General features: G+C 48.3%; 3 protein-coding genes, 1 long non-coding RNA gene and 2 pseudogenes across 4 annotated transcripts; 2 read left to right on the forward strand and 4 right to left on the reverse strand.

Moving 5' to 3' along the window:
* The first annotated feature begins 22,434 nt into the window (after nucleotides 1-22,434).
* LOC119431798 (uncharacterized) lies at nucleotides 22,435-23,252 on the forward strand. The gene is made up of 2 exons (XM_037699266.1): nucleotides 22,435-22,893; nucleotides 22,950-23,252. The coding sequence occupies exons 1-2, from the start codon at nucleotides 22,435-22,437 to the stop codon at nucleotides 23,250-23,252; spliced, it is 762 nt and encodes a 253-aa protein (XP_037555194.1).
* Nucleotides 23,253-30,902: 7,650 nt separating this feature from the next.
* On the reverse strand, nucleotides 30,903-83,705 carry LOC125939708 (uncharacterized; annotated as a pseudogene).
* A 31,064-nt stretch (nucleotides 83,706-114,769) lies between these two features.
* Nucleotides 114,770-116,140, forward strand: LOC125940589 (uncharacterized). Its single transcript, XR_007463774.1, has 3 exons — nucleotides 114,770-114,885; nucleotides 114,943-115,111; nucleotides 115,931-116,140. It is a non-coding gene; the product is annotated as an uncharacterized LOC125940589 (long non-coding RNA).
* Nucleotides 115,437-117,490, reverse strand: LOC119431799 (uncharacterized; annotated as a pseudogene).
* On the reverse strand, nucleotides 117,219-120,481 carry LOC125939717 (uncharacterized). The gene is made up of 6 exons (XM_049658047.1): nucleotides 119,668-120,481; nucleotides 118,396-118,656; nucleotides 118,088-118,238; nucleotides 117,568-117,958; nucleotides 117,327-117,491; nucleotides 117,219-117,257 (listed from the first exon to the last, which is right to left on the reverse strand). The coding sequence occupies exons 1-6, from the start codon at nucleotides 120,167-120,169 to the stop codon at nucleotides 117,219-117,221; spliced, it is 1,509 nt and encodes a 502-aa protein (XP_049514004.1). The 5' UTR covers nucleotides 120,170-120,481.
* Nucleotides 120,482-125,088: 4,607 nt separating this feature from the next.
* Nucleotides 125,089-126,748, reverse strand: LOC125940588 (uncharacterized). Its single transcript, XM_049656945.1, has one exon. The coding sequence runs from the start codon at nucleotides 126,744-126,746 to the stop codon at nucleotides 125,103-125,105; it is 1,644 nt and encodes a 547-aa protein (XP_049512902.1). The 5' UTR covers nucleotides 126,747-126,748; the 3' UTR covers nucleotides 125,089-125,102.
* Between the last annotated feature and the right edge of the window lie 17,431 nt (nucleotides 126,749-144,179).

Consider the following 144,179-nt stretch of genomic DNA (forward strand, 5'->3'; position numbering starts at 1 on the left):
GCAGAAGGAGGCGTGTGGTCTCTCCGCAGGTAGAGAGGCTAGATGGTGGCAAGGAGTCCGTACAAGGTGCCTTACGTGCATTCGTATTGCTTCAACTGCGATGTGGGTCTTTATGAGGTGGTCTCTGGCGATTGCAATAGTTGCCGCCGTTGACGCACTTCGAGGAAGACCTAGACAAATCCGGAGCGCCTGGGCCTGCACACTTTGTATAGTACTTAGGCTTGTTGTACTTGCGTTAGTCAATGCTGGCAAGCTGTACCGCAAGAAGCCGAGAAAAAGTACTCTATATAATCGAAGCATAGTGCTTGTCGACATTCCCCAGGTCTTTCCAGCGAAGAATTTCAAAAGGTGACAGACGCCTGTCAACCGTTTTTTTCATGTACAATACATGGGGGCTCCATGAAACGTCTCTGTCAATTATGACACCCAGGAATATATATGACCGTACAAATGGTATCATCTGACCATTGATTAGCACACTGTAATGCGTCATAGGCTTACGCGTAAATGCCACAAGTGCACATTTGTCAGATGAAATCTCCAGGCCTTGATTTCGGAGATAGTGTGCAGTCTGAGTGGCAGCTTTTTAGAGCCTGGCACGCAGCTGTAGGCGTGTAACTCCGGACGCCCAAACGCATATGTCATCCGCGTACATTGATAATTTAACTGTGTTTGGAAGGTGATGAAGGAGACCAATCAGCGTAAGGTCAAACAACGTAGGGCTGAGTACGCCACCTTGGGGGACGCCACAGTAGGTGTAATGCAAAGAAGTGCGGCCGTCCTCGGTGCTCACAAAGAAAGATCGCATAGCGAGATAGCTATGAATCCATCGGAACATCGACCACCGAGGCCTATCTCTTCGAGAGCGGCGAGGATAGATTCATTTGTAACGTTGTCGTACGCACCTTTGACGTCGAGGAACAAAGAAGCGCACAGACGTTTACACCCTTTTTGGTGCTGAACAGAGGTAACCAGGTCGACGACATTATCAATCGACGAGCGGCCGCGTCGGAATCCTGCCATGGCATCTGGGTAGACGTTGTAGTATTCCAAGTACCACTCCAAGCGTCCGAGGATCATCCGCTCCATCACTTTTCCCACGAAGCTCGCCAATGCAATCGGACGATACGAAGAATGCTCCAACGGAGACTTTCCAGCCTTCAGTAGCGGAACTATGCGACTAGTCTTCCAGCTTGTGGGAAGTGTGCCAGCTCGCCAGGATTCATTATAGATTTCAAGAAGAACACTCCTCGCCCGCTCACCCAGATGACACAGAGCTCTGTAAGAAATTCCGTCAGGTCCGGGTGACGACGTGTGTCTGCACAAAGCTAGCACCGCCTTGAGTTCATGGATTGAAAATGGAAGATCCATGCGGGGGTCACGTGGTGGCGGCAAGCTGCTGAAACGTGAGAAGTTGTTGGAAGCTGTGTGCTGCCCGGATAATCTGGCACAGAAGTCTTCTGCGACATCAATATCTGGTCGTTGTTGGAAGAGGGCCAGAGCCTTGAATGGAGACTGTTGTACGGGTGGCGTCCTGAGCCCTCGCACCGTCCTCCATAAGTGCGATAGGGGCTTGCGAGGGTCCAACGATTCACAGAAAGCAGTCCAGCGTTGTGACTCTAGCTTATCTAACCGGCGCTGGATCTTCTTTTGTAGCCGTCTAGCGGTCCGTAGATCGTCCATTGACTTCGTGCGTCGGTATCTACGTTCGGCACGTCGCCGTATAGCTCGAAGTCGCTCTAATTCTACGTCAAATTCAGTGAATTTCGAAGAGCGCATTAGAGTACGTGTACTGTCTTGCACTGTGGTTTTGATTATTTCTTCCAAATTATGTAATAAATTACCTTGACATTGGTCTTCAATAACAGCCTGGAATTTGGGCCAGTCCACTCTTCGGATGGTATCACTTGATTTCGACGACGACAGTCCTCTGATATTGACATATGTGGGAATATGGTCACTCCCGTGCGTTTCAATGTCCGTAAACCATCTTGTACGCCTGACTAGACTTCGTGATACGAATGCCAAGTCAAGACAGCTGCTGTATGTGCAGCCGCGTAAAAAAGTAGGACTGCCGTCATTTAAAACCCAGAGCTCGCTGTCGGAGGCGAATGATACCAAGGCTCTGCCTTTCGCGTTGATTTTCGTACTTTCCCAGATTGTATGATGTGCGTTGAAGTCCCCGATGATAATCCATGGATCAGGCGTTGCTGACAGGATATCTCGTAATCTTTTGGAGTCAAATCTACTTGATGGTGATAGGTACGCACCAACAACAGTGACGGTAAGTCTTTTCTTCTTTACTGTGAAGCATACGTATTGGTTATCGTCATGAGATGGCACAGGTTGAAGAATGTAAGTGAGGTCACGGCGAATAAACACCATAACCTTGCTTTTTTCACCACTAGTTGATGACATAAATGATTCATAACCGGATAGCCTGATTGAGTTCGATAAATTCGGCTCACAGATGATGATGATGGGAAACCTGTTTGCGTACACGAACCGTCGGAAATCGGTGATGCGCGATCGTAGTCCCCGGGCATTCCACTGGAAGATTGCTGCTTTTCGGACCTCCTCTCGAAAAGACAGCTGCTGGTGAGCCATGATTTACTCAAGGGCTGCCAGCACCGGACTTAGTGTGTCCAGTACTTGCAGTGCACTTTTGGCTGACGTTGTGTGCATGTTGCTCAGCAACACGCGAATGGCATTCATTAAGGATCGCAGTAGCGATACCACTTGCTGATCTGTATGTCGCACCTCATACGATGGAGCAGCTTGCTGTACTGGATGAGGCACTTGCTGCTGCTTATCAATAGGTCGTGTACTTGGAAGCGGTGGCCATTCATCTGTAGAGAGACGTCTCGTACTTTTCTGTCGTCCTGTGTCAGCGTTTGCTGCGCTGGGAACTGCAGGTGACTTTGTTACTGGAAGAGGTAACGCATTTTTCGAAGCTGGCGCAGTCCTACGTGAGGACCGTCGGCGGCAGCGGCGTCTACGTCGCACTGTTTCAGCGGCCTCCTTGTTGGTGGAACTGTCCCGAACCATTTGTTTGAGCACGAAACATTCCTTCCTAATCTTGGGGCAGTCTTTGGATGAAGCACTGTGAGCGCCTTGACAGTTAGGGCACTTCAAAACAGTCGCATTACAGTTTTGTTCTGAGTGTGGCTCAACGCATCGGGGTCATGTGGCTTAATTCGTGCAAACGCCCTTCACATGGCCGATCCTCTGGCAGTTATAACATTGCAGCGGTTTTGAAACAAATGGTCGAACCGGGTGGCGGAAGTGGCCAACCTTCACGTAGGAAGGAAGGCAATCACCCTTGAACGTTAATTTCACACAACGTGTCTTGCCAAGACGGCCAACGTGCACAATAACGTTGCTATCACTTGCTGGTTTTATGAGCACTGGAAGGTCTGTGTCAGGGATCTCAATGTCAATGTCATAAATGACTCCTGCAATGATGGTACCATCCGCTGGGACAATGGATCGAACCCTTATGTTGCCCAGCTGCGTTATACGCTGCAGAGGGCTCAGCGCACTCGTGGTCATCACGTCGACGGCTAAGATGTTTTTCCGCGTGTTTATCCTCACATCCTTGATCTCGTTTGGTACAGTGTTATCAAGAAACAAAGACAGTGCTTCCCTGTTGAGGACGCGCAGATTGTCTGTCGAGTGCTCTGGCACAAACAGGACGGTATGAGGCCATCGTTGAGGTGCAGTTTTTACGGTGAACGAACTTGACACCGAAGATTCATTGACGATCCTTCGCTTGGCTTTACGGTGCAAGACAGGTTCAAAGCCGCCTTGCGATCACTCGTCAGCAGATGCGGAGTACAGTTCAGTGTCCTCGCTGTCGCTGCATGTATTTCCGCGCTTCCTCGAAGCGATTCCCGTTGATGAACCGGAACCGGACGGGGCCTCGGGAGGTTGCACAGACATCACCGCGAGATGTGGGGCGGCAGGCCCCACAAAACCAGTGAAAAGTCCAGAAAAGCAGAGAGACGGGCAGGTTGTGTTCCACAAAAGAAGCACTTACAATGCACAATTTCCTGTTGACCTTTCAGCATCGAAATGAGCGCTTGTAGCATTAGTCCGTCAGTGTTAAGGTATGAAAAGGTCGAGAAATGTGATTCACCTCTAACTTTTATTTATCTTAATATGCAGTGAGCACGTGGCAAACAGGATGAATTCTCTATGTTTCTTAGTGAGTTCGGCTTCTCTTTTTCTGTTATTATGTTGACAGAAACGTGGTTTTCGGCTAATGATGACATGCATCTAGAAGGTTATAATGGAGTTTTCTTAACCGATCGCTTAGAAGAGGTGGAGGCGTATGTGTTTATTAGACAAGGGATTAAGTATGAACGGCTTGTTAAAAACTCGGCACCGGGCCCAGACTCGATCACAAATTCAATGATTCGAAACATGGATTCGGTAGCCCTAGGGAAAATAACAAAGGTTTTTAATAGCGAATACTGGGCCAAGGGAGACTTGCCCCAAGAGTGGAAATTGCCTAAAATAATCATGATCCCCAAACCAAAAAAGAATCCCTCCATCGATACGCTCCGGCCGGTATTGCTGACGTCCTGCCTGGGTAAGCTGTATGAAAGGGTGATCCATAGCAGATTGCAGCGATACCTGGAAGAGCGGAGGTTCCCGGAATCCATGATAGGATTTTGCAGGGGTTTATCTTGCCAGGACGCGTTCCTCCTACTTAGAGGCGAAATTATAACTAATATACCGTACGGCGACGAGAGATTAGTCTTAGCACTAGACCTCAAAGGTGCCTTCGACAACGTCTCTCACGCCGCAATATTGGAGGAAACTCGAACTCGCGGGTTGTGGTGAGCGCACATACAATTACTTAAGAGCGTTTCTTTCCAACCGCGAGGCAAGCATCAGTATTGGCCAAATCACATCGGATTTATTTAAAATGCCTAACAAAGGAACACCTCAAGGAGCGATATACTCCTCTGCTCTTCAACATGGCGACGTGTCGTCTCGCGCGCGATCTGAATAGGATACCCGACCTAGGTTACACGCTCTACGTGGACGACATCACGCTGTGGACGAGTAGAGGTTTACTAGGGGATAAGGAATATACGCTCCAAAGCGCAGTATTAGCGGTAGGGAAATTTTCCAGATGGAGCTGCCTGAAGTGCGCGCCCGAAAAATCTGAGGTCATCCGGATACACGCAAAAGGCTATAAACCCAGAGGATCCATTAACATCGTAGTTGAGGGTCAATCAGTCTGAGAGGTACCCAGGATGCGAGTCCTGGGTTTGTGGCTGCAGAGCGACGGGAGAGCAGTACAGACGCTCAAATCCCTAAAATCCACAACCCACAACATAGGTCAAATGATACGTCGCCTGACGTATCGAAAAGTGGGAATGCGAGAAGACGATACCCTAAGGCTCGTACAGGCCTTAGTGGTTAGTCGAATAACGTATGGCTTACCGTACCAAATCCTGAACAGGGAGGAGGAAAGGCAGGCCAACACAATAATCTGAACCGCTTTCAAAGCTGCTCTGGGCCTGCCTAAATGTACTTCCACGGAGCGAATGTTAGCTTTGGGAGTGCACAATACTTTCGACGAACTGAGGCAGGCCACTGTATCGTGTCCGCACGTGTGCGCGCTTCTGCATGCGCACAAGTTGTTGTTGATGGAAGCCAAACCACACCCATGTCTTTATCAACGAACACCCCCCCCCCTTTTCCTTCTCCCTGCAGTAGTATATTAACCGCATTCAATAAACAACGTTGTTCACTCTTCTACTGCTGTCCCGGCGTTTCACTCGGCACTTAGATGCCGATACATGGTGTAAGAAGTGGGATTCGGCTACCCTTCGGCATAGCATCCGCCAGTGAGGTATTCCAGAAAGCGCTGAACGAAATATTTGATGATCTCCCAGGCGTCCGCGTGTATGTTGACGATGTGCTTGTATGGGGAACAACAAGAGAAGAGCATGACCAGCGCCTGCGAGACACACTGAAAGCAGCTGAGTTGGCGGGACTAACATTCAACCCTGCGAAGTGCATGTTCGCCGTACAAGAGATTAAGTTTCTAGGCGACATAATCAGCAGTAAAGGCATCAAGCCAGATTCGTCACTACTTGCCAGCGTATACGACTTACCGACACCACAAAACAAGCAAGCTGTGCAGAGGATGCTCGGTGTTATTAACTATTTTTCCAAGTATGTCCCCAGCCTGACGCAGCGAACAGCGCTTTTGCGCTCGCTTTTGAAACACGATGTGCAATTTGAATGGACGCCCGCACACGAAAATGAATGGCGTGACGTATGCAAGTCATTGAGCGCAGCCCCTTTGTTGGCAATCTTTGACCCAAACAGGGCCACGAAGGTTACATCGGATGCATCGCAAGACGGCGTAGGTTCAGCTTTATTGCAGCTACATGATGATTGGAGGCCAGTAGCCAATGCTTCGAAAGCCCTGACAGCGTCCGAGCAGCGGTACTCTCAAATAGAAAAAGAAGCGCTCGCATTAGTGTTCGGCTGCGAAAGATTTCACCATTTCGTTTATGGCCGTTCAGTGACACTCGAAAGCGATCATCGTCCTCTTATCGACATAGCAAAAAAGGCGATATCAGAAATTCCCCCACGTGTGCAGCGATTCTTCCTTAGGCTGTTACGTTACGATTACGTACTCACTTTTGTTCCTGGTAAACAGTTGAACCTGGCGGACATGCTGTCACGATCCCCTGGTCCTGGAGACGGCACTCCAGTGGACACTACAGACGTGGACCTTCATGCTGTCAGCATGGTATCATCACTCGTTTCTGAGAGGACGTCTGGACGCCTGGCACGTGAGACGGCGTCTGATCCATATCTAAAAGTAGTGTTGCAAAAGGTTACGCAAGGAGAAACTGTGGAAGGGCCATTAGCTTCTATGAAGTCAGAGTTGTCAGTGGTCAACGGCATACTTCTCAAGGGAATGAAGGTGGTAATTCCCGCAAAAATGCGAGCAGAAATGCTAAAAAGAATTCATGAAGGGCATCTTGGCATAGGAAAATGTAAGGCAAGAGCGAGACAGTTGGTCTACTGGCCTAACATCAACTCTGATATTGAATATCTTGTACAAAAGTGCGCTGTCTGTCAGCGACATGCCTACAGTCAACCAGCCGAGCCACTCATGTTGAGGAATACACCTACACAAATGTGGTACCGCGGTGGAGCTGATATTTTTGAGTATGGCGGGAAGCACTACCTGTGTTTATGACGCCACTTCTAATTTTCCAGATGTGGACGAGCTTCGTGACCTGTCGACAACTTCCGTCGTCGATGCATTCCGTGCCATGTTTGCGAGATATGGCCTCCCGTTGCAGTTATGCACCGACAACGGGCCACAGTTTGCCAGTCATGAGTTTGCCCAGTTTACCGCACGGTACGACTTCGAGCATGTGACTTCAAGTCCGCGATATCCGTGCTCAAAAGGATTAGCGGAGAAAGGTGTACAGGTTGTGAAAAGGGTCCTTAAAAAGACTACGGAAGCCAACGAAGATTTCTGGCTAGGTCTGTTAAATTATAGAGCAAGCCCTTTGGAAGACGGACGATCTCCAGGCGAGTTACTGCAGGGAAGACGTTTACGCACCCTGCTCCCAGGCTTCACGCATCATCCGGCCATTCAGGTGAAGAACACAACCAGACCATTCGAAACCATCGACCACTGCCGCCCCTCGAACGTGACGATGTCGTGCGTGTGAGAGGAAAAGCATGGTCACCGAAAGCCACCGTAATTGCGCAAGCAGGTCCACGGTCCTTCTTCGTTCGAACGGAGAACAAGAAGACAATACGGCGAAATAGACGCCATCTTCTCGCAACAAAGGAAAACCCTAGTCCAAGGTCTCATTCAGCGACACTGACGACGAACCAGACGACGAGCAAGTTTCCTCGACGGCGTCATCAGAAGCCGGTCGCACAGATGGAGCAACAGAACAAAGCCCACCACCCGTGGCACTTAGGAGGTTCCAGCGACAGCCAAGACCACCCCAGCGGCTAGCGTATGATGCTAACTTTAAACAAATAGGCACGCGGTGAACCACCTTCTATCAACATTCTTTGAGGAAGGAAGATGTATCGTGTCCGCACGTGTGCGCGCTTCTGCATGCGCACAAGTTTTGTTGATGGAAGCCAAACAACACCCATGTCTTTATCAACGACACACCCCTTTTCCCTCTCCCTGCAGTATATTAACCGCATTCAATAAACAACGTCGTTCACTCTTCTACTGCTGTCCCGGCGTTTCACTCGGCACTTAGATGCCGATACAGCCACTATGATGCGGCAGAGGGAACGCCTCAGCTTCACAAAAACTGGTAGCGCAATATTGGCTAGACTCAATATCCCAGCATACCCCATGTATCTCACCGAACAGGCCGTGCCTCTCCATCCTTCGGTTTGATCCAAAATTACAGTAGCCCCAATTCCAAAGAATATTCATCCCGAGTACAACAAAGAATGGCGCAAAGCACGCGCAAGACACATTCAATCAACGTACTCTAATAACCATAGGTACAACACGTACTACACGAACGCAGCTGTGTATGCAGAGGCGACCGGGCAGAGCTATCAAAGCAGGTACGCACTGGCAGTGGTGAACGTGATCTGCCAGCAGCAAATAACCGCATCGGCCACGGCGGGATCCCCCACCTCGGCCGAAATATTAGCAGTGGCGATCGCACTCGCTCATGCGGAGCGTTCGCAAAGGGACTCGGTCGTTGTCACGGACTCGCAGGAGACGTGTCGCATGTTTCATAAGGGGCACGTGACTGCGGCTAGCCTCGCGATAATCCCCAAATCCTTCAACCACCGTCATCGCCTACTCTGGTGCCCGGGCCACGCGGGGGTACAGGGGAACGAAAAGGCTAACGCGTTAGCTCGAGGGTTTACTAACCGAACGACGGCGTCCTCTTCTAAACCCAATCACTCGCACTATCGCTCACAAAATCCTACCAATTTAAATGCCAAAGACATGCTTGCTCATCAGCGCGGAGTGCGCAGAAAATACCCGCCGCCTCACCCACAACTTAGCGGGGAAGAGGCCGCCGATTGGCGTAAAATACAGACTGGGGTATTCCCCCATTTAAAATTGCTAAACGCCATGTATCCCACTCGTTATAGGGCCAACTGTCCTTGGTGCGGTGGCATACCTACCCTAATTCATGTAACTTGGGAGTGCGCTAAGCACCCTCATAGACCAAATACCAGTGACACAATGGAGCAGTGGGAGGCACAGCTCGCCCGCTCCGACCTGGCAAGACAAAAGTCTTTAATTAGCCAGGTCAGGCAGGCGGCAGAGGCCAGTGGGGCCCTGGACTGAGAGGCTCCGACCACCCCTCCTTTTCCATTACAATAAAGTTTCTATTATTATTGATCACCAATCTTTATGCACGTCAGATGTCGAGATAATATGTTTGAAATGCGGAAAGTTTCTTTTCGCTGTGGTGTAGCGTCCACCTGACGGAAATTTAAATGGGGTTTTCCAGCCGCTAGACGCGATATTCTCTGATGTTAATTGTCACCGACCCCGTGAACGAGGCGCAGACGCCGGACCAAATTCCAAAGCCCACTTATCAGCTTCCGAAAATAATCCACGAAAGCAAGGACAATTAAGTGTGGGCCCTCTGGTGCGCCAGCGAACGCCGGTTGTTGTCCAAAGACCAAGTGAGAGCCCGGAGTTGTAGAAACACAACAAAATATATTCTTCACACAAGGCAGTTACACCCCACTTGCACACTTAGGCACAGCACAATACAAATCAGATGGGTATTAACAGACGCAAGAAACTAACTCACGACAAGCACTAAGAGTCCAACACGTAAAGTACAAAATGAAAAGGAACACTAAGTGTCCAATCGTATTCACCCGCGTTGGTCTTCGAGTCAGACGATCTCGGCGTAGCTCGGGGGCAAATCTCGAAGAAGGAACTTGTTCCGGAAATGCAGACGCTCGATGAACTCATTGACTAGCTTACCGGGGAATCCCCTTCTTCCGCTGACGCTCGGTCTTCATGTTACATCACTTCACCGGTGCGGACTGAACTCATGAACTCCCCTAAACGATTCTCGCACGGCGGTTATATAGCTTCCACAGGCGTTCTCGAACTTTCCTATCGGAGTCGTGATCTCGTAGCATGGCCAAACCTTGGAATCTGCTCGTCTTTTCTCGCACCTTCGGCCGCCGCCGCCGGAGAGTAGTCAAGGGGGGGGGGGGTGATGACTCGTGCTGTTGGCGCACGCTCACGCTGTAGTTATCTCGTTCGACTCGCTTGGTGAGGTGTCTCGGCACGCGCGTGTGCTCTCTCTCTCTCTCCGGTTAACGTCGCTTCTTCGAGGCTCTTCTAGACGTCCAGGCACCGTTGTTCGCGTTGTTGTTTGAGGCGTATGCGCTCTTCCCCTCTGTTGAAGTTGGCGCGGAGCCGGCGTGTTCTTTTGCTGGCTTGCGTGACAAGCGACGCTTGCTTGCAATACGCGCTCTTTTGTGACATTAATATACATCAGTACAATTTAGTTCTAAGTGGTGACCTATGTTTTCTAATACATTACAACAGGCGGAATTTTCTATGCTTCTTGATTCGTACTTGTTGTCAAATGTGGTACTGGAACCAACTAGCATTTCAGCAACTTTTTCGCCACGTTATGGACCTTTTTATTACAAATTTACTATGTGAAAGCCTCTTTTCTGGCACAATCGACATTGCAATTAGTGATCGTTTGCCGATATATCTAGTTATTGATAAGTGTCATATTGAATCAAAGCCAACCAATAAATTTCTGTGCCAGAACATAACTGAAAACTCTCGCATTTTCGAGACGAAATCTCCAGAACTAGTTGGGAAGCAGTGCTCTCGTTTCATCAGCAAACGCTGCATATGACAATTTTATGGAGATAATTTCCCGTATGTGTAAGCGATGTTTTCCTACAAAGAAATAAACAGGTGAAAATAAAGAATAAAGTTGTTAAAATGATTAATTAGAAAAAAATAGCATGCATAAACTATTCTTGAAAAATCGTGATCCAGACACATTGGATTCGTTTAGGAAGTATACTAATAATTTAACCAAGCTAATGAAAAAAGCAAAACGCATTTATTATTCTTGCATGTTTGAGTGCGTTGCAGGGTTTAAGGATGTGGAGCGAGTTAAATTTAATTACCGCATTACACAAAGCTAATTTTGGTGTGAAGAGACTGAAGGTGATCGAACATACAGGGACAAAGCATTGGCTGATATATTTAATAATCACCTTACATCATTGGTAGAAAGCGTCAGTGACACCACTGCACTACAACACATGTCCGCAAAAGTAGCTTCGTCGGTTAATCTTTCCCCAACGGATGAATATGAGGTTATGTGTGTTTTCAGAAAGCTACAGAAAGGTCAATCGGAACATATTGACGGTTTAAAGATGGCTCCAATTTGTTTTGTTACAGATATATTCGTCGTCCCTTTAACATACATTTATAACCTCATTTTAGGCACAGGTATTTTCCCACAATGTATGAAGCATGCAAAAGTTACAGTCCTGTTCAAGGAGGAGACAAAATGATTAGGAAAACATAGGCCCATATCCGTTCTACCATTGTTTCAAAACCCATGGAAAAAGTAATATTTAAGATTATCGAACTTCTTTACAAAATACTCGGTAATTTCGCCGGCTCAGTACGGTTTTAGGTCAGGGCTGTCGACAGAGGTAGCATTCCTACGGCAAAAAGAAATTATATTAGGCAATAGAGACAGGATACTTACACTAGGTTATTTGTTGACTTCTCTAAAGCCTTTGACCGGATAAATCACGATACCCTTTTACAAAAGTTAACCTATTACAGCACTCGAGGCACTGCACTGAAATTTAATTACCAGTTATTTCAGCAATAGGCTACATTGTGTAAGCATGAAAACAGAACAATCATCTTTGCAAAATGTTGCTCAAGGTGTATCTCAAGGTAGTATATTGGGGCCGCTACTTTTTATTACTTATGTCAACGACATTCTTACATAAACCAGACAATCCAATATGACATATATGCGGATGACACTTGCTTGTTTTTCATAGGTGTGGACGTAAATGACCTTATTCAGCAGCAAACGAGACACTAGGCGACTTGTATGCATGGTCGACCGTAAACTCCTACAAATAACTGCTTAAAACCAAAGCCATTCTGTTTTGATCGAAGGGAACACGTACACAGATACTTCAAAACTATAGCTAATGATTCTGCAATTGATTTTTCTTCGACAGCTAAGCATTGGGGATAGTTTTTCACGAGCATATGTTATGGGATTCCCATTGTGAAATGGTTGTGGCGACACACTGCGCACAAACCGGCGCAGCCTCCGCCTCGCCACTTGCTAGCCCGGGGTGACACGGCTGCATGCTGCGCCACGCCTCCGATAAGGGACAGCGCCACCGCAGCGTCACCGGAGGCTTACGTCACCGACGGTGGATATAAACCCAAGCTGCCAAGCTCGAAACCTTCTTCCTTCGCTAACCATTCGAGCGTAGTGGCGGTATGCTCGCCCCGCCGCTGCTACTACGCTAATAAACAGTCGTTATGTTTCATGTTGGGATGCGTCCTTCCATCGACGCGGCATCCCACATCTGGTGACCCGGAAACCGAACAAACCGCACCGCCATGGCTGAATCAGAAGTCCTCACCGCTCTTCGCCAGCAAGTGCAACAACTTCAACAGGATCTGCAGACCCAGCAACAGCAGCATTCTCGCAACGCGTCCACAACCGAGGCCGTGCCTGCCGGCTCCGCTGAGGACGTCACAGCTCCTACAGAAGGCATCCCGCACGCTGCCTCATACGACACCTGGCGCGTCGCCATCAAGCTTCCGCCGTTTCCGGTGGACTCGCCCGAGGTCTGGTTCGCCCAGGTCGAGGCCCAGTTCTCCCTGGCGCGCATCACGCAGGACCAGACCCGCTACGATTACGTCGTCGCCCACCTGGACGCACGTTATGCCAACGAGGTCCGGGATATCCTTGCCAACCCACCAACGGCCAACCTCTATGAACGCCTGAAGACTGCACTTATCCGCCGCCTGTAGCTGTCGGAAGAACAGAAGATACGACGCCCAAATTAAGGGTCTCGTGAGCAAAATAGATCAATTGGTCGCAAAGGCAGACCAAGGGACGGCAAACGACCAGGCAGAAAAAAACGCTGCGGCGGAGGCCCGCGGAAAAATGCCTCGTAGAAGGTCACCCCCTCCGACTTCTAGCAAAACACAGGCACCGCAGAGGCAGGAAGCCATGGAGTCTGAAGAGGCTCAGACTTGCCAAACGGCTCAGCTAGCGAAACGGCTACGCATTCAACCGTTGAAGAACAGAAACAACTCACGTATGGCGAAACGATCATTCAAGCGGCAATGAAACGCATGAAAGATCGACTTAACACGCTCGAGACTAAACACGAAAAGTATGGGGCACGAGTGGCGGCCATCGAGATCAGAATGAAACCCACATTGTTAAGGAAGGAACGAATGAGTAGGATCAAGAAGGCCATCTCAATGAGGAAGGAACGCCTGGAGACAGCCGCCAACGAGGGCATTGACGCAAAGTAGAAATAGAAGGACTAATAAAATGGGCCGCAAAGAGCTCACGACCATTTTTCAATGGGACTGCCGAGGAATAAGATACAAAGACATGGAATTGGCACTCCACATGAATCAGGTTGAAACTAGGCCGGCCATTCTTGTTTTACAAGAGACAAGGGGAGTCCCAAAAATTCCGGGATACGTTACATACACCGACCCAACCAAAATGGGTACGGCGATCCTAGTGGAGAATCACATAGCAGCTACAAAACACCTTACTGCACAAGCAGGGTGCGAGCACACGCTGGTGGAAATACACGCAAAGGAAATTGGAAGTAAAAATAATATTTTCGTTATGGAGCGTATACTGCAGACCATCGCAAAGACACTATGATTCGATCGAGTTGCGATGGACGCGAAGAAATTGGCCGGGAACAGGCCACTCCTGATTTTGGGCGATTTCAACGCGCCGCACACCTTATGGGGTTACAAATTTCAATCCAAGAGGCGAAAGGCTTTGGTCAAGACTATGGCAGACTTGGACCTTTTTCTACTCAACGAACCCGGCGTAGCCACAAGAGACAACAGCGTCTCAAGAGATACAACACCAGACCTGTCCTGGCTCAGCGGAATGCTGGATATCTCGTGGAAGCGTGAGGACGTGGACTTGGGCTCTGACCACACCATAATCACACTCACCATACGGGGCCCAGACTTCCGGGCTAAGCTGGGAGCATCTCGCATAACGGACTGGGATAAGATGCGTTCATACACACATCAAGACGGCGAAGACGCGGACTTAGGGATCCCGCATGATACCTCGTACAAGACATGGGCCAAGAAACAAAAGAAGATCCTCGACAAATTCACCCAAGAAATTGCAACTACAACGAAGGTACCTTTCGTCGACAGCAGGCTCGCTCACACGTGGGCGGCCAGGCACTCGCTCACGAAGCGCTGGAAGAGGCAAAGGCACAACAGGAAGCTTGCGCGTCGGATAGCCGAGCTTAACAACGAAATTTCGGAATACGTGGCCAAGCTCAGCAAAGAGACCTGGCTGCAGGTATGCGACGGCCTTCAGGGACGGCTATGCGTGGGCAAGACATGGAAACTGCTGAGGCACCTCATAGACACCGCAGGCAGCAAGACAGCAAGCAACCGGTTGCTGACGAAGGTCCTAAACACATACGACGGAGACAGCGACCGGCTTATGAAGGCCCTAGAAGACCAATATTTTCAAACGGAGCGAGGGCAACACCCGATCCCGCGAGAATACACAGGACCCAGCAATGAAGACCTGCACAGGCCGTTCACGATCCCCGAGATGTGGACAGCAATTGACGAGAGCAACAAGAAAAGAGCTCCGGGGAGAGACGCCATCACCTATAGGTTGCTCGCCAACATGAGCGGTAGGACGGCACAATCTCTGCTCGAACATATAAATAAAGCTTGGGAAACCTCTCAACTCCCGCCAGGGTGGAAAGAGGCTGAGGTGCGATTCATTCCCAAACTGGGTAAGGCCCCCGCGATCGAAAACATGAGGCCAATATCGCTGACCTCCTGTGTTGGCAAGGTGATGGAGCGTATGGTACTACGTCGCCTTCAGGAACACCTTGAGGTCTCCGACCAACTTCCGAAGACGATGTTTGGGTTCCGCAAGCATCTATCAACACAGGACGTCATGCTTCAGCTTCAAGAGCTGGTAATTAAAAGAGCTACGCGAAACAGCCCCAGGGCAATCCTCGCCTTAGATCTCAAAGGGGCGTTCGACAATGTTACTCATGCTAGTATACTCACCAACCTCAATGAGACGAGGTGCGGGAGGCGCACTTTCGGATATGTCAAAAACTTTCTGTCCTCACGCAAGGCACGAATATCAATGGGTGAAGAGCGATCAGAGCCAATTGAATGGGGGAGCGGGGCACCCCACAGGGAGCAGTGTTATCACTAATCCTGTTTAATCTGGCCTTACTCCCACTGCCACGATTGCTAGACCAAATCGAAGGAATCGGACACGCGTTGTACGCGGACGATGTTACAATATGGACGGAGCAAGCGGGCTCCGACGGCTGGATGGAGGAGACACTCCAAGCGGCAGCACTCACAGTGCACGAGTACGCGAAGGCCTGTGGACTCAGCTGCGCGCCGCAAAAGTCGGAACTCCTCGTAATCCAACCAGGAAAGCCCCGCAAGCAGCCCCCACCAGACATCTGCATCCAAATGGACGGCACCACAGTCAAGCCGGCGGACACATGTAGAATTCTCGGACTCTTAATACAAGACAATGGCAAAGCACATGCCGCCATCGCCAAGATGAAGACCAGCGCGGAGAAGATCCTAGCCATGCTGAGCAGGGTTTCAACTAGAAACAGAGGACTCAGGGAAGACGACGCCCTCAGACTAGTACAGGCATTCATAACATCCAGGATAACATATTCGGCCCCGTATCTCAATCTAGACAGGACTCAAAAGAATACACTCGATACCATGACCAGAAAGGCCACCAAGCAAGCCCTGGGCCTACCCATCTATTCGTCGACCCAGCGCCTGCAAGCCATGGGGGTACACAACACAGTCGACGAACTCATAGAAGCCCACCTGTCTAACCAGCGACTTCGCCTGAGCCAGACAAATCATGGCCGCGCGGTGCTGGATAAGATAGGGTGGCGCAAGGAGAGAGCAACAATCAAGAGGTACATCCCAACTGATGGGATGACGACAATCACCACCAAGCCCTTACCCCGAAACATGACGCCGGAGAAAAATGATGGCAGGAGAGAAGCAAGAGCTCAGGCAATTAATTCCAAAATGCAGCGATTGGAGCGAGTCCTATACGTGGATGCGTCCCTCGTCAAGGGCAGCAGCAAAGCAGCGGTGGTGGTAACCGACGGGGAACGGTTGGTAATCAGCGCTGCACTCAACACCAGAGAGTCAGCGACCGCAGAGGAAGTGGCCATAGCCCTGGCGCTGGTCCAACCGGGCGCCAGGGTAGTGGTTACCGACTCCAAAAGAGCTTACGGCGGCTACAGGAAAGGGGTGATCTCCTCAGAGGCAGCCGCAATATTAGCGAAGAAAAGGGCACCCGAGCGAGCCGTAGACCTTGTATGGGTGTCTGCCCACACAGCGGTAGCCAGCAACGTCATAGCCGATTACTATGCGCCAGCGATGACACTCCGGGCAGGGCAGGACGCCGACACCACCAACCCGGTGCTCACGTACAAAGAGATTACCTCCGAGTATAGGGAGGATTGGCGCACCTTCCCCGGGCCGCACCGCACCCTGAGCATGGAACAACAAACAATCATCAGGCGCATTCAGGCGGGTTCGCTTACCCACCCTGCCCTGATGAATAAATTCTACCCAGAAACCGAAGAGCACATTTGTCCATTTCGCAAAAATAACACACGCACCCTCGCACACATCTTGATGGAGTGCATGTCACTCAAATCCCCTATACCCCCCATCCCCCCTCCGTCCCCCGCTACCCCACCCCATGAGCGATGGGAGACCTTACGGTCCAGCCCCGCCCTGTCGATCCAGCTTGCGCTGGCGGCTAGGGGCCAGGAGCTGCTGGCAATATATGGGTCCCAAAACCAGGGAACCACCCCGTCCGTCGTCTGAGAAGACGCCGTCATTTTGAGCTCAATAAATGTTTCTCTCTCTGTCTCTCTCTCGCGGCAACCTGATAACAACGGCCCGTGTAACTACCACCGACGCTTCGGGGACAGAGCCCGGCAATGTCGACCACCCTGTTCCGTGGGACATGCGGAAAACGCCAACGGCAGCTCGTAGAGACGGTCGCAAGCTGTCAACCCGGAGGCCGTCGCATCTTCGTCACCGACCAAATCACGAAGCAGCGGTTCCTTGTCGACAGCGGTTCCGACATTTGCTGCTAACCGCGAGCCCATCTTCAAGGTCCTCGTCTGCCTAAGTCTTTCGAGCTCAGTGCGGCAAACCGCTCCACAATCAAGACGTACGGCTCGCTCCGCCTGCGCATCCAGCTCAGAATTTACGCCATGACCTTCACTGGAACGTTGTCATCGCCGAGCCAATCCTCGGCTCAGACTTTCTGGCAGCGTTGCCAGGTTCAACGAGGCGGCGTAGCCAAAAGCTAGAGAAGTTGTAGCCCAAATGTAGCCAAACAGAAAAAAAGTTCATAATATTTCGTAGCCAAATATAGCCATTTTTATTTGCAATTTTAGTTGTGTACACATTTTCATATTCCACTACGCCAATCCTTTTTTTGCACAACCCGTTGAAACAAAATGTGGGTGCCGCCGTGATGGTCGGGCCTTTATATCAACAAAAGCGACATTATGCTTACAGAGAACACTTTTGGTTGGCCTCGGAAACTCTTAAGTTTCAGCGAATGGCTGCAGAGAGCGAATCAGTGGTTTTATTTTATGACAGATAGTACTAAGTTATTATATTTAGTTATTTACAGTAATATTAACTACGAACTCTGCTTTTTAGCTGTCATGAACACAAAATAATGTTCAGCGTCATCGATCTCTCACGCTATCTCTGCCTACGGCGTAGAAGTTCAGCTGTCCAGCTGTCCAGCTATCTGCGACGGCGACGTGTTTACGGCTTATTTTTTGATGAGCTAAAACAAGTCTTTCGCGCTATGATACCTCGCGTTATTTCTCTCATCTTCCTATCCTGTTTCCTGCTTTTATTTCCCTTTGTTTTTCAATTAGCTTGGCCCGGATTAGCTAGGACACACACTACCTATATAGTGTCCATTTTCATCAACCTGGCCGCCATCTTAGGTCTCTATAGCACGCCAACAACATACGTTAAGAAAAGGGACAGACAACAGATACCACTCACTGTCTGAAACAGTGTAAGCGGAGCTTTGAAAGATTACTGCGCAAACCGGCACACTAGTGTAAGAAGTGCGCAGTCGTTTTCGGCGACGAGCACGTCCCGAACTAACTCGCTCGAAATGGTAAAAGCCGCGACGGCTTTTAATTGATAACAGTGGTAATGCTGTGAAAACTGGTTGCTCTCAAAAAGCAAACCATGTTGATGGCTAATGACGTTTTAGAATAGGGGCCCCTGAAGGTTGGGGCACCAAAGAGCTTTGCAGGTGTTAGCGTTGGGGGGCATGCAGGAATGAAGAGTTTTTGAATAGTCGTTTTGCGTTTGCGGATAGCGTGTTGCGTTTGCAGTGTCACTACGGCGTCAAAGGAACGCTGTTATAAATATTATAACAAAATATACTATTTTATGATAGGAAAACCAATTTAGACTTTCGTGTTCTCGCCTTTTATTACAATTTAGAACTTATTCTATTAGCAGCATGCCACTTATTGCGCTTAGTTTTGAGTAACCAACTTTACGCACCTTCAACCAGCCAAGTCAATCCGTGATAGGCCTGCGAGCCATGAAATCGACAACTGAATTCGGAATCATCGTCGTATAATGAATCAATCTTCATTACACATGTTGGGAGAAAGCGATGACCGCAAACACTTCTAGCTTACGAACTTCACGCGTTATCACGAATGGTTGGAGCCTTCGCTTCGATGGGCGCTACCATGTTTGTTGACGAAAGCTTTTGGGGTAGCTTTTCGGGCTCCCGCTAAATCGATGAAATAGCGGGCCCGACGCAAAACCCAAACACAGTTCCCATTGTGCGCATGCGCAGTGGCTTCGACGCTATTTCTTTGGGGCTCCAATACGTTTGAGGCCTCTATTCTAAAACTCTAAACGCTGGGATTTTAGGTGCCAAAACCACGATATGATTGGGAGGCATAACGCAGTGGGTTACTCCGGATTAATTTTGGCCCTCTCGCGTTATTTAACGTACACCTAAATCTAACTACACGGGTGTTCCTGCATGTCGGCTTGATCGAAATGTGGCCGTCGTGGCCGGGAATCAAACCCGCGTCATCGAGCCAGCAGCACGACACCTCACAAGCTAAGCTCACACGGTGGGTGAAGTTCATGTGACGTGGTAACTGATGTCATCGTGGCAAACATGTTTCGATATTGGCATTCATGACGTTACGGGGAAACCATCTAGAAGTAAAGGCACCAGAGCCCACCTTTGGCTCGGGATCTTCCTCCCATTCTTTTTTCTATGTTCTCGCATACTTGGCCCACTTCCCCATGTTTGGATTGTCCTCTCTGAGGAGGATCCGATCTTGCGTCCAACCTATCGAAATGAATCTCGAATCTAAGCACGAAGAAAAATTCATCTAGTAGGAAAAGGAAAATGGCAGTAAAGCTTTGCGTCAGAAACGTGGAGTAGGTCGAAAGGTGTGCCAGGCGCGATACTTAATCCGGAAGACATGGCCATGAGCGCACTGGAGCCTGCCATGTACCCGTGCTTCCCTTTTTTTCATGTAGGCGCCACTATCGTCCGACGGCCTCAACCCTATGTTATTGCTCTCCTTTCCTGAGCATAGCCATGTTGGTATAGTGTACTGTGAAAAACCCACTACTCCCAGGTTCATCCCGATCTCCGGGGATCGGGTGCCTAACGGTCAAGCAGAGTGTAAGTTTAAGTGCACCAAAGATCAAAGACACCGGCTCAGACAACAGCGCCGAGAGGCAAGGAAAAGTGGGGGGGGGGATCATTTCGCGCACGCAAACACGCACAGGCACGCGGCCGGCTCAGCCAGCTAAAACACGTACAGCCTTCGATATTTGCTTCTACCCGATCAGAGCCACCTCTGGAGCGTCGATTAGGGCGACACTTATAGCCCAAACACAGCCAAGTCGCAGATTTTCAGTAGCCCAAATATAGCCACATAGCCAACTCGTCGAAGTCAACGCCAAAAAAAATTTTCCCTTAGCACAATTTGGCTATATATAGCCAAACCTGGCAACACTGCTTTCTGGCCCACTACAACCTCCTTCCAGACTGCCGCAACGACCTCCTCATCGACGCAACAACGGGACACTCCACACCAGGCCAGCGAACGACCGCCCAACAGCCAAGCATCAAGGTACTCAGTGTTGACAGACATTCGCCGTACCACGCCATCCTAACCGAATTTCCCCGATTGACGCGCCCCAGCGGACTGCCACGCAAAAGGGCAGCACACCACCGTGCACTACATCCGGACCACTTCAGGGCGCCGGTTTTCTGCAGCGCCCGTCGCCTTGCCCCGGACCGCATGCACATAGCCAAAGCAGAGTTCGAGGTCATGCTCCGCGAAGGAATCGCCCGCCGCTCTGACAGTCCATGGGCCTCGCCACTCCACCTTGTGCTGAAGAAGACCGAAGGCTGGCGGTCCTGTGGGGACTACCATGCCCTCAACGCGCGCACCATCCCGGACAGGTACCCCGTCCACCACATACAGTACTTCGCCGATCGCATTCATGGCTGCCACGTGTTCTCCGTGCTAGACTTGAAGGCCTACACACAGATACACGCCAATCCGGATGACATCCCGAAAACAGCAATCACCACTCCCTTTGGCTTGTTCGAGTGTCCCTTCATGAGCTTCGGCCTGAGGAACGCTGGACAAACCTTTCAGCGCTTCATCGACGAAGTCGTCCGCGGCCTCAACTTCTGCTTCGTTGACCTGGACGACATACTGGTATTTTCCCGCGACGCCGAAGAGCACCACAGGCACCTTGTCTGCTGTTCCAACGCCTCGATGACCACGGTCTATTCGTCAATATCCAAAAAAGCACGCTAGGCGCTTCCGTCGTCCACTTCCTCGGCCACGAAGTTTCATCTGAGGGAACTCGGCCCTTGCCCTAACGCATCTCGGACCTGCAAAATTACCCTCAACCCACCACCGCTAAAGACATTCGCTGTTTCCTCGGCATACTGAACTTTTACAGGCGTTTCTTGCCACACGCAGCCGATTACCAGGCTCCCCTCCACGATGCTTTGGCTGGCCTACGAGGAAACCAACCTGTCACGCGGACACCGACGTTAGCGAAATCTTTCGAAGAATGCAAAGCCGCCCTCTTCACCGCCACGCTTCTCACCCATCCCGTGCCAGACGCTCCCTTGGGACTCTTCACGGACGCATCTTGCTTCGCCATTGGCGCCGCCCTCATGCAACGCGTGGACAACACCTGGCGTCCCTTGGCGTTCTTCTCCAAGAAACTCGCAGCTCGGAAAACGACCCCTTCAACCGGCAGTTCCACTGACGAAATCACCACCACCGCCCCGACAAGTTTGCCAGCCTACTAAAGAGAACTTCTGGCGATATACGAAGTAGTGCAACACTTTCGCCATATTATCGAAGCACAGAACTGCACCATCTATACCGACCACAAGCCTCTTACCTACGCCTTCTCTCAACGTCGCGACAAACTCCCGCCTGTACAGGAGAACCAACTCTCGTTCATTGCACAGTTCACCACCGACATCCAACACGTCAGCGGAAAAGACAACGTGGTCGCCGACGCGCTTTCACGTGTAGCAGCCATCAACTCCGTGCAGTTAACAGCGGATGTCCTCGCCGAGGCTCAGACTATGGACGCCGAACTGCAGGAACGTCTCAAGGGCAGGTCCTCACTACAGCTGACACAAGTTCCCATTCCAGGGTCGACAACCACAATCTGTTGCGACATGTCGACAGGACGAAGTAGGCCCTATGTGCCCCTGTCCCATCGCCGTGGTCTTTTCAACCAGCTCCACAACCTCAGTCATCCCGGCATACGCGCCTGTGCGTGCCTCGTGGCTGACCGCTATGTCTGCCCCTCCATGCAGCGGAATTGTCGTACCTGGCCGCGCTCCTCATTCAATGCCAACGCGCTAAAGTCACCAGGCACGTCACGTCACCACTCGGAATATTCCCTCAGCCCTCTGGTCGGTTTGAGCACGTCCACCTCGACATCATAGGACCCTTTCCCCCGGCCGGACCCTATCGCTACTGCCTCACCGCCATCGACCGGTACACTCGATGGAGGCATGGCCCCTCGAGGGAATCAACGCGAAAGACGTCGCCTCGGCCTTCTTCACCCGCTGGATTGCTCGTTTCGGCGCCCCCCACTGCGTGACCACCGAGCAAGGACGACAGTTCGAGTCGCACCTTTTCAGGCTCCTCGGGCTGACCTTCGGTTTTGAAGGCTTGAGCACCACCAGTTACCACCCCTTCGCTAACGGAATACTCAAGCGTTTCCACCGACAGTTCGAAGCAGCCATTATGTGCTACCCAGACACAACCTGGCTCGAGGCCATCCTAGCCGTCATCCTCGGTCTACGTGCCACCTTCAAGACGGCCATACACGCTACACCAGCGGAGCCCGTCTACGGGGAACCACTTCGTCTCGCAGGTGAATTTCTCGCTGCACTGCCTTGCAGCACTACGACGTCAGATCCCACCAACTTCGTCGCCCGGTTCCGACGCACCATCGCCCCCGTACGCCCGTCACCTGCAGCCCAGCACTGCAAGGGTAAACACCTTTCGTGTTCAAGGAGCTAGCATTGTGCAAGCACGCTTTCCTCCGTGACGACACCGTCCGCAGGCCTTTCCAGCCACCCTACAGCGGACCCTACCTGGTCGTCCATCGTGACGACAAAAACTTCACTCTGCGCCTGAACGGGAACGACGTCCGCGCCTCGATTGACCGGCTCAAGCCCGCCTACATCGGTGTGAACGAACCGGGCAGCGCCACTCCATCCACAGGCATCCATCCGCCGCCGCCGACGTCGCAGCCCGCTCCGATCACGACACGCTTTGGACGTCTGGTAGGCCTCCCAGATTTCTACAGACCCTGAGGGCTCTACACACCGTAAAGGGGGCGGGGGGGAGGGGGGTGTGATGTGGCGACACACTGCGCACAAACCGGCGCAGCCTTCCCCTCGCCACTTGCTAGCCCGGCGTCACACGGCTGCATGCTGCGCCACGCCTCCGATAAGGGACAGCGCCACCGCAGCGTCACCCGAGGCTTACGTCACCGACGGTGGATATAAACCCAAGCTGCCAAGCTGGAAACCTTCCTTCGCGAACCGTTCGAGCGCAGCGGCGGTATGCTCGCTCCGCCGCTGCTACTACGCCAATATACAGTCGCTATGCTTCATGTTGGGATGTGTCCTTCAATCGACACGGGATCCCACAGGTAAGAAAAAAGCTAAGTACGGCACTAGGCATGCTTAGGAGATGTTAGTCATTTCTACCGACTTCTCAGATGGTAATTACGTACAACACACTTTTTTGTTCACACCTACGCTATGGCCTTTTGGTGCGGGGCACTGGCACCGTGCAATCTAAGCAAAAATTACTCACGCGTCAAAAAAAATGCATTACGTTGTATTGCAAATGCCGAATATAATGCACATACCTCGTTTTCATTCAATAAATTTAAAGTGTTAAGATTTGATAACATGTATTAATGTTGTGTATTAGTGTCTTTCAAAGCTGAGTTTAACAAAGGAATTAATAATCTTACCTCCACAGCATGTTTAGAGCGCAGCGCCTCGTCTCGACCCACTAGACAGAGCGATTATTGCAAGGTTCCTCGATGCCGAACAATCTATGGTCTCCAAATGCTGAAATATTCACTCCCACACATACTTAACAAATTAAATTTTTCATTAGAGCGACTGCGCTTCCTTTCTTTCGCGACAGGATGTGTCCTATCATTTTTTACTGACTTGATGTCTTTCCTCTTGTTTTTTGTTGCAAAAAAGCGGCATAAAATGCAGCACTTTTTCGATTTTGAAAAATTTTTTTGCAGGAGTGCAAATTTTTTTGCATTTTCGTTTTTGTATGATTATGTTCCTTAGTGTGCCAATTTCACTATATATTTTATTATCTTATGTGCCTATTGTTTACATCACTTTACGAATTCTGTCAATTTTCTGCCTTGTATTGCTGGGATGTGGGGCCCGTCCAGCTACGTTTATATCGCAGCTTTTTTCCCGCATTCCACACCACACATTGCCTCTTTGCTTCACGTATGAATATAAAAAATGGAAATATTGAAACACTGTGGTGAAATAAACTTTAAAGGTTTGATCATTTATATATTGACAACGTGCGTCATAACTGGGACACTGCCTTCAATAGTTAATAGCTCCTGGCTTTGATTGTAGCGCAATATTTCCAAGGGCATCTTCATCATTAGGTTGACATTTCAATCATTCTGCCATAAATCTTGCGCTTTTGAATCTTAATGCCAGAAGCATAACAAGTTTTCAGATTCTTTCACTGGTTTCTTCATGTTCTCCTCATATTCCCAATTCACGCCACCCGGTTACACTGGTGTCCGGTGTGACCGCCAGAATAAGAAAGGTGGTGGTCTTGCTTTGCTTTTACTTTCCGATTTTAACTTTAAGGTTTTACCAGGTCCTTGTAATGTAGAATCGGTTTAGTACAAGTTACTAGTGCATAAACAGAATTTAACAATTTGTGGTCTTTATCGCCCCCCTGATAGCTCTAGTGACTGATATTTTTTCGCATTTCATACATGACCATAGCCTCGACAGTTCTAACTTAATCGTTCTTGGTGAATTTTACGTTTCCGCAATTCACTGGCCTTCGCTCACATATTCCGCCACTAGTGCCGCTATTTTTAGAGACCTAATCACATTTTATTCGCCACATAACCTGATCCAATTAGTTGATAATAATGATAATAATACGCGGCAGAACACCATACTTGACTTGGTCTTTATCAGTGATAGTCTTGCTCATCTAGGCTTTAAGTACGATACCATGGGAGGAATCTCGGACCATAATGCAGTTGTCGTACAGAGTAACTGCCCTATGCCACATGAACGCTTTAGCTATTCCACATTTTGTGATTTTGACAAGGCTGACCATACGTCTACCACTGATACTCTGGCAGATAACTTTGACCATTTTTAACACGAAAGTGTTTTATGCCGGGGTCCACCAAGACTTCACTGACGTATTTCCGTCACGGAAATACGTCATAGAACATAATACAAAGAAAGAAACCAGAAGAAAAAGTTCCACAAACATGCAAAATTTGGAAATCGAACCCACGACCTCTCGGTCCGCGACGATAGATCGCCGAGCGTTTAACCCATTGCGCCACAAACGCATTTGCAGAGAGCTACACAGACGCGCCTTATATATCTAACACTCCTCCGTGTACCCGCGTTCTTGCTCGGGGCGGTGCCGCCGCCTACGAGCAGAAAAGAGAGGTACTGCATTATGACACTAACGCGCACCGACAGTGAACGCTTCGGTGGTCTCAGCACTACGACGCCTCGATGCCAGCATTCGAAGGGACGCTGGCATCAAGAAGCACTACCAACGCCACTTAGGTGGCGTTCACCGTACTCAGCACAGCGGAGCGTGGCCTCCGCAATTAGCTCTGAAAATGTTTCTGAAGTTGATCGCGGAGGCTGCAATTACGACGCGCTGTACGCGCTGATTTCGCTGATTTGACTCGGTGACGATTCAGTTACGTGCTTTGTCTTGCGCGTTGTATTAGTGTGTCAGTTACGTGCTTCGTCTTTCGCGTTGTGCTAGCGTGTGCAGCGTAGTGCAGCTTCCATATGCACGACGGTTGCTCATGGTCATCGACGTTGGTAGTCGTGATGGAGGAGACGTGCCACCAGGCGTCAGCGTGGGTGCATCAACGCCTAAGGGCGCTTTAGCCACAAAACACCAATAGACATTATATATCAATGTGCAATAAACATTACACTACTTCTGTGAAGACACGTTTCACTTTCGTGTTCTATACCGATTCCTATATAAGAGGGATCAACCACATTTTTTTGTCATTCAGTACCAAAAGTCATGTTGAAAGTCTTGTTGATTGCTTTGATACGTTGGTGAAATCTTGCATCTACAGCTACGTTCCATTCAAAACAAGAAATATAAATAATAGACTTCCTTCGAATAACCGGGATATCTTGCACCTGTCACGCTCTGTCGGTAGCCTACGTAAACCAAAGCAATCTAATCCGCCGCTTCGCGCTCCTTTTGCACAAGCCAAGGAGGAACTTCGTACCCGTACTAAAAACGCTCACGATTTCTATTTTTAATGCAACTTCCGATACTACTCAAATCAAATCCTCGCAGGTTCTGGACATCAATCTTGCCTAGTGCGACGGGCCGTATCTCTTTCAAGATAAATGGCGCTGTTACTAACAACCCCATCGTAGTTTAGAATGCTTTTAACTCGTACTTCCAATCTGTTTTCACTCTCGATAACCATGTAATTCCAAAGTTAATTACGATGCAAAATCTAATAAACTAAGCGATATCGTAATAAGTTATGATGGTCTCTTATACAATCTTGAATCTCGACACTAAAAACCGTACTGCTTGAGATGGTATCCCGAATTCTTTCCTTGTAAGATACTCCCTATAGACAGCCCAGTACCTTACCGTAATCTTCCGAAAATCCTTACACTCTGGTGAAGTACCAGCTAAATGGAAAAGAGCGAAAGTCCTGTCTTTGTATAAATCAGGTGATAAACAACTGCAGGCCAATATGCCTGTAGCAGTTATGCAAGATGTTAGAGCACATTATTCACAAGCATATAATCGAATTCCTTGACTCTAATGACGTTTTAACATCTGCTCAGAATGGTTTCCGTCGTGGGTATAGCATAGTGACGTAATTAGTCGATTTTGTTCATGATCTCGCTTCTAACCTCGACGTAGGTAAACAAGTGGATGCAATCTTTATTGACTTCTCTGAAGCTTTTGATTCTGTGATTCATTCTAAACTACTGGTAAAACTAAACGCCATATTAATAATCCCCGTTTTGTTTCTTGGATAGCCAGTTTTCTTTATTGTCTCTGTCAATTTGTTTCTTTTAACTCAGTGGAATCAACTCCTGTTGAGATCACATCAGGCGTTCCTCAGGGACCCGTATTAGGCCCTCTATTATTTATCATATATGTTAATGATTTGCCTCGCAGCAACTCAACTAAAATCGGACTTTATGCAGATGACTGTGTATTATACGAATCTATTAACTCCATTCATAACCACCACCGCCTTGCACCAACTGTAGTAAAAGAGTCGCGGTGTCATTTGCCAATAGACAGAACCCCCTCTCATTCGATTATTCTCCGGGGGGCATCCAACTTAAAAGAGTGTCTCAATATAAAAACATATCTCTTGGTCTAAACACATCGATATATAAACCGGTCATCCCTAAAAATTGTTTATTTGCGCCGCACTTTTGCTAAGACCTTTCGCGATACTAAAGTGTTATTATATAAAAAGTTAATGCGCCCTGTTCTAGAATACGCATCTGTTGTCTGGTTTCCCTAAAAGAACTGTCAAATAATTTCGCTCCATAATGTTGAACGAAACTCTATCCGTTTCATTTGCCGAAATTACAGCGGCAATTTCGCGCCAACACAGGCTCAACAATCTCTGAAAATCCAACTATTACTTTCACATTGTCGCATGGAAGCATTAAAACGTTTATACACAATTAACCCTTTGATGCCCAAAACTTTATTTTTATAAGGAGCATCACAGGAACTCTAGCATGCATAAAGGACGGACCAAATATGCGAATTATGCTGTCAGAAAAAAATTATAATTATTCATGGCTGCATAATGAGGTGTTGCTCCAGAGCAACGTTGGGCATCTGTGGTCCTACTTCGCATGGAATGCCTTGAAGCAGTTGCGGCTTGGAAGGAGACATAGGTCACTATTTATTATTCCACTATTATTTCACTATTATTTTATAATTATTATTTATTTTGTTATTGTTCTTATTATTATTATCTTTACTATTTTTTAAATTATTATTTCCTATTCCATTATTATTTATTCCAGTCAGTGTCATCAACCGAAAGGTCTTCTTTCCTCCATGTTCTGCGAACGTTTCCTTTCTTTTTCTTGCGCTGAGCCACCGAGTGGGCACGAGAAGTAACCGGCAAAGCTTCAACATTATCGCTTGACATTCCATCGTCATCCTCTACGCATGGCTCTTTATCGCGAAGATTGGCGGACAGGTATCATTCAATTTTCGAGCATCTCTCGGATCATAGCCGGGGTCATCCGGTAGCTGTCGAAGTCAGCGTCGGACAATTTACCGTCCGGAAGAAAGATAAGCTCCTGAATTTCTTCATCAGTCAGGCACTTTTTTCTTTTGACATCGCCATGTATATATGAAAGACAAAAAATATGACCTTATGACGAACCCTTATTCTATTCGGTAGAATGAACACTCTAGCTATTGCTTTGCTTTACCTTCAGCACAGCAAAAAACTGCCACAAGCGATATCTCCCTACATGTGATCACGCCTCCGCATATGCCCGTTGTTGCTCCTGGGCAACACCACTTTTGGCGAGTAAAAGTTTGTTGTACAAATTGCGGCCACACCGTTTAGCCTCCTCATAAATGTCGTACAAGGTCCTATGAGCTATTCTAAGTATGGCAGTTGTCATAGTAGTGTCCTATACCGCCATAGCTGAACAAATTTACTCGCGTGTGCGGTCCTTGCGCTGGCACCTCTCAAAACAGTAAAGAAAAACGACAGCAAAGGAGCGGTGCTGCCATCTCTACGTATTTACTTCAAGCATGCGAGGCTCGCTAGTCTTGGTACATTACATACATGGCGCCAGCGATATCGTTCAGCAGGGTGCGTTCAAGAAAAAAAATTGTTTTTAGGCTGTTGCTCCTGGGCAACAGTGGGCACCAAAGGGTTAATAACTCCACCACTGGTCTTTCTGATTGTAACTACATCACATTTACAAACGGGAGTTGTACCAGTAGGTCCCACACCTTGAACATAACACCTATATTTGCTTGTACTAACACATTCAAATACGTTTTTTCTTTCACGTACAATACAGTTAGCGAATTTTCTACCCGGCAACATTCGTTCGCTATCACTAAACGACAAGCATTGCGACAAATGACAAACGCAACGGCAAGCATTGCGAAATCCTGACTCGGAGCTTACCACTGTCGCTGAAAAGGAAAGTGTACAATGATTGCATTCTACCGGTGCTAACATATGGGGCATAAACTTGGGGCTTAACAAAGAAGCTCAAGAACAAGTAAAGGACCGCACAAAGAGCTATGGAACGAAATATGTTAGGCCTAACGTTAAGAGACAGGAAGAGAGCCGTGTGCATGAGAGAGCAAACGAGGATATCCGATATTCTAGTTGCCATTAAGAGAAACAAATGAAGCTGTGCAGGCCATGTAATGCGTAGGATGGATAACCGGTGGACCATTAGGGTTACAGAATGGATAGCAAGACAAGGGAAGCGCAGTCGAGGACGGCAGAAAACTAGGAGGGGTGATGAAGTTGGTAAATTTGCAGGCGCAAGTTGTAATCAGCTAGCGCAAGACAGGGGTGATTCGAGGTTACAGGAAGAGGCCTTCGTCCTGCAGTGGACATATATATGTATATATATATATATATATATATATATATATATTGTGAGCGCTAACTGTGGAGTTCATCATCGTCTTCATGTGTATATACCCATCCTCATAATCGTCATCATTTTGTTAGGTTGTTGTTCGTGGAGTGTCTCCCGCTGTGTGACAATACAAGAGCTCTGCTTTCATCCCGGTCGTCGTCTCACAAATATATATAGGCTGATGATGATGTTTTTAATGTGTAATGTGTAGTAATGTATAATGTTCCCACTCCTGCTATAGCCCTACATGGGGCTGCAGTATATGTAAATCAGTATATAAATAAAATTGTGGAAAGAAGTGGTCCTTTGTACACTTTGAATGTTCGGCGAAAAAATAATTCCTTTTATTATGGCTATATTGAGTTGCAAACCATTTAGATACGCCCAACGTGTAAGTGTAACGTGTCGTAGTTCGAGTAATACGACTGATTACGAGAGATTGTGTCGCATACAGGTTTAATTCTGCTACATCGCAGCCATCTTGGAAGTTCCCCTGCTCTCTACCAGGGTTGCCTTCCTACATTGCAAAAGGTGCTATGCTTGGACACTACAGTAAGCATTTTAAACACTTGGCTGAATTAACACAATGTACATTGTCAGTAGCTCGAGCGCATACTCTACCAGGAGGTGTGTGCTTGCGCTGGTGGCGGGAATTGGCTGTTTCGGGACGGGCGCCGTTGAGAAAGCGCGCCATTAGATCCTGGGTATTCAAGAGCAGCCAGCCGCACTGACGCATGGGATTGTGTCTGTGTAGCAGCAAAACCTATGCAAGAAGCGAAACGATCTTGTCACTAGCCGGGTGCATATTCGCAGCGGTGCCGTGGTCGACTCAAGCTTCGCCAATGCACTTGGATCTACCGAACTCGGTGAAACGCCGCGTGCCGCCTGGTCAACCATGTAGGATGGCGGAACGAAGGGCAATTCCTGGTCACTATGTGGTGGGCGACTGCAAGAGCGCTGTCGTTGCCCACCGGGAGGTGGTTGGTTCCAAACATGGCACAGCTGCGTCTGCGCAGAAACCAGTGGTCACTTGCTCATCTGCTAGGTAGACTTTGGCCGGACGGGAAGATCTTCGATGTGAATCTCAGCTGTATTGGCCGCTTGGGCTTCTCTGAGGAAGATGTCGCGGATCATGGTGTGAACGGCCGTGCCTTCGGCCCATGGCTGCCTTGAGAATCGGAGATGTGGCGCCGAAGGGTAGTGAACTACCTTGTTCTCGTCGTCCTTTGACCCGTCGGGAGTCTGGAGTGGGATAACGTTTGGTACGATAGGGGCCGATGCCTCACAGTGCCTAATCATTGAAGAGCGCGAAGGCCACGTCAACGACTGCCGTGGTTGAGAAGCGGACTCGAGTTCTTGGGAACCCTGTGTATATCGAGAAATCGAGATCAAGGCACGTTCGTAGGCGGCGTCCAGGCATCCACGACGGCAGGACAACACCGGCGAACTTGCTCGGGTCATCGTCATGCGTTCTCAGCAGCTACAGAATATGGCGAGCTCTTTGATTCCCCGCATCGGGTGCGCAGCACTGGAACCGAGTCTCGAGAGGGAGTTGCTCAAGTTTAACTGTTTTCCGGAACACGCTGCCATGTTCTTTTGCGCTCCAACACACTTGACCAGAGACTTGGGGCCTGGTCTAAACTTCTCCGGTAGCCAGACAGTAAGTCGTCGATGGTATGCATGGCTCAACACACCCGGTCATAATGTCTGTGCAGCTAGTCGAACATGATTTCCAGGCTTTTCTCCGACGTGCGACGGAGTTGCAGGCTAGTGCAAGACCGCGTGCGGCCGTTAAAGCACAGGAGTCCTCTAACTTGCGCATCAGGTGCTTTCCCTGATGGCGCATCCGAAACGGGTAATGCCCGCAAGCCCACTCTCAGGCAGTTCGCAACCAAAGGCGGCCGCTTCCAACGCTGTGGGTACGCGTCGACGACATGGGGGAACTCACTGCTCTTGTGCGCACTGCAGCTGAGTGCACGGCGCTGCTGCGACGCCCCGCTCCAGTCGTATTGCAATCCTGGACCGAGGCACTCCTTCGTGACATCGGTGGCACCATGATGACTGTCAGGGTGGTTGACCTTCAGCTCCACACTGAAGCCGGGAGCACGTTCCTGGCCGCGGTTCCCGTCATCGAGAACCTGCACGCCGGCCTAATTCTGGGAGCCGATTATCTCTTTTTTGGGGAAGTTCGACTCACTATCGAGGGCTGTAAATTAAACCTTGACCTCAGGCGGGGGCAGAAAGACGCCCCCACATCTTTATTCTACCTGTGCAGCCCAATTCAACACGGAAAGTGCTGGACCATCTTCAAGGTTTCTTGCCACGCTGACGTCACAAACTATATTCATCTCGGCTGTGCTCGTCGCGCTCGTGGCGATCAAGCTGATCCAGCTCAGAAGTGCGGTGACGGCGGTGGCAAAAGGATGCCCCCTTACATCTTTGGTCTACCCTTTGCAGGTTGGTAAACTCAAGTTCATGCCTAAATACTGATTCTGCTCGGTACTTTTTGCGCCGCCACCTGCGTTGTCACCGTGTTGCTTGATATACGATATTTTTGTTGTCAAATTCTTTGTCGTTTGGTGCTGTTTCCATTATGCATAGAGCCAGTGGGGCCATGATGAGGCAATGCATTTTCTGCAACGACTCCCTCCCCGCAGATTGGACGCTTCGTGAAATGCTCAGAATGTGAGTACGGCTATCATCTCGGTGATTGTTCCGGCTGCAGTGAAGCAACATATAAAGACAAAGGGGAGAGCGGGCGCAATGTGTGGCGATGTTCGGCGTACAGAGCGCCAAAAGTAACCGCAGGAAAAGGACCGGCGATGGATCCCGACCTCTCGGTATTCTTGGGAGAACTTACTCGCAAAGTAGACATGCTTGCTAGCTTGCCGAGATAAATAAAACTGAAGGCTTCAATTGAGCTAATGTCTCAAAAATACGATGAAATACTGAGTCGTCAAATTGCCCAGGAAATAGAAATAACTAGCTTGAAAGAAAAGTCTCTAAACTCGAGGACGATGCAATCCCAAGCGACATTCGGCAACTACGAACTTCAATAAACGACCTTGAATGGCGCAGCAGGAAGTTGAATGTTGAAGTGCATGGAATACCAGTAAGTGACAATGAAAACCTCCTAACAACGATAAATTATGTGGCAAAATTGGTAAGCATGTCAGAGCTGACCGCGGGTGACGTTGACGCCGTACATATATTGCCTTTGAGACAAGGCAAAGTACCCGCAATCATCGTGCGATGTTCACAGCTGTCTCTGCGACACAGATGTATTGAAAAGCGTAAAGTTGAAGAAATATGAGCTCAAATATTTCAGTCCGTGGAAACATGGCCGCACAGAAACAGCTGCTGCGCCGCGTGAAGGAATGGGCGAGTGCAAATGATTATCGCTTCGCGTGGCAAGCGAACGGAAATATGCTTCTTCGAAAGGAAGAGAATTAATCTGCCGCTGTCATTCGCTGCGCGGCCAACCTCGATAAGCTATGCAGCAGTTAAGTTGTACAGCTAACATATTTATTCATCTGTTCTGTTTTACTTGACCGAGTCTGACTTATCTGACTTAGATACAATTATTCGAAGCCACGGTTCGAATTGCTGTAGTTGTATACATTTTAACCTTAGGTCTGGCAGAAACAAGAAAGACGAACTTCACAGATTTTTTTTTTTTTTTGCAGAATGCAATGCTGATTTAGTTTTTCATGTTTTTGGAAACATGGTTTGTTTCGGAAGACGACGTCTATAATTTGCCTGGTTACAAATCAACGTGGCGGAGGTGTCTCAATGCTTGTTTCAAATTTCTTTAACTCTGAGCTTCTTTATGAATTCTGTTGCACTAATCAGCATTACGAAATTGTTGTTAAACGCAGTAATGTAATTTTCTCTTTGCTACCAGCCGCCATCAGGAAATTATCTGCTGCTTTTATCGTATTTAGATTCACGGTTAGAATTTGTTGATATTAACAATTATCAATTTGTTCTTGGTGGTGACTTAAATATAAATATGATTACTCCGAATAACATGAAACTTGAATTGCAATCCCTGTTAAATATCCATCTCTGTCAAAACGTCATTACGTCCCCTACGCGAGTTATGGCAACATGTGAGACAGAATTGGAATTGTTCATAACTAACTTTCACATGTCTTCTGTAAAACCTGGCGCTTTAGTATACGCAATAAGTGATCACTTACCTGTATTTATATCGATTGCCACTGCAGTTGAAAAACAAAAAACCGCATGAAGCGTTTTCTTACAGGCTCATACATGCTATTACCTTGTCTACTTTCCGAGATTGTTTTGCCAACGTTTCTTGGGATGATGTTTATAAAGAAAGAAAAGCAGATGCGGCTTATGACATTCTCATGCAAACATTTATGAAAATATACTATGCATGATATCCGGTGAAAATGTTAAAACTCACGGAACAATGTCGCAAGCCATGGATAGATACGCGCCTGCTTAGGCTTATAAATAAAAGACAGGTTGTACAGCTCATTCACGCAAAGTATATCGCCGGAGGCACTGAAAGCATTTAAGGAGTACAGAAACTACGTCACTAAAGAATTAAGGGTTGCTAAGAAACATTATCTCTTTAATCTCTTGAACTCATCGGCAGGAAGCCCTGATGAAATTTGGAGGACACTCGCTTCGATAACGGGGACCACGCTAGAAAGAACTACATTTTTAAAAGACGCATTGAAGTAAAACGCATCGATCCTGGCAACGCTTTTAACGAATTCTTTCGGTCCCTTGGCCAGGTATCGAATTATATCGACCTCTAGTATATGAACTCACCCAATAGTCAGTCAATATTCCTATGGGGGTTACAAAGCAGGAAGTTATTTTTTTCATTCTTGTCCTGAAGTAACAGTAGAGCTATTGAGGCATTTGGTATTCAAATAGCGCCAGTAAAATTCGTTATTGACACAATTGCACCTTGTTTAGAGTACATTTTTAATCTGTGCTTATCTTCAGGCGTTTTCCCACGTAGCATGCAGACGGCAAATGTCATAGTAATATTAAAAAAAGGCAATAAGAATGATCTTTCAAACTACCAGCCTGTATTAGTGCTGCCAGTTTTTTCAAATGGCTTAGAGAAGGTGATCTTAACACAGCTTTCTTCATTTACTGATCAGTTTAATATCATAAGTCCTGTACAGGTTGGTTTTTGTAAAAATAGGTCGACTGAATTAGCCCTGCTGACCCAAAAGGAATTTATATTACAAAAATTTGCGGAAAAGAAAATGGTGCTGGTAATTTTTATTGATTTCTCCAAAGCCTTCGACCTGATCAGTCACAACGTTATACTTTAAAAAAACTGGATCGTTATGGCATTCGAGGCCCAGCTCATTCTCTTACTACGTCCTGCCTTCAACACAGGTCTCAGTTCGTAGATATAGCCGGGAACCATTCCGAGTTGAAACGATTAAAAACAGGCGTCCCGCAGGGGTGCATACTGGGTCCGTATCTTTTCATTTTATACATAAATGAAATAGTCAATGTTCATGCATCTGCAAAGTGCGTAATTTACGCAGGTGACACCAGCCTGTTTTGGAGGCTGACTCAGGTTCTGAAATGTCAAATCGAGCCAATGAAACGCTTGCCAAGATACACCCGTGGGCGGCAAATGATAATCTTCAGAGTAACGTAGAAAAAACAAAGGCAGTGCTGTTTCACCTACGTAACCAACAGTTTCAACTATCCCCTATTATTTGAAACAATGCTGAAATAGAAGTAGCACCGTCTTTCAAATCACTTGGCGTATATTTTACCGAAACAGTGTCATGGGAGTGCCAGGTAAATCACTGTGTAGTAAACTGTCTAGAGCAATAGGTACTATGCGTCGCCATTTTAATTACCTTCCTACACCTATTAATATGCTTTTATATAATTCAATGTTTTTTTTCTTTAGTTCAGTACGGAATTCTTGTCTGGGGAACGACTTCAGCGGAGAACATGCATAAACTGTTGGTTTAGCAAGAAAGAGCAATACGCCTTGTCTCCCATGCACCATATCTCTGCCACATCGCTCGTTTGTTTTCAAAGCTTAGAGCTATAAAAATTGAAACCTTGTACAGATATATGCTTTGTCGCTTATATAGATTTGAAAAAATAATAATGACACATTAACAAAACTTACAGCAACATAGTTCATTTCGTAAATTACGTCAGCTAGAACCTTGGAATGTTAACTCGAGCAGAACTAACTACGGCGACCGAATGCTACAGTATTGTTTGCCGACACTGTTAAATCGAATACACAAAGAAAATGATCTCAATATATCTATTCTGCCTATAAAAAGCTACGCGATATACTTGTGTGATGGTGGTTGCTGCCGCAGTGTTATTCTTCTTCTATTTCTTTGTTTTGTCACTATGCTTTTTTTCTATCTCTCTTAAAGCTCTTTTCTCTCTCTCCACGATATTCCACGATACCTTTGTTTATTAATTCTGACCGTGGTTCTTCTTTCCTTCAATATTGCTACGGAGCAATCCATACATGGATCAACGCGATGCTTGGCACCGCGCCAAAGACGACGATGAAGACGCTAGCTCTTGGCCCGGATCGGACGTCCCTTGCCCTAGCCTCCTCTGTATATATTTTGTAAATACATCCTTCGCCTCCATCTCGCTTCCGTCACACTTTGGTGGTGGTGCGGGGTACGTCTCGCCTCACAACGGAACTTCGCAGCGGCCGTCGTTTCGGACATCTGTCTGCAATGGCGGAAGACACAGCGTCTACATCAGCGCCCGCCACTTCAACGGTCGTGCTTGTGCAACCCCGGGATCCTGGCACGTTCTCCGGTTCCGGTGACGCGGACGTTGAAGACTGGCTGGCGCAGTACGAATGCGTGAGTAAAAACAACCGATGGGACCCTACCATGATGTTGGCAAATATAATCTTCTACCGGACAGGCACTGCGAAGGTATGGTTTGATAATCACGAAGCTGAGATTGGGAGCCAGGACACCTGCAAAGAAAAACTCCGAGAATTGTTTGGGAAGCCCTTTGGCCGGAAGATCGCCGCGACAAAGACGCTCGCGTCACGTGCGCAGACGGCTACTGAATCTTACGTCGCGTACATACAAGCCGTATTAGCGCTATGCCGAAAGGCCGACGCCGAGATGCCAGAGGACGACAAGGTTGGGCATATCTTGAAAGGGATCGCCGACGACGCCTTCAACCTTTTAATGTGTAGAAATTGTTCTACAGTCGACGCCATTATAAAGGAGTGCCGGTGCTTTGAGCCGGCGCATTGGCCACTCGTTTTCCCGGCTTCCCAACACGGCGGCAACGTCCTATTGCGAAGACCGCACGGCTGCACAACCGTCGGTTCCACCAGATCAGCTGACACGTATTGGACGCCGCGAACTTGAGGCCATGACCCCTGCTCCAGTTCACGCCTGTGACGCGAGCTCGATTAGGGCTCCATTCGTTCAAGCCATTGTCCGGCAGGAGCTCGCCAACATGGGCATTCACTCTGTGTGCACCGTTGCCAGCCCAACACAAACTTCGTGGCGTCCGCCCTCTTCTTATCAAGAGCAGCGATACGCTACTCGATATCGCGACCCTGCTGCGCGGCGAACCCATGACGATCAACCGATATGTTTTACTTGTCACCGTATCGGCCACGTCGCCCGTTATTGCGCCACCCACTGGTCCTCGGCGCCTCGAACGCTGTCTACCCCTACCGCCGTCCCGAGAGCACCCGCATTCCGCCTTCAACCCAGACCTATTTCCCCAACGACGGTGTTTCCCCCAGGATAAGTAGCCGCTCCCCGTCGCCGCGTGGTCACCAGTCACGCTCGCCTCCAGGCCGTCGCCCGTCGTCCCCCTTCTACCCTGCTCGTGCCTATCAGAAAAACTTAACAATGCAGCGCCCGTAAGTGACGCTGCATTGACGACTGCCACCACAAATCCTCTTCTGCACTGCCGACAAGACGAAGCTTGTTAGACGTTGATGTTGATGGCGTAACTATTTCTGCACTCATCGATACTGGCACGCACATCTCTGTAATGAGTGCAGATTTTCGTCGACGCCTGCCGCCTCCCGCATCCTCCGCGTCGCTGATGGAGGGACTCCTGCCGTTCTTGGGATGTGCACCGCCCGCGTCTGCATTGCTGGTCATCCCACTTCCGTCGAATTTGCCGTCATCGAGAAGTGCCCCCATGACCTTATTCTAGGCTTAGATTGTTTATCCGCTCATTCTGCCCTCATTGATTGTGCGAGCGGTGCTCTTCAGCTTGAGCTGCCCCATCCTCCCGGCAGTCCAGCTGACATAACGCCACGCTTATGCTCTCGCCACCACGTTCCTTTGCCGCCTCAAGCTGCTACATACGTTACTTTGACGTCTTCACATGACATTCCCGATGGTAACTACGTCTTGTATCCGATTATCGACGTCCTGTTAGCCCGCGATGTTGCCCTGGCTCACACCATTGTTTCCGTTGCTGACAATACGGTGGTCGTGCCGCTTCTCAACGTCAGCCTGTTGACTCAGGTTATGCCGCAAGGCATGTCGCTGGCTACCATTTCCACGCTTGACCCCTGCAAGATTGCCACTTTGGATGCCGATGTTTCGCCACCTTCTTGCTCGGCTAACTTCGCGCTTTTGTCTCTCGACGACATTAACAAGATGATTGCTCCCGATCTGACCCAGGCGCATTCCCAAGATCTCTATCGTGTCCTGGCGTCCTATCGTGACATCTTTGATTTTGACGGCCGTCCTCTAGGCCAAACATCTGTCGTGGTTCATCGAATCAACGCTGGTGACGCCACTCCTATACGCCGACATCCATATCGCGTATCGCATCACGAACGTCAAGTCATCTAGAACGAGGTCGACAAAATAATTACAAAAGACGTCATAGAACCTTCATCTAGCCCGTGGGCCTCCCCTGTCGTCCTCGTGAAAAAGAAGGACGGCAGCTGGCGTTTCTGCGTTTATTATCGGAATTTGAACAAAGTCACTCAAAGACGTCTACCCTTTGCCTCGTATCGATGACGCCCTCGACTGCCTTCATGGAGCCCAATATTTTTCTTCCATCGACCTTCGGTCTGGCTATTGGCAGATTTCAGTCGACCCTGAGGACCGCGAAAAAACTGCCTTTAATACGCCCGATGGCCTATACCAATTCAAGGTCATGCCGTTCGGACTGTGTAATGTCCCAGCAACTTTCGAACGTATGATGGACTCGCTGCGGCGGGGATATAAGTGGTCCATCTGTCTATGCTATTTAGACGATGTGATTGTCTACTCGCCTACGTTTGAGAGCCACCTCACCCGTTTATCGGCCGTTTTTGCCGTCTTGCGAAGAGCCACCCTTCAGCTGAACTCCGCCAAGTGCCGTTTCGGGCGGCGCGAGATAACTATGCTCGGTCACCTTGTCAGTGCTGCCGGTGTTCAACCAGACCCCGACAAGGTGCGAGCAGTGCTACAATTTCCCGTGCCGCGTTCAGCCAAAGACGTCCGCAGTTTTGTAGGATTATGTTCCTACTTTCGTCGCCTTGTCCGGAACTTCGCGGACATCGCCCGCGCTCTTACGGAACTTTTGAAGAAGGACGTTTCTTTCGTGTTGGGACCCGAACAAGCAGCTTCGTTTTCTGCCCTCGTCCGCCTACTCACTACACCACCAATACTGGCCCATTTCGACCCTCATCACCTACGGAACTTCGTACTGATGCCAGTGGTCATGGAATTGGGGCTGTCCTTGGCCAAACACAGCACGGCAAGGAACGTGTCATCGCCTACGCCAGTCGCCTTCTGTCCTCGTCTGAACGAAACTTTTCCATCACTGAACGCGAGTGCCTGGCTTTAGTGTGGGCTGTCACCAAATTCAGACCTTACTTGTTTGGCCGAACTTTTTCTGTAATTACGGACCATCATGCTCTATGCTGGCTTTCGTCGCTGAAGGATCCGTCTGGACGTCTCGGCCGCTGGGCATTACGGCTTCAAGAACACTCGTTTGATGTGCACTACAAATTTGGACGATTGCACCAGGACGCTGATTGCTTGTCCCGTCACCCTGTCGATGCTCCCGACCTTATTGAACCTGACTCCGACGCCTGCGTACTGTCCATCCTTACTTTGGATGATATCCCCACCGAACAGCGACGAGACGCGTCCTTACGGCTTATCATCGACCGTCTTACCTCTCCATCACCAGACTATTCTGTTCACCTGTTTGAGCTACACGACAACGTTCTGTATCGTCGTAATCTCAGCTCATATGGCCCAGAGCTTCTGCTTGTCCTACCTCGCCATCTTCGCTCCACTGCTCGTCATCAGCTTCATGACGTACCAACTGCCGGTCACCTAGGTGTCTCGCGTACTTACGCCAGCATCCGACGCCGGTTTTTCTGGCCTGGCATGTACCGTTCTGTGCTCCGCTACGTCGCTGCTTGTGAACGCTGCCAACGCCGCAAGCGCCCTTCAGCGCTGCCTGCAGGCCAGCTACAACCTATTGACATCCCTGCAGAGCCATTCTTCCGCGTCGGCCTTGACCTTATAGGCCCTTTCCCTACGTCCATCTCGGGAAACAAATGGGTTGCGGTCGCGACAGACTACCCCACGCGCTTCGCAATCACCAGGGCTTTACCGACAAGCTGTTCTACAGACGTCGCTGACTTTCTCCTACACGACGTAATTCTGCATCATGGCGCCCCTCAGCAGCTCCTCACCGATCGCGGGAGGTACTTCCTATCAACAGTGGTAGATGACATCCTTCGTGCTTGCTCCACTGAACATAAGCTCACCACCGCTTATCATCCGCAGACGAATGGATTGACCGAGCGCCTGAACCGAACCGCTAACCGAGATTCTGGCCATGTATGTTTCACCAGATCACCGTGACTGGGACTGCAAGTTACCCTTTGTTACCTTTGCGTACAATTCCTCGCGGCATGACACCGCCGGATATTCACCATTTTATCTGCTGTTTGGCCGACATCCTGCGTTGCCCTTCGAGACTCTCCTTCCTTCGGCTGCTCACTCGCCTACTGAATACGCCAGTGACGTCGCAGCTAGAGCCCGTGCAGCTCGTCAACTTGCCCACGATCGACTTTCTGCTTCGCAAGCAGCCCAGAAGTCCCGTTACGATAGCCGACACAGAAGCGTGCACTTCACGCCGGGCTCTCTGGTGCTCCTATGGTCGCCATGCCGCCGCATTGACCTATCAGAGAAGCTCCTCTCACGTTACACCGGGCCCTACAAGGTCCTTCGTCAACTCGGTGACGTAAATTACGAAATTGTACTCCTGGATCCTGATTCTTCGACCTCATCGCTGCCAACTGAAGTCGTTCATGTTTCCCGGTTGAAGCCATACTGCTCTTCCAGCTCCTCGCCTTCATAGCAAGCGCCAGGACGGCGCTTCAGCCGCCGGAGAGTGATGTTACGGAGCAATCCATACATGGATCAACGCGATGCTTGGCAGCGCGCCAAAGACGACGATGAAGACGCTAGCTCTTGGCCCGGATCGGACGTCCCTTGCCCTAGCCTCCTCTGTATATATTTTGTAAATACATCCTTCGCCTCCATCTCGCTTCCGTCACAATATGAAGGTTAGGCATTATGTGTAACGTCTACTTTTGTTTAACCGCGATGAAGCTGCCCTGTGTATGAGGTGGCCAGGTTCTCCTCAAGCTGCTACTTGCACCTTTTTTGCCTGCTCATCCTGAGCCGTAGCGCCCATCTACCCAATCGTCCAGTAGGGTCTTTAAGTGACGACAGTAAGCACAAGGCGTGGTGACTGGTAACCACGGAAAATGTGCGGCCGTACAAGTAGGGGCGGAATTTGGCTACTGCCGTAACTAACACCAGGAACTCCCGTTCAGTAATTGAAAAATTTCTCTCGGCGGGTGACAGGAGGCGGTTGGCGTATGCAGTTACGCGCTCTTCATTACGCCGCAACTGAACGAGGATAGTCCCAATGCCATGGCCACTGGCATCCGTGTGAAGTTTAGCGGCGGCAGATGGGTAATAATGAGCCAGCAATGGGGGAGCCGTTAGCAAGCGTACGAGGGCCGGGCTTTGGTTTGAGCAAGGCCCCATGTGAAAGTAACGTCCTTCTTAAGGAAGTCGGTGAGTGGGCGGACGGTTTCGGCGAAAGTCTTGACGAAACAACAGAAATAGGAGCACAGTCCTTACAAAGCTTCTTACATCTGCGGTGGAAGGCGGAACAAGAAAGTTCTGGAGAGCGCGAATCTTGTCAGGGTCGGTTTGAATGCCTGCGGCACGGACGAGATGGCCAAGAATGGTAATTTTACGAAGCCCAAAGTGGCATTTGGATGAGTTAAATTGCAGGCCGGCACGTCGAAAAACAGCAAGAATAGGCGACAGGCGCGTTAGATTATTCATAAAACTTGGTTAAAGGACTCTCGCATCGTCTAGATAACACAGACATGTAGACCATTTACAGCCACGTAGGAAGGAGTCCATCAGACTTTCGAAGGTAGCCGGGGAATTACAAAGGCCGCACGGCATAATCTTGAAGCGAGAGAGGCTGTCAGCTGTTACGAAGGCAGCTTTCTCACGGTCCAAGACATCTACCGAGATTTGCCAATAGCCTGATCGAAGGTCTATGCACGAGAAGTGCTTTGCTTCTTTCAAGCAGTCCAAAGCGTCATCAATACGCGGCAAGGGGTACACATCCTTGCGCAGCTTTCTTTGAGGTGCAGGTAAGCGACACAAAAGCGCCAGCTGCCGTCCTTCTCCTTGGCAAGGGTTACAGGGGTGCCCACGGACTTGAAGAGGGCTCGATAACGCCTTTAGTCAAGATCTTATTGACTTCTCGTTGTATCACTTGTCGTTCGGCATGTGAGACACGGTACGGCCTGCGGCGTATTGGATTGGCATCTCCAGTGTAATAACGATGGGTGACCACCCATGTCTGGGCTAAAGGGCGGCCGTCAAGGTAAATAATGTCGTCGTAAGTTCCCAAGAGACGGCGGAGGTAAGCTGATTGAGCAGGAAGAAGGTCTGGTGTGGTCATCTTTCTAAGTTCGTCACTTAAAGTCGGTGAATCAGTGGTTCCTGTAGAAGGCGGCGGAACGCCGATATCTGGCAATGGTTTACAGGCAGGATGTCGCCCAAAGATATGCCTTGGGAAAAATTTGAGTCGAGCAGTTAAAATTGAGCAGATGGAGGCAAGTTTGATTGCTTGCAACAGTGGACATGGTATCGGCAACGGCCAGATTCCTTTCAAGCAGTATGTCAGCGGTGGGGCACAGCACGTAGACGCCGTCAGGAATAGATGTAAACGACGTACGTAGAGGCTTGTGGGGACAGGTGGATGTCTTCTGCAGAGCATAAGCATGGCGGTGGGACAGGTGGATTATAGCAGGCGGGAAGCAGCTCAAGCTTAATGACACTAGACGCGCAGTCAAAGAGGGCTGCATGGGACGATAAGAAGGCTAGTCCGAGTATAACGTCGTGTGGGCATTGTTCCAAAACAGCAAACAACACAGTGGTCAGGTGTCCCGCGATGCCAATATGAGCAGTGCACATAGCAAGCACGGTAGGCGTTCGTCCGTCGGCGACGCGGAGGGTGCGTGGTGCGTGAGCAGGTGTGAGGACTTTGTTCAGCCGTCAGCGCAATTTGGCACGCATCACGGATATGTGCACGCCAGTGTAAATGAGTGCTGGGACACTGACGCCTTTGACAACAACGTCCATCAAGTTCTGTTTGGTCGGCAGAGTGGTCAGAGCGTTTTGCGATCGAGTCGTCAAGGCATCGCTTAGTTTTCCTGAGACGGGCGTCGGGGCTGCATTGGGGACGGTGGACGACGAGCCAGCGGCGATAGGGAGGATATTCGACGAGCTGGTGGCGAACGGGACTGGCGACGGCGGAATGACGGCGAGGGACTGTTCCAAGTGACACAATCAGCATTCTTGGGCAGTTGTGCGGCAAATGCAGGCTGGTAACGACGCGGGCTCTGGTCTGGGCGGTAATAGCTTGTGAATGGCAGTCGCTGAGGGGAGGGGACAGTACGGTTGTCTTAAATAGTTGAACAATCGATGCCAAAGAAAGGTCAGAGCACTCAAGGAGTGCCAAATGTGTAGTGGTGCCAATAAATGATGAAATCTGCAGGCATAGCGTGGAACGAGCTAGCCCAAAATAGGAGAAATTAGAGATCGCTGTGAGAGGACGCATCTTGCAGTGGACATTCAAAATAGGCTGCAGCGGATGTTGATATTTTATTTACGCTTAAATCTCACATAAGAACAATGAACAGCATTATTATTGGTATTTATCGTTCTGAGTTTAGACAGAATAAAAGAAGGAAAACAAATGAAACAGCATTAGATGACAGTGACGTCCGGTAAATAATGAGCGAAGGGGAGCGGGGGGAGGGGGGGTGTTGGCCCCCAACACATTGACCAATCGTGGAGTGCTCAGTACCGAAATGCAATACAAACAATTTGGAATAGCTTTACGTTATGCACCCCTTGGCATCGATTCGCCTCATCAAAGGCCCCACAAAAATATCGCATATCCATGGAAGTGGCCCGGCGGTCTTGACCCCTGGCGGCTGATTAACCAGTGCGTCATAACGTCTTAGACTACAGGGTAACTGAGGGGGGGGGGGGAATCAGTGGGGGCGGTGGCCCCAACAGTTCCCAAACCAGTGGGCGTGACACACTAAACGCTGTTCCGACCGCTATATATTTATCATTTCTTTATTTCAATTAGTAAGTACACGTAATTGTCCCTAAGTTGTCCTTGGTGTCTGTTAGTTGGCTTCTTATGACATGATTATATTGTTACGGGGAGAAAAGACGCTTGGCAATATATTGTGACGCAAGGATTGAAGTAACAGTGAAATCTATTTACAGCTGATATTACAAAAGACAGGCAGCGCAGGCAAGTCCCTAACGTTGTTGTCTTCCGACACCAGCTTGTGCCCTTCTTCTTCCACCTTGTTCCCAGCTTTGTAACATATGGCCCTCCGGCGTGGAAGCACCGTCCCGGTACGTCTTATGTAGACGAAGACTGTGTAGTGAACGCCATCTGCGCGCCGCTATAAATGGCCCGCGTTTGAATGGCTGGTATACAGCACCACTCTGGAACGCCGTGTCTAGCGCCTGAAACGCAAGTCTGTTGGCGCTTGACACGGCGTTCCAGAGTGGCGCTGTATACCAGCCATCCAAACGCGGGCCATTTATAGCGGCGCGCGGATGGCGTTCACTACATCACTCCCTCCCCTGGTGACAGGTAGCGTTTGAGGCGGCCAACATGCACGACATCCCGGGGAGGCCGGGCTGAGCATGCGGGAGTCGTGAGCGCAGAGATTTCGTATGTTACAGCTGAAAGGAAGAAGTGCGCCGTAAAGAGCTCCGCAGCGGTATTGCCAGCGCTATTGAAGTGAGGCTCGGGCTCGGCGCTGTTCCTGGTGCGCCTGGCTAAGCCCACGCTGTTGTGTCTTCCTGTCGGCGTCCTTTGTGTCGTCCACAGCCGTGCCAGACTTTCTTGTCATAATTGGTGGAGGTTTGCTGGGTCTCCTGTCATCCTGGAATTCCGCAGCCGGATTCTCCCTGCCACCATGACCTCCGCAAGCGCCACGATCTCACCACCACCTGCTCCCCAGTCCTCCGTATGCCCCGGCACACTCCATCAGCGGGACCCTCCCATCTTTAGCGGCAGTGACAACCACGACGTTGATGTCAGGCTGTCACCATACTAACGCGTCAGTCTTAACAACAAATGTGATGACATCACGAAATTGACCACCGCCCCTTTTTACCTCACCGGAATTGCCCACTTGTGGTTTCGAAACCACGAAAGCGAAGTCCCAAGCTGGACTGTGTTCAAGACAAAGTTCAGCGTGGTCTTCGGCCGCCCTGCTGTTCAAAAGCTTCGTGCCGAACAGCGTCTGCAGTCGCGCTCTCAGCAGCCTGGTGAGATCGTTACCAGCTAAATTGAAGATGTCATCGATCTCTGCAAACGCGTCGATGCATCCAAGCCTGAGGGCAATAAAATGAAACATATACTGAAGGGCATCGACGAGAACACGTTTCAGAGGCTGATTTCAAAGAGCCCCTCTACGGTTGCACAAGTCATTGAACTATTCCAAAGCTATGACGAGCTCCGCCGTCAACGCCTCCTAACCCGCCGTCCTGTTCCCCATCAGAAATCGTTGTCCGGCTTGACCTCTACTTTTCCAGATTCCACCCTCCTCTCACAGATCAAGGCTTTCTTCCGGGAAGAAGTTGTTCGCCAGCTCCCTTATCTCCAACCCGCCGGAGTCAACTTCGTCCCTAAGTCCGACCCTAAGACACGTTATAGAAGAACAAGTGTCCGTGGTCCTTCCTCTGGAGCGGGCGCCTCAACTCACCACCCCATTGACTTACGCCGACGCCGTCGCACGACCACGCCCACCGACGTTCCGGGCTCCGATGCCTAACCCTGTTTTCACCTCCACGCCACACGACCTCCGGTCCATCGAGTAATTAATCCCTGTTGCACAGCGGACAATCGGCCGATCTGCTATTCGTGTGGTATTCCCGGACACGTTGCACGCCTGTGCCGCCGCCGTCCACTTCATCTACGTGACGGCCCACGCACAGCAGCGTACGACCATCCGTTGTCTTAGCTCCAGACCGCGATTTAGCCCTTCCCCGCCCAAGTCATCCCCCAGTTTCTGACCGCCGTTCTTCTCCTCGTCGTCGCTCGCTCTCCGCGATGCGTCGACGTCCCTCTTCCGCTGACACGGAAAACTAAGTGGCGCAGTTCCCGAGGAAAGAACTGCGTCATCGTCGCAACGGTCAAGCCCTCTTCTTTCGCCGCCCATTGATGTCGCTGTTGAAGGTGTCTCTGTGCTTGCCCTCACTGACACAAGTGCCGCCATATCTGTGATTGCCGAAAAACTATGCCGCTCAATACGAAAAGTCATGACGCCTTTCTTCGGTCAATTACTCTTGCACGGCCACAGCACAGCACGTCCAACCGTTGGCTGCGTGCACCGCCAAACTTGAAATTCGAGGAGTGCTCTACTTCGTCGGAGTTCGTCGTTCTTCCCCACTGTTCCCACTCGCCTTCTCTTCGCTTTGCAATGCCATATCTGACAACGTTTCGCTTTCCTGCACCAAGTTGTCCCTCGCTGACGACATCCAGATACCTCCGCACGCATCCGTTCTGGCACCTGTATCCTGTTCCGTTGCCTTGGACTCTACCGTAGTCTTCACACCTTCCACTGCTTTCGTTCATCGCCACATCTCACGACTCCCAACCGCGCTGCTTGGCCTTCAAGCAGGTGCGACTGACCTTCCTGTATACAACCACTTCCCATTCCCGATTACGCTGCTTCGCGGTGAATCTCTCGGCACTGTGGAGCCTTGTGACACCATTACCACGTTGGAACTTCCTATTGGATCGTCCGAGTTCAACGCCCTCTCCAGTAGTACCGTACCTCCCACATCGCCTGAAGACGTTTTCAGCCACGTCATCGACAACGCCTTAAACCCGAAGCAACGCCATGACCTCCTCCGTCTCCTCGACAAATTTCGCCTTGCGTTTGACAGCCATAGCACTTCTCTGGGTCGAACGACGACTGTATGTCATCGGATTGACACCGGTGCTCACTCACCGCTACGGCAGCGACCATACCGCGTATCGTCGACAGAACGACGCGTCATTGATGAGCAAGTAGATGAAATGCTAAAGCCTGGTGTCATTGAAACGTCCGACAGTGCTTGGGCATCGCCAGTCGTTTTAATTAAAAAGGATTTCTCGATCCGCTTTTGCGTGGATTACCGTCACCTAAACTAAATAGCCCGAAAGGATGTTTATCTATTGCCGCGGATCCATGACATTTTAGACTGCCTACAAGGTGCAGAGTAGAGTTCTTTTCCTCCCTCGATCTACGCTCTGGCTATTGGCAAGAGCCTATGGCTGCAGACGATGAGCCTAAAACTGCCTTCATCACACCAGATGGCTTATACGAATTTCGTGTGATGCCATTGGGCCTTTGCAACGCCCCTCGAAACTTTTGAGCGGATGATGGATCGTATTCTTCGAGGCCTCAAATGGAACACGTGCTTGTGTTATTTGGATGATGTAGTAGTGTTTTCACCAGATTTTCCTACTCACCTTCATCGCTTGGAGCAGGTTTTACGCTGTCTCAGTGACGCTGGCCTCCAACTCAACCTGAAAAAATGTCACTTTGGGGCACGCAAGCTGACAATTCTCGGCCATGTCGTGTCGAAGGATGGCGTTCTCCCCGATGCTGCAAAGCACTGTGCTGTTAAAGAATTCCCGAGGCCAATGTCTCTAAAAGACTTGCGTAGTTTCATTGGCCTCTGCTCGTACTTCCGCCGCTTCATTCGAAATTTCGCTTCGATTATGGCACCACTGACAGAGCTTCTTCGGGGAGACTCCAATATTTCCGCGTGGTCCCGGGCTTGCGACAAAGCCTTCGCGACGCTACGTCGCCTGCTTACAACACCACCGATGCTGCACCATTTCGATCCCACTGCTCCCACGGAAATCCATACGGATGCTAGCAGCGTTGGTCTTGGCGCTGTGCTCGGCCAGCGAAAGCCCGGCTACCAAGAATATGTTGTTGCTTACGCGAGCCGCACTCTCACGAAAGCTGAAGCGAATTATTCAGTCACTGAAAAAGAATGCCTAGCGATCATCTGGGCCATTACAAAATTTCCTCAATACCTGTACGGCCGGAACTTCGATGTCGTTACCGATCACCACGCACTTTGCTGGTTGTCGTCCCTCAAGGATCTCCGCGGCCGCCTAGCCTGGTGGGCACTGAGGCTCCAAGAGTACGACATCCGGGTTGTCTACCACTCAGGCAGGAAGCAAGCCGATGCCGATGCTCGTTTGCGCTCGCCTGCCCACGCCGACATTGTCAGTGTCTCCGTCCTACGCGACCCACTTCCCCCATTCGCTTCTGTCGACATGGCTTTGGAGCCACGCATAGACTCCTGGACTTCATCTTTGATAGATTACATCTCTGATTCACCTGCACGCCCACCATCCCGAGCGCTACGCCAACAAGCTTCGCACTTCGCCATCCGCGACGGCATCGTCTATCGCCGTAACTACAGTTCCGACGGCCGCAAATGGCTGCTTGTCATACCCCGGCAGCTGGGGTATGACAACGACGCTGGGTCGACTTCGGAGGGAGACTTCCGCATACATCAGTGCGGCGCATACATCCGCACTGATGTATGCGCCGCTTTCCACGCCGACCCTCAGTGTGCACAAGCTGGTCTCTGCAAGACCTACACCAGACTACGTCATAGGTTTTATTGGCGCGGTATGTACACATTTGTGCAAAAGTACATTCGCTCTTGCACAGAATGTGAACGCCGCAAGCCTGATCCTTGGCGCTCTTCTGGACCAATGCAACCTTTGCCATGCCCTTCGCGACCTTTGACCACGTTGGAATAGACCTATACGGGCCTCTGCCATACACAGCTGCTGGCAATCGCTGGGTCATTGTAGCTATAGACCACCTCACCAGGTATGCAGAAACGACCGCTCTACCAGCCGCGACAGCTCGTGACGTTGCCTCCTTCCTGCTTCAACGCTTTGTTCTCCGTCACGACGCTCCCCGCGAACTCCTGAGCGACAGAGGTCGCGTCTTTCTCGCCGATGTCAATCAAGAACTTCTCACTGAATGCGGCATTACTCATCGCTGTACCACCACATATCACCCGCAAACAAATGGGTTGACAGAGCGCTTTAACCGAACTCTTGGCGACGTGCTTTCGATGTATGTTGCCTCCAATCACACCAACTGGACCTCATCCTTCCCTATGTCACGCACGCCTACAATACAGCACACCAGGCAACGGCGGGCTTTTCTCCCTTCCTTCTTCTATATGGCCGAGAACCGTCATTTCCCATTGACACTATTCTTCCTTACCGTCCCGACTTATCAGAGGGTACACCGGTTGCCGAAGCCGTCCGGTATGCAGAAGAATGTCGGCAACTAGCTTACTTTCTTACAACGCAAGAACAAGCCCTACAGAAATTTCGTCATGACGACGGGCGCCCCCACAACCAGTTTTCGCCTGACGCTCTGGTTTGGTTGTGAGTGCCTCCTACTTCGACAGCAGGTGTCTCCTCCAAGTTTGTATCCCGATACCATATACCCTACCGGGTTCTACAGCAATCTTCTCCGGTGAACTACGTCATCGAACCTCTGACACCCCCTACGGGCCTGCGTCGCCGAGGCCACGAAACTGTCCACGTCGATCGGCTCAAGCCATAACACGATCCCTTCGTCCTCACGACGCCTTAGGCCTCATGTGCGGCTCCGTCTTCAACGAGGGAGGAAGATGTAAGGAAGAAGAATTGCGCCGTGCAGAGCTCGGCAGCCGGATTGCCAGCGCTACTGAAGTGGGGCTCGGGGTCGACGCTGTTCCTGGTGCGCCTGGCTAAGCCTACACCGTTGTGTCTTCCTGTCGGCGTCCTTCGTGTCGTCCACAGCCGTGCCAGACTTCCTTGTCATACAGCTGTCACCTGGCGGAGGACCCGGTAAGGACCAGCGTATCGCGACATTAGCTTTTCTGATAGGCCAATGCGGCGGCTAGGAGACCATAGAAGGACAAGGTCCCCGGTCACGGTGGCGACTGTCATATGTGCTCTTCTGCTTGATCTGGGAAATAGAAAGGCGACGATGAGCAATGTGACGTGCCTGTTCGGCTGTATTTCGATGTAGAATCCTGAGCGATGGGCACGACGGGGCCGCGGCCGTCGAAAGGCAATACGGGGTCGCGGCCGTAAAATAGATAAAATGGTGAGTAACCGCCTGTGTCGTGACGCGACGAATTGTACGCGAATGTGACGAAGGGGAGAGCATTGTCCCAGTTACGGTGGTCATCGAAAACGTACATTGATAGCATGTCTGTGTTGGTGCGATTAAGGCGCTCAGTAAGGTTGTTCTTCTGCGGATGGTAGGCAGTAGTGAGCTTGTGCTTGGTGGCGTCGTGATGAAGGATGATGTCGTGCAAAAGAAACTCAGCAACGTCGGTCGCGCAGGATGTCGGAAGAGCTTTGGTGATCGCGTACCGAGTTGCATAGTCAGTATCGACTGCAATCCAGTTGTTGCCGGAAGCAGATATAGGAAAAGTCCAAGCAGGTCTAACCCAACGCGAAAGAACGGTTCGGATGGCACGTCGATAGGTTTAAGGCGACCAGCAGGGAGTAGAGGTGGCTTTCTCCGGCGCTGACATAAGTCTCAAGAAGCGACGTAGCGGTTGACGGATCGGTATAGACCGGTCCAAAAGAATCGCCGTCGTACACGATCGTACGTGCGAGAGACGCCAAGGTGACCAGCCGTGCGTACATTGTATAACTGCGAGAGAATGGTGGCACGCAGATGGCGGGGAACGACAAACAGGGACCACTAGGGTGCATGCTGCACCGATACAACGTGCCGTCCTGGAAGAGAAACAGTCGAAGGGAGGGGTCGGACGGCGCAGACGCGAGCTTGTCCATGACGTCACGTATGTAGGGGTCACGGCGCTGCTCGGTGGCGAGGTCAGCGAATGAATAGAGCGAGGGAACAGGAGCAGGAGTGTCGGTCGCAAAAAATATCCGGAGGGTCAACAGGATGACGTGACAGACAGTCGGCATGTTGGTTTAAACTACCCGACTTGTAGGCCACAGTGTACGGGTACTCCTGAAGTCGCAATGCCCAGCGACCGGGCCGTCCTGCAGCATCGTTCAGTAAAGAGAGCCAGCAAAGCGCGTGCTGGTCTGCAGTGACTGTAAATTGCCGACCATATAAGTATGGACGAAATTTCGTGATGGCCCAGACAAGTGCAAGACACTCGCTCAGTGTTAGAATAGTTGCGTTCACCAGCAGAAAGCAAACGACTTGCGTATGCAATCACACGGTCATCCCCTCGCTGACACTGAGACAAAATTCCATGACCACTGGCGTCAGTGCGGACTTCCGTAGGCGCAGGTAGATTAGCTTCGAAAACGCGGTAGCTTGCTCAGGGCCCCAAGAAAATGGAGCATCAGCTTTCAGAAGCGCAGTAAGAGGTCGGGCGACTTCCGCAAAGTTGTGAACAAAGCGGCGGAATTAAGAACACAGGCCCACAAAGCTGCGTACATCTTTGGCGCTGGTCGATACGGGAAAATTCTTCACAGCCCGCACTTCATTTGGGTCTGGGCGCACACCAGATGAGTCAACAAGATGGCCAAGGATAGTGATTTGGCGGTGACCGAAGTGACACTTAGACGAATTAAGCTGCAGGCCAGCATTTCGAAATACAGAAACAACAAATGAAAGGCGCTCGAGGTGTATGGCAAACGTAGGAGCGAAAACGATGACGTCATCTAGGTAACGAAGACAGATGGACCACCTGAGTCCATGCAGGAGTGCGTCCATCATACGTTCCAACGTGGCTGGGGCATCACACAAGCCGAAAGGCATGACTTTGAACTGGTATAGGCCATCCGGTGTTACAAACGCTGTCTTCTCGCGGTACATGTCGTCTACAGCAATCTGCCAGTAGCCGGACCGAAGGTCGATGGAAGAAAAATATTTCGCACGGTGAAGGCACTCGAGGGCGTCATCGATGCGGCGAAGAGGATAAACATCTTTTTTAGTTATATTCTTCAAGTGCCGGTAGTTCACGCATAAACGCCCACGGACTTGAAGACGGCTCAATTATTCCCAGAGAAAGCATCTTTCGACTTCCGTTTGAATAATTTGTCGCTCATGGAAGGACACCGATATGGTCTCCAGTGAATCGGATGGGCATCGCCTGTGTCAACGATGTGTTTCGCAATTGAAGTCTGACCTAAAGGGCGACCATCCAAGTCAAAAATGTCGCTGAATGAGGCGAGCAAACGGCGTAACTGGTCGGCGTGCTGAGGCGCGAGATCAAGACAAAACATGTTGAGGACGTCGGATAAGGTAGAAAGTAAAGAAAGCGATGAAGCACCTTGAGACGACGTTTAAGTCGTCAAGGCCGAGAGGTGGTAGTCTGCGCAAGATGACAGCTTGCCTAAGGCTATGTCTTGCGGTTGAACGTGGCTCTATGGTCCAAAGTTTAGAATAGGCAGGCACGTAAAATTGTTCGTAACATTGACGACAATGTGAGGAAGCGCAATGTTATGGGCCAGGGGGACGTCCGAAATAGGAGAGACGATGTAATCGCCGTCAGGCACAGGTGGGGAGGGCGAAAGAACGACGCACGTCATAGCTTGTGGGGCAAGACGAATGTGCTCGGTAGAACCCAATCTGCTGTAAACTTCCTCAGGAGGGTCAGAAGAGCAGGGCAAATCAAGCTGAACAAGTCCCGCGGAGCAATCAACGCCGAATGCGCTGATAGAAAATCGAGACCCAAAATACCGTCGTGGGGCATTCTTCCAGAATAGTGAAAAGAACAGAGGTCTGACGGCCGGCGACACTGACACGAGCGGCGCACATTCCTATGGCGGCCGGCGTTCTGCCGTCAGCGACCCGCACAACACAGGACGCAGCAGGTGTGATTACTTTAGTCAGGCGTCGACGAAGATGGTGACTCATGACAGAGATGTGCGCGCCGGTATGAATCAAAGCCCTTACACGGACACCATCCACATACACCTCAAGTAAATTTCTATTCGTTGGCAGGATCTGCAGAGGAATTTCAGTCCGGGTCGATGTAGCAACGTCACCCCTCGGAGCTGCACCCGTCAATTTTCCGACGAGCGCCGGTACATGGGCGACGGAGAACAGCGAAGAGTCACTGGGCGAGGCAGGGGTCGTCGAGGAGAAGGCGAACGACTCTGCCGTGTAGGTGGCGAGGCCTCCGCACGGTGGTAAGGCTCTGTGGGTGCTTCCGGCGGAGGGCGACTACCTGGTGAGCAATGGTCTGGTTGGAATCCAGATCGAAATGAGGGTGTCATGGTGTTGCGGCCGTGAAGAGAAATATGGCCAATGCGTCGGCAGTTGAAGCAAATAGGCCTGTCATTTGGTGTTCGCCATTCCATTGGGTTACGATAGGGCCGTGAGAGGTACTGGTTCCGCGGAGCCGGGACAGTAGTAGTAAAGGCGCCGGATCGGTTGATGGGGCAAACGGAGGGAACACCAAGGTTCGCCAGTTCTTCGCGAATGACCGACTGGATGAGGGAAACCGTCGGTCGAAAATCGTTCGGGGCACCAGTCTGGGAGTTAACCGGCGATGCGGCCTCTATTTCTCGGCGAACGATGTGCACACTGCTCTCGGACGTGGTCGACTGAGGCGCGGAATGGTCTTGGCACGATGATGTAGCGGCTGTACTTGAAAGACGGGAATATTGATGGACAATTCGATGGCCTTTAGCTTCTTCGAAACGTCTGCATTCACTTATGATGTCGTCGATGCTGGTGCAGTTCTTGCACACGAGCAGGCTAAAGGCGTCGTCAGCTATGCCCTTCAACACATGGTTCACCTTTTCATCCTCCGGCATTCGCTCGTCCACCTTGCGGCAAAGCGCAAGAACGTCCTGAATATACGTCACGTATGACTAGGTTGACGTCTGGGCGCGAGTTCCGAGTTCCCTCTTCGCGGCTCGTTGTCGCCCAACTGTCCTCCCGAAAAGGTCGTACAGTTTTTTCTTCCATTGCTCCCAACTCGTTAGCTCCTATTCGTGTGTCTGAAACCAGGCCCTTGCCTGGCCTTTCGAGCAGTAGATCAGATTGGCTAACATAACGGTCTGATCCCACCTGTTACTTTCACTGACACGCTCGTACAGCCGAAGCCAATCTTCGACGTCCAGGTTGTCGGTACCCGTAAACGTGCCAGCGTCGCGGGACTGAGCCAAGATGACGGTTGGCATGGTGGGCACCGTTGTGGTCAAGGTTGTTGTAGCCGCTTCGTCAGTCGGCATGATGGTAACGGCCAGCGTATACGTCCACTTCAGAGCTCCGTCTCGCATGAGATGTACCCCGGAGCTCCACCAAAATGTGACACAAGCATCAAAGTAAAAGTGAAATCTATTTACAGCTGATATTACTAAAGACAGGCAGTGCAAGCAAGTCCCTAACGTTGCTGCCTTCCGACACCAGCTCGTGCCCTTCTTCTTCCATCTCGCCATCCCCATTCCCCATGATCCGCAAGCAAACTGGTAACTGCAAGCTGCACATAAATAACTGCGATCTCAAGAAGACCATAGTTTACCCAACCGCCTTGGGGTACTGTGCATTCAATACATCGCCACCTCAGTGCACGGCTGTACCTTGTTCAGCAAGATCAAGTTGTGAAAAGCCTGAGAGGAGAAACCGGGGATGCCGCTCCTGAATGAGTTATCATCACACATTTTGGCAAAACTAAATAAATACCCGCGCATCACTTTTCGGTCCACGAAAGCCGTCGCTGATGTTTCGGCGATTTCTCGACTAAGAGCATCACGCCCTGGCCTATCGCAATGCCTGCATTGACATCATCTTGGTTTTGAGCCGCTCACCAAACACTCATGAAACTTACCTCTGTGAAGCATTGGCGCGGCTCTGCAATCTCGCCTTTCCGATAAATGCGCGTCGACCCAAGAGTGAGATTGCCGCAGATAACGGCATTCTATCATAATGGCGTTTCGTTCCATGAAAGTTAGATTTGGTGAAACTCGCAGATGCCGTTAGAAAAATTTTTCACACGAGTTCGAAGCACTGTTCCTGGGGAGCAAGAGCTGTTTACAAATATTCCATTCGACCGAATCAGAATGCACACAAAATTTATGGATGGCAATGAACTAAGGAAGGCTGTACACTAGCTTTCCTTGCGTTTTATGTATTTGCATTATACTATAATTTATTTATTATACTTTAGTTATAATTAGCATGTGAAGATTCAGAAAGATCATTGTGTGGATTAGAGAACAAACAGAGGTAGCCGATATGTTAGGCGGCTACCGCTGTTTGTTCTCTAATCCACCGACCGAAACGTCCAGCGGGATCTTTTAAAAACGAAAGCCAGCATAGGGCGTGGTGATCGGTGAGTACCGTGAAAGGCCGTCCATACAGGTAGGCGCGAAATTTACCCACTGCCCAAACGAGGGCTAGGCATTCACGGTTGGTGATCGAGTAATTGTCTTCGGCTGGTGACAGAAGAAGGCTAGCCTACGCAATGACACGGTCGAAACCGTGCTGTCGTTGTACCAAAACCGCCCTTCGTTCTCTAATCATCACAGCGGAGCTGGACAGGTCATCTGTTGCATTCAGCTGTTGCATTCAGCTGATAACCGGTGGTCTTAAATCGTTGAACAATGGATGCCAAGGAAAGGGCAGAATACTCAAGCTGGAAGCAGAAATAGAAAGGTACACCATTCTCGTATGAAATTTTTAATGCAATGACGCATCTCAGAAATCGGACGAGGCTAATTTCATGGAAATTATTTTCACATAGTGCTCGTAATATCGGAACTCCAGAGGGAGGCCATATTTCGGCGCTTGTAGACTACCGTGGCAGCCGTTACAATTGTTGAAAGACTGCAGACCAAAGAATAAATGTGAGCGGAGGAACGTTCTAGATCCGGGGTTTCTGCGTCGTAGACTTGATACTCATCCGGCCATTGATCGGCGGCTGTGCGATCGGCGGGGATTAATGGGCACGTGAGTGGCGAATCCACGCTTATCGACAGCTGAATGGAATTTATTGGCAAGGGAGTTTTGGAAGCCTCAAAAAAGGACACTCCAGAGAACTGGCACACCAAAAATCATTAGTGATAGAAAAAGTAGCAGGGAAGGCTAACATTTTTCCGAAACTGTGCAAATAAGAAAGAGTAAAAAGAGATTGTTTTCTTCTCGTGATTTTTTTTCTCGTTTCAGATAATGAATGGCTAACACGTTATTGCTGCCTCCCCTGTGAGTAAATTCTCTGCAGACTCTGCGACACAATCAGTCACCAAATCAATCAATCGGACAATCAATCAACTGGTTATTTCCGTGTGAAAATGGGTGGATGGCATCAGAAGAGAGAGCTCGACTGAGTTTGACAGGGCATCTGATAAGTTCAGCATCCTGGTACAGGGAACACAATCACTGGCACACGTATTCCTCCGCTGAAAATACGGAAATATGAAAATATTCACGCGCTTACACATACGCAGGAAGATCATGGAAGAAAAGCAAAAATAATAATCTGAGTAAAGTGATAAGGAGAGCATAGATATCCATATTTAGTAAAAAATTGTGAGGCAATGAAGCTTTATAATAGAAAAAGCCTTTGTGCCTCACCCTGACGGCAAGGTTTAATTTGATGGCGGATTTCTGGAAGCCTATTTTAAACTAACAGAAGCGTCAATCTCAGCGAATGAGCACCATTATTAGTAAACGGACTTATTACGTTGAATGGTCGCGTGTTACGTGTAGCTTACACTGCAATATGAACAGTGAGTAGTTGTCGAGATGGCGTTATATATTGACACGTTTCCTTGTATATCTTCGGTGACCGCTTTCGCCAGCTAACAAACATTATCGCGCAGAGCAAGGCGCGCCTACATGATTTAGAAGATGTGCGAATCTTGTCGTTGAATCTATGTGTTGTGTATGTCGTCGCCGAACATTGTATAACCAGATTGCATGCGCAACAGGAATTGTGTAGTAGTTTCTGGAACCGCGCGGGCACCAGTGATTTTACTGGAACCTTCGACGAGTGATACATAAAAGGCGACGCGCTTGAGCCGGTGATCAGAGTTCGACGATCACCGACTGTGTTCGCCGCTATCGCTGTACTTTGAGTGTAACTTGCTTTTGTGGGCACAATTTAGCCCAATAAAATGTTAGTTTCGTCATTCTGTCGTTATGTTGTCGCCGCTGAATGATGATTCTGCCACTATTGGCATGCCATCAGCGTCATTGCGTCATCATCGTCAGACAGACGCTATCACGCATCCCATGAAGGAAAGCAACAAACAGGAGAGGCCCTGACGTCACGTATTTGAAGCCGGAAGTGCAGCCATGTTGGTGTGCCATCTACATTTGCGCCTCCAATCGTGTGTTCTGCAGCTCGCCGGAGCAGATGGGCGCGAACTTTGAACTGGCATTGTTACGAGCCGCCGGAAGTGTGTGCCGCCGACGCGCGTCAAAACAAAGTCTATGAAACTTCTGTAGCATGGTTAGTGAAGCAGACGCACTCGTGTATTTTTTCGTGGCACGTTGAAGAAGACGACAAAGACCCGCGCCGTGAATGCTTGAGTGTATCTGTTGCTGGCTGACACTCCCACTCACAGACCCAAAACACAACTTTCAAGCTAACACACCAAACTCCAAAGTCAGCTTTTCTCGAGAACAAAAGGTGCTGCGAGAAAGACACCGGCGGAAAAATCCTTATCTCACTGTTCAGATACCGAGAGCAGCAGCAAAAGCTTCAGGAGCGCGGTTGCTATGGCAACGTTGACATTTGGGGCACCCGTCCCGGTGCTCCTTTGCGAAAAACAGCACGTGACTTCCGCCATACTTTCTTCAATACGTCTGTGCTGGCCGAGGCCTCTCCTGGGTTTCCTTCCTGCATGATGCATTCATTTTCATACTGCCATCGAAAAGCCGACATGGTTGTGCCATCGTCGCCATTTCAGTTTCTTGATGCGGTTGTCGTCCTATCGCCGTCTTTGCGCTATCGTCGTCAGAGACTCTGTCACCTCATTGTCTTCATGTCGTATTCGTCACGCTGCTGTTTCACCTTCGTCATCACTTCAGCAACGTCATCTTACTGTCGTCTACCGGTCGTCGTCTAGCCACCTTCGCCGATGCATCGACGTCATTTGTTGTTCGTCGTGCGCAACGAGCGAGCCCAAGCTCTTCTAGAAACCCGAGTGCAGCTACCCAAAGAGTTAATCGCGATCTTCGCGGAAGCGATGACCCGTATTTTCCGGCATGCCAACCCGGAAATGTCGGAGGAGAAAAAGGTTCCCTTCCTGATGCGGGGTGTCCTGCAAGAACCTTTCGCGGGACTGATCCGCAAACAGCCGAATACTGTAGCTGAGTTTTTGACAGAGGCAACGACGATCGCTAAAAACCTGTAAATGCGCACTAGGCAATATAACCACCAAGTGCTCACTCCGCAGCGATTAATCGAAACAATGGGCTCTGAGAACCACCGAGAGATCATCAGGGTCGTTGTATGTGAAGAACTGCGCAAGATTATACCTTCGTCACAGCCTCAGGCGCCTCGGTCACTGACATCTTCAGGGATGAACTACAGCGATCACGTGGAGCTCCTGTGGTGCAACCGCAATCGCCGCAACCCCAGCCAGAAGGGATGACGTACGCCGCCATCGCCGCCGCCATGATCCCCCTCTGCATCCAGGACAGGGTCCACCAAAGCCGCAATCCCGTCGTCCACCGCCGCCGCTGCCAGCACGCCCGACTGTCGCCCAGAGCCGCTACCCGAGGAAGAGGGCCATTTGGCGCTCCCCCGACCACCGCGCGCTATGCTATCATTGCGTAGAAGCCGGCCATGAATGCCGCCGATGCCCATACCACGAATTGCGACTGCGACGGTTCGCCGTCAATGTACCGCGCCCACAGTAAGGTGAACGGCCACATGATATCGCCGACTACATCGCCGCCAATCAGTGGAGCCCTCGACAAGAGTCCCATTCGCTGTCACCAGGCAGATACCTGTCGCCACAAGGCCGACGACACACTGGCCCCGCCCGGGGTCAGTCTGCAAGCCCATATCCGGAAACCTACACGCAGCAGCCAATAGAGTTGCGGTTGCTGTTCGTCGAACTGACGAAGATCCTCCGCCAGTGACGAAAACGCCGAAAAGACTATGTCGACGATATATAAACGAGACGCCGCCATCCCGGCGAAGCCTGGCAGCAAAAATACGCCAACGAAAGACGACCTCGCGACGCCAGGTTCCAGCCCCATGTCAACACGACGCAGCCGTGATGCGACACCAAGAAATAACTGCAGCGCAAAACAAAGAACCACCGACCTCGACGTGCTTCTCGACGGCCACGCAGTTACAACCACGGTGGACACAGGAGCCGACTACAGCGTCATTAGTGGATCATTCGTCACCAAGCTGAAAAAAGTCAAGACGACATGGAACGGTCCTCATATCAGGACAGCTGGAGGACACCCGATAATGCCGACTGGAATCTGCACGGCGAGAATTACCGTTCATGACCATACCTACCCTGCCACCTTCGTTATCCTCCAACAGTGTTCCCGAGACGTAATTCTTGTCATTGTCATTTCCGTCGGCACCGAAACGCCCGCAAACGCAGAAGGCGCCATCGAGGCCGTAAATGTCTACTACGATCATGAAATTTGCGTCGCAAGAGGGATCGCTCGACTGCACGGAGGAAAGCTAAAGTGATGATGACAAACTTCAGCCCGCAGTGCAAGCACGTCAACAAGGGCGCGACGATCGCAAACCTCGAGGAAGTTGTGGAAATCAGCAAGATTGTCACGTACGAGTTTGTACCGCTGTGGACAAAATGACGTTGGTGGATGAAGAAGAGGCTGAAGTGTCTCGGAGCTCGGTAGATGGTGTCACCCTGGCCACAGAGCTACAACCCTCCGTATATATTGTAAATACATATATTTTCTCCCCGTAACATTTTGGTGGAGGTGCTGGGTAATCTCGCCACAAGCCGGCCCTGGATCTTCGCAGCGGGCGTCACATCGGTTCCGCTGTTATGGCTACTGACGCTCCCTCCGACGCTGACGCTGCCTCCGCCGCTCAGACACCGGCGGAAGTGGTACTAACCCAGCTACGTCACCCGGGAATCTTCACTGGCACTGGCAAGGTCGACGTCGAAGACTGGCTGACGTCGTATGAGCGCGTCGGTAAGCACAACAAGTGGAATGCCACACATTTGCTGGCCAACCTGATCTTTTACTTGGGAGGAACCGCGAAGGTATGGTTCGAGACGCATGAAACCGAAATTACAAGCTGGGACTCCTGCAAGGAAAAGCTACGCGATCTTTTCGGAAGGCCTGTAGGACGTCAAATGGAGGCCAAGCAAGAGCTAGCGTCTCGTGTCCAGACACCAACCGAATCATACGTCGCGTATATTCAAGACGTTCTGGCTCTCTGCCGTAAAGCGGACGCGGACATGCTAGAGGCCGATAGGGTTGCACACATCTTGAAGGGCATCGCAGACGATGCGTTCAACCTCCTGCTTTGCAAGAACTGCTCAACGGTTGAATCCATCATAAAGGAATGCCGGAATTTTGAGCAAGCGAAGAGCAAACGCATCGTACAACGCTTCGACCGACTTCCCAATACGGCCGCCACTTCCTCCTGCAACGACCCTCCGTCATCACATCCGCCTGCCACGCCAAGCTTGACACAGGTCATCCGCCGCGAACTTGAGGCTTTGGCTCCAAGTTCTCACTGTCCCCATACGCACGACAACATGACCATCTCGCTCATTCAAGCTGTTGTCCGCCAAGAAATTGCCAACATGGACATCCAGTCTGCCGTCCGCCCACGTCCCACCCCTACCACTCCTGTCATTGCCTCTGCTGCACCTCGCCAGTCATTCCCGAGTCGATATCGGATCCCATCTGAGTGGCGAACACCGGATGACAGGCTGATTTGCTTCGCTTGCTCCCGGGTCGGTCACATCTCCCGCCACTGCCGCAGCAGCCGCTGGTACTCCTCGCCTCGACCATACGCTGATCGCCGCTTCGATCGAGACCCTCGGTCTCTGTCGCCCCTTTCTGAACCATACCGTGCTGGCCTTCCCTCTCGGGGAAACACCACTAGCCGCTCGCCCTCGCCGCAACGCCGTCAGTCCCGCTCGCCTACATCTCGACGTCCCTCGTCCCCGTCCTACGCGGGCCGCTTCTCGGGAAACTAAGCAATGCAGCCCCCGGAGGTGAGGCTGCGTTGACGACTCGGACTGCAAAACCTCTGCTGACCCCTGCTGCTCGACCGAACTTTGTTGAAATTTTTGTTGATGATGTACCCGTTCAAGCCCTCATCGATACTGGTGCTCAGGTGTTGGTTATGCGATCAGATCTTCGTAGCCGTCTCCGTAAAGTCCTGACACCCAATGGCGTAGCCAGAAATTTTTTTCGGGGGGGGGGGGGGGGGCTCAAGTTGCAACGCGGCCTCCTCCTTATAAAAGTTGTCGAGGCATCAAATACATCAATAATAACTGCATTGCCATTGCCAATGCCATTGTATATTACGTGCTGAAAACGAGTTATTTAACGCTACGCACAGTCAAGACAAGTAAATTATGTGTTTGTTTCGTAAATGAATAGCTTCGTATGTCCCAAAAATTGTGGCAGTAATAGCTGATATCAGTGCTTCCGCGTTTTTTTTTTTGTTTCTGGTCTATCTAATAAGCAAAGAAAATATCACGTGAACTTTAGAACTATATCAGTTCGAAACCAGCAAAGCAGTGCATGCAGCTGGTATGAAAAACGTAAAGGCCATAAAATGAACATGTTGACAAATATTTTGATGAATCTTTGTCATTTAACAACCTCGTTTACATTTTTGTACATATGCAACGGTCAGGGGAAAACCTCAATGACGCTGTCCTTCGTTGCAACGGATTGCGCAGCAGCAGATGTTACCGCACGTATATTGTAATTGCACCGAAATTATAGTTGCAACAACGAGTACATATAAAAAGCAGAAGTTCCGAAATATATACATTAGAAATGCGAAGATAGAATGGAATGTACAAATGGCAAGAAAGTGTCGCGTGAAACCAAGTTCACTGCTTGTATACACAAAACCTCGCAACAAGATATTTAAATATACGTATAAGTCTGCAATAAATCTACGTATCTAAGGAAACGTCATTGTATATAATGCGTCAAACAAGACAAATAAACATGTTGCGCAGTCACAGACAGTAAACTACACGCATACGAGTATAAAGACAGACGATCCCAACCTTTAATAATCAAATTCTGATTCTGATCCAGACAAGAACAAAACTATGATCTCAGAAATTGTGATATGCATTTGGGCCAAGCTGCGATCGCGACAGCACCATGTGGCTAGAATAAGAGAAAATAAATGCAGAAATCAATATGAAAATGCGTATTTTAACTGCCTGCACAGCGGCAACAATTATTCTGCACCCCAAGTCAAAGAAGGCCATTGCTTCGTTTAAAAAAAGAAGTAAATCCATGTAGCTAAAAAGGAAAGAAAAGGACAAACGAAAGCCACAGATGATGCGGCAAGTTGATTTACCCAACATCCGAGTGCGTTTTTGGGAAACGCCGCGTGTGCCGGGCTTTCAATGAGCAAGGTTTGTCAAAATTGGTTATTGATGTCCCCGTAATTTTTGTATTCCCAGGATAATTTTGATTATCATGCTAACTGTTACAACAAACGGTGAAAATTTCTGTGGTTTTAAAAGCTAATGAACAGTCATACGTTTTCATAATTACGAGCTTATATAGGAACGTGAAGGAACACATATTTTTACAGGCATGGATTTTTGCTGCTTCGCTATCTAAGCGATAAACTTTACTCGGCGGGGAGGTTTAGTGAAGCGTTCAGTAACTTCCGACACGTTGATGGCGACGTCTCTGTCGGCGTATAGAAGCGCCAGCATAACCATGCGTTCCTCATTGTAAAGCGCAAGTGGTTTTTTTAGTAATCTCATGTTTGAAAATCTCTCTGCGCTGGCAGTGGCACTGGAAGGGCGACTAGAATATGCAGCAGTTTGTACTAGAGCACTGCACGGGCCGATTTTTTCAGCCCGGACCCGGCCCGGGCCCGTTTTTACGTTGGGCTGCCCGCCCGAGCCCGAACAAAACTTTCATGGCGAGACCCGGGCCCGGAAATAATCTACGTTACCCGCCTGGCCCTGCCCGCCACCCCTTTACCTCAGGCCCGAACCCGGCCCGATACCGAAAAATACATGTTTGTCAGAGTTCAGACGCCCGAGAATAACTCGCTGCACATTACATGCACACCACGAGAAAGCCCGGCCCGGGCCCGGGTCAAAAAGCACACGCCGTTCCCGAGCCCGGCCCGAGCCCGGCCCGAGCCCGTGAAAAAACTGCTCTACCCGGCCCGGCCCGGGCTTTCGGGTAAGCCCGAGCCCGTGCAGTGCTCTAGTTTGTACACATGTACATATAACCTGCAGTCTCCATGAGAGAGGGCATCTATTCCTGTGCTGAAACCTAAAAACACTTCGATATCGTTTCCTCAGCACCACGCTCGACAAGGTAGACAGCCGTCCTCTTACGGAAGCCACAATTCTTGGTCCCTGGTCCCAGCCGACGTCGGAACGAACTGCTTTAAAAGCGCTATTACGCTTTTTAAAAGAAACAGGACTTAGTGACAAACTATAAAATGTGCGGACTGATACGTTTCTTTTAGTTTTCTTTTTAATCTTCTTTTGTTTTCTAATATTTTCTGCCCTTACCCCATCCCCCTGTGCAAAGTAGCCAATCGGACACTTAACCTGATTAACCTCTTTGCCTTTCACCTCTTATTTTCCTTCCTTTCTTCATTCGATATCGTTGACATCCTTGTTTACGTACCTTGCACAAACAGTAAGCTGTTCGATTCCAGCAATATCCGTCGTTTCGTCAGCAAGTACGGAGAAGCAGCCTGCAGCGTTCACTTTTGCATCTAGGCTTTCTTTGGTAATTTCACCACAAATTTCTATAATTTGGATTGGTACATCTGGTTTAAATACGAGGCATTACTGGGGCAACTTTCCAAATGGGTCTTCAGATGTGTATCTCCACAATCAGCTTGCATGCGAAGAAGCGTTCTGGAAATACCAGTAATTTCAGCGGGGGCTTTACTTAAATCCATAGGACCAGTGTCCCTATCGCCGCAGAGAGCAAGACCTTGCCGCCCGCAAAAAAGAACTGTCTCAAATTAAATAGGCCGTTGAGTTTCTTCTGTTTTCTCTTATTTTACTTTGCCCGCCCTGGTCCAGCTTATCGATCACATTGGACGCGCTTTCTGAAAATGTTTGGAGAAAATTATCAGATGCCAGCTGACAGTCGCGGTGATATTTAATATTTTCCTCTGCGTGGAAGATTGCGAGCACGTGCTTCCATTTCTGGAACGGCTTAGACACGCGCGTTCGAGTGCGTGCATGTTGGCCCAAGTTTATAAAAACATTAAACCCAGAAAGTTCCAGAATTAAAAATCAGAAGCACGCCTTTGGAAATGTCAGTGCACTTTCGCGTCAAAAGTGTATGAGAACTTTATACTCATGAAGTTTCGGAATTGAAATCCATGCGCTCCGTAGATTCCGGTGCCGCTGCGAGATGCCGCGACGCGCCCGCTCGCTATCGAAAATCCCTTGAAACTTTGTGCTCGGCTGGGGCTCCTTACGTTCTGTGACTCTAGTTGCATGGTCGTTTGCACGAAATCCAGCCCGAGTTCGCAATTTTCGCGCCGAAATGTCCTTTCGAGTGTCAAAAAGACATTGTAGACAAAATCCACAATAATTTCCGGCGCCGTTGGTTGTTTTGGTCGGCGGTGCATGACAGCACGAAAAAATTTCGGGGGGGGGGGGGGGGGGCTGAAGCCCCATCAGCCTCCCCCCCCCCCTGGCTACGCACCCACTGACACCTGCCGAGTCGCCTGCCGTCCGAGTGGCTAATGGCAGTACAACAGCCGTAATGGGAATGTGCGCCGCCCGTGTTACCATTGCCGGTCGTCCTGTGTTAGTCCTGTTCACTATACTGGCTGAGTGTCCCCACGAAGTGATTCTTGGAATCGACTTCCTGACTGCTCATTCAGCACTTATTGACTGTGCGACCGGCACCCTTCGCCTTGAACTGCCCCATTACTTTTCCGACCCGACCGAAGACCACAAGTCCCGACTTCGTTCTGCTGAATTTGTTCGCCTGCAACCTGATGCTGCGACCTACGTCCTCATGTCGCCTTCTCCTCCACTTCGAGATGGTTCTTACGTGGTGTCCCCGCTTTGCGACGTTCTCCTGGCACGCCAAATCGCACTACCCAGCTCCATTGTCACTCTTGTTAACAATCGATCGTGGCTTCCCCTTCTGAACTTTGGTTCGTGTCTGCAAGTGCTTCCTGAGGGTGTATCTCTCGCTTTGCTGTCCCCTTTGGAAGAGTGTGGAGTAGCTGCTCTTACGCCCGAACCACGATTCGACACTGCTGCAGCTTCCGACCGTCCTACTTCAAGCAACGACAAGTTTACGCCCATGATAGCTACTGACCTACGGCCTGCTTACGCCGACGCCCTTCGCCGTATTCTGATGTCCTATGAAGACATCTTTGATTTTGGAAATCGCCCGCTAGGTCGCACCCGTGTCGTCACCCATCCCATCCTCACTGGTGACGCTCCTCCTATACACAGAGGCCCTACCGTGTGTCAGCAGCTGAACGCCAGGTGATCCAAACGGAGGTGGACAAAATGCTCTCCAAAGATATTATCGAGCCTTCCTGCAGTCCGTGGGCGTCACCTGTCGTTTTGGTTAAAAAGAAGGACAATAGCTGGAGGTTTTGTATGAATTACCGTCACCTGAATAAGATTACGAAAAAGGACGTGTATCCGCTTCCGCGTATTGATGATGCGCTGGACTGCTTACACGGTGCCAGTTATTTTTCATCGATTGATTTGCGCTCCGGCTACTGGCAAATCGCAATGGATGAACGAGATCGCGAAAAGACCGCCTTCGTCACCCCAGATGGTCTCTACCAATTTAAAGTGATGCCTTTCGGACTGTGTAATGCCCCTGCTACCTTCGAGCGCATGATGGACTCTCTTCTGCGCAGATTCAAATGGACCACATGCCTCTGCTACACTGATGACGTCATAGTTTTTTCACCGACGTTTGAGAGCCACCTTCACCGACTCTCAGCTATCCTTGATGTTTTTAGACGTGCCGGCCTACAACTCAATTCTGCAAAATGCCATTTCGGCCGCCGCCAAATACGAATACTTGGTCACTTGGTTGACGCTTCTGGCGTCCAACCTGATCCTGACAAAGTTCGTGCCGTTGGGGAGTTTCCCCTTCCGCGTTCTCCTACCGATGTCCGCAGTTTTCTAGGGCTATGTTCCTATTTTCGGCGATTTATCCAGAACTTTGCCGAAATCGCTCGTCCTCTCACAGACCTTCTGAAAAAGGACACCACTTTTCGTTGGGGACCCGACCAGGCTGAAGCATTTTCAACGCTTATCAGTCGCCTTACCAATCCACCCGTGTTGGGTCATTTTGATCCGCATGCCTACACAGAAGTTCGCACTGATGCAAGCGGCCATGGCATTGGCGCTATCTTGTCCCAACGACAGCGGGACACCGATCGCGTGATCGCGTATGCTAGCCGTCTTCTATCTGCACCAGAGCGAAACTACTCGATAACAGAACGTGAATGCTTGGCCCTTGTTTGATCCATTGCTAAGTTCCGCCCTTACCTGTTCGGTCGACATTTCACCGTCGTGACAGATCATCATGCCTTATGTTGGCTATCCTCACTCAGAGACCCGACAGGCCGTCTTGGCCGCTGGGCTTTACGCCTGCCAGAGTACACGTTTTCTGTCTCGTACAAATCTGGGCGGTTACATAAGGACGCCGACTGCCTCTCCCGCTACCCTGTCGACCCACCGGATGGCACCGAAACCGATACAGATACCTGCGTTTTGTTAATCTCCGACTTCTCACGCATCGCCGACGAGCAGCGTCGTGACCCATATTCGCGATCCATCATCGAACGCATTACCTCGGAGCAACAGGACGCTTCTCTCCGTATGTTTTTTCTCCAGGACGGGACCTTATATCGACGCAATATCAATCCTCATGGTGCTGAACTGCTCCTCGTCGTTCCCCAGCATCTGCGCTCGACAATTCTCTCGCAGTTACACGATGCGCCTACCGCTGGTCATTTGGGTGTCTCCCGTACATATGACCGTGTGCGCAGACGATTTTTCTGGCCTGGGCTATATCGCTCTGTTCGAAGCTACGTCGCTGCCTGCGAACTTTGCCAACGCCGCAAGAAGCCTCCATTGTCTCCCGCTGGCCACCTTCAGCCTATAGATATCCCCAGTGAGCCATTTTTCCGCGTCGGCCTGGACCTCCTTGGCCCATTTCCTACCTCATCCTCGGGCAACAAGTGGGTGGCTGTTGCGACGGACTATACCACGCGTTATGCCATAACGCGGGCCCTCCCTACAAGCTGCGCAACTGATGTGGCTGATTTTCTCCTCCCTGAAGTCGTCCTACATCATGGTGCCCCACGTCAGCTACTCACCGATAGAGGCCCCTGTTTTCTTTCTAAGGTTGTCGACGACCTTCTTCGTTCTTGCTCAACGTCCCACAAGTTCACGACGGCTTACCACCCACAGACAAACGGACTTACCGAGCGTCTCAACCGTACACTTACGGACATGCTCTCCATGTACGTGTGTGATGATCACCGGGATTGGGACTGCACCTTACCTTTCGTGACGTTTGCATACAATTCGTCGCGTCATGATATTACTGGTTATTCCCCGTTCTATCTACTATATGGCCGTCACCCTCTCCTGCCTCTTGACTCACTGCTCCCTTCTGACGCCACCACTACCACGTTCTATGCTCACGACGCCATTGTTCGCGCGGCCGCAGCACGTCGTATTGCCCGTGACCGTCTTCTGGCATCTCAGACTATCCAGAAGCACCGTTACGACAGTCATCGTCGGGACGCTCATTTCAGCCCTGGGTCCCTTGTTCTGCTTTGGGTACCCTCCCGTCGCGTCGGCCTTTGCGAAAAACTGCTGCCACGATACGTCGGGCCATACCGAGTTCTTCGCCAAGTCACCAGCCTCACATATGAGATCTCACCTGTGAATTCGAAGTCTTCTACCACCCCAGGAACTGATATCGTGCACGTTTCGCGACTAAAGCCCTATAACTCGAACGCTGATTCGACACCCTAAGAAGCATCGAGACGATGCTTCTGCCGCCGGGGGGTTCACGTCACGTACGAGTTTGTACCGCTGTGGACAAAATGACGTTGGTTGGGGAAGAAGAGGCTGAAGTGTCTCGGAGCTCGGTAGATGGTGTCACCCTGGCCACAGAGCTACAACCCTCTGTATATATTGTAAATACATACATTTTCTCCCCGTAACAATATGTTTATGCTTTCGGATTCTGCCACATTTACCTCGACGACTATAGCTACCAAATAAGTGAGTCATCGACCTAAATCCAAGCCTCCCCATGAGTAAGCAACAACAGCTCGAGACTCTTCTCCGACGACACAAGCTCTGTTTTTCAACGTCATCGATTATTAGGGAAACACCATGCAGTTGCGAAGCATCGCATAATAACTAAAGAACGAGCTCGTCCACTCCGCCAGAACCCTTACGTAGTGTCTACATCAGAACGTGAAGCAATTCGACGAAATGCTGCACGATGACATAATCCAGCCATCGAAAAGCCCGAGGGTGTCTCCTGCGGTCATAGTGAAGAAGAAGGATCGAACTCTGTGCTTCTGCGTCGATTATTGCCGCTTGATCAAAATAACGAAGTATGTATAGCCCCTCCACAGACTTTTCGTCGTGCTTTTCTTCGATGGATCTCAAGAATTCTCTCGATCTCAATGGATCGAGAGCAGGCCGCGTTTACCACGCCAGATAACCTCTCAGAGTTCAGGGTGATGCCATTCGGACTTATCGCCTGCACCGTTCCAGCGCGTGTGGAACACAGTCTTGGCAGGACTGAAGTGCCAAACTTGCCTCGTCTACTTCGATGACGTTTTATTCTTAGCCACAAATTTCGAAGAAAACTAAGGCGGCTTCAGACAGTACTAGAGGTGATCAAGTCATCTGGAGTCACCCTAAACCAGCAAAGTTCAATTTTACTTAGGAACTTATCTTCCTACACCACGTTATCAGCAAGTCTGGAGTTCGTCTCTACCCGCCGAAGACAGCTGTCATCGCTGTTTCCACGGCCCGTTGACAAAAAGGCAGTGCGCAGATTCCTTCGCATGTGTGCCTATTACAGGCGCTTTGTAAGAGACATTTCAAACATTACAAAACCATTAACTCATCTCACTACAGCCGACGTCGACATTAAATGGTAAACGCGGCAAGATGACGCACTTGAGGAACTGAAGCGATGACTGCAGTCACCACCGGTGCTGGAAATCCACACCGACCCAAGTAGCGTAGGCCTTGGTGCCACGCCGATTGAAAGGATGGAGTTGAAAGTGTAATAGATAACGCTAGCCGGTCACTGTCAAAAGAGGTAGCGAATTGTTCTACGACAGATAAAGAGCACCTTGCGATCATTTCGACCACGGAAAAATTCTGCCTTATATATATGGCAGGCACTTCGAAGTGGTAAGCGACCACCCCGACTTGCCTTGGCTGGCAAACTTAAAGGATCCTTCAGGTCGCCTAGCCCCATGGAATCTCAGACTCCAGGAGTTCGACATCACTGTGGTATATAAGTCCCGGAGGAAGCATTTTGACGCCGACTGCCTGTCGCGCGCACCTGATGACCCGCCACCGCAAGGCGTACTGGACAACACCTTCCTCGGAACAATAACTGCGGACAACTTCGCTGAACATCAAAGAGCAGACGCAGAGTTACGACGCCTTGTGGAGTACTTAGAAGGCGAGCGACGTTGTCCCTAGGGTATTTCGGCGTGGACTGTCTTCGTTTTGCTTGCGCCAACAACGTCCTCGTAAAAAAGTACTTCTCCCTAGTCCGCGCAAACTACCTTCACGTTCTACCAGCAGCACTCCAGCCAGAAGCCTTGCAAGCCCTGCACGACGATCAGAAAGCCGGGCACTTCGGGTTTTTCCCTTACGCTCGCAAGAATGCATACTGGCCGCGCCTGACCGCCGATGTCGCTCACTATACGTCAAGACATGCCATGACCGCCAGCGATGCAAGACACCACCAACAAGGCCAGTGGGTTTATTACAGCTGATCGAGCATCCTTGCCGACTTTTTCAGAAGATTGGAATGGATTTGTTGAAACCCTTTCCGATGTCAACATCTGATAACAAGTGGGTCGTCAGGGCCACCGACTACCTTACCCGCTACGCTGAGACGAAAGCCGCGCCCAAACGTAGTGCAAGGGCAGTAGCCAAATTCTTCGTTGAGAACATCCTGCAGTGACATGGTGCCCCAGAATTCGTTATCACCGACAGAGGAACGGCCTTTACAGCACAGCTTACCCAAGCCATTCTGCAACACAGCCAGATAAGCCACAGGAGGTCAATTACCTACCACTTGCCGACGAATGGCGGCTGAGCAAGACGATCCCCGACATGGTAGCGATGTACGTTGACATCAAACACAACACGTGGGATACGGTCCTGGCGTACGTAACCTTCGCTTATAACGCCGCAGTGGAAGAAACAACGCAAATCACGCCGTTAAAGCTGGTTTACGGCAGGAACCCGACGACGACTCTCGCCGCTATGCTGCCACACGTCACCGATGAAGAGAACCTCGACGTCGTCGCCTATCTCCAGCACGCCGAATAAGCCCGAGAGCTCGCCCATTTGAGCACCAAGAACCAGCACAGAACCGACAGCAGGAACTACAACCTTCGACGACGCTACGTGGAATACCAGCCCGACCCGCCGTGGTTGCTCAATGGCTACGGTGTTAGGCTGCTGAGCACGAGGTCGCGGGATCGAATCCCGGCCACGGCGGCCGCATTTCGATGGGGGCGAAATGCGAAAACACCCGTGTACTTAGATTTAGGTGCACGTTAAACAACCCCAGGTGGTCAAAATTTCTGGAGTCCCCCACTACGGCGTGCCTCATAATCAGATCGTCGTTTTGGCTCGTAAAACCCCATAATTTAATTTTTTAAGGTAATACCAGCTCGGCGACCGTGTTTGGGTTTGGATCCTGATACGCCGACGAAGACTCAGTCAGAAACTATTGCGACGTTACTCCGGACACTACAAGATCATCCGATGAATTGGTGCACTGGACTCTGAGCCAGACGGCATTTCACAATCACAGCCGCGCCGCTCATGTCCTGAAGCAGTCGATGTTCTGCGCTTTAAGCCCTTCTACCAGCACTAATGAACTCTGGGGCCTTTTTTCTTTTAAAGCGAAACTTTCTGTGTCTCCCTGATTGGTCCGTTAGCGCCGAAAACGCACTGCAGGAAATCTAACTTACACAATGGAACTATCTCTGCATCTGCGCACACAATAGAACAATCTGCGCAACTGCTCAGACAATCGTAAAATTAAATTTAATTAAATTACGTGCCAAAACCAGTTCTGATTATGAGGCACGCCGTAGTGGGGGACTCCGGAAATTTGGACCACCTGGGGTTCTTTAACGTGCACCTAAATCTAAGTACACGGGTGTTTTCGCATTTCGCCCCCATCGAAATGCGGCCGCCGTGGCCGGGATTCGATCCCGCGACCTCGTGCTCAGCAGCCCAACACCATAGCCACTGAGCAACCACGGTGGGTAGACAATCGTAGAACACTACAGTTTACATTTGTAGTTGTACCGATAAGAACAATGGAAACTGCAACGCCACGCTGCCCAGACGAACTGTATATATCTGCATTGCATTACGCGTGTCATGCAATGCATTCCCGGCCATCACCATGGCTAGGCCGCGGGTGCAGCGCACGGCTGAAGAAGAGGCTGCCATACGTGCCCGTAAGGCCGATCCCGTGTATCGGCAATGGCATGCATTAAGTAAAAGTGTGTGTGTGTGTCCGTGTAACGAAAGGCTACATGACCTAAAATAAAGGCAATGCAACTTAACGAAATCTGTCTTCATTCGACTTCAACGTTAAAAAAATACAATCCTAAACAAGCAATCAAATCACATATGCATCGCAGCGGGTCGCTCAGCATTTCTTGGGTTCGTTGCGTAGTTATTCGCTGTGACATTGATTTTGACTCACTTTGCATGGGCGAAAGCTTCGCGTTGAACCATCTTTCTTTAGCAGGGGGCTTTGATTTTTTATTTATTTTTTACTACGTGCGCTTTCGTATTCGCTTTCATGTTTGTAGCATCGGGTCGATGCGTTATAATAGGGGGGGAGGGGGGTGCATTTACAAGTGTATTTATGTATCCTTTTACCGGTGACTGTATTTCACGCGGTAACTTAGTCATCGCTCAGCGCAAGACGCGCCTGCATGCTTTGATACTTACTCCAATGTTATGGTTGATTCAATTTGTTGTGTATGTTCTCGCCGAATTTGCGTATGCACATGTTCTCTGGTACCTTCTGGAAGGCACACGGGCACCAGCAATTGCACTGTAACCTTCTACGAGGGATGCATAAAAGCCAACGCGCTTAACCCACTGATCAAATTCCGACTATGGCCGACTGTGTTCGCCGCTCTCGTTGTGCTCTGAGTGTAACTTGTTCTTGTGGGCACAACTTCGCCCAATAAAAAGTTAGTTTCGTCATTCGCAGTTTCACTGCTGCGCTCTTCACTATCAGTACTACGTGACAATATTTCAGGCTTTTAGCGCAACGGGAGTCTTCTATTGTATAACAAAAACATTTTCGCAACACGCAGGGAAAACACGCGGAATGCGGCGACATATGCTCTCCTCAGCACAGTAAATCATGACTGTGCTAAGGAGAGCTTATGTAGCCTTGAAAAAGACAAGTCCACTTGTGTAGACGTTGGCTCCAGCTTTCACCTTGCTGTCGTGTTGCTCATCACGTTGGGCACATGTGACGGAAAAAATTTTGTGTGGACTGATGGCCTCTAGCTAAGTCTTATATTAGCCTTAACACATCTTATGAAGCAAATAAATCTCCTCTAGACGTGTATGCGTAGTATTACCACATAAGAGGTCGCATTGAATAAACTGGGATAAAATTGATGAATTGTAATGGAACAGCTTTAGTTCAAAGTTGTCGTCTCGTCTTACTGTCTTAGGTTGAGTGTTTTGTGTATTAATCTAGAATTTCATGATAGCGACCTCTTCAGTAGACAAACATTCCACGCTGTTTCAGTTAACATTCACAACAACAAAAGCCATCGATATTATTTAACAGGTCCGTTCATTTCATGAGGCACATTTTTTTCAGAAATACTTTGTAGGCACAAAACGATCAAAAAGGCAGGGAGAGGTATGCTTGCATGATAAAAAAATACCACAGATCCAACTCGTCGCATTCTATATTAAGCTAAGCTCATGTGTGACTGCATCAAGAGTCAAAACACGAGTTTGTGTTTATTGATTGTCGGCACAAACTGGCACGGAAGGCTTTATACAGGCAATGTAGAGAAGCTAATGCAACGCCGCAGCCGCTGCCGCGGATTCACGAAGGCGGTAACTGGAAGCACTTATAATGTTTGGTTCTCAGAATCAACGAAATTTCTGAACGAGAATGCTGCGATTGGTGTCGCATACTCAGTAGAGGATGTAATAATATTCTTGGCATCATTGCGGTAATAGTTGTTGATACAGAACGCTTCCGCATCTGATGTTACGCTTTCATAAAAATTGGTAATGAAGTTACCTTCTTTTTTAGCAGGTATTTAGTACACAATAAATATTCTCGTTGCGGAAGATGTTTGATTACCAAATAGCGTAGGCCTCAAGATCATATTTGATACCAGTTTTTTTTTTTTTACCTGCTTGTGCAACGTTATCAGGGCAAACCTATAGAGTATGACTGCAATTATAAATAAATAACTTCGATTCCGGAACGTTATAAAACCATGCTTTATATATCATAAACGCAGTGCAGTTGCGGCCTGAGATGGCAGAGCATTAATGGACACGTATATGCCTAACCGCACCTATCAACAGCTCATTGAAATTTATTCGGGCGAGTACCTTAAAAACGCGAGAAAAAGGGCATCTAGGAGAACTCGTAGCGCAAAAAAGTTTTGTGGTACATGTATATAATAAGAAAGCAGTATTGTGTGAACACTTCGGAACAGCAGGTACGGAAATATAGAACCACACCATTCGCGTATGCATTATTTAGTGCAATGATGTATATCAGAGACCTGACGAGGCTAATTTCTTAGCACTTGTGTTACGATAGTGTTCGTTATATCAGATCTCCAGAGGGAGGCAATATTCCGGCGCTTGTAGACCACCGTGGCAGCCGTTACTATTGTTGCAAGGCTGCAGACCAAAGAATAAATGTGAGCAGTGGAACGTTCCAGAACCAGGGTTTCTGCGTCGTAGACTGAATACAGTTCCGGCCGCTGATCGGCGCCTCTGCGATCCGCAAAGAATAATGGACACGTGAACGTGAATCGAAGCGAGTCCACAGCTGAGTGGAATTAGCAAGGAGTTTCGGAAACCTCGAAGAAGAACATTCCAGAGAACGGGTGCACCAAAACCGGAAATGAGAAGAACGTAAACTTTATTATCAAATCGATAAGATTTGCGTCCAGCGTATTTTTAGTGGGTCTGGGCACCCACCGCAGTCGCGGTTCCGAGACCTTATCTCGAAGCGGCTTCCTCGGCTCGCTGGAAGACCCAGAGTTGTACTGTCAGGTTCGAGCTGAGCTGTGCGGTCTTCCAACGCGAGCGGAGGCTGGCGGTGGAAGAGACGGTGTCGGCAATGCCCGAATTGTTTGTTATGTGCTGACATTCCCATAACATATGATTAAGTGTGGCAACCTCGGCACAGGATGCGCATCTGTTTGTAGGGTACATGTCTGAATACATGGCGTGCATGAGTCTTGGGTTTATGTAAGTATCAGTTTGTAATTGCCTGTAGTGTACTGCTTGCGCCCTGTCTCACCTAGCGTGAGGGAATGGGTATACGCGTCTCTGTAACTGGTAGTGTGTCGTGATGTCGTGGAACCTGGTCAAACGATCCTCCCACGCCCAGACGTTTGCAGTACCTCGCGGGGGCTCTTCCTCGGATGATGCTCGGTGAGTGAGGCCTCGAGAAACGCGGTGAGCAGCTTCGTTAGGGGTGCTCAGTCCAGTGTGTGCCGGGATCCATAGCAAGTGCCCTCGGTTATCGACGTCGGCCTCTCCCTGGTGTATGGGATGTCACTTGAGTATATGGTACGACTCTTGCGATATGCGCCCATTTGCAAAATTGCGAATTGCCGTTTGCGAATCGCAGATCACGTATGTAGCCTTGGTTTGTGTGAGGGCCAGTGCTATGGCCGCTTCCTCTGCCGCTTCGGCATATGCTGTGTTCACGGTGACGCTCGTGAGGGGGTTACCTCGGCGGCTAGTAACTGCCGCCACGAAACTCTTCCTGTCTCGATAACAGGCTCCGTCGGTGAAGATTGCCTCCTTGTCGTTGGAGTAACTTTAGTTCATGTGTTGTGCCCTGGCTTTACGTCCCGCCATGTGGTGTTGGGGGTGCATGTTGCGAGGCAATGGGGGCACGTATAGTTGCTCGCGCATGGTTCTTGGAATTTCCACTTTGATGCCGTGCTGCTTGTGGTATGTGATGCCGAGCTTTCCGAGCACGTGCCTGCCCGGGCAGGTCTTGGATAGGCGCTCGAGTTGGGACACTTGTTGCGCCTCCACGAGTTCCTCGAGCGTGTTGTGCAAGCCTAGTTCTAGGAGCTTGGTGGCGCTCACTCTGGGCGCAAGTCCCAACGCACATTTGTACGCCTTGCGTATGAGGGCGTTGAGCTTGTTTCTTTCCGCAACCGTCCAGTTGTGAAACGCTGCCGTGTACGTTATTTGAGAAATAACGAAGGCTTGTTTAAGTCGTATGACGCCTTCGCGCATGCCCGCGTGTTTGTTGGTGATGCGTCGGATGAGCTGCATCGTGCTGGTGGCCTTTGCTGTTATCTTGCGAAGTGCTTCGCCATTACCGCCCTTGTGTTCAATCATCATTCCTAGTACCCGAATCTTGTCTACCATCGGGATGGGTAGGCCGCTTGATGCCGTTAATTGGGTCTCTTCCTTTTCCGCGGGGGTGTAGCCTTTAGGTGGGCGCCCCTTTCTGACCGGTCTATATAGCAGCAGTTGGGATTTTTCGGCCGAGCCGGTGAATCCCGTGCCCACCAGGTAGTTTTCCACGCACTGGATGACCTGCTGTGAACGTTGCTCGATCGCTCCGTCGCTGCGCGTTGTCGTCCAGATCGTAATATCATCCGCGTATAGCGTGTGGTGCAGTCCTTCGATTTGCAACAATCGGTCGGGTAACCCCAGCAGGACGAGGTTGAAGAGCATCGGCCAGATGACCGAGCCCTGCGGGGTGCCCCAGCTCCCGATGTTTATTTGATTTGAGTCTAGTTGTCCCACTCGCATGCGAGCTGTTCTTCCCGTGAGGAAGTCTCGAATGTAGTTGTACGTTCGCAGTCCGAGATTTAGCTTGTCTATTTGTCGTAATATGGCATCGTGGCGAACGCTATCGAAGGCTTTCTTCAGGTCCAGCCCGAGAATGGCTCTCGTCGAGTGCCCCGGGCTGTCTATGAATTGGTGTTTTAGTTGCAGAAAGGCGTCTTGCGTGGAGAGATCTCTTCTGAACCCAATCAGTGTGCGGAAATAATTCGTTGTCCTCGAGGTAATCCGTGAGTCTATTGAGAAACGCGTGCTCCATCAACTTGCCCACGCAGCACGTGAGGGAGATGGGGCGCAGGTTCTCCAGCTGTAATTTCTTGCCCGGTTTTGGCATCAGTATGATCCTTGCTTCTTTCCATTGCTGTGGTAGCTTGCCGTGCGCCCAACACTCGTTAATGTATTTTGTGAGTTTCTCAATTGATCCGTAATCGAGATTGCGTAGTGCCCTATTGGATATTCGATCGGGGCAGGGGCCGACTTGGTGTTGAGTTTGACGAGGGCCGCCTGGGTTACGGCAACGGAGAATTCCGCATCCAGGGTGGCGTTGCTTTCTCCCGTGTATTCCGGATGTATTAGCGGTGGCGTTTGAGATATGTAAAGGAGTTCGCATCCCGTAAGAATTGTTGTTCCGTTCCCCCGTAAGCGTGTATGATTTTGTATATGCCTTGCATGTGTGTGGTCTTGGTGTTGGCGGGATCTATCAGGTACCGCAGCATCTGCCACGTGCCACGCGTGGTGAAATGAGAAAAACAGGAATTTAGAAACAGTGAAAATGTCTTGTTTTCTTCTTGTATTTGCTTTGTCTCCTTCCAGATAATCGCTTGTTAACACAACATTGATGCCTCGGATATTAGCAAGTGATCTACCAACTCTGCGACACAATCGACCAATCAAACATTCGTATATCATCTTTATGTATATGTGTGTGGTATTTGCATTTTGCCCATTTTTACGCAGGATTCCCGCTATGACTGTGTTCCTTGTACTAGCCTCGTCATTTGCATAGGGCTCAGAAGCTATGTGGATGCCCACAGCTTCTTGTTGAAGTTGAAATAAAGTGTTGGAATGACAAATTGATTGATTGATTGATTGAATTATTTCGTTGGTTATGCCACGTTATCTGTTGATATTTCAGGCATCACAGCTGTGTTGAGCGTAGATTATATGAAAGAAAACAAAACAAAAATGAGACGTATTTTTATATTGATAAGTTCTCATTTCCAGAAATATTTCCATATTAATCCTTCCTAGCTATTACTGTCGCTAACATCCCTTGATGTACCAGTACTCAGGAATGTTCTTTTTCGGGCTCAGAAGCTATGTGGATGCCCTCAGCTTCTTACTGAAGCAGAAATAATGTCGTTGATCGACTAATTCATTGATTGATTTACTGGATTATTGTTTTATTGATTGTGCTACGTAGTCTATTTATATTTGAGGCATCAAAGCTCTATTGCGAGTATATCATACGAAAGAAAACAAAACAAGAGAGAGATGTCTTTTTTATTCATAAGTTCTGATTTCCCGAAATACTTACGTATTAATCATCCCTTGTTATTACTGTCACTAACAGCCCTTGATGTACAGTACTCACATATTGAAATAGGACACTCGGAGCGCGTGGCTGATGATGATGATGATGATTTATTGGCATCCCCTTTGAAACGGGGCGGCGACAAATAGTCACCTAGCCTGCTTGATTTAATCAGGTATACTATACATGTTCTTTATCTTGCATTTTTGTATACCTATCATTATTTTTCTTTTTCAAAAATTTACCTTGTACCGCTGCCTATGATTTTAAGAGATCAGGTCGCATCCATCTTTTCCCTACTTTTTTTCCACCAGTACTCTAATCGTCTCTTGCTGATCTCTACGGCTGATCTGTTTATGTTTCCTTCCACTTTAAACCCAAGCGCTTCTGGGAGTTGCACGTTACCTACGGTTCTCGCTGGGTGGATCCCGTCGCATTCCATTAGGATGTGCTGAGTGGTCTCTGGATCTTTACTGCAGCATACACATGTCTCATCTAATTCCGAATATTTATTCCGATATGTTTTCGTCCTTAGGCAACCGGCTCGAGCCTCAAATAGCAAGGCACTGCCCTTTGTGTTATCGTACAGAGTTTCCCTTCTAATTTCTTTCTTCTCATTCTTGTAAATCTCCATTGTCCTTTTCGTTTCCATTCTTTGCATCCAATTCACGGTCTCTATTTCTCTCACTTTCTTTCTGATGACCCCTGGTTGTCTATTTACAGTTTCGATTATCCTGTACTTGGTTGCCAACTTCCTTGACCTCTTCCTCCATTCTGTGTCCACGCTTTTCATGTAGAGATACTTGTGCACTTTAGCTGCCCATTTATTTTCATCCATGTTCCTGAGCCTTTCTTCAAAACTAATTTTGCTTTGTGCTTCTCTGACTTCAAAAGAGGCCCAACCCATGTCTCCATGCACTGCCTCATTTGTCGTATTACCGTGTGCTCCCAAAGCCAACCGGCCTACTGATCTTTGGTTAACTTCCAAACCCGCCAATATATCCGATTTTAAGCATATAATGGCATTTGCGAATGTTAGCGCTGGCACCATAACTCCTTTCCAGATTCCACGCACCACCTCATACTTATTGTGGCCCCACAGTGCTCTGTGTTTCATTAATGCTGCATTCCGCTTCCCCTTTATTTTCAGATTATCTTGGTGGTTGATTGAGTAATTCTTTCCTTCGTTTATGTGTACGCCGAGGTACTTATATTGCTTCACTATGGGTATTACTTGCTGTTGAATTGACACCACGAAGTTACTCGTGTGCTCATTAAAGATCATAATCCCTGATTTCTCTGTGCTAAACTTAAGGCCTAGATTTGTCGCTGCGTTCCCACAGATATTCGCAAGTATCTGTAAATCTTTTTTATTGTCCGCTAGTAGCACAATGTCGTCTGCGTACATCAGTCCAGGGATCTTCTGTTGCACCATTTGTCCATTACGCATGTAGGATAAATCAAAACCTAATTCGCTGTTTTCCAGTCGTCTTTCTATGCCCTTGACGTAAAGCGTGAACAACAATGGTGACAGAGGGCATCCTTGCTTCAATCCTTGGTGAATTCCCACCATTTCATTTCCTTTTCGGCCTTCCCATGCCACTTGTACTTGGTTGTCTCGATATATCTCCCTCAGCAGCTCCACGAAATCGTCATCTATGCCTTCGTATTGAAGAATATCCCACAACAATTCCCTGTCTACGTTGTCATAAGCTCCTTTAATATCTAGAAATGCTATCCATAAAGGTCTTTTCTGAGCTACTGAAATCTCTATGCACTGAGTTAGTACAAACATATTGTCTTCTAAGCGTCTGCCTGGCCTGAACCCATTCTGTAGTTCCCCCAATACACCGTTTTCCTCCACCCACTTCGACAGTTCTAATTTTATGGCTTGCATTGCCATTCTATATATCACCGACGTTACTGTAACTGGCCTGTACGAGCTCGTCTTATCCTTATCTCCTTTGCCTTTGTAGATAAGATTCATCTTGCTTTCACGCCATCCAACGGGAATATTCTTTGTTCTAATCACTTGCTCTATGGCATTAGTCAGCAGTGCCTTGCTTTTTGGACCGAGGTTTTTGATTAGCTGTATTGGGATTTCATCGGGTCCTGCTGCCGTGTTGTTAGGGACATTTTCTGCTGCCTTTTTCCAATAAAATCTTTCTATGCTGAATTTTGATCTCTCAGGCCTCTCTGTTGTTGCTGGATCTGTTGTCTGAACTACGCTTTTTCTCGTACCGAAGTTATGCCTGATAACGTCTGTGATGTACCGCAGCGCATCATCGCCTTCATAGATGTTACCGTCTTCATCCCTTATAGCCGTTTGCGAGTTTCTAGTTGGAGCTCCGAGTGCTTTTATATGGTTCCAGAATCTTTTTGGGGCGCCTTTGTCTCTTTTGTGAATGTTATGCACCCAACGTTCACTTGCGCATTTAATTTTCTCTTGCACGAGCTCACTCGCAACCCTTTTCTTTTCTCGGTACGTATTCCATCTAAGGAGCACCTCTTCTTCTTGTAATCCCAACTTTTTGGCTTCTCGATGAACCCTAGATGCCTCTTTACGCTCTTCTATAGCTTGTTTAATTTCCTTGTTCCACCACTTACGTGGTTTCCTCTTTCCAATCCAACAATTGTATTGCCGTGTCCGCCTTATTTCATGCTGCATAACCTCCACCAGTTCCTTATATTCCCAGACTGCTGTAGGAAAAGCCTCAATTTTCTTCTCTATGTTGTTTGCGATCTCTGTTATTTGCTCGTCATTCATTTTTAAAAACTCTGAGGCTATTGGTTCATGTTCTGCGCTGGTATCTCTCCCAAACTTTAATGCTAAACGTCTATGATCGCTTCCCAGGCTATTTTTTCCATTTTCGTCTATTATCATTTGGTCCAGTTGTTCGTAGACCATTTCTGAGACTAAGGCGTAGTCGATACATGACTGCCTGTTTCCGCATTGCCACGTTACCTGTCCATGACACTTATTCTCCCTGTTAACTACTATAAGGTTCTGTTCATCACACAAATCCAGCACTAGAGAGCCGTTGTAATCAGTATATCCGTCTAAATCGTCCATGTGCGCGTTCATATCTCCCACTAATATCACCTGGCCCGAGTTACTGAACTCATTAATATCGCTTCTAATGCAATCGACCAATTCCTTATTTTTTTCCCTGCTATCACTACCTGTCCACAGGTAAGCTACTCCCAGCCACGTCTTTTTACCTTGCCATGTACCACTAATTGCCATGTACCACTAATTGGCCGCTGGTGCATGCAGCGCCGCCCGTGGGTGCTCATGGAACCAAGGTGTTGCATTCTGGTATAGCGCGAGGGGGAGAACATCTACGGAGATGTTCCTTCCGGTCGCCAACGAGCCGGCCTGTAGTTCACCACACTGCCAGCGTGGCGCTGCAAGGCTTGAACGCCTGCGCATACCGACCGAAATGGCTCGACGGTGCGCACCACCCCTATTGCGGCGGCGTCTGTTTGCGCGCCTGCGCGAGCACACGACGCTCTCGTTACACGCGCTTTGGCGATGCGGCACGCATGCTGTGCAAGTAGGACACAGCATTCAACTACGAGATTGCGCCTTACGTGCGTTCGTAGACATAATAACATCTGCTCAAAAGGCGTATTTCTATTTGCGCCCACGCACAGCGGTCGACCGCTGGCGCCACGCTGCGCCGCTCGCGCGTACCATGTTTCTAGCCGCCGCCGTTGGAACGGAGGAAGCGTTGACGGAGAACACGCTGGGCTGGTGGTGACTAGCCTGCTGTTGGGGATCGGTGGTATTTCTAAATAAACGCATCACTGTTTTGATGACCCAAATATAATCTCACTATCAGGGAGGGAGCAGTCTACCTGACTGGAGCAGTATTTTTTTTTATTTGGGGTGTTGCGGAGTGCAGCGTAGCAGCACCCCGACGACCGCCGCATCGCGTCGGCGCCCGGCACCACGGCTTCCGCCGTGGCACCGGGGTTCAACCGACCGCGCTGGCAAACGGAGAGGAAAAAAAAAGAAAAGCTGCGATATTAAGAAAAAAAAATTAGCCACGGTGAGATTCGAACCCACGTACAGATGATCACCAAGCGAGAGCCGTAACCACTCAGCCATTCAGCCACTTTCTTTTTTCTTTAATGCATGGAAAATAAAGTGGAAGGTATATTACAGTGCGGACATATCTACACACTTAAAACTCGGGCAAACACACACATGCGTCCAACAAGTGCATCCAGCCAGGCGGAGGTTCCTGTACGGTGTACACACTTCTGATATAAGCTGCACTTTCTTGAAAGAATGATCGTGTAGATCGCGGGCTTTCGGCATGGCGATCACACATTCTAGCTCTCCATAGGCTATACAAACCCAGTACTACGAACATGTCATAGGGAGGACCGCCACTAATCTTAAACGGTAGGAATCTAATTGCGTATGGAGTGATGTCAATGTCCTTTTTAAGCGTCCGTTGGAGAATGTCCCAGAAAAATATAGCATCTGTACAATCTATAAAACAGTGATCTATAGTTTCAGCACGTGGACACAGTCGACAGTTCGTGGACCATGGCAGGAAGCAGACCCTCGCGTTCAACCAGGTTTTAACAGGAAGTGTTTCCGTATGCAATTTAAAGAAAAATGTTTTAGCTCCAGGAGGTATACACATTTTACGGACCCGCCTAAGTACATCCTGATAAGGCTGATTTAAATAAGGTGCACGATACAAAGGATCTGGGAAAATCGAATACACCAGTGCAGCAGAAATTTCTTTTCAACTCGCAGTGAAAATGTACTCCAGGCTGAATCTAACTTTCAAGAAAAGGAATGAATCCACAACCTCCTTGAGAAAGCCCCAAGGAGCCTGTGTGACATCTTTGGCATCTGATGACACTACTATATCAAAAAGATAATGAGCTAATCGGAGCTGTAACATTTCACGCAAAAAGGGATGATCACTGTCTCGAAAGAAAAACATACGAGAAACAATTTGCCTGACGAAGAGATGGACTAATCCTAAACCACCTCGTTCAAGAGGGACGAACAGATTATCGCGCCGCATCGAGTCGCAACTCGAGCTCCAAATAAATGTTGCAAATACGCGATGCAGTGCCTGAATACGAAGTCTTGAGCAGTGCAGTACTTGCAGCACATACATGAGACGGGAAACTAAAAACACGTTGCACACTTCAGCACGACTGAACATTGACAAATTCCGTCCTCGCCATGAATTCACTTTACTTTGTATTTTCCCTACTTCTCCCGACCAATGACTGTTGCTATTTTTATACTGTGAGACAGGTACACCTAAATAGCACAGATCATTTAGCCATTCAGCCACGCTTCCAAGGCTTGCATTCATGCGAACCATACGATTGCGTTCGAGCGCCCTTAGCGAAAGAAACCACCTAGAAACGCGGTACGCGCGAGCGGCGCAGCGTGGCGCCAGCGGTCGAGCACTGTGCGTGGGCGCAAATAGAAATACGCGCTCAAAAGAACGGGAAGTTTATTTCGTACGTAATGTCACGAAAAAAAATAGAAAAAAGAAAGCAGCAGTCGCAGGCCTGTCCTCGTCTTAGTATTTTGTCGATGTCCTAGTATTTTGTTGGTTTGCCCCTAGCCGCCAATACTGCAGCCATTCTGCGCGGCAAACTTTCATAGAGGCTATCGGGCAAGGAAGAACGCACCAGCTTCTACCATTCTTCTTCAACGGTCGCCCACAGGTTGCCCGAAGAACTCCTGTGGAGGGGCCGACGAGAAAGGGCCTTCTTGATTTCAGCCCATACATTCTCGATAATATTCATGTCCGCACTTTGCGGGAGCCCATCCAACACCAACAGACCCCTGTCTTCCAGCAGGCGAGTTAGGGATGCTGCGGTGTGAATTGGGCTCCGGACGTGTTGGAAGCAGTACAAGCCGTCCTTAAATGGGCCATCCAGGGCGTACAGTATAAGGACTGTGTCCAGCAAGTCTATGTATGATGCGGCAGTAAAGCGGACGTCCAGGCGTACAAGCGGGCCCAAGCCGTCTTTGGAGATGAACACCCACACGTTCACGCTACATCGGCCGCTGCTTGAAACACGATGCAGATTTGGCGCGTCGAACCTGGCGAAGAATGCAGAAAACACAGACATTATTTTACTTGACCGCGATTTGTCACTGCGATCGATAACTGCAACGATAGCGGTCCCTGCTCTTGAATAGTGGCAGAATGCACTGCTTTTGGTGACTATTTCGACGAGCTGCTTGTATCCAACCCACGAAACAAGGCGCTGGTGAAACGTTTTTCGGCGTGCGCTATCTCCTCGCGGTAGCGGAGTACACGGTATGTAAAATGTAGTTTTTGTTGAAAACGCATACCTAGCTGCCCATCTCTCATGCGCTACGGGAATGTAAAGAAAGCTAAAAGTTGGTCGATGTTATAGAGAGGCTGTGTAACCCCCTCCCACATAGTGAAGCAGTCCACCTATCTCGTGCCTTGTGTCCGCCACGTTCGCTGCTGCTGGTCCCATTTTCATGTGACCGTGCACTGGTCCGTGAAAATTACGTTCTGCCACTCTTCCCCGGTCCGATGCTCCTGTGCAAAAAGCAGCCTGTTGTTCCTGTGTTCTGGCGAGATGAAAGGCTTCATCGCCGCCACACGGCTGCGAAGGCGCTCGCGTACCATTTGCAAGCGTGCTGGTTGCGAGCCCCAGGTCGTTGCGTATTTCTTTCGCCGTCATCGTCGGGTTTCTTCTCGCTGCTTCAACTATTCGTTCGTCATCAGAGTCGGTCGTCACCTTCGGTCGGTGTCCTCGGGGAAGATTTCTTATGCGAGATTCCGTGCTGAAAGCCTTGACGATCCTGTTCCCCGACGAGCGGGGGCGTCCGGTCATTTCGGCAATTTGTTGCTGCGGTAATCCTGCTGCAGACCGAGTCACAATCTGCATCCTTTCCGAGATGGGTATTCCCGGCATTGCTGCTCGTGACTGAAGCGGGGGCACGTCTTGTGTTCGCCATATACATAACTACCTGTGGCTCGGCTTCTGCTGACGTCAGTACGACCAACAATGTCGGGAATTATCAGTTCAGTTCAGTTTATTTCCTTAAAGGCCCTTTTATCAGGGGTGCTACATAAGGGGTGGGGTACATCATGCAGCGAATAATTCAACGTAATAACCAATGGTATCGATATTTCAAAAATGGTAGATATACTGTGCAAACACGCGATAAATGATGAATTTCTATACGAAAGAATAAATATTTTGGCAAAACAGAATAAACATCGAAAATGAACAATGAAATGTAATAACTAATGAAACATTTGAAAGAAAAAGTAGATACATTGTATACAATGAAAAGCACACGTTTAATGATGATTTTGTACAAAAAGGGTAATTAATTTGGCATAACAGAAGAAACATCAGCCATGAACATACGGATACTATTTGTAGATACAACATGGTAGATACACACATCATTTCGAGGCTGAAATAAAGAAAGCGCTTTCTAGTCGGCCGCTCCACAGGTGTTCGGTGTTCGCACAAAGTAAACTTTCCGTTCTTTTGAGCAGATGTTATGCCTACGAACGCACGTAAGGCGCAATCTCGTAGTTGAATGCTGTGTCGTACTTGCACAGCATGCGTGCCGCATCGCCAAAGCGCCTGTAACGAGAGCGTCGTGTGCTCCCGCAGGCGCGCAAACAGGCGACGCCGCAATACGGGTGGTGCGCACCGTCGAGCACAGGTCGGTATGCGCAGGCGTGCAAGCCTTGCACGCTGGCAGTGTGGTGAACTAAAGGCCTGCTCCTTGGCGACCGGAAGGAGCAATTCTGCTTCGTAGATGTTCTCCCCCTCGCGCCATACCACAATGTAACACCTTCGTTCCATGAGCACCCACGGGCGGCGCTGCATGCACCAGCGGCCACGCGCTCCGAGTGTCCTATTTCAATCCGAGAGTACTGTACCAGTTCTCTGGAATGTTCGTTTTTGGGCTTTCCGAAAATCTAGTGGTTCAGCTGTCGACGCGCGTGGATTCGGCACTCGCGTGTCCAGTAATCCTTGCCGATCGCAGAGCCGTCGATCAATAGCCGGAGTTATGTTCAGTCTACGACGCGCAAGCCCGAGTTCAACAACGTTCCACAGCTGCATTTATTCTTTGGTCTGCAGCCTAGCAACAATTGTAATGGCAGCCACGGTGATCACAACCGCTATTCTGGACATTCCGCCATTTTCTTCGAGGCGTGACGTAGGCGCGACGCCTACAAAATGGCGCCGATAGCCCCGTTTCGCTTTCGTAACATGACGCAAATTTGACGTTTCGCCTAAGAAACTGTAATGTAGGCATTGAACTTAGCGTGGTTCATAAAGCAAAAGGGTTTTCCTCCCCAGTAAAAATAAAGCAGCTAGCTCAAAGCGTACGATTATTCCACCAAAATCGTTTCTCGCTTCCGTCGTCTGCATGCGCGCAGGCTGTCGTCTGCTTCATTATCTAGGATGCGTGTCCTCGGGAAACTGAATGAGTCATCCTATATCGGCTCCCACGCGCTTGCTTGCTACCTGGAGACAACATACGCGACCTACCAGTGATGATGAGCGCACGCTCTAGGCCGCGTTATCGCTATCTCGTGAACCGCAAGTGACTCAGCCCGACTAGTCTGGCTGAGAAGCGGCCGAATATCATCGATAGCGTTGCGCGCGCCACAGGTATCCGCTTTAGCGACGCAAGCGCCGGCACTGCCATCTCTTGTGCACTTCGCTGCTTACTCGCGCCCCGAAAGGAAACTTCAAGGCGCCGTCTTGCGTACACTTCTTTTTATAAATTAAAAAGTTACCGTTGTCATAGCCTTTGATGAGGCAAAACGTCATTAATATTGTCATTAAAATAAACGTACCCAGCACCTCCACCAAAACTGTTACGATGGGGTGCGTTTATTTTACAGATGAATTGATGAGAAGGGGCCGCGCCGACACCAAGCCGCTACCAAGACAAGCGCACTTCGTTCTTCTCTTCCTCCGTCCTTGCCGTAGCTTTTGCGTAACAATATTGATTACAATATAAACGCAATAGTTAAAAGTGCAAAATGTCGCAGAAAGCTTGCTAGTTTCAACCAATATTATTTCGAATAAACATGTCTTTAATAAAAATGATGGTTCAAAACAAAAATGCCAACACCACCCGGGAGCGATGCAAATGCTATGAGCACGCGTTGTGAACAAAAGATTTTTATGGCCCCAAATGACGGGGAAAATGCGGCGATACGCATGCCTCTCCACTGCCATTGCATATGCCCAGGCGGCACGTCAGCTCGGACCAACGTTCGATACGTATTGGCACTTCCTGGCCGAGTGATGGCCTAAGGTTAACAGCGTGGTTCCAATATGGGCTGGGCCATTCTAATTCCTGGCCGAATGATGGCCCAAGATTAACAGTGTGGCGCGAATATAGGCTGTACCATTCTGATAGAGATCCAACGCTGGCCCGCATTACACATTCAGTAAACAATATTAGCTCGTCCATTCAACAAGGCGGGAATTATTGGACCAACTTTCATATAGACTTGCCAACATGAGTTACTAAGTTGGCTATCTTTGGGCTTCATTGGTCCGTAATAAGCCAATTTACGCCTTATCAATTTTTAATACTTTCTGGTACGACTTGCTAAGGTTAAATAGCATGTTTGAAAGACTAATGCACTGATCACAGGCACACTGCGCAGGAACCAGAAATACGTGTGCAAGCTGTGACCCCTTCAACAGAGCTGATACCACGTTGGTTAATTAATTAGTTCGCTTGATGATACTACTTTCGTTGAGATTTAATTACAGCTTCGCTGATATGCTTATCTGTCACGGGGGACGGGCTGATCGATTTGCTGTGACAGACCGCGGGTTGTTCACAGCAGGGCACGGGTATATACTGGCGCCTGCCGCTTAAGTGTGCTCCACATGTGATAATTAAGCGATGGTTTGTGAATGACCTTATGATAAAAATTAATTACGAGGAACGTATGCTTGCATTACGGTCAGAGGATTACGTAGTACAGTAATCGCAAGTGGCTCCATGTATGGGCGGTTGCCGAGTGCTTGAAGCGTGTACATGAGCACTCAAAATTTGTTTCGCGTCACTTTGGCCAGGGCAAACAAAAAACAGTGCGACCTTGCAATGTTCGCTAGAATGCTATGCTTCCAAGTTTTCGCACGACAGCCGATGGAATAGCAAATTTGGTCCTTTTCTTGGCGCCGTCGGCAGAAAAGGCACTCGACTCGATCATTGCTGTCGACGGCATGTCGATGCAATGCCTTTCTTATCAAATCGAACCTTAAAGAGACGTTTAAGCGTGACTGATGCTGTAAACCCAAAAACTGATGAAAAAAGTATATATATATATATATATATATATATATATATATATATATATATATATTACTACGTAAAATGCATCGCCGGCTGCTTCGTGTAAGTGGTCGTGTGCGTGGGGTGCGGATACCTTATCACCAATCTCGGCAAGGCGCGTGTTAGAATCCTCTTTACCTTTTTTTTTCTTTTTTCTTTTTTTTAAGTTGCTTATTAATGCGCGGTTACCGTTTGTAATTCCATGCGTTTTCACCCCGATTAATCTGTGGTTATTGGGAGAAATGCCGCTGAAGTGCTAGCATTTCTGGGGGACTTCCGAAGAAAACAATTAAATTGTGGGGTTTTACGTGCCAAAACCACGATCTGATTATGAGGCACGCCGTAGTGGGGGACTCCGGAAATTTGGACAACCTGGGGTTCTTTAACGTGCACTGGTGTTTTCGCATTTTGCCCCCATCGAAATGGGCCGCCGTGGCCGAGATTCGATCCCGCGATCGGGGACTTCCGAGACATGCTCACAAAAGTGTGGATGGATGGGTGGATAAGGCTGCACCCTTTAAATCGGGCGACGGCACACGCAACCTAGCCGTGACTAATAAGTTATTTTGTACTTAGCGGAGGGTGAGCTTGCAGTATAGGCCGCCCCCTGTCTTAACAGGCGACTATATAGCAGCATTGGTGAAGTGAGGTTGAGGCTAATGTGCCTGGATTAAAACATGTTTTTTTTTCTTTTTTTTCGATTAAAACATGTTAGAAGTTTCTATGGCAACAAATCATATAGCACGAAACATACACATACTCACGTGTCATCACAGACTTTTGAATTCATCATTAAAAAAAATGCTACAGTCATTCATTACACTGTGCACAATAATAACAGCTCATACAAGTGACCAAATGCTGTGCATAAAAAGATTTCATTCATGGGGTTTGATGTCCCTAAGCAACAGGCGTGTATGCATGTAGCTGTGATAAATGGTGTGGTGGAAGAAAATGGATTCATTTTGACCTCCTGGGAGTCCAACATGCAGCCAAAGTGCATTATACACACTCATTATTTTGCATTTTGCCCACATTCATTACATTGTGGCCACTGCTGGTAGGATCGAGTAGTATTTTCAGTGTTATCCATACAGAAAGGCAATGTAAACTTCCATGGCAATTATATATCACAAGGCCTCTTTCCTGAATGTTGCACCATCTGACACATATATGTAGTCACAACTCTGAACCCTCAAAACGCTTGTCCCTTGTCTACTCTTTCTTTCGTGCCATGTCTGCTTTTTTTTGGGGGGGGGGGTTCTTAAATCATGTTTCATATGCACCAACTAGGCTTCTAAATGCCCTTTTATGTGAACTACAGTTTATTAAAAAGCTTGTTGTTTCTTTGTGTGGCGTTCATCTTTAGCACTGCAAACAGCTTAAAATCTGCAAAACTAATGACAACTGGAAAGTTCGTGTGGTAACCTGATGAAATGGCACGCACATTTCAAATAAACTTTAGTTTATAGTCACTGCATTATCTCTTTCTTCTTTTGCGTTTGTCTTCAGTGCTGTTTCATCATGTTAATTACCACACCAAACCATCAGCTGTTCCTACTGATGTATACATTCTAAACTGTTTACAGTGTAGAAGTTATGTGTGAGAATCCTGCTACCAGTTGCTTGAAGGAAGTGCAGTAGGTGTTTGCAATTAACATGCACTTTGTGGTAGTGATTGTAAGTAGACCTAAGAAATGCAAGCCCAATTAAGTGACTATTGCATTCACTCTAACCAAACCGTCATTATCTCCCATGCCAATGCAGTGCACAGGAAAATTCTCATGGTTCTGGTGTCTGTTTTCATAACCATGTGCTCACCTCAGATAAGGCTCAACTGTAGCAGCAATTTTACACTTTACATTACTATAGGTGTGGTAAAGGGGACTACCAAGTTAGGCTGTCTTCGTAAATTATGCACTGCAATAACGGCCCCTGTTAACAAAAGAGGCAGCTTGGCAAGTCCGAGAAGAAACAACATTGGAAGACGAGTGGTAGTGCTGCCGTGAAGTTCTATAGCACCAGGCTCACTGTGATGTCTTGAATTTTGGCAAGACCTACTCGGGTCTACTTGTTTATCTGGTCAAGAATGACTTCATTCTGAAGAAGCGAAAAAATAACCTTAGGAACTTTTTAAGTACTTCCCCTGTCTTAACACATCCTGAATATGAGGGAACACACTGAAATCTTTCATACTACCACATTGATGCACCAATACGACATTAAAAAAGAAAAAAAAAACATTTGGCCTTTATATTCTGCAGTAAAAGTCAACCTAAGTCAGTCTAAGATGACTTAGTTTCGCTCTTTAGTGTCCCTATGCTACGTATACTGAAAGGCAGTGGTTAAGCTGTTGCTTCATTCATAAGGGGCATCATGTCGAAGATGACATGTGCATGACAACTATAAGGACATGCCATGACGCATCACAGATACAGTAATTGTGCCATCTCTCATCTTCCATGGCACAGCTTGAGATAATGTAAAATTGAGTGTGGATTAATGTGGTGCTTCCATTGTGCTAATGCACACCAAAAGGCTGCTCCAGTGACAATGTGCATGCTGCATGCATAGATGCACATTTATATACTGTGTTCACGCCAGCTTTCCACTTGTGTGGAAGCAGCCAGGGCTGCTGCCATTAAGATGTGAGGCTTAGATAGGCAAGGTGCTGAATGATGAACAACCTGCTCTATTGTGTAGTCACTGTCACGCTTAGCCCCAAATATGTTGCAATCTAGGCAGAACTACATTGCTGCACCTCACTGCAGCTCATTTTCAAGCATTAGGCATGTTGTTATTAATGTTTTGAAAGAGTGCTGCATTCACTCAAATGAACCTCAAGCTGTGCCATGGTAGATGAGAGATGGCACAATTACTGTAGCTGTGATGCGTCATGGCATGTCCTTATAGTTGTCAGCAAGGAATTTGTTGCCTGGAAGCTGATGGGCATTTCAGTAGTGCGACTGATGTGGTGGCACAGTGACTGTGAAAAAAAAATGAGATGGGCAGCAATATGCACGTCAAGGTGATCACAACAGAGAAGAATAAGCAACGAAATAATCTAATATTTGTGCATTTTTGCACAAGAAAGTAGAGAAGGGGTCCAATGTGAATCGACGGTTTTCAGCACACAGCAAGCTTGATGGCTTCTGTAGCCATATTGCAAACCAATTCAAGGGTGGCTACATGACAAAATATGCCACAGAGTTCACATGCCACAGAAATAATTTGCAGAGCCCTTTTGCATGTGGCAGGGTTTACATTCATCGATCAGCGCATCAATGATAGAATGCGTGAACGTTGCTTTTGCTGCCCATGGGTACACAGGTGGCTATTTATTCTTTCATTGTTGTGAATGCAGCTATACCTCCAGTTTTTATGATGTGCATGAGATGGGAAAGGCATGTACAACCCTTGAAAGTGAGCTTCTGGAAATGTACTAATTAAGAAACACAGCTCCTTACATGCAAGCATGACATCTGTTTTTCTCAGTAATAAAGAACGCAGACATTTAGAATAACCTATGAACCTTGTTAAGGTGAGATGTGGCTGCAGGGATCACTCACATACAAAACATTTAGTTGCGATATATCTTTTGAATAACCCCAGAAAGCCTAAAACCCATTTTGCTAAAACAAAACAAAAAACAAACAAAAAACAAACAAACAATAAAAAAAGATTAAAAAACAACTTAAACTTTGTCACCTAGAAAGTACATTTGTATCCTCCCCCCACCTGAAAAAAAGTCTTTATAACTTAGTAATTAATTATAAATTGACTATCTGAGCTACCTGCAATTTAAGCTATGGTTCAGTGTGTCGAAGACACTACCGTGAATTTCGCAAACTTTCCCACCCTTACACCAGCATTTTGAGCTACCGAACTCTTGTGTGTCAAAAATGCCATGTTAGGCATTGTGAAGATAAACTAATACCTCCAAGTCTAACTCTTGTTCTTTCACTTGTTTTGCTTCTGTCCTCCTGGATTTTATGCTGGTTCTTTTTTTTTCTTTTATTCAAACAAAACTCGCAGCGCCATTGGCATTATTGCGAGGGGCATAATACAGAATAAAACAAATCGACAGAGTTTTGGCTCACAGCCTCAGCCGGTAACAAATTCCACTCCGATATGGTCCTCGGAAAGAAAGAAAACTTAAAAAGGTTAGTCCTGGGGGCATACTCCCGAACCTTGACCACATGGTCTCTTCGGGTGGACAAGTAATATGGAGGACGCAGATATGACGAGGCCTTGATTCCAGTTTGATTATTATATATAGCGTAAAAAAAGCTTGAGGCGAAGATATTTGCGGCGTTTGCTTAGAGGAGTCCCATCCTAGATTTCTTTTTCATTCCGTTGCACTATCAAACCGATTTTACCGCCCCAGGACATACCTTGCAGCACTAGACTGTATGCATTCCAACGATTTAATTCGTACAGAATGGGATTGCACAGAATGGGATCTGTTCTAAAACAAAGCAGCTCTATTTAAAGCATGCCAATTACAGAAATGAATTGAGAATATATTTGAGTCAGTTTTGAGAATATGAGACAGGGCACTTATCACTGGAAAACACCAGAATGGTGGCGCTTGTTCTCTTGAGACCGAAATGATGCAATCGTGCTGCTGCATGAACTTTGGGAAATGTCACCCTGTTTTCAATGTGCTGCCCTTTTTGGTTGCATCGCTCGCACGCATAATAGCCAGTGTGGCCAACAATACATTTGACATAGCTCCTTGCAGGAGCATCGCTAACCATGGCTCCAATGCTCACCCGAACATGAACATCTCCTATGCTTAACCCCTCAGAGGTCAGGTCGGAGACTTCTTGCACATATGGCTCTAGGTAATCCTGCAGACATAGCGTCTTCCCTGCACCACAGTACACACTGACAAGAAATGGCGGTGATGCCTCCACATTTTTATGCGGCACAAAATGGACCAAAAGGCAAGCTGGCTACTTTTGTAAAGAGGGACTCCGTCAATGTTGCCTTGTAGCTTCAGTTCACTTGGAACTACTTGCCCCGGCTGCAACACTTGACGAATTCCTTCTGCAAGGCCAAAGTGCACAAATGAACCATTTTGCGACACCTGAGCTTTGCGCTCAGTTTTCAAAACTGTCCTAGCATCTTTTGGAAGGTCAGAGATGCCTCTTCGCCGGCAGAAATCGAGGACATCGTTAATGCATGCATGCATCATATTATGTTTGGAAGCAATTACAGCAAGCTCTTCACTTGCAGACAGTTGTTCGGAAAGTACATGAGAGAGCGTTAGACTACAAGTGAAGGCTATTCCCTCATCTGGCCCAGTGAAGCTGTCTGAAGCGAGAAAGTCATCAGACTCATCACTTGAATCGCTACCTTGGGGACCTCCTTTGTCACTTGAGCTGCTATCAGTCGCTGAGCTCACATGAGGACGTACCCGCACTATCTGATTGGCATTCTACAAAAGGAGCTTCTTGTCTACAGACGTCGTCAACAAAGGCTTCACTTCTCGAACGCTCGTTCAACCGTTTGAACGGAGGCTCACCACCGTCATCCATGGAAATTGAACTTCACGATTGTCTGCTGGTTCCCGGCTTCGGAGGCGAAAGTCGCTCTACACGAGAACTGTCGGCAGAGGTGAAGCTTGCAGCTTCGTCGTTGGACAAGGAAGGCCAACAAGCTGCGCGAGTCCTAGCTCATTCATTATCTTGTTGTATTCCTTTCTTACGACTCGACATTTCCTCCACTTGGAGGGCATGATGAGCGAGAGGGATGAGTCAGATGCCGAAACCGCAATGCTGTAGCCCGTGCCGAAAAACGCAAGACGACGGCGAGGCGAAAGCGTGGACAGCAGCAGTGCAGTGGGGCAGTCAGTCACAGTAAGGAGCAGACGACCTGCCAACGCATGAGCCGAATTGAATCGAACGATGGAGGAAGAAAAATTTCTTCCTCCATGAAGGAAGTTTTTATTGCGATAGCAATTACATGGACACTTCAAGCAGATTTCTGCCGTCGTCGGCGTGAGGTTCCGTATAAAGTCCAAGGGCGATAAAATCTTGCAACCGGGCGCAAGGGGAACTGGCGACGCAATCTTCCACGCGAAAGGAGCAAAGCGGGAAGGAAGCGCGGAAGGGAGGGGGGGGGGGGAGGCGGCTTCTACCCTGCCAACAAATGCGTTCATGTACTTGGTTCTTTATTATGTTTGCGCCGGGACGGGCTGCCGGTGTTGTCGCGCGCACCGTATCTTGCAAGCGACCTCCAAACGGCTCTGACCTTTGTATGCTGTGCATTCGGCCGCTCAGTTTTCCCTTGAAGCGATAAACCGCACGAACCTTCGCTCGCTCGCTGCGGCAGCTTCGCTTGCTACCAGCGTTTTGACAGTGGTTGTCTGCGGTCATCGAGTGTGATTTATTCATGTGTGCTTGTGCGCGCTGACACCACGCTTGTTAATTCAGTTAGTAGTGAATGTGTCCAACTTTATGCAGCCGATAAAGCTACTATCCCTACTCCGAATAGCTCTCTGCTAATTCGCTATCGCCATTGTTGCTTCGCCTTTCGGGCGAAACTGCGACATTTTTTTTCCATTCTTCCATGAAGCGAACGGATTTTTTAAAGGCCCGTTCGATTCGCCTGCACCACTGTGAACCAGTTCGCGCACCGATTCACGAAAAGCGCGCCACACGAAACAAATGCCGAAGTGCTGACCCGGTGCAGGTGTGTGTTTTGTCCGACCAATGTGCACGGCTTGCGTTAAATAGGTCTTGAGCTGCTGGTGTAATCGGCTTCGGAGACGTTAATATACCCGCGTGCCTAGACACGGCAGATAGCCGTAAGCTGGGTTTTAACGGCGCCTGTGCATGTGTGCTGTGTCGTCTGCTGCGCTGCTGCTTCGCACCTGTACCACAGTCTATTAGAATATAAGGTATGTGTACATTCTAGGACACTGTACCTGCACGACTGCACAAAGTCGGCACCGACAGTAGAAAGGGCGCAGCAAAATCGCGAACCAGCCCTGCACCTTTCCTGTATATTTTGAAACGAACGGCGGGTTTCTCATAGTGTTCAAAGGCGCCATTGCTGCACCGCTGAAACGAATGAGCTGTTTATACAGGTGAATAGAACGTGTCAAAGCTACGTTCGATTCACCTACACCACCTGCAAACCGTAGCGAAGCAGCCACTAGTACACTCTACAGCCACGGAAAGCCGGATTGCGGATCGAATTAATACAAACATTAGTATACATTTCTTTTTTTTTCGTTTTTGTCATTCAATGATTCTGGTGCGACCCACGCGACTTGAACGCGCTTCCCGGTATGCTTGTTTTTATTGCGTATCATCCGCCGTAATTAATTAAATAATAATGTACTTTTGCACTGGCGATTCGAGAGGTGACTCAAAAAAAAAAGAGAGCGTCGGTTCCTCGATTTCCTCTCTCTCCTTTCGTCCGGGAATTTGCGTCATCGCCATCGCCATCGACGACAGCCATGCCTTGTGCGCAACGTGTTAACCGAGGAGACTGAAGTCAACGTGTGCGTGAGTATGCATTTTTTAATACGAGAGTTTTCTTGTCGTGATTGTACCTTATGTGCATTCTCATCTACGGGTCAACGTCGTGTGCGAGTATTTGCGCAGTTAATGGCGCGTGCCAAATATGCAGCGAGCGCACGTGTGGCTAGGCCGATCGGTCGCGTACTACGTGCGCTCGAGATGAGTTCAATCATGCGTGCATGTTATATACTCCGGAATGGCATTGACTAGACCGCTTATTTTTGATGCACAGAAAGACGCTGGGCGTAGATTTCATGCACGACTTGCGCGATATAGCTACACTGTAGATCTTGAATGAGGTCTGTCGGGGATCTATGCGCGTGTTACCCGGCCACAAGCACTTCATCTCCTGCATCGTTTAGGGCAGCGGAGTCTACACGCAACCGTGCCGGCCAGGAAATAAATTAGCCGTTTTCGCGAGAAATTCCGACGTCACTGCTGCGGTGGTGCCAAACAAAGCCATGTGGATTCTATGCGAACATTAAAGCACCTGAAAAATAATCTAAGAGACTTCTTTAGTGCTCGGCGTGGCCTAATGGCTCCCTGTTCGTCCAGTACGAGTGGTGCGTGTTAGTGCCACAATATGAGATCATGTACCACTTCTCTTCAGCCACGTGTTGTTCACAACTTAGCCTAAACTTTCACCGCCTTCCGCTAGCTTTGCTCTCCATGGGAGACGAGCTTAATTGTACCTCGTGCAAAAGGATACATGCTCTAATGAAACCGCCGATTTCGCATGCTTGCACAAAAAGCTCCAGCATTATGCAGTGGATCGACCACATGAATCAAACGGCGCATGTAAATAGCGGAGCGCTTGTGGCACACGTGGATCTTTAGCAAAACCTCTGAAACAGATTCGGTGCATAGAAAAAAAAAACTTCTCAATTGCAGCGTGCCCCGTACTAGACGCAGAGACTAGGCGCAGAATGGCTCCTTATACGCGCGGCGATTCTGACGTCATGCCAGCTTCCTTAGGCAGAAATTATGAGATAATGTGCAGCAGTCAACACGCTTCTCGGCAAGTCATGAGGTGGTTTACGTCAGTAGTAATAGTTCTGCACCTAACTTTTGCACCAATTGCTTATTCGTGACAGTCGCGTTTCCACACAGACGATTTTTGTTCTTCGTGAGACTGAAATTTCATTACATATACAAAATTCATGGGTGTTAAGTTTCATTAAGTAGCATGGTCAGGGAGGTTTGCCGCATGTTGCCTGCTCCTGGAACATGTGGAAAACCTCCCTGACCAGCTGCTTTCTACAGCAGGCAGCGACACAAGTTTATGCTAGTGCTCTCGTTGCAGCAGGTCACATCCCCACAAGTGAAGGCAGATTCTCACTTTTTTTTCTAAAAGCACCAGGCAATTAACTGTGGTAAGTGTCATACTCAACGAAGGCGACCCAAAATGTGATCGTTCTGCAAAATTTGAGCAAGAACAGTGCAGTGATGAGTGCAAAACCTTTTTTCGAACAGGTGCAGCGAAATTATTCAGCACCCTGTAGAAGTTTGACGTACATATCACGGCTAACCTTATGCTCAGCTGTCTTAACTGACTGTTGAACTTGTACCTTGAACTCGTACATACCAAGTAAATCAAAAGAGTAGTATGAGTTTATGAGGGCAGTAACTGCAATGTATTGTTGCAGCCCTTTCACTGTCTCATGGCTGTATTAAGTGCTCATATGCTAAATGTACCAATTGCTGTACCACGCTTTCCTTTTCTTTTGACCTAATATTGTGTCGCATTAATACGGTTCTTTTTTCTCGTATTATTGCAACAGCTAACATTGGATAAGTAGGAATGACATTGTGTTGTACCTAATCCTTGTACCTGTGACCACTACCCTCTGTAACAAAAAAACCCTGATGGTATAGTGTCCCAGCTGTTATGTAACAAGCTTTAAAAATACATAGATAATTTTACACAAATAAAACCAAGTGCGTGTTATTCAGAGTCCAGTTGAGAAATTGCCAGTAATTTATTAGCCCTTGGCACCTAATTAGTTATAGCTAACGCTTTTAATTTAGTCATCTATCTGTTAGGGTGTTGATCAGGAAGTTGTATGATATATTAGAGTGACATGCTTCTAGCAAGGTCCACATCATGTTTTTTTTTTTCTCGTGGAGAGAAGCCTGCAAGTATGAAAACTGCCATGCGTCAATGCACTCGTGTGCAAAAGGTTGCTGTGCCATCCAACAGTCTCAGCGGGGAAAGTTAACTGTCCTTTCTGGGGTTTTACGTGCCAAAACCAGTTCCGAGGAGCTGTTGGGGAGCTGTTGGTGCATTGTGTAAAGAATATTTATGTTATTGTCAATGACAGGGCCAGCTTGCTTACCCACTAAGACAGTTTCAGGGCCCTGCAATTCCATGCACATCATCTTCTTCAAATTTCATGGGGTGGGGGGGTTCATTACCGGAAAAAATAAGCACACAATGTGTTCCTCACTGGAAACGGTTTGTTTTGGTGTCACTTATGATGCTCATCTCCCAAATTAACATCTTGACAATTAGAACAAATAAAAAGTTGGATCATTGCTTTGATACTTGGATGACGTGCATCATGAATACTAGCACTTTTTCAACCAAACTCCAAGGAACATGCACTTTGTTTTGTTTCTGTAGACTTAACAGTAATTTACTGATGCAGAAGTACTTTTCTCTTTAGTGTCCCTTTAAGACCACGGTGGTCAGGACCAACACAGTTCGTTTGCCTCCCCCCCCCCCTTTTTTTTCTCTTTAAAGTTTGTGTATGATGCACTCTGGTATAGCTGTTGAAAATGTTGCAATTATTGTTGACAAGCACCATTGTTGCACATACAGGAAAGTAATCAAGCCTTCGCTGTTTATTATTATGTATGCATAATTTTTCCCCGCCTAGCTTGCAATGCCTACATCTGTAAAATTAGCAATAGCTTGAATATTAACAGCACTCTTGCCATTTTATGGCTGATATCTTGCAGGTGTAAACCTGCCTTAGAAGGTTGCATAGTTTGTTAAACATCTAACTTTAAAAACTGTGCATCAAGAGGCTTGCACCTTTTGGCCAGTTTGAATGTTGCCATCCCAAGTTATACCAAATGCAATCTGCATTTTTGCATTGAAAGGGGTTTGTAATAATAAATGATTCATTGTTTATTGAGATTTGCAGGTGCTTGACTGTCTTCCATATGTCATAACATTGACTGTTGGTGGCGGTGGGTGCAACTGAAAACTTGCAAGGAATTTAAAAACAATGACAAACTAATTCTTTAGTGGCATTCTACAGTTCCTGAGTTATGTTAACTTGTACCAATGATACTTTGACGTCATCAAAGCTGTGCCAGCTTGTTCACAATGTCTGCGCAGTTTGCTTTGGGCATTCACAGAGGTCACAAATATCTTATTCGTGACATTTGTCTGTTGAATGTAGCCTGCACAGCTCAACAGGTTGCTTGTCGTTCTAGTGTCTATTATAATCTGTTTCGAATATTTTTACTTTGTTCAAAGGCACTTATGACAAGGCAAAGAGGAGGGCCAAGAAGGCGGAATGCGAGTTGGCTGTGGACACCACGGAGCTGTCGGGTAATTGCTAGTGTTTTTTGTTTTTTTTATGCTCATGCTTATGTGAAAGGGGAAGGCAAACTTGGAGCAGGGTTACATTCACAGAGCAGTCGCTCTGCCAACTGGGCTGACCAGGAAGCTAGAGGTGACAGCTTCAGGCTAAAGTGGCAAGTCGAAGTGCATGCAAAAGTTTTTTTCTGGAAAAGCTGCCGGTTTGAGGGGTTGAGTCTTATAAAAGATGCGACTTATAGACCAGAAAATATGGTACTCCCCATTAGGACACAATAGAATGGTTCCACCTCTCCTTCTATTGCTGGAGGTACCCTTGAAAGTCTTTAATTACCTATGAATTTTTGTCACCGAGACCTGTACAAATCCTGATACTTTGCATTTACCAGAGTGCTCTGAAACAACCAAATATGCCATAAATCTACCGCTTCTGCTGTGAAGTAAATATTTTTGTGTTTCAGCGATGCTGCTGCGGGTGCAGCTGAGGCATGAAGTACGGGTCGTGTCTGAGAGGCTGGATGAAACTGAGCCTCTTAACAAGACCCGTGCAGTGTCTCGGCCTGCCTTGTCGACGGTGCCTCCAGTTCTTCCTCGGCTACCTGCCGACATTATTAAAGAATTAGAGGCAGCCGTGCGGGATGAGGCTGTGGCTGCCACCTTGGTTTGTACTGCCCTTTTATTTGTAATTATGAGGCTATGTAACATGTGGAAGTTCTGTGCTGTTTCATGAAACATGGTGTGGGTTCTATGTGAAGGAACTTTGCATCGCACACACTAAAGAGTTCATGGAAATAATTTGTTCCCTGCTGTATAGTTTCTAATGACATATTTGGACTGGACCTTAGTTTCTTTAACATGCATCTAAGCGTACACTAGTGTTCTTGCAATGAGACCTCATCGAAATGTGACCCTGACTGCCAGAATCAAATCTTTCACCTCGAGCTCAGCACCGCAACGCCATAGGCACTGAGCTGCCATAGTGGCTTGCTGAATCGGTGATTTCCAACAGCTCTCCGTAGAGACACATTCATGAAGCAGGAGTAAATCGTTAAGTTAATAAAAATCTATTGCTGATATAAAATGCTAACTGTGGCAGCTTTCTATAGAAGGACACAATGTAGAGCACTTGTGAATAAATTCTTTTTGTTAGACGAGTTGGCACATCGTGAATGATAAATAGCCGTGCAAACAAGTGGGACACAGTACAGGAAAAGGGGTGCAATGTTGTTCTGTATATACTGTATTTACCTCATTTTAATCTACAGTTTTGTTTTCTAAATAATAGAGTTTGAAAATTGCACTGCAGTCGGATATGTAAGGAAAACCACATTTGCAGCAAGTCTAGTGTACCTGTTGTCGAATTGCCTGATTGCACTAACATTTTTTTTTCTTGTGCTACAAGCCCATGAAACAAACTCCTAAACTATCCAGTTTCATGCAATGGTTCAAAGCATTTTCTAGAGCCCTAGCAATTACTTTAAGAATGTAAACCCACATACCCTGTGGCCCCTGTTACTTTTTATTCCACTACTCTGATTTTTCTGTGCTTTGTTTTATCTACCACTATTCTAGATTATGTAAGAGAATTTATGCCCTTCATATTGAATAAGTGAAATACCCTATTTACTTATGTAATGGACACGCTCGCATAATGAACGCAGCCCCCCAACTTTCGTCGTCAAAATTTCAAAATTTTTTTTCTCCCGCGAAATAAACACACCCTGAACTTGCTGCCGTGAAGTAGGAGAGACAGTACGATGCGGCGTCCGATATGGCATTCAGTGGGTACGATTGTATCAGACGCTGAATTGTACGTGTGTCTCCCACTTTTATAGCGGTAGCATCATATGGACACTCCAGGTGCATTTTTGAAGTCGGCGCCAATGATCCCCAGACAAAAAATCCGACAGGCTGTCGGCTTGTCGGCTATATGTTATTTTGGCCTGTCGGCCTGTGGGCCTGTCAGCCTGTCAGTGTCCGCCTGTCGGCGTCCGCCTGTCGGTGTCAGCCTGTCGGTGTCAGCCTGTCGGTTTCAGCCTGTCGGTTTGTAATCCTGTCGGAACATTCTATTCCGACAGGCCGCAATTGCGGCAGTATTCTCTGGCAATCACTTTCGCGAGAGTTCATGGCTCGGCCCACGAAAGCTCTTGCATTTTCCCGACGCTTGTGCGCAGGCATGCAGTGCCGATTCTCGCAAAAGTGAAACTACCTCCGAATGTGATTTTCCGAGAATACGATCCCTAGTGGCGTCACCAAGCATGCTTGATTATGCTGTCAGACAGTTCCTAAATAGAAAATACACCTTTGATTGATGGTTTCAAAGTTTTATTGCACAGTAATTCACACGCAGCCATCATATACATGCAAACAAAAATACTGTATTTACTGTACATAGGTACTATTTCTCGAAATAAATGAAGCTACTCAATCTATGTTACCAACAAATTTCTACCTATATTCATGAAAAAAGCTAGCAAAAGTACCGAGGCAATGGCATTCCTCTGCCATGCCTGGGTTCAAGCAGCACATGGGCGCCTGCTTTACTAGTACATTATTTGTAACCTGTAGTAAATATACACAACAAAGTAGAAAGCAAAACTAGTATTAAGAAATCTAATAAAGTATGTTTGGGGACCATCACTGGAGACAAGCAAAGTCTCAACATGGGTTAAGAATTTGCGAGGGGGCCTGCCAGCTGAGATTCAGACTGGTTTTAAATGATGCTGCATATACAGCACACTCGACAGCGTTAAAGACATCGTCATTTGGGGTGCCGAGGACGCCTGTGCAGCATCCATCAAGGATGACTTCTCTGGCAAGTACGAAGAGGATCCAGCTTGCAGCATTGACTCGCCTCCCTTTTCAAAGGCTAAAAAGGCCAAGATGACCAAAGTGAGCGCCATCATCAGGGCAGCATACGAGGCTTCTCCGGAGCTACCAAAACACACAATCATCAAGAAGTGGACGCTCTTGGTATTTACGTCACATATGAAGAATATACCACGGTGGTGGTCGTGGCACACCGACAGCATATGAATTCAACAGAACTAGGAAGGGTCCTGCTGTAAAAGGTGGGATGCCCCTGAGTGGGCAATACAGCAGGGAAGAAACAGTTTTGCTGCTTAACATACTGAAGAGGGAAAATTTGTTTCAGCAATCCAAAGAACATGAGCACAGAACACAACCAACGCAGAAGAAAAGCACGATCAAAGACCTTACAAAACAAACATGGAAGAAATCCAGACATATACTACACGGACGTGCATAGAGTGGCAACAAATTCACAATAGTCTACAGTGATAACTGGCTCCATTCGGACCCCTTTGGCTTGCACGGAGGAGGCAGCAGCCATAGCACTGGCCTTTCAAGATGCAGAGGCAGAAGAACAATCTCCATTGGTCCTGACGTACTCCCAGGCAGTGGTCCATTCATATATAACGGGCACCATTCCACACAAAATCCACAGCATGCTAGGCACCACCCTAGAATGGCACCACGCAATAATGTAGTGCCCGGCACACTCTGGGCACAAGGGAAATCAGAAGGCCGACCAAACTGCTCGAGGATCCCTACGAGGAACCCCTGATCCACTTTCAAAAGATGAAGCGCCAACAGTGACAGCACATTAGGAAGGAACAAAGACAGGACAGGCGCTACTTGCAACTGTTTATTGTGGTCAAAGGTGGTTGAATATATAGCCATGGGGAGAGGGGGGACAAAAAAGGCGGAACACTGATTGTATGAATGCGCACGCGTGAGAACACTGAAGATATGCATGAAGGAAATGGCGAATCTAAAACTTATCTAAAAACACACTTTCATTTGTGTATATATTCAGAGACGGGGAGCTGACACATGTTTCCCCTCTCTTCCTAATCTGGTTGGCCTCCAACAATTCACGTGCCACAGAGTCTTTACTTTTAAACAAGATTAGTATCTTGAAGCCTTGCTTCACATGCTTGTTTATTTTCATTGCCGCAGGCCTTGCAATGAAGAGGCAGGTTTGAGCCATAACCATATTTCAATGAAAGCTTATGCTCCCGCAGGCGATCATTAATACGTCGGCCAGTTTGGCCGACGTACTCTTTCCCACACTTCAGTGGTATACAGTATACAACTCCTTCCTCACACTTCACAAAAGGATTAGTATGTTTAATGGAACACCCTGCTTTCTTAGAGTTATCAGAACCAATCAGGCGGCACAAAGTAGCAAGTTTTCGGGGTGCGGAAAAAACCACAGGAATTTTGTATTTCACGGCGACGTGTTTAAGATTGTGCGCCACTTTGTGAGAATACGGAATCACCACTGGTTTGGCTTTCTTTTCGAATGTTTGACCTTCTTCAGTGCTTATTTTTCTTTCTTTTTTCACCTTTTTCAATAACGCCTCCGAAACTGCGCTTAAAACCGAACAAGGGAAGCCAGCCTTCCTCAATTTCAAAATCTGTTCGTCAAAGCTTCCTTGTGCCTTATGACAGCACGATTTTTTAAGGGCGGATTCGAGGCACATAGTGGCAATCGCACGTTTAACGGTCTTGGAGTGTGTAGACTCATACGGCAACAATTCCTTGTGGGCACGGGGTCGATACATCCAGCAGGAACCTTCGTCAGTAAGGGTTATGTCAAGATATAAAAACTGCAAGCTGTTATCCTTGGCTAGTTCAAAAGTAAAATCTAAGCCTTTGCCGTGCTGTTTAAGCCTTTGCCGTGCTGTTTAAGCCTTTGCCGTGCTGTTTAGATTTTACTTTTGAACTAGCCAAGGATAACAGCTTGCAGTTTTTATATCTTGACATAACCCTTACTGACGAAGGTTCCTGCTGGATGTATCGACCCCGTGCCCACAAGGAATTGTTGCCGTATGAGTCTACACACTCCAAGACCGTTAAACGTGCGATTGCCACTATGTGCCTCGAATCCGCCCTTAAAAATTCGTGCTGTCATAAGGCACAAGGAAGCCTTGACGAACAGATTTTGAAATTGAGGAAGGCTGGCTTCCCTTGTTCGGTTGTAAGTGCAGTTTCGGAGGCGTTATTGAAAAAGGTGAAAAAAGAAAGAAAAAGAAGCACTGAAGAAGGTCAAAGATTCGAAAAGAAAGCCAAACCAATGGTGATTCCGTATTCTCACAAAGTGGCGCACAATCTTAAACACGTCGCTGTCAAATACAAAATTCCTGTGGTTTCTTCCGCACCCCGAAAACTTGCTACTTTGTGCCGCCTGATTGGTTCTGATAACTCTAAGAAAGCAGGGTGTTCCATTAAACATACGAATCCTTTTGTGAAGTGTGAGGAAGGAGTTGTATACCGTATACCGCTGAAGTGTGGGAAAGAGTACGTCGGCCAAACTGGCCGATGTATTAATGATCGCCTGCGGGAGCATAAGCTTTCATTGAAATATGGTTATGGCTCAAACTTGCCTCTTCATTGCAAGGCCTGCGGCAATGAAAATAAACAAGCATGTGAAGCAAGGCTTCAAGATACTACAATCTTGTTTAAAAGTAAAGACTCTGTGGCACGTGAATTGTTGGAGGCCAACCAGATTAGGAAGAGAGGGGAAACATGTGTCAGCTCCCCGTCTCTGAATATATACACAAATGAAAGTGTGTTTTTAGATAAGTTTTAGATTCGCCATTTCCTTCATGCACATCTTCAGTGTTCTCACGCGTGCGCATTCATACAATCAGTGTTCCGCCTTTTTCGTCCCCCCCTCTCCCCATGGCTATATATTCAACCACCTTTGACCACAATAAACAGTCGCAAGTAGCGCCTGTCCTGTCTTTGTTCCTTCCTAATGTGCTGTCACTGTTGGCGCTTCATCTTTTGAAAGCTATGCACCAACTAGTCCCACAACGTGTTTTACTGGAATACCCCTGATCCACCAGCACGACATCCTCGGAGACCAAAGAGACAAAAATACAGCCACCTACACCCAGACCGTACAGGGAAACAGGCCAGGTACTGGCTCTTCTTACAAACACACATCATCATCAACCTATACTTATGTCCACTGCAGGACGAAGGCCTCTCCCTGCGATCTCCATTACCCCTGTCCTGCGCTAGCAGATTCCAACTTGCGCCTGCAAATTTCCTAACTTCATCCCCCCACCTAGTTTTCTGCCATCCTCGACTGCGCTTCCCTTTCTTGGTATCCATTTTGTAACCAATGATCCACCGGTTATCCATCCTACGCATTACATGGCCTGCCCAGTTCCATTTCCCCTCTTAATGTTAACAAGAATATCGGCTATCGCCATTTGCTCTCTGATCCACACTCTTCCCGTCTCTTTAAGATAGACCTAATCTTTTTCGTTCCTTCGCTATTTGTGTGGTCCTCCACGCATATCCATACATCCAAATACTTCACAAGATGCATACACCCTGCCACTTCCCTTGGTGGGCCAAGTCTCGTCCTGTAATGTGGATATGTAAGCAACGACTTCCAAATTCTAAATTCACCCCCTAACGGCGCAAATTCCAAGGAACAGGCAGCGGGACGTTTGGCTTGCTAGCGAAAATCTAGAGAGCCAGAGAGCTCTTCTCGATCAAGCCCAGCAAGCTGCAGAGACCAATGGAGCTCTAAACTGAGGCACCCACCCACCACCCAAGACCCTTAAGAGAAATAATTTAAGTTTACACTACTACGCTAAAGAAAGATATTGGCTGACTTAATTCAAACTAAAATTTTCTAAATTTCTCAACTAATTCAATATATAGTGGTCGACCTATACTCATGTTGGACCTATTTTTTAGTAAATACGGTAAGCACTAACTCCACAAAGAAAGGTAGAAGTGCTAAGCTGGTAAGGTAAATATACAAAGTCTGTCCCAGAAGTTTGAGCAGTTCATGTCACTACATTCTCTGCCGCGTTTTTGCTGGCTCAGTGCACAAACTTTTGGGACAAGCCCCGTAGCAATCAGTACCAGTAGCACTACCTTCTTTGCGCGTCAGCGAGTTTCTGCACCAATTGCCTGCGCACTTCTTTCAATCTCTTTTTTCTCGTCTTCCGGCATGACACGGTTGCCCATGAAGATACGGAGGAGGCCTGCGCAAGAAAAGCAATCACGAGTAGAAAATTAATGAAAGCATCTAAACAATAATTTCCAGCATGCACAGTGCAAGTTCCCAACAATATGCCCACGGTTCAATGAAATATTTTTGCAAAGCTGCATTTTCAATAACCAAACTGCAGATTACTTTTTTTCATGTTAACTCACATGCCTCAAATTCTTTCTACAGTTTTAACATGAAATGTTTCAGTAGCAGATGATCGCAACACAGTGCTTTAGCACTAGCTTCGCTTTTACTGTGGTTATTTGCATGTGCCATCTATACATGAGTAGATCAGTTCATTAGAACAGTATGTTCATATACTTTTCAAGGATGACAACTTTTGTGGTGTCACGGCTGGTCTGGCCTCAGTCCTTCCCTTGGATCGCGACTTGTTGGACAAAGTCCCTGTCACGCTTCTGTTCTTAAGCTCATCTGGCATCCAATACGTTGTGGACGCCATACGGCAGAACATAGTCAGACGTAGACCGCAACAATGTCCCCCAAGCAGCCTTTTCTATTCATTTCCCGGATCCAGCATGCACCTGCAATATATAATAACACATACATAGCTTGTAGCTAACAGGTTTTATACTGGACGATATACACTATGCATTTTCTCAACTCTACTGTTTTCTGGCATTCTGGCCATTTATTAGTTGTAGTGGGCTCACCTGCATGAGCAGAACGAAATTATACAGTAAAATTTTGAAAAATCTTTTAGACAATCCCACATAAAAATCTCCCAAGCATAAATAGCAATCGCTGAATTTGTTAAATTGACAATGATCTGCAAGAATATTCACTGCTATCTATAGCTCGATGAACTCACTAACATCTACCTTGACATTGGGTAGCCGAATTTCAAATACATGTGTCGTCTGTAGGACCACTCTTTATTTTCAGGTTGATCTGTGCGGTCACTAGATGCAATATAGAAATGTGCACAAGCATTGCGTTCCAAGCACTGCATGATTACATAATTATGCCATCAACATTAATGTACACATACAGAAAAAAAACAACCTTCACACACGTGACATGGCTGCATAAACGTACACTCGCCAACTGAAAAACACACGTAGCACGCCTGCCTGGCAGTCCTTGCAAGGAATTTTATAGACGATGCCGGGATATTTTTCTTTTTCGAGGCAGTCTTTGACTAGGACGAGTTGTTGTTTTAGCTTGCTTGAAGGGATGTGGCAGATTTGTCCATCATAATCTTTGAAAATTCTTGACATTGACTCGCTCATGCCTCATGCATAGGGGAGAGCCGCCCGTTTCCTTGTTCTCATCGGCCTGATGACACGCTTTTCTTCAGTCTTTATAAACTGGCCATGGTAGCCATTACTGACCAAATCCTGCGCCACTACTCTCTTCAACTCAGCTCTGCGTGCATCAGTAGTCGAGCACAATCGGAATGCACGGGTGAACAGTGTAGAGGCAACAGATCGTTTGTGTCTAACGGGATGGGCCGAATCAAAGTGCAGATATTTCCCTGTGTGCGTAGGCTTCCGATAAACGCTTGTTGAAAGGCCGGATGCAGTACGCATGACTTCAACGTCAAGGAAAGCCAGGCGACCATTAACTTCTTCTTCAACGGTGAATTCTATTGTGCTTTGGAAAGAGTTCAAGCGCTGCAGAAAAGGTACGACGTCTTTGCGGCAGATAATGGAAAAACAATCGTCGACATACCGCAGGAACAATTTTGGAGCGGGCTGGAATGTCGTGAGGGCTTTACCTTCGAGGGCTTTCCAAAGCACAATAGAATTCACCGTTGAAAACGAAGTTAATGGTCGCCTGGCTTTACTTGACGTTGAAGTCATGCGTACTGCATCCGGCCTTTCAACAAGCATTTATCAGAAGCCTACGCACACAGGGAAATATCTGCACTTTTATTCGGCCCATCCCGTTGGACACAAACGATCTGTTGCCTCTACACTGTTCACCCGTGCATTCCGATCGTGCTCGACTACTGACGCACGCAGAGCTGAGTTGAAGAGAGTAACGCAGGATTTGGTCAGCAATGGCTACCCTAGCCAGTTTATAAAGACTGAAGAAAAGCGTGCCGCTGAACCCCCATCAGGCCGATGAGAACAAGGAAACGGGCGGCTCTCCCCTATGCACGAAGAGTGAACGAGTCAATGTCAAGAATTTTCAAAGATTATGATGTACAAATCTGCAATGTCCCTTCAAGCAAGCTAAAACAACAACTCGTCCGAGTCAAAGACTGCCTCGAAAAAGAAAAATATCCCGGCATCATCTACAAAATTCCATGCCAGGACTACCAGGCGTGCTATGTAGGCGAGACGGGAAACTTTAAAAGAAGGCTACAGCAGCACCGCAATGATGTAGCCAAAGGACACACGGTTTCCAGCGCCCTAGCAGAGCATCATGAGAAGACTGGTCACAGTATTAACTGGCATTCGGCTTTCATCATCAAAAGAGAGAAGAAATTATCCCGATAGCTTCTTGAATCATTTTGCATACTACAATCTACGACTAACACAATAAACCGGACACGGGGCCCCCTCCCTGAGTTGTACGCAAGGGCCTTACGTCTTCCAACGCATATATAATAAAGATCACCATGCATTCGTTCATTGTGAACAAGGCACCCGTAGTGGGTGCCAAAACGTCAATCTGTTGTTTTTGTGTTCTTCAGTTGGCGAGTGTACGTTTATTCAGCCATGTTCTTTCCTCGCCAGACAAGTTTTCGTCAAACCCTAGATTTCATCACACAAGTGACATTACCATAATAAAGGATTAGTCCACCAATTATGTTTTCTCGCGCTGTTTTGGAGACCTGCGTCACTACGAGCGCAGTGCACCATCTAACTTATAGTAGAAGTACAATTTCATTTTATATAGTTATTTCTTCTGTGTGGCAGCAATGTTTTTATGGGCTTGGAAGACGCAGCGAAAATGGCCATCTCCACAAGCACCGAGATCGCTTTATGGCGGCTTAGTTAGAGGAGCCATCAAGCTAGTCTCGCACAGAACTGTTTCTTCATGCCCACTATCCCACTGCTGTCATTTCTGCACACTCTTAATTTTACTACCACCAGCAAATGCAGATGATCTGCAAACACTTCTCGTTCATTTGTATGCATTGAGAGCAAGCATAGTTGTGCTTTCATGGGACACTGTTCTACACAGGAAATTGTGGCAATAGTGTTAAGCAACAATAAACACAACTAAAACATTTATGTGAGACAAAAATACCAGAGCAAGCATATTACCAGGGTCAAATTTTCTACTTGGCCACTCCAGCCAATCAAAAGTGGCTGCAGTAGAGTGCTGTAAGCTGACCCCTTTTCATTTATTTTGGTATGTCTGTGGTGTAGCAAGCCAATGACAACAGCACCAAAGGGGCGTCATGTGCTCGGCCACTTGCGGAAAGCAACATGCGATCATGATGCTGCATGGCACAGCTGATTGACATAAGCTGCCTGCATACATAATTTATAAGAACAAGCCACTGCCGGCTTAAGAAGCCTTTCCCAGAAATGCTGCCACACAGGCAAATGCGAACAGGCGAATGACGAGTGCCACGTTTGACTAGTGGATTAGGATCACATGGCAACGTCACCCAAGAACTGTCTCCTTGTCCTTGATATGTACTGTGGGCACCTTACTGACAGCATGAAGGCTGTGCTCTCCCAAGCTTGAATGGACATCGCTATTATACCAGGTGGCATGATGGACCAGCCTCAGCCACTTGACGTCTGTATCAACAAGCATTTTGAGGATGGATTGCCTGCGGAAATACTTCGCGATCTGGCCGAGTGATAAAGCGTATAAGCCAACAGCAACAGGTTGTACTAAATGCACATAACTAACACAAGTGGCGAGCTGGGTCACTGCAGCATGGGACACACCATGAAGCTTGATTGCATGCTTTCAAGGAGTGCAGCATCTAAAGTGCACTAAATGGCACCAAAAATTGTCTGCTCTTTTATGCTGACAACGATAAGAAGGTAAGTAACAAGGCTAGCAGCAACAACAACACTGCATGGGCTGGGACGGGTCGTGACTAATAAATGCTGTTCGCGTTTTATATCTGTTGCCCTAACTTGTCCGGCTTACATTCAAGAAAAACACTTTTTCACCGGCTTCAGACCTTCAGGTGCTGGCTTAGGAGTGAGACCGGCCTAGATTTGAATAAATATGGTACTCGGCCATAAATCTAGTTCGTGGATCATACACAGCTACTTACATCCATAACGGAAAAACAAAAGAGACATAGTTCAGTTTCTTTCCCCACTCTGAAATGTACGAGCCCTTTCAGAACGTAAATGTAACATCGATCCTTAAAAAACAGTTCTATGACTTTTAAAGTTACCTATCCGTCATCTCTTGAGGATCCGATGACAACATCGATGGCCTCTCCAGTGAATATGTCCATGTCAGCTACAAAAGAAAATGTACAACTTTTCCCTTGAATTGCCAGGTCTCATAAAAGGTAAGGATTTAAGACTTCAAAAGCAATATAGGAGTCCCATGCTATCGAAAGAGCATAATGTAACCATTACACATTGCCGGGGTATATAAACCAAAAATGTCTGTCAGGAACATTGTGAACACACTGGTACCTTGCAAACATGACCTGTACAATGACGCTGCAATAATACATAGGTAATTATTTCTGCCTACACTCAAGAAACTCGGGTACAGTCAAACCTCATTAATACGTACCCGCTTAATGTGTAATTGCAGTTTAAATGTAGTAGCGAAGATTCCCCCACCCAGCCCCCATTGAACCCCATGCCTGACCGCTTAAGCCGTAGTCACTCATTTGCCATCAAATGGTTATTGCATACTATTTTCCTTCTAGTTCTACACGCACAGGCACAAATTCGGCAAAATTTCATGCACTGAAAAATGAAAGCTGAAATCGGTTGTACAATGTTGTAAAATGTAGCATTTCTCAAATTTTTAGAAGGCATTTTTTCTCTTAAAAAGGGAAACCATACGACTTATATCCTTTATGTTTGTATATATTATGTAATAATAGTTACGTATCCATGTTTCGTTTATGTTGCTTCACAGATACTTTCAAATTTGAGAAAAAGCACTCCGCATGAAAATGTAGCCTTCACCAGTTGGTCTTTGGTAGCTTTTTCTGGTAAACTGTTAGGTTCTGTTAAAAACAAAATTCAGTTGCATGCTTTTGAATGGCGTGCCCACCATATCTATTTGGTCAAGAAAAAAAAGTGAAATATACAACCGGCTTCGATCTCGTGAAATTTCTGACATGACCGGGCATGAATCAATGTTAGCATGAGTAGGCGTCAGTGACATCATAAGAGCAAATGTGAAAAAGTGCAAACGGTTGCAAATCTATGATGATGAGTGCCTATAGGCTCAAATGAATGGACCTTTTTCCAATTCAGCTATGCACATGGGCATGCCCCAGCTGCATTACATGCCGCGCCGCCATTATCACAGGGCAGGTGTGCGAAGTGAGTGCGTGAACCCTTGCATGATCCGCGGCAATTTCCTGAGCTTGAGTTGCTGATCAATAATTTTTCTCGTGTTCTGGGCAAGAATATTGGTTAAAGGAAACACTTAGCTGTTTGTGGGAAAGACTGCAAGCACTTTTGTCGATGAAAAGACTCTGTGAACTAACGCTCGAGCGATAGGCGCAGCGTTTGCGACAAAACTCATGCAGGCACTTTCTGTACCGTCGATTGCACAAACCGACGTGGAATGGTGAAAACCGTTTTTGTCCGCCCCCTTAGACAATTTATTCAAACCAAGCTGTACTTGTCGCTCACATATACTAAGATTACACGATTTGTAACCTATTTGGATGTCATCCACATATACAGAATAAAACATTGTCCGTGGTATGATAGTATGGAGCGAGTTCATTTTTACAACAAATAGAGTACAGCTTAGCACTCCACCCTGTGGTACGCCAGTCTCCTGAGTAAATTGACGAGACAGGACATTACCAATCCGAACACGGAATGTGCGGTTAGAGAGATAACTTTGAATTACGTTCAGCAAGTTTCCTCGGACGCCCATTCCTGCCAGATCACGAAGTATTCCGAAACGCCAAGTGGTATCATATGCTTTCTCCATATCTAAAAATACCGATAAGAAAAACTGCTTGTGCACAAAGGCGTCACGGATATTTGTTTCGATGCGGACAAGGTGATCTGTTGTGGATCTATGTTCCCTGAAGCCGCACTGCAAGGGATCTAGTGTTTTGTTGCTTTCAAGAAAATGGATCAGGCGCCGGTTAGTCATTTTCTCAAAAAGTTTGCATAGGCAACTTGTTAGAGCTATGGGCCTATAACTGCTGACCGAAGTCGGGTCCTTGCCCTCTTTGAGAATAGGAATTATTATTGCCTCCTTCCAGGCGGACGGAATATAGCTGACAGCGAATATGGCGTTGAAAAGTGATAGGAGTGTTTTGTGTGCTTCGGAGTGTAAGTGTTTGATCATCTCGTAAACTATTCGATCGTTTCCAGGGGCCGATTTATTACAGCAATTTAGTGCAGCCTGGAATTCCGCCATGTTAAAGGGACGGTTGTAAGACTGATTTCTTTTTCCTTTGCGATCCAGAGGCAGCCGCTCCGCTTGTTGCTGGTATCTCAGGAATGTATCTGAGTAATGGGATGAGCTAGAAATGTACTCAAAATGTTCCCCTAGAGAATCAGCTTGGTCCTCAAGAGTGTCTCCTTGTGTATTCACTAATGGTAGAGGATGAGTGTCACGACCTTTTATCTTATTTACCCTGTTCCAGGCTTTTCGTTCATCTGTATAAGAATTTATGCTAGAGATGTATCTCTGCCAGCTTTCCCTTTTGGCACGGCGGCGAGTTCTTCTACCTTCCGACTTTATTTTCTTGAACCTTATCAAATTCTCGGTAGTTGGAGAATCACGAAAGTGACTCCAGGCCTTATTTTGATTTCTGCGAGCTTCCTTGCACTCCTCATTCCACCAGGGAACACGTCGTTTGGAGGGCGATCCATTCGATTCAGGGATACATAGTGATGCCGCATCAACAATAAACGCAGTCAAATATGCCACTGCGTCATCGATAGGAAGTGTAGAGATGTCTTCCCAGTTCATACGCGTGAGTTCTTTATAGCGCTTCCAGTCGGCTGACTCGAGTTTCCAATGGGGGACACGTGGAGAGCAGTTATCAGCTTTTGTTAATTTTATGACAATCGGAAAATGGTCGCTCCCATATGGATTCTTAATAACGTTCCACTCTAGATACGGCAAGAGTGTACTAGAAGCCATGCTTAAATCGATTGATGAGAATGTTTTGTTTGCCACGCTATAAAATGTAGGCTCTTTTTTATTTAGTAAGCATGCATCTGTAGAGAGGAGGAAGTTTTCTACTAAGCGCCCTCTAGCATCACAGCGACAATCTCCCCAAAGGGTGTTGTGCGCATTAAAATCGCCCACGACAATATAAGGCTCGGGCAGTTCATAGATAAAAGTGTGAAATTCTGTTTTTGACAGGTAGTTCGGGGGGATGTATAAAGAGGTAATTGTGATCATCTTATTAAAGAGTACTGTACGGACAGCAACTGCCTCTAGAGGCGTTTTAAGCTGTATTTGCCGGCAAGCAACACCTTTATCTACTACTATGGCCACACCGCCCGACGAGGCAAGGGCGTCGTGGCGGTCTTTTCGGTAAATGGCATACTGCCGGAGAAAGTTCGTGTGTGAAGGATTGAGATGTGTTTCTTGGACACACAGCACCCTTGGATTGTACTTATGTAGGAGTTCCTTAATGTCATCTAGATTGTGGAGTAATCACAGGAGCAAAAAGATTCAAGGATGTCTGTTTGAATAAAGCCGTGCTTGAAGTAGCCCTTGCCCAGCAGAATGACCCCAGGTCACAGAAAAGAGAACATGGTTACACAAACAGGTAAGAAACCTTGCGGTACTTTAATATTAGGGAATCACAGCATATTTATTTCTGCAGGCAATTGAGATTCGCTGCATATCGCCAGTTTGTTTGGATGACGTGGAAGAGGCTTGGCAGGCACCACAGACGCATCCTGCCTAGTTGTGTTCTGTGTGCCATTCACAAGAAATATCCATCGAAGAATGGAGTGTACACGGGATTCAGGCATTTCTGAGCATTTACTCAAGTAAGTACACAAATATTTATTAAACATCACATAGTCACATTACCATAGTGAATATTTGTACTAGCACATTCATCAAAAACACCTCCGGCAACAAATGATTTCTAGGAAGAATCATTCATGAATAACAAAAGAAAGTGAAAAGTAACTTCTGACACAGCAAATCAAGGGCAATCATATCATGTCATCCATCAAATATTACACTGAACACCCGAATTCTTGAACACTGAATACCTGAATTCTCATTGAACACTTGAAAAAAAATGTTTTCACTTCTTGTACGTTCCAAGCATGTGAGTGCATTCGTAGTGTTAAATTTTCGCTCTGCTGACTTCCTGTTTCATGGAGGTGTTTACAGCAGCGCTATTGTTCATAATTATTCATAACAAAGTGACGTTATGGCTCATACAAAAAATAATACAGAACATACAATACAGTACTTGCACTTCACATCAGATGTATGTTAATCTCTCAGCATTCACCATTCACTTCAACACACTCTTCACATAAAAGTTTGCTGTTCAATAAGTTCCCCGTTCACACACGTGTTCCATTTCAGCACATTCATTGGTTACACCGTGGCATGTTCTGTTGAATCTTGTCAGTCTTTTCTTTACTAGTTCTTCCTTTGCCACTTTTGCGAAAGCGCTGCTCAGTGGTGGTGGTGCCTTTGCATTCTTGAACGCTGACAACCGATTGCCGCCCGTCATAGCAGCATCCAGTAGCCGCTCAACATAGCCTAAGAATGTATAAAAAAATTAGCATGCTGCTGTACATATGAAACATTCTGCAACTTACGATACGTGGTTTTCTCTTTTACAGGACAGGCAACTGGTGTACCTCCTGTCGCTTTTGGAAATTTGACACGCCACCTAAGAGTACCAGCCTTTGTTGATGCCTGCTCTCTTCCGCTGTTCTCATTGTAGTGAAGAGCCGCTAGCTGTGTTCTTAAACGAAGAAGATTCAAGTCAGGCAAATAGTCACATGCAACTTGTTCATTAAGAAAAAGGAATTAAAAAAGTATTCACCTTGCTTTCATTCATTCGTACGAGTATTGGCAAGACTTTGGAGCAAAGTGCAAGATCAGTCCATGGAATGTTTCCAAACCATATGTTTGGAATCGCGTTGCCAGCTGTGGCATGTCTCTGAGAAGTTGCTTTGATGCAGCAATAACCTTGAGCTGTTTGAATGACTTTGACTCTAAAACAGATATGAAATGGCGTTAAATTTTTCACGGGAGAAATAGCATGAGCAACAAGGTTTTTAACTGCCTGAAATATTTATGATATTATGTCTCAAGTTTACAGTTATATCAATACAGTAAATAATTGTGGTCAATTAGGTAAAACTAAAGTAGAAAGCTCTGTGTGCAGTACCTTTATATGCTCTTACACTTCCATCTTTTAATACATCACCACACACCCGTGGCTGCTAAACATTTAAGCCAAACATACGAGCATCTTGCACAAATGTTAGCATACACAATGAACAGACAGCAATACAATGAGCAGCTTTAACGACTGTGCCACTGAACTAACCCAGTTTTTCGCAATTCTCTATGATGATGTTGAAGTGTAATAACAGCCAACATACCCTCGCTGAGCCAGGCCCTTGGCTCTATATCACCATGTGCACATGTAGGAAATAATTCATTCTCATGACTATGAATGTCTTGAATGTGATTCAAAATTGAAATCCATTTCGGAACAATGGAATCTTTGTTGCCATCACTGGATGATGCAGACCAGTACAGATGATTCACAATGCTCTTTGTCCATAGTACTAAGTCCTCACAGCCAGCCTTCTTCGATGCAGCAATAAGTTTCCTGTTTATTCCTATAAAAAAAGTAGGTAATAGTTTATATGCACCTTCTAGCTATCAGTGCATAAAAATACTTCAGCAATATGCAGTTTATCCTACATAGTACCTTTTGCGACGTGCCAGACATCAAACTCGTGAATGATCTCAGATTTTTCCTTGCGCATGAAGCACTTGATCTGGGCATGTCTGTCAGTTACAATTGACTCCACTCTGATGTCTTTACTTTCCAAGAAAGTGATGCACCGCTTCAGACCCTCCAGTTCCATTTTGCAGCTTCCACCTACTTCATTAGACTGGAAATAGTGGCATTAAGATGGGTTGTCTTTCCTTGCATAACAAAAGCAGGTCACAATAAACAAATCCCTTTTGCAATTTGTGAAGCAATACTAAACAAACCTGCACAAGCTCGAAGTGCAGGATCTTATTTCCCTCAACGTCCAGCAGAGAGTAGGTGCCAAACTTGGCGCTGAATCCGGGCGAGTCGGCACGGCCATCACCAGCAAGCTTTACTCGTTGGGCTTGTGCTGCTTGCAAAATCAGTTCCTGTTCCTCTTTCCAAACCTAGTAACATGTTTTAGATTAGAAATCAGAGTGCAAAGTGAGTGTAAACTTGTAATTTATGAGAACCTTTACTTACTTTGTCAACAGCAGGCCAGAGGTGAGCAGACTGCAGTTTGAAGAACGTTCTTTCACTTACAACCTGTACACCAATTGAGGTCAACATCCTGAGTGTTTCTGTTGGATTGTTTCCCGAGAATAGTATGGCAGCACAGAGCTGGAGGTTCAGAAGAGGCTGTTGCTTTACCACAGCCTGGTTAGTCCAGTAATACTTGTGGTCAGCGGGACATTCAGTCCATACCTCTACAAGTGTTCCTTGGCATCGACGATTATACATGCATGGTGCCAGACATTTCAAACAGGTCAGAAAGAGCTGCCTCAATTGTTGCTCTTGGACAAAAAAAGTTTTCTGCTGTTGCTCTTCATCAAAATCAATTTCGCTCTCACTGTCAACTTCGGCATCTTCGAGCCTAAAGAACAAATTTTAGGAGAAATTTTGAAGTGAGAATGGCTAACATTTTACACAACTCTCATAAAGTATCAGGAACCAAGAATTTATCAAGCTGATTACGTGTCTAACATGTCAGTGTTGTACTCACTCTTCTGAAGGATTGTACTCATGTTCATCTTCCATAGTAATGGGGTCGTCATCATCACTGAATTCATCACATTGAGCAGCTTCCTCCCAATGTGTTGCTTGTTGGCTGCATTGCGTTGCAGCATCCACCATGGAAATGCCAACCTGGATGCCTGAAAAGGATTAAGAAATGTGTAGAACATATGCAAAGTCAATGGACATGTCATATATTGTTCACTAAATTCAAACAAAACTGCTGAATTATTTAATTATTTTCAGTGCAAGATGTTAGCCCATAAATATAAGAATACATAATAGCTTTAGACATACCAACAGAAACAGATTGAGGCTTTGTTTGCGTAGCACGTGTTGACAGATTTTTCTTTTCATTTGCTTGGGATGCTTTGTGGCATGTTGGTAATCTCACTTGAACAGATTTATCTCTAAGAAGGCCTGACTCGCACGTTGGCTCTGGTGATCTTTCTACAGCTTGTCCAAATTCACAAGCCGGATCTGGTGCTGCTTCATATGCCGGCTCTGCTGTGGCGTCATCCTGAAATAAATTGGCTTGTGTTGTTACAAGTGATAACGCTGAGGATTATTTCTGAGAGAAGAAATGGAAAAGCCCATCACATCATCTTTTCCGCTGCAATGACTTGGTCCAACAGATGCATCTCCAGAGAGCAACTGTCCAAGTATCTGAAACATTGTACGAAAATATGAGTTACTGACACGTACACAACAGAAACACATGGCAATCATTAAAATAAATGCTCTTTATATGTTTAAAAAAATCCAGTGAAGCCATTAATTAACCGTATAGTATGTGTATTACAACTGTGGCTTTTGTACTCGTAATTGCCATCAATGTTGCTCAAGCCTATTATATACTTGTTTATGTAGGTTCATTTGGGACCCCTAAACAATACTGTTGGTCCAGGAAGATGTTAATGTGAATCTATGTCATTGAAGTTGAATATACACTTGAATAGTGCAAATCGGCCTGTGCAGTGCTGAAGAGAAATGTAAGAACATCTTCAGCTTCATAACTATTTAATTTATTGCTTTTTCATATTAACTCTTGCCAAAAGATTTAGTAATCAATAGTGACATGTGTACTTGACACGTGTACCGTTACTATCACGTGACAATAGTGAAGAAATACATACGACGGCCGAGTTGTCGCACTTTATTTCCGGCGACTGCCAGCTTTACACGGTTTGCCTGCGGAGGTGTCAACGACCACTTTTGATCGCGATCAAGCCCGATCTGGATCGAAATTCTCGACTGCGATTGGCTCCCTCTAGCAGTTTGCGCAAAGAAGCCAATCACGACCGAGAAATTCGATCCGGATCGGGCATCATCGAGATAAAAAGTGGGTCATGTGACACCTGTATAATACTCGCAACGCCCATTCTGAGGCCATTGTCACAATTTTGGGTGACACACTCGCATGGCGAGTCCCGCGTCTGGGCCGCATTCACGAAACTTGTCCGTGTAAATTTAGGCGGTCAGTCACAGCCTCGCTTATCGTCTCCATAACCTCAAATAGCATGCGACGGACCGCCGACCACTGAGGACGCGCTCTTTGTTGTATAAATCAGAGACGTGGCGCAAAATACAGGCCCAGGTTCGGAACTCTTCGGGGAAAGCATCGCCAACGACAGAAGCGAGGAGATTTAAGTAACAGAATGAGAAACAGACAGCGATTACCCAGAAAAACAACGTGCATTTTTTCTACATGCGGCATAAGCTCCAACATTCGACATCTTACCTCTTGCTTTCGTCTCTTCGCGAAGGCTGCTCTCGGTGGCGGCGATTCATTTCGTTTATGAGCGAAGATCGATGGCACCACGCCTGGCCTTAGTCGAGCAGATTTCACCGGAATTCCCATTGCACGCATCAGCGATAAACTCTGATGGTAATCACTGTCCCGAAAATGTTTTGAACAGAGAAGAGTGGTTCTTGAAGGCTTGAAATTACTTCGTTTCACCGCTGCGATCCACTGAGCAGCTTGTTTTTTCTGCCGTGGGAAATTGTGAAAGATAACATCGTCTCGGCCGCCGGTGCTCGTACAGCCGTAAGCAGCGCAAAAGGACGGCATGGTGACACTATATGCTTCTTCGACGGAGTTCTCCTTGCGGTAACAGTCCTTTGAATCGTAAGCCGGAAACGTAGGGTGGAGATCTTGATCAATTGCGATAAAGGCCACGGATACAACAGGACTGACGCGCAAAACCTCCACACGCTTTCCGCGCGGGCGCCTGGGACCCCTATATTGACGTCATTTCCGCTACCTTTCCCCTTCCGCCGCCGCCGCGGGCTGACTCCGCGAGCCGCGGTGGGCGGAGCATAGCTGCGATTTCAATTCCTAATTACGCCGCCGCTACTTGTATGATCGAAAAACAAAACTTCGTACCAGAGATTTCAAGTGTTTGCGCTTCAGAAAAACGTCACTTTTTAGAAATCTAAAACCTGTTCAGTTTCCCTTTAAGGAAAGCTTGTGCGAAGAGTAAAGTTTGGAGAGTAAAGATGCGTCACCAAGAAGCAAGCCGTTAGCCATACATCCACTATCGTTCGCACAGGTTGAAGGGGGGGGGGGGGGGGACGTGGCATGGCATAGATTTGTTTTGTTCTTTTCAGCCAGAAAGAAAGTAGGTAGCGTCTGCCCTGTAAGGCACACTAACATGTGTGTTTGCCTTGCGCCACTGCAATCGTGTACAGGATCCCCCTCACCTGTGGCCGAGTGTACGTGGGACAATCGGGGCAGTGTGTAAACGTGGGCCTCAGGGAGCACCAAAATGCACTGTTTGCGCCTTGCATTTCGCAATGCATTGCCATGACTGAGAGTGCACTGCAGAATTTTGTCGGACCGAGATTCTTTTTCCTCACAGACCAATTGACGCATGAAATTTGCGAGGCCTATAGAATACAGAAAGCAGGACGAGGTTGCATTAGTCAGCCTGCAATAGTCTTCTTAGAAGAAATTTCCTTTTTAGACCTCGCAAATCGTTGACAGCGGAGCAGCGCGATGGTTTTTATTTTTGTTAATTCATTATTGTTTATTATCACCTGATCAAACCACGAGTGCATGTCATAAATTGTTCACTGCCTTCCAGGTGTATGTGCAGTTCAACTGTTCATGAACTCGTTCATTCAATAAACTTACCAGTTGAAAGTCCGCACTTGGGGTGTGTCTACGTCTCCCTACGCTTTCAGGACACTGTTCCTTATTTACCATGAATAAGAGGCCTATCACATGGCTGTCTATTATTGTATGGGTTTCATGGTATTCTTATTAGTATTGAAATGCAGTCCACATTTTTCTGTTATTTTTTTTACCTTACAATATGCTGATAAGCCTTCGTTTGTAGTGAAAGTGGCACTGCCTTTGTTTTTGATGAGTTGGCTTAGTAAGTCTATCGACAGAATAATGATAACGGGGGCCAGGCAGCCATGATGTAGGTGTGTATTTGGGGGAAAAACGCTGTACAAATGTAAGAAGGTCTGTACGACAATGCAAACTTATTGTACCAGCTTTATATCTTCAAAAGTGGTTGAAAAGGCCAAAATGTAGGCAGTTAACTGCAGTTGCACTCACTCCTGTGAAGCAGAATGATAGGCTGCTTTCACAATTTGCGAAGCTGCAGGTGCAAACATTGCTGAGGGTTAACTTTTGGTTACCACAAAACTACGTCTTTAAAAACTGGTTGTCAGTCGCTTTAACGCAAAATGTGAAGGTCTGAAAATATCATGTCGGTATGCATTTAAGCTGTTTTGTGCCACACGTATGTAGATCTGGCTTTCCTGCATTCTAATGTCACATCCCCTAATTATGCATTGGGAATTTGCATGGGAGTAGAGTTGGTGCGCTTACAAGTGATAGTGAAAGCTTGGAGAGGTAGTTACTATGAAACATAGTTACTGTGCTAAGGGTTATGAAACACAAACATGAAATGCACAGAACAGACAAGACCTGATGCACTTCGTGTTTGTGTTTATTCCAGTAACGCTAAGGTGTTGTAGAGCACATTTACAATTTATTTTTATTTATTTATTAATACTGTCAACCCTCATAGAGGGTCATAACAGAGAGGACAATACAATTACACACAAGAAATATGCACAATGTCAGTGTACGCAAAGTCAATTCACAGTGAATAAGATGTTCACTTGAATACTGGTCAGCACACACATGTCATTTACAAAATACGTACAATGAACACCAAGTCGCACATATCACTTGGCACTTCAAACTAAATTGGTAACTCCCGTAAATACGCCTCAACAGCGTTTTCAAAGTCGGTGACATCTTTTAGGCTAACAATAGCGTTTGGCAATTGGTTCCACATTTCTATCGCATCCGGAAAAAATGAGTATCGAAATGTATCACTGTTAGTTTGGAACGGCTTTATGACGTAGTCGTGGTTAGTTCGCGGGTTTCTTTTGCCTGGAGCATGTAGATATTTGAGCTTATCAATCTTAAGTTGATCCTGCATTATTTGATAAAGTACCTTCAGCCTAAATTTCTTTCGACGAACCTCTAGAAGATCCAAGTTGCAACGCTGTAACATCAGCGTGACCGATTCCTTCCTTCGGTACGTCGAACAAATAAAACGTGCCGCCAGTCTCTGTATCCTTTCCAACTTCCTCTTAAGCGTCACTTGATGGGGGCTCCAAACAACGGCTGAATATTCTAGTATCGTCCTGATGAAGGTGGTGTATGCAATAAGTTTTACATTACGCGATGCATGTTCCAGTTTTTTTCTCAGAAAGTACAACTTTTGATAGGCTGTCATGCAGACGTTATCTATATGTTGGTTCCATGTCAAATTTCGTGTTATTGTTACCCCTAAATACTTGAACTGGTGCGCATTCTCCAACAAGTGTCCGGCAATGCTGTAAGAAAAGGAATAGATAGCTTTCTTTTTACTGATGTGTGTATATGTAGATTTGGAATAATTTATTTCCATTTTCCATTTCTTACACCAATCATCTAAATTTTGCAAACATTTCTGAATTTTAAGCTGGTCATCTAGTTTAGTAATTGTGGTGTAAATTAAGCAGTCGTCTGCGAAGAGCTTAACCTGAACACCCTCTTCTGCCACACTACTGATGTCATTGATATAAAGGAGAAACAGTAGTGGTCCCAATACTGAGCCTTGGGGCACTCCTGAGAGTACAGCTAATGAATCTGATACATAGTCATCCAGTTTAACTACCTGCGTACGGTTTGTTAAATATGCTTCAATCCATTTTATTACACATTCATTTATTCCTGCATTGTGTAATTTGAAGATTAATTCGACATGAGGCACTTTATCAAAAGCTTTCGCAAAATCCACGCAAACCACATCAACCTGTTGTCTTATATCTACTGCACCTGCAAAGTCGTGAATTGTTTCTATTAACTGTGTAACAGTTGATAACCCGGTCCTGAAGCCATGTTGATAAGGATATAGTAAGTTGTTCTGATCTAGAAACCTGAGTATGTGTTTTGCTATTATATGTTCGAAGACTTTGCAAGTAACTGAAGTAAGTGACACTGGACGGTAATTTGTTGCCTGTCTTCGGTTACCTCCTTTAAATACAGGTATCACGAACGCGGTGCGCCAGTCTTGCGGCAGTGAGCAAGTTGTATATGATTTTCGAAAGATGATAGTTAGATAATGTGACATCCATTCTGCGTATCGTTTGAGGAATACAGCAGGTATATTATCGGGTCCACTCGATTTTTTCGTATCTAATTTGAGTAGTTGCTGAAATATCCCTTGCTGGTTGATTTCAAGTGTTTCCATTGGAACAGTAGGGGGAATATGTAAGGCTTCTTCTATACTCACAGTAGTTTCTGGGACGGTAAATACAGATTGGAAAAAATTGTTAAGATTGCTTGCTATTTTATCCTTTTCTCTTATAATGTTGCTTCCAACATGAATTTCGTCTACCATTTCTTTCCTGTCGCTAAAATATCGCCAAAATTTTTGTGGTGAGGACCTAAGGAAATCGCTGAGGTTTTTTTCAAAGAATGTTTGTTTAGATTTAGCCAAAGTACGCTTGAGTTCAGTTTTTAGATTAGCCAAGACCACTGGCGACGTGTTCCTTTTACGCCATCTCTTAATTCTTCTTTTCATATGAATTATATCTCGAGTGATCCAAGGACTTGTCTGCTTTGTTTTTTTAACCCGCGATGGAACATATTTGTCTATGCAATGACTTATAACACATTTGAATTCTTGCCATAATTCTTCTACTGTTTTTAGACCAGCGGTACTCTTGAAAGTATCAAATTGAATCTCCAAAAAATCAAGAATCGAAGTGTCATCAGCCCTAGCATAGTCCTTAATTTTTACTGGAACATAGCTCTTCACTTTTCTAGTTGCTCGGATAGGCACATCGAGACAGATCATCCTGTGATCCGATATACCATCTTCTACCGTCACACTGTAATCATTTATTTTATTTGATAGGAACACCAAGTCTAGTACTGACCTTGACGTCGGTGTAATTCTAGTATCTTCAAGCACGATTTGTTTCAAATTGTACGTAAACATAATGTCTAGTATTTTTTCAGCACTTACTGAATCCACACCACTATACGAAAAATTTTTCCAGTCTATATGCGGTAGGTTAAAATCTCCAGTCATTACCAACCTAGTGTTCCCATTTACATGAGAATATAAAAACTTATTCAGGTTTTCGAGAAACTCAGGGGAGCTTGAGGGTGGCCGATATACAACTCCGATAAGAAAAACAGTACTTTCACGAGTTATTTTACACCAGAGAGTTTCTGGTACTTCACAATCAATCAACGAAGCATTCAGAGAACTTTTAACTATTATACACACCCCACCTCCACGTGAGTCTCTGTCTTTTCTAAATATGTTGTAACTGGGAGGAACAATGCAATCATTCGGTACATTTCCATGCAACCATGTTTCGGTTATGGTGGTTATGTGAGGGTCGTGCAAAAGCAATAAATACTCAAGATGCGTAGTCTTGTTTACTATACTGCGCGCATTAAACGAGAGCAATCTTAGCTATTTTTTTGGTGTCTCAAATGAGCTGCATGAGCTATCAGATCCATTTGACTTACTTGATACAACACGCTCACTTCGCTTCATTTGATCAGTATCACGTTTGCCCGAGAGCAAGTAGCGCTTGTTTCTGACGTCATCCCATGCGTATAACTGATCGTTTATCCGAAGTTTATCGTGCACAAGAACTACTTTTGCGCCTGCGTCCCTGTCCAAGGCAGCACTTTCCCATAACTTCTTTCGTATCAGCACAGTTTCCTTCACATAGTCATTACTTATCCTGATTGAAGTTCCCTTTAGCTTTGCGCAGCTTTTGAGGATGGTATTCTTTTCCTTGTAGTCATAAAATTTCAAGATCACAGGCCTTGGTCTATCAGGATTTACTTTGCCAATCCGGTGAATTCTTTCCACTGTAGTGATTTCTATGCCAAGAACTTTAGAAAAAATGTCATTTACAACGCGTTTATTTAACACTTGTGCAGACTCGTTCGCGCTTTCAGTAAGACCAAACACCACAAGATTATTTCGTCTGCTTCTATTTTCATAATCGATTAACTTTTCAGACTGTTTTCGTACGGTGGTCTCCAATTTATCTATTCTAGTTTTCATTTCGTCGAACATGGCTAGCACACTTTGCATCTTATCAGTTTTAGCATTCACTTCTGCAATTTCTTTCTTGATATCATCTATCTTGCGATCCAATGCATTTTGATTTCCCAGAATTTCCTGCAAGATTTCAGCAGTTTTTGGGCCTGGATTTTCCTCAACATCCCCGGCCATCAGCAGCAACAGCAGTATTGACCAGCAATCCACCAAAATAGCACAACATCTACGAGGGCATGGCAGGACGAACAAGCATCTATTATCACTGCGATACGTAGAGTAGTAACTAACCTGCAACAGCAGTAACGGCGTTTTAGGCATCATGCTTGTCAGCCAAGTGCCATGCCCTCTGAAGCCGATGTTCTCGCGTTGCTCCTTTTGTAGACTGGTCGCTGGTGACGTCACACCCGTGGCAGCGAGTCCGGAAAATGCGCACTCCAAGCTTGCATTTCTGCAAGGTTGCGCATCGACGACGAAAAAGAGGCATCCATTGTCCCTCTCCGACATTCCGACGAGGAACCACGGCAGCATCTGCAACAGCAGTAACGGCGTTTTAGGCATCATGCTTGTCAGCCAAGTGCCATGCCCTCTGAAGCCGATGTTCTCGCGTTGCTCCTTTTGTAGACTGGTCGCTGGTGACGTCACACCCGTGGCAGCGAGTCCGGAAAATGCGCACTCCAAGCTTGCATTTCTGCAAGGTTGCGCATCGACGACGAAAAAGAGGCATCCATTGTCCCTCTCCGACATTCCGACGAGGAACCACGGCAGCATCTGCAACAGCAGTAACGGCGTTTTAGGCATCATGCTTGTCAGCCAAGTGCCATGCCCTCTGAAGCCGATGTTCTCGCGTTGCTCCTTTTGTAGACTGGTCGCTGGTGACGTCACACCCGTGGCAGCGAGTCCGGAAAATGCGCACTCCAAGCTTGCATTTCTGCAAGGTTGCGCATCGACGACGAAAAAGAGGCATCCATTGTCCCTCTCCGACATTCCGACGAGGAACCACGGCAGCATCTGCAACAGCAGTAACGGCGTTTTAGGCATCATGCTTGTCAGCCAAGTGCCATGCCAATTAAAGGGCATTGCGTCACAAACCTCTTCCAGCAAAAATGTTTTGCTTTGCACTCAGCTAAAAATTCACTTCACTTGGCAATAAATTATATTCTGGTAGTATTGGGTAGATTTTTCAACTTGAAAACATTGCCGCATACAATGCTCATTTCCACATCTCTGGCAATTTTTGTCTTTTGCAGCGCAAGCACCTCCTGCAAATAGGAGGGAAGTCACTGCGCGAGGTGGCATCGTATGCCATGAAGGCTGTAATGGCGCACCCCGTCCAAGTGGTTTACAGCCTTCATAGCAGGAAGGGGAAGAGGGCATTCATCAATTTGAAGTTATGCCGGATAGTCACAGGTAAAGCTTCCTCAGTCATCCTTTTGCATTGTTGAAGTATTGTGTGTACAGCCGAACTCCTCTACAGTGAAATGGCTTGCATAACAAGAGGTTGTCCTTGCCAAAATCGTGTCTTTCATATAAATTGTTAACTTCTACAACGAAGAAATTTGGGCGTCCCTGTTGGCTGATTTCATTTTTTACAATGAAAGCCACATACTCAATCACCACTGCCCTTGCAGAAATTGCGAAAGTGTGCTCTGCACTAGCACCAATGGCAGCTTAGGTGAATTGCTTGACGAGCATGCCGATGAATTGCATCACACCAGGCAGCTTACACGTTTAGCATCAGCGGGTGAGACAGTTGAATATGTCTCGGTTAGTAAAGACATGGTGAGATCATCACTGATGACGTTAACGCTATGTTAGGGTGAAAAAACAAGAATGTCAACGAAGGCAACAGGGATGAAGATCCTGTAAATGGATCAAGAATTTTCATGGCGGGGAAGGCGATAGCATTTAATTTCCGCAGCATTACTTTGCGTATCCTACATTTCGCCGCTGAGCATGCTGTGAACCTCGGATTCAATAAGGTTGGCGGCGGTTGCAAATTCTGTCAGATAAACTGTGTGCTAAAGACTTAGCAACTTATTTCACTAAGTCTCTTGAAGGTTTTCTTTTGTTGAATGTGTTTGCCTGCTCTATTGTGGGTGATCTTTACGGTGCATGCTGTATGTACTAATTGTGGTCTTTGCATGTTTGTGTGCAGATGTCATCTGTGCGAAAGGGGGGGGGGGGCGACCTGACACAAGCACAGGACTTCATTAAGTGGTTGCCAGGGTCTGTGGACAGCGGTGGTGGCAGGAAGAGGCGTTTCACAGCAACGTTTGCAGCAGAGCAGCCCGATGATCCCTCCCTTCAGGGCAGGAATCATTGCCTGCCCACTGCTGCCCTCTCCCTGCCCCACCCTTGCCCTCAGGTCCCTGGCAAGTCCACCGTCGGCCCCTCCTGTCCGGCTGCTGCTGCCCCTGCTCCTTCCCCTGCTGCAGCCCCTGCCGCCCCTGCCCCTCCTCCTGCTGCTGCTCCTGGAGCTGAGCACCCCTACTGATGCCTGCATCAGTTCAAGAATTGTATTGTAAATAGTAAAATAGTACTGTAAATAGTATACTAAATAAATTATATTTTCGTTTACGCTTTGCGTGTGTCTGCAGGAAGTTTCCTTCCCGCACTTATTTCCATCACATTTTCTTCGCTACTAATTGTATCGGCAGTAAGCTAGCATACAAGCAACAGAATGGCTAAGTACAGGCTATGCTTGAAACACACTGGACGCAAAATGGCTGAGCACCGGATATTCTTGAAACTCATTGGGTACAAAATGGCTAAGCACTGGGTATTCTTGAAACACGTTGGATACAGAATGGCTGAGCACTGGGTATTCTTGAAACACGTTGGATACAGAATCGCTGAGCACTGGGTATTCTTGGAACACATTGGATACAGAATGGCTGAGCACTGGATGTTCTTGAAACATGTTGGATACAGAATGGCTGAGCACTGGACGTTCTTGAAAGACTGGATACAGGATGGCTGTGCACTGACTCTATGCTTGAACTACATTGGATTCTACAATGGCAAACTGTACGGCCAATCTTGGCTCGAACAGTGGGTGAACCTTGGATCGGGTTGCACTTTGCCATGATGCCAGGATTGGGCCAAAGTTCGTACCAATTTCTGCGAGCATTGGACCATGCTTGGCCCAGTGCTGTCGTGCTGCCTGGGTGGCCGCTCAATAACATAATTCGGGCGGCTCGTCACACCACAAATTGCCCAGCACAACGTAACGCAACGTCAAATTGACGTTTACGAAACAGCCCTTCCTGTGACGCTCCTCACGGATATTCCTTCAGCCAATGAACAAGCTGACATGCCGGCTATCTTGGAACGCCACCACATATTCGCGAAATTGCAGATGCATTGCACGGGCATCTGCACGCTACCATCCACTTTCTTTTTAAAGCGCTAAAGTCGCAATATGCGTGCCAGGGACAACAAAAAAATGTAGTTGATCCCTCTTATATAGGAATCAGTATAGAACACGAAAGTGAAACGTGTCTTCACAGAAGTAGTGTAATGTTTATTGCACATTGATATATAATGTCTATTGGTGTTTTGTGGCTAAAGCGCCCTTAGGCGTTGATGCACCCACGCTGACGCCTGGTGGCACGTCTCCTCCATCACGACTACCAACGTCGATGACCATGAGCAACCGTCGTGCATATGGAAGCTGCACTACGCTGCACACGCTAGCACAACGCGAAAGACGAAGCACGTAACTGATACACTAATACAACGCGCAAGAGAAAGCACGTAACTGAATCGTCACCGAGTCAAATCAGCGCGTACAGCGCGTCGTAATTGCAGCCTCCGCGATCAACTTCAGAAACATTTTCAGAGCTAATTGCGGAGGCCACGCTCCGCTGTGCTGAGTACGGTGAACGCCACCTAGGTGGCGTTGGTAGTGCTTCTTGATGCCAGCGTCCCTTCGAATGCTGGCATCGAGGCGTCGTAGTGCTGAGACCACCGAAGCGTTCACTGTCGGTGCGCGTTAGTGTCATAATGCAGTACTTCTCTTTTCTGCTCGTAGGCGGCGGCACCGCCCCGAGCAAGAGCGCGGGTACACGGAGGAGTGTTAGATATATAAGGCGCGTCTGTGTAGCTCTCTGCAAATGCGTTTGTGGCGCAATGGGTTAAACGCTCGGCGATCGATCGTCGCGGACCGAGAGGTCGTGGGTTCGATTTCCAAATTTTGCATGTTTGTGGAACTTTTTCTTCTGGTTTCTTTCTTTGTATTATGTTCGTGTACATTGTAAGAACGTCATATCCGTGACGGAAATACGTCAGTGAAGTCTTGGTGGACCCCGGCATAAAACACTTTCGTGTTAAAAAAGTATTAGTGGATAAAACTTGCAGCTCCACGTCACGTTTCGTCATTCTGACGAAAACACAAAATTGCATTTTGCAAAACTTCCGTTTCCCGGCACAGATTTCAAAATACGTGACCTCTGGACAGCCAAGAAGGCGGATAATGGCGGCCGTGCAGCCGCCATGCGTGTCCAGAATAGAGCCCCAAGAAGCGAATCAATGGGCGCGTTAAGTTAAGGCGCTCGAGCGCGCTCTAGCCAGCAGAGCGCGATCTTTTAAACTTAACGGCTAAAAAGCGACTTCCTGTGCGTTATTACGGAGCGCGCTCTACGCGCTCCACTCTGGAAACTGTGCGCGAGAGGGCGCGCCTGCTACGGCTTCCGGAAAAAAGACGTGTTTCCGACTCTTTCCACTTATGCAAGTCCGTGCTCCTGGCACATTCGTTCCTGCCGCCGCTGCGCAGCCGGGTGTCTGCTCTAAGGCATGATCGGGAACTTCGCGTGTTTGCGCGGTTTGAGCTTATCACGAACCGAAAATGACGGCCCGATGATTACTTGCCAGACGCTCAGGTACGGGACCGAACAGTCGCAGTTTGGCGCCTTCTCGTCACTACGTTATTCTGTATGACTTCTTCAGGTCCTCATGTTATCATAGAAGATGTTGGGGCACTGCTCTTTGATTTGTGTGTCCGTGTATCTGGGCACAAGGTTGATCACATAATCCTGGATAACTCGGATCATAAGGCTTTCTGTCCTCTTGCAATCGGCAATGAGTCATCAGTCAGCATACCGCGGAGCAGAAATAAATCCTCTGATGGGGTACCTCGAAGAACAGCACGAACAGCTTGCATCGCGTACATAAGCCGCTGCTGCTGCGTCCGTCGTCGCGCGTCAAGTTCTTCTAGCTCTTCGTCGTCTATCAAGAACTGCAGGAGGGTGTTTATCGGCGGCGCCATCTTCAAAAAGCGCGGGCAATGCGATAGCGGTCGCGGAAGCAACATTCGCCAGACGGCGCGTTTGTGCGCCCGAAAACAGTCGGCGAAAATCGCCGTTAAGCTCCGAAGGCGTCGCAATCGAGCGCACTCGAGCGTGCTCCTTTGGAGTTTGGAGCTCGCTAACTTAACCCGCCCAATATGGCCTCCCTCAGGAGACCTGACATAACGAACACCTTATGAACACATGTAATAATCTTTCACCGGTGACCGCTATCCACCGGCTAACAAATGTTAAACGTTCTCCCTCGGCGCAGGACGCGCCTGCATGTATCGGAAGCTTCTCAAACGTTATCGATGCTTCTACTTGTCGTCTGTCGTCACCGACGCTCATGTAATCTGATTGTATGAGCGACGCGAATTGTCTAGTACCTTGTGGAAGACACGCGGGCACCAGGGATTATTCTGGAACCTCAGGTATGAAATCCGACGCGTTTCGCCGCTCATCAGATTTCGACGACCGCCGACTGAGTTCGCCGCTTTCGTTGTGCTTCGAGTGTAGCTTGCTTTTGTGGGCGCAGGCTTGCCCAATAAAGAATCAGTGTCGTCATACCGAATTTTATGACTGTTTGCATAGAGAAAGAAATTCAACCGAGAGAGGACACTCCCATAAAGCCCAGCGGCCGAATTGACTGCAGCGCGCCAAGCGGTCGGCATCAATCACTTCCGTTTTCGGTTTTGGGCGCGCGCATTTTGAACGCTAGCTGACACGCCAGCTGCGCTTTTTTTGTGTGTGTCGACCGCGCACGGTCTTCGCGCGGAATCGGTTTATTATCTGGTAAAAATGGTTGTCACCGACCTTGTCAAGTTTCATCCAATCTGTGCCACGTGCAATTGCAGCACAAAGTAGACTGAAGGCACCTTGTGAAATGAGGCAATATTTATTTTGCTCTATATAAAAGCTCGTTCCGCGCTTGTGCGTTTATCCAACGTTGTGACACCAGACAAGCAGTAGCTCTCGTATTAAGCTACACCAGACGGCATCAGCTGCAAAAAAATAAATTACAAGCACGTCACATTTACAAGCATGTGTCATTTTGGTATTTAGACATAGGAATACTGCGTGTAGAGGCGAAACGTGCGAAAGCGGTGAATGGGCGGCATTACAAACAGAAGCAACTCGGTTTTACATACATGGCGTACAAAATACCCGACTCATCCCAAACAATACCATAAAACACGTAAACATCTGATTTCCAAGCATTCCCCCATTTCCGGGCATTATTTCCTGCCCTTTAGCAGCACAAATACACGGGCGACTTCGCGTTTCCGAAACTTGGCCTCGAACGCAACACACAGAGACGGACGCAACACAGAGACGGTCGCAACAGAGGCTCCAAGCAGCGCCATGCTAGACGTTCGCAGAATGCCTTCTACTCGTACTCAAGACAAATGCGTGAGTGCAAAGCCGGTTTTCAGTCCTTTAGAAGACGGAATTTTCGAATTACAAGTTTTCGATATGTTCCTCGGCGTTATCTCTCGCGCGTTCTGCCGGCGCCAGCAACACAGTCCCATGGATGTTATCACTCTTGGCAATCACCTATCGGGTTTTCGACAGGCGTGAGTACCGAAAGAAGGTATATGTTGTTGCGGGGCCACAGAAAACGTCACAAACTTGTCCCTCGAAGATTCATTACAGGCCAAACTAAGTTTGTCACCACGGCCAAGCTGCTTATCGCTAACTGCGTCACAGCGCGCTGCGCGGCCAGTCTGCTTTAGCAGAACCGAAATAAGTTACAATAATCCCCTAAGAAGCGTCGGAAACATGTCCCAGCACGATTAATTAACTGAAATTAACTGCGCCAGGACGGCCGAGCTCTTTTTCGCCAACTGCGTCTTAAGTCTCGGTCCCGTGCCGTAAGCCTAATTGCGTCGTAGACTGTGAAACAAAATTTCTCACCTTGCCGTAGTCCACTAGTGCAGTGTTGCCTTGTCCCAGTGCAGAAGGAACGCGAGAATACGCCGGGAGCCCAAGAAACCAGGCTACGTTTAAAAAAAGAGACGGACTGGTCGCCGCCGCGAGAGAGCGCTCAAAGGCGCGCGCGGCCGTACTCGCTCGCCTTGGGGGAGTGACTGGCGGATGACGCATGCATCAGGCGCGTCATTAGCCTCTCGCTAGGTAAGGCAAGAGAAATATGTCGCAAAGTTTAAGTTGATTTATACGCAAAACGTTTTGCTTTTAGCAGCAAAGAATATAAAAAATAAATCAATGTCTGTTAACTTAATTTCACTTTCTTTTTTCGATGCTCGCGGCAGCTAACGTTCGGCATCAATACTATAGCATGACGTATGGTGACGTGTTTCCTGTTAGCCGAGAGTCCCCTCTTGTTTCTTTCTCTATGCTGTTTACTTCAGAGTCACTAGTACGCGACATCTGGTGGAGGTGCTGGGTATTCATGCACCGAACGCCCCCGCAAAGCCGCGACCCAAGCCCGAAACCGGAGGACGAGATCAACGTCGTCACGGACCAGCGAGCTAGCCGTAGGCAGCAAGGACTTTCGCCAGAATACAGACTTCTTCCCGAGAAGACCAGAGCAATCAAGGCCAAGTCGACGACCCCAATGGCAGCCCCAACGTCCTCCATCCTGCTCCCACAACCTCGGGAGCCACCGACGTTCCGTGGATCACCGGCTGAAGACCCTGAAACCTTCCTGGAGACATACCAGAGGACCGCGGCGTTCAACAAATGGAGCGACGAACACAAGCTGCGCCATGTCTATTTTTCGTTGGATGACGCTGCTCGAACCTGGTTTAAGAACAGACTTCTCTGATGACGTGAGACCTATTTCGTGAGAACTTCGTGAGGACCTTCACGAGTGTCGGGCGCAAGGAAAAGGCCGAATTTCTCCTAGAAGGCCGGGTGCATCTGTCCAACGAAAACGTCATGATTTTCACGGAGGAGATGATTCGCCTCTTTGAGCATGCCGACGCCATCATGCGAGAAGAGAATAAAGTTCGCTTCTTGATGAGGGGTGTCAAGCAAGAGCTCTTCGCCGGATTGATAGGCAGCCTGCCCAAGACTGTTGCTTAATTAGTTTCCGAGGCCACAACCATTGAGAAGACGCTCGACATGCCGATAAGGCAATATAACCGCCGAACACTGGCCGCGAACAATATTGACGGTCAAGCACTTGGCAGCGACGACCTGCGCGAGACCACCAGAGCAGTCGTTCGCGAGGAACTGCAGAAGCTCTTTTCCAGGTCGCAGCCTGAAGTCAACGAAGAAGTTCAGCGCCCACTACGAGTTTCCAATGTGCAGCCGCAATCGCCGCAACCCCAGCCGGAAGCGATGACCTACGCCGCCGTCGCCCGCCGTCAAGGGCCCCCTCCGCGCTTGCGCCAGGGCCACGTAAGGCCGTAGTTCCGTCGTCCACCACCGCCGCCACCGCAAACACACCCTCCCGTCGCCCAGCGCAGCTACCCGGGAAAGACCGACATTTGGCGCGCCCACGATCACTGCCCGCTCTGTTATCACTGCGGGGAAGCCGGCCATGTCTACCGCCGATGCCCATACCGCGAGATAGGCCTACGGGGGTTCGCCGTCAACGCGCCACGTCCACAGCTTGGTGAGCGACCACGTCACATCGCCGACTACCTCGCCGGAGCCCAGTGGCAACCATGATGACCCTCATGCTCGCGGTCACCAGGACGCTACCTGTCCCCGTAGTGCCGACCATACACTGGCCCAGCCCCTATAGGGGAAACTAAAAGCAGCAACCGCGATGGAGGCGCGGTTGCTGTATGACGTAACACCGAAGATCCTCCGCCGCCGACGACGACGATTCGCGCATCATCACAACGAGGTATCAGCACAGCGCCTGCGAAGAGCCTTGGCGACAACACTTCGCCGCCGAAAGAAGACCTAACGATGCGACGTAGCAGCAGCGGAGCAAGCCGACGCAGCTGTGATTCGATCCCACGACTTAACCGCAACGATAGACGACGGTCTGCCGGCTTAGACGTGCTAATCGATGGTCTTAACGTCCCCGCTCTCGTCGACACTGGAGCCGACTATTCCGTCTGCAGTGGCCCGTTCGGCGCCAAGTTGAAGACGGTGAGGACGGCCTGGCAAGGACACGATATCCGGACTGCGGGAGGCCACCTAATAACGCCGACTGGAATCTGCACAGCGCGAGTCACAGTTAACAATCGCACTTAGCCGGCGAGCTTCGTAATCATGCAGCACTGCTCCAAGGACGTCATCCTAGGCATGGACTTTCTGAACCAACATGGTGCAGCCATAGGCTTAAGGTCCAAGTCCATAACACTTTCAATGCACAAGACGATACCGCCGGATACGAACATCAGTTACCATGCCTTGAATGTGCTTGAAGAACAAGTCACCGTTCCGCATCGCTCCAGCGTAATGATTTCCGTCGGTACCGAAGTGCCTGCAGACATGGAGGGCGTCGTAGACGGCGATCATCAGTTAATGCTCGACCGTGAAATTAGCGTCGCTAGAAGCATAGCTGAGGCACGTGAAGGGAAAGCAAGGGTGATGCTCACGAACTTCACCAACGAATACGAGCACTTTAACAAAGGCACCACGGTCGCCTACATCGACGAAATAGTACAAGCTAGCAATGCTTTCGCCTTCACGGATTCTAGTAAACCTGCGACGACGACTGTAGTACCTGAACCAACTTTCGACGTCAATCATAACCTTCAAAATCATAAGCAAGAACAGCTAAAAGCTCTGCTCCTGCAATACAAGGTCTGCTTCTCGTTGTCGTCAAAAGTTCGACACACCCTTCTCACCAAGCAATGCATCATAACCGACGAATATGTCTGCCCACTCCGTCAGAGCCCGTACCCACTTTCGTCGCGCGAACGCCAGGCCATAAGGCAACAAGTCGACGAAGTGCTACGCGACGACACCATCCAGCCGTCCAAGAGTTTGTGAGCGTCCCCCGTGGTGTGAGTGAAAAAGAAGGATGGAACCCTACGTTTCTGCGTCGATTATCGTCGCCTCAATAAAATCACGAGGAAGGACGTATACCCTCTCCCACAGATTGGCGACGCCTTGGATCGACTCTACAACGCAACGTATTTTTCATCGATGGACCTCAAAACCAGCTACTGGCAAATCGAAGACGACGAGAGCGACCGGGAGAAGACTGCTTTTATAACACCAGTCGCACTGTTCGAGTTCAAGGTCATGCCGATTGGTCTTATCTCGGCACCTGCGACTTTCCAATGCGTCATGGATACAGTACTGGCAGGCTTGAAGTGGCAGACTTGCCTCGGGTCTATTTGAACGACGTCGTTGTGTTTGCCTCAAGCTTCGAAGAACACCTGAGGCGCCTTGAAACAGTTCTTCAAGCAATCAAAACTTCCGGACTCACGTTAAAGTCAGAAAAGTGCTCTTGTTTTTGGGCCACGTCATCAACAAATCTGGAGTCCGCCCTGACCCTCATAAAACTGCGGCTATCTCCAACCTTCCTCCGCCCGCCGACAAGAAGGCAGTGCGTAGATTTCTTCTAGTGTGCGCCTATTACAGGCGCTTTGTCAAGGACTTTTCACGGACCGCCGAGCCACTGACGTATCTCACAAAGGCCGACGTCGAGTTCAAGTGGCAGAAGCGGCAAGTCGAAGCATTTGAAGAACTGAAGCAACGTCTGCAATCGTCACCAATACTTGCGTATTTTGACGAAAACGCCGATACCGAAGTCCACACCGGCGCAAGCAGCGTAAGCCTCGGCGCTGTGCTTGTTCAGAGGACTGATGGACAAGATAGTGTTGTGTGTTACGCTAGCTGGTCGCTATCGAAGGCGGAAGCAAATTATTCCACCACAGAAAAAGAGTGCCTCGCTATCATCTGGCCTACATCAAACTTTCGCCCGTACTTCTATGGCAGGCGATTCAAAGTTGTGAGCGCCCACCACGCCTTGTGTTGGCTATAGCTAACTTGAAGGATCCTTCAGGTCACCTCGCACGATGTAGTCTGAGACTTCAAGCATTCGACATCACCGTCGTTTACAAGTCCGGGCGAAAGCACTCTGACGCCGACGGCTTGTCTCGCGCCCCCGTCGAACCGCCGCCACAGGACGACCAGGATGACGAGACCTTCTTGGGACCTATCAGTGCCGACGAATTCGCCGAATTCGCGACCAAGCCGGAACTAAGCAGCCTTGTAGACCGTCATTGTTGCGAACGTGTTCAGGCGAGTATTGGCGTCGTTTTTCTTGCAAAACGACATTCTCCTAAAAAACAACTTCTCGCCTCTCCGAGCCAACTACCTCCTCGTTGTACCCTCAGCATTGCGCCGAGAGGTTGTGGAAGCTCTCCATGACGACCCAACGGCTGGACACTGGTTTTTCGCGCACGCTCGCGAGGATACAAGAAAAATATTGCTGGCCTCGCCTCTCTGCCGACGTCGCCCATTACGTAAGGACATGCCGACTGTCAGCGACGCGAAGCACCGCCGACAAGGCCAGCCGGACTTTTACAGCCCATCGAGCCACCTCGCCGACCGTTCCAATAGATCGGGATGGACTTAGTAAGCCTTTTCCGACGTCGACGTCCGGGAATACATGGATCGTCGCAGCTACGGAATACCTCACCAGCTACGCCGAAACAAAAGCCTTGCCCAAAGGCAGTGCCGCCGACGTAGCCAGATTCTTCGTTGAGAGCATCCTCCTGCGTCACGGTGCCCCAGAAGTCCTCATCACCGACAGAGGTACGGCCTTTACGGCAGAACTAACTCAAGCCATCCTGCGGTACAGCCAGACAAGCCATCACCGGACCAGCACCTACTACCCGCAGACGAATGGCCTCACTGAGCGCCTAAATAAGACCATCGCCGACATGCTGGCAATGTACGTCGACGTCGAACACAAGACTTCGGATGCCATCCTTCCGTACGCGACCTTCGCATACAACACGGCCGCGCAAGAAACGAATGGCACCGTTCAACCTGGTCTACGGAAGAAACCCGGCAACGACGCTTGATGCCATGCTACCGGACGTCACTGACTAAGGAAATGTCGACGTTGCAACCTATTTGCAGCGTGTCGAAGAAAGTCGACAGCCCGCCCGCCTGCCCATCAAGAACCAGCAGAGGACCGACAGCCGGCACTACAATCTTCGACGACGCTACGTCGAGTACCAGCCCGGCGACCGTGTTTGGGTTCGGATTCCGATACGCCGACGAGGACTTAGCGAGAAACTGTTACGTCGCTATTTCGGACCCTATAGGATTATCCTACCTATTGGCGCACTGACTGTGAGGTCGTGCCAGACGGCTTTTCGCAATCACAGCGGCGCCGCGCACGACCTGAAGTCATCCACGTGGTGCGTCTTAAGCCTTTGTGCGCCCGCTGACCAACGTAGGTACTGTGTAGCTTTGTTATAGTTTTTTTTCTTTATTACGTGTGGTCTTGCTTTCGCTTTCGCGTTTGTTTGTAGCATCGGGACGATGCATTTTAAGGGCAGGGTATTGAGACATATTCTTGTTTATCTTTCACCGGTGACTTTTTTCCACCGGCTAACAAACGGTAAACGTTATTGCTCGGCGGAGGACGCGCCTGCATGTATCGGAAGCTTCTCGACCGTTATCGATGCTTATATCCGTCGTCTGTGGTCACCGACGCTTATGTAATCTGATTCAATGAGCGACGCGAATTGCCTAGTACCTTCTGGAAGACACGCGACCACCAGGGATCATTCTGGAACATCAGGTATAAAAGCCTACGCGTTTCGCCGCTCATCAGATTTCGACGACCGCCGACTGAGTTCGCCGCTTTCGTTGTGCTTCGAGTGTAGCTTGCTTTTGTGGGCACAGGTTCGCCCAATAAAGATTCAGTTTCGTCATACCCAGTTTTACCACTGTTTAATTCAGCGTCACTACTACGTGACAATATTGTGACGGGGAGTCAAATAGACGAAAAAGGGATAGTATTTATCTACAGGGATGGTTGGCAGAGATGGCCAAGATGGCTGTTGTTGTTGTTGTTGTTGTTGTTGTAGCCTATCACGCCAGATGGCTGAACACGCGCAGCGTTTTTCGGCGATCGTCGTCTTCTTCCTTAATGGAAGGAGGCGGCCCGTAACATCTAACCGCCCCGGCGGGCTGAGCGCCGTCTCGGCGCAGACTAATTACACGAGGAGGTGACGGAAAAGTACGGTTTCAGACGGGATACGTGCACGACGCCACGAGATGGCAGGGTAGATGGTGAAGAACTGTTCAGTGGGGTGATTTCGTAATTTACGTCACTAAGTTGCCGTAAAACCTTGTAAGGTCTGGCGTAACGCGATAAAAGCTTTTCGGAGAGACCGACGCGACCAGAAGGAGTCCAGAGAAGCACAAGAGATCCCGGAGAAAAGCAGAGGTGCCGGTGGCTGCGGTCGTAGCGGTCCTTGTGGCATAATTGTGAGTCGGATAGTCGCTCATGATCTATCTGACGTGCCAGATGGGCTCGCGCGGCAGCATCGCGGGCATACTCCGTGGTATGTTGTAGAACAGCAGGTAGGAGCGTGTCAAAAGGCAATGCAGGGTGGTGGCCATACAGGAGGTAAAACGGCGAAAAACCGGCGGTGTCGTGACGGGAGGAGTTGTACGCGAACGTGACGTATGGCAAAGCGCTGTCCCAGTCCCGATGATCGTCAGATAGGTACATCGACAGCATATCGGTTAAGGTGCGGTTCAGCCTTTCGGTGAGCCCGTTGGTCTGCGGGTGGTACGCAGTAGTGAGCTTGTGCTCCACAGAACAGGACCGAAGGAGGTCATCGACAACTTTCGACAAGAAGTAGCGGCCTCGGTCTATGAGCAGTTGCCGAGGAGCACCATGACGAAGGATGACGTCATGAAGGAGGAAATCGGCGACGTCAGTGGCGCAACTAGTCGGCAAAGCTCGCGTGATGGCAAAACGCGTAGCGTAGTCGGTCGCAACTGCGATCCACTTGTTCCCTGAAGCAGACGAAGGAAATGGGCCGAGGAGGTCGAGACCGACGTGGTAGAATGGCTCCTGGGGTATGTGAATTGGATGCAGAAGGCCTGCAGGCAACCCTGAGGGCCGTTTACGTCGCTGACAAAGGTCACACGCAGCAACGTAGCGTCGAACAGATCGGTACAGACCAGGCCAGAAAAACCGGCGCCGCACGCGATCGTATGTGCGGGATACGCCAAGATGGCCAGCGGTCGGAGAATCGTGGAGTTCCTGGAGAACAGTAGCACGAAGATGCTTGGGGAGAACAAGCAGAAGATCTGGGCCGTCGGGAGTGGTACTACGACGGTAAAGAATATCGTCGTGAAGCTCAAACAGACGAAGCGATGGGTCGGGCTGACGAGAATTGAGGCGGTCAATTATAGATCGTAACGTGTCGTCACTTTGCTGTTCAGCGCGTATGTTGGCCAGATCTGCAATAGCCATGACGAAGTCACCGGTATCACGTTCGGTGGTGTCGGGAGGATCGACAGGGTAGCGGGATAAACAGTCAGCATCTTGATGCATCCGGCCAGTTTGTAGAGCACGTCAAAGGTGTATTCCTGTAGTCGTAACGCCCAGCGGCCAAGCCTTCCTGTAGGATCCTTCAGCGACGAGAGCCAGCAAAGGGCATGGTGGTCCGTGACAACGGAAAAAGTTCGGCCGTACAAATAAGGGCGAAATTTTGCCACAGCCCAGACCAAAGCCAGGCATTCGCGCTCAGTTATCGAATAATTCCGCTCCGACGACGAGAGAAGGCGGCTGGCGTAGGCAATGACACGGTCCTGGTCGTTCTGGCGTTGGGCGAGTACTGCACCTATGCCGTGGCCACTAGCGTCGGTGCGAACTTCTGTAGGGGCCGACGGGTCATAATGCGCCAAAATGGGCGGTGAAGTAAGTAAACTGACAAGGGTGGTGAATGCGGCAGCTTGTGCACGACCCCAGGAAAAAGAGATGTCCTTCTTGAGTAGGTCAGTAAGCAGCCGGGCAATGTCGGCAAAATTCCTGACGAAGCGGCGGAAGTAGGAACACAAGCCGACAAAGCTCCGTACATCGCTAACTGAGCGAGGAACAGGAAAATCTCGGACGGCACGCACCTTGTCGGGGTCAGGTTGGACACCGCTAGCACTAACAAGGTGTCCGAGAACGGTGATGTGACGCCGAGCGAAACGACACTTGGAGGAGTTGAGTTGTAGGCCAGCGCGGCGAAACACATCAAGAATGGCCGACAGGCGGGCTAGGTGGTCCTCAAAAGTAGGCGAAAATACAATCACGTCATCTAGATAACATAAACACGTAGACCACTTATAGCCCCGAAGGAGAGAATCCATCATTCGCTCGAAGGTCGCGGGGGCATTACACAATACAAAAGGCATAACCTTGAATTGGTAAAGTCCATCCGGTGTGACGAAAGCAGTCTTTTCACGGTCCATGGCATCAACGGTAATCTGCCAGTATCCGGAGCGTAGGTCGATGGAGGAAAAGTACGTGGCGCCGTGGAGGCAGTCCAAGGCGTCATCGATTCGGGGCAGGGGGTAGACGTCCTTGCGTGTGATGTTTTTCAAGTGTCGGTAGTCAACACAAAAGCGCCAGCTGCCGTCTTTCTTTTTTACTAGCACCACAAGGGACGCCCACGGACTGGAAGAAGGTTCGATAACGCCTTTTGTCAACTTCGCCTTGGATCACACGACGTTCGGCGAGGGAGACACGATAGGGATGGCGACGGATAGGGCTCGCGTTCCCTGTGTCGATGCGATGTTGGACAACAGACGTTTGGCTCAGAGAACGATCGTCGAAGTCGAAAATGTCGTGGTAAGACTCCAGGAGGCGAAGGTCGGTAGCTTGATCAGAAGGAAGGTCATCAGGGATCATTCCGACAAAGACATCGCGCGGCGAACTGGTTGTGGTGCAAAGGAAGGACGAACTGGAGGAACGGGTGGGATCCAACGCACAAATCTCGCAGTCTTCGGCAGCAGTGATGGCGGCGAGTGACATGCCTGCCGGAATCAGTTGAGGAGAGGCGCTGAAGTTTAAAATAGAAATGGCGATGCGGTTGCCGGTGACGGTCACGAGGGTGTTAGGCACGGCGAAGTTCTTGGCGAGCAGAACGTCCGTTACCGGGGATAGCACGTAATCGCCATCAGCGACAGGAGGGCTCGAGACCATGGCGATATATATGGCGGCTTGCGGGGGCATGCGCACATAGTCGAAAGAGCAGAGACGTGCCGAAGGCGTGGTTGGGGCATCGGCTAGGTGAGGTAGTTCGAGCTGCAGGAGGCTAGTTGCACAGTCAATTAGGGCAGAATGAGCCGCGAGAAAGTCCAGACCAAGAATAACATCGTACGGACATTGTTCAAGAACGGCAAATAAAACAGTAGTTGGGTGACTGGCGATTGTGACGCGGGCGGTGCACATGCCAAGGATGGTGGGAGTTCCTCCATCGGCCACTCTTACAACGTGGGAAACAGCAGGTGTGACCACCTTCTTTAGGCGACGGCGAAGACCAGAGCTCATGACGGAAATATAAGCCCCGGTGTCGACAAGTGCTGAAATCGCCACGCCATCAACGTCAACGTCCAACACACCGCGTCGAGTCGGCAGAGTAACTAGAGGGTTTTCGGGCAGAGTCTTAGATGCAGCGTTACCTCCGGGCGCTGCATCGTTTAGTTTTCCGGAGTGAAGGAGCCACGGTTGCTGGGCGACGGGGCGCGGCGAGGTGGCGGGGAGCGGGAGGACGGACGGCGGTACGGTTGCGAACGCGACTGGTGACCTCTAGGTGACGGCGAGCGGCTGGACCATGTCCTGGCAGCGTCAGGATTGTAGGGGTGTGCTGCAGATGGTGGCTAAAAAGGGCTGCGATCAAGGCGGCGAGCATGGCCAAAGGATGGAGTACGTTGCGGGAGCGACCAGCGGTTGTGACAGTAGCGAGCAACGTGCCCGACACGGCGGCAGTGAAAGCAGATAGGCCGATTGTCTTCAGTTCGCCAATCAGCAGGGTTTCGCGATCGTGGAGCGGACCGCGGATATCGAGGGAACGATGTCGGGGCCCCGGAAGCGGATGTAGGGCTGACAACGGCGCAAGCAGCGTGAACCCCGAGATTCGCGAGTTCATTTCGCACGATGGCTTGGACTAGCGAAACCGCTGGTGTGCTCGAGTCGCCGGCGTTAGAGTTGGTAAAGAGGCTAGCGGGAGCCATCACCTCGATTTCACGGCGGACAATCCTCGTCAATTCGGCCGACGGCGGTGAAAGGTTAGATGACGGCCGCTCTTCACACGAAGACGTTGCAGCGGTGTTGGGAAGCCGGGCGAATGGTCGTTCAATACGGCGGCTCTTAGCCTGCTCGAAGCGCTGACACTCCTCGATCATGGCATTGACGGTAGCACAATTTCTGCACATGAGCAGATTGAAAGCGTCGTCCACTATCCCTTTCAGGACGTGGCCAACCTTGTCAGACTCTGACATGTTACTGTCAGCTTTACGGCACAGCGCCAGCACATCCTGTATGTAAGACAAATCCGATTCCGTGGACGTCTGGGCGCGAGTTGACAGCTGTTGCTTCGCAATGATTTTTCGACTGGAGGCGTTACCGAACAGGTCACGGAGCTTTTGTTTGAATGTATCCCAGCTTCCGAAGTCGGCCTCGTGATTGTCATACCACAACTTCGCCGTGCCACTAAGATAAAACACCACATTGGCCAGCATGACTGTCAAGTCCCAGTGGTTGGAATCGCTCACCCGTTCGTATAGCGTGAGCCATTCCTCAACGTCGATACCATCGGTGCCGTTGAACATTCCAGGGTCTCGGGGTTAGACGACTACAATCGGTGTCCGCGGCGCAGAAGCAGATTCCGGTTGGTGTGCCATGGTGGTCGCACCGCAGCGCCGACCGCTTCGGAGCTCCGTCGTCTGGCGAGAATACCCCGCACCTCCCACCAATGTGTGACGGGGCGTCAAATAGACGAAAAAGGGATAGTATTTATCTACAGGCATTGTTGGCAGAGATGGCCAAGATGGCTGAACACGAGCAGCGTTTTTCGGCGATCGTCGTCTTCTTCCTTAATGCAAGGAGGCGGCCCGTAACAATATTAACAAAACTGCTATGAAATGAGCCTCGTCGTATCTCTGAGATGCGTAATTATATTAAAAATCCATGAATGAATCCTCGTCCATCCGAGTCGCCAAACAATAGCAGCAACTGTACGGCATCAAAGGTACATAACACATCGTTCAACATTCCTGAATACAA

The sequence above is a fragment of the Dermacentor silvarum genome, chromosome 10 (assembly GCF_013339745.2).
Source record: "Dermacentor silvarum isolate Dsil-2018 chromosome 10, BIME_Dsil_1.4, whole genome shotgun sequence".
Classification (NCBI taxonomy): domain Eukaryota; kingdom Metazoa; phylum Arthropoda; class Arachnida; order Ixodida; family Ixodidae; genus Dermacentor; species Dermacentor silvarum.

Coding starts and splice junctions, on each gene's coding strand:
- LOC119431798 (XM_037699266.1), top strand. CDS start 22,435: ATGGAGGCATGGCCCCTCGAGGGAATCAACGCGAAAGACGTCGCCTCG. Junction 22,894..22,949: donor TCCGACGCACCATCGCCCCC/GTACGCCCGTCA, acceptor TTCGTGTTCAAG/GAGCTAGCATTGTGCAAGCA.
- LOC125939717 (XM_049658047.1), bottom strand. CDS start 120,169: ATGCCGTCCTTTTGCGCTGCTTACGGCTGTACGAGCACCGGCGGCCGA. Junction 117,959..118,087: donor GAGTACAATCCTTCAGAAGA/GTGAGTACAACA, acceptor TTTGTTCTTTAG/GCTCGAAGATGCCGAAGTTG. Junction 117,492..117,567: donor TCTGGCCTGCTGTTGACAAA/GTAAGTAAAGGT, acceptor ACATGTTACTAG/GTTTGGAAAGAGGAACAGGA.
- LOC125940588 (XM_049656945.1), bottom strand. CDS start 126,746: ATGATGCCTAAAACGCCGTTACTGCTGTTGCAGATGCTGCCGTGGTTC.